The sequence below is a fragment of the Dreissena polymorpha genome, chromosome 9 (genome assembly GCF_020536995.1).
Source record: "Dreissena polymorpha isolate Duluth1 chromosome 9, UMN_Dpol_1.0, whole genome shotgun sequence".
Classification (NCBI taxonomy): domain Eukaryota; kingdom Metazoa; phylum Mollusca; class Bivalvia; order Myida; family Dreissenidae; genus Dreissena; species Dreissena polymorpha.
This window is the reverse complement of record NC_068363.1, coordinates 74,143,436-74,287,614: the sequence shown is the minus strand read 5'-3', so window position 1 is coordinate 74,287,614 and position 144,179 is coordinate 74,143,436. Positions and strand designations below refer to the sequence as shown.

The 144,179-nt window shown below is 32.8% G+C and overlaps 2 long non-coding RNA genes across 8 annotated transcripts; both read left to right on the top strand.

Moving 5' to 3' along the window:
* The first annotated feature begins 58,291 nt into the window (after nt 1-58,291).
* LOC127844873 (uncharacterized) lies at nt 58,292-136,234 on the top strand. Of its 7 annotated transcripts, none has more exons than XR_008032921.1 (3): nt 58,292-58,368; nt 59,851-60,164; nt 73,790-73,890. It is a non-coding gene; the product is annotated as an uncharacterized LOC127844873 (long non-coding RNA). The 7 variants fall into 7 exon arrangements; XR_008032917.1 differs by lacking the exon at nt 73,790-73,890 and adding an exon at nt 60,614-60,714; XR_008032915.1 differs by lacking the exons at nt 59,851-60,164; nt 73,790-73,890 and adding exons at nt 99,841-100,139; nt 136,127-136,234 and having other exon boundaries at nt 58,334-58,368.
* On the top strand, nt 118,912-122,495 carry LOC127844876 (uncharacterized). Its single transcript, XR_008032927.1, has 3 exons — nt 118,912-119,299; nt 120,749-120,869; nt 121,268-122,495. It is a non-coding gene; the product is annotated as an uncharacterized LOC127844876 (long non-coding RNA).
* Nucleotides 136,235-144,179: the final 7,945 nt, after the last annotated feature.

The following is a 144,179-nucleotide window of genomic DNA, read 5'->3' as shown; positions in this document are numbered from 1 at the left end:
AGCCAAAAAGTAGCCGAAAATCAAACTTGTGTAAAATCACTTATATTAAATGAACAAAGTGTCAGACACTGGTGGCAACTGTAGTTAAAAAGTAGCAGCACATTGCATTTTATATCTGCCATCCAAATGTGACCTTGACCTGGAAGATATGGGTCTGGGTATTTTGCATGGCATGTTTTCTCATTAAGGTGGAGTTTGTTCCAAAAAAAATTTCAAAATCCCTTGTTGAATAAAAGAGTTGTGGACCGAACAAAACAAGAGCTGTCAGAGGACAGAGCGCTCGACTATTCGAGTGCTTGATAGTATAACGTAAGCCATCATGGGGCAATTGTTCACATTCAATAAGGTCAAGATAATATAGGCATATTCTAAATGGGAGAGGACCATAATTGAAACATATTTATGTGCCCCGCACAATGTTGTTATTTAACAGTTTACCTTATGTTTATCATTTACATGTTCCATTCATATTTTTTTAATGTACTTACCTGTTTACATTATTTCCTGAGCTTAACATTATCCAATTTATCTGAGTGTTCACGTCTCCATTATTTTGTAGATAGTAACAACTCACAAATACTTTTTTACCTCATGAGCATATTGTATAATCAATCATTTAGGCAAAATGTACAGTGAATTGTGTTAAGTTTTCCAATGATTTTGTCGTTTCATGTTTAAACACTTGTTGTTTGATAAAGGTTCTTCCTGTGTTATAAATATACGACACTATTCGCTAAAGTATTTCATTAAACTAATAATTATAAAGATAATTGCTCAGTGTTTATTGTAAAGCACTATATTTTACACTTTTAAATCCAATTTTATTGTCAGAAAGTTCATTGTTGTCAACATGTGTTCGACCATTTTGTCTTTAATGCTGGGATTTAAGTTAACTTCTACTGTATTTGAGTTGTCTGTAATATTGTAACCTGGAGAAAAAGATGAAGAGATCGTTCTCTTTTATGAATTCGGTAGGTTTTAATATCAACAATTGATTAATCAAGTAATTTTAATATATTTTTAACGATTTCCAATATGGCGACAGTTCTTGTCCGCTTCCTCCGGTATCCATGGAGCGCGTTCCATAAATGGGTTATTTCCGTGACTGAGCGTTCTATTTTGTAGGTTATTATTTGGGCGTTTTTGGGGATGGGACAAAAACGGGTTTTAAGTGGGTTTTATTTGGTCTTTGTCCAGTTTTTAGTTTTTGCCCATGCATGGGTATAAAAGATACGGTTCTCAAGATTTAAAACACTTAAACTTTTCATAACGTTTAACACGTGTCGCATAACATCTAAAGCGAAATATTAAAGTAACGGAAACGATCATTGTTATCGCACGTTTTATTGATAAATCTAAATAAGAATACGAAACATATTTAATAGTAATTCGTTTTCGCTTTTTGCTGCTATTTTTATATTTAATAAGCCTGTGCCATTGCACTTATTGTTTTAGTGGACCGTTACCTTTTTAAAAGGCGACTTGTACACTCAAATTGTTAAAACACTTTGTTTATTTGTTAACATAATATGCCAAGAACTATAACAGTTTGTATTTTGACGCTATATAAAAAGCCATTAAATGGCAGAGAAATAAAAAAGTAAAGCGTCAAACAGACTTGTTTTCATGTATATTGGCGTTACAAACCAACAATTACAAGCCCTAAAGAGCTGGGCGCTACAATATTGATAGCTTATGTTTTAAAGAAGTTGTAAAGTATTAAAGGGGCCATAATTCTGTCAAAATGCCATTCAGAGTTTCATAACTTTGCCTGCACAGTCCCTTATGATAGTCTGAAAGTGTTGCAAGTATGAAAGCAATAGTTTTGATACTTTAAGAATAAAGTGGACCTAAACACTAAACTTAACCAAATTTTCAATTTATTGAGTATAAAAAGGGAACATAATTCTTACAAAACGCTTGTTACAGTTGTCTACTGTTATTTATAGATTGGGGTCATGTTGGTAAAGAAGTATGCAAAATATAAAAGCAATATGACAAGGTACATAGAAAATATTTGATGTGGTACGCAAACTTTAACATCGTTTTATCAATAATAAGCATATTCTAAGTGAAAAAGGGCCATAATTCTAACAAAATGCTTGTTACAGTTGTCTGCTATTGTTTATAGATTGGGGTCAATTTGGTAAAGAAGTATGCAAAATATGAAAGCCACATGTTAAGGAACATATGTAGCCCCGTCAATATTTGACGTTTTTTAATAATGAGGTGTAAACTTTCTCTTGTTCTTTATTTTACGTTTGTGGTGTTACATTGATCAGGTGGTCAGTAACAAGAAAAGTTTGAACGTTAAAAGACGTTTTCAGTTTTGTTTTGTCGTTGTTTCATGACATTGGTTTGAAATAAGATGCGTTGATTATAAGGTATACATTGTAGTTCTTTGTCTATTGATGTTTGTAGTGAACTGCATTCATATTTTTATTTGTATTTCTGGAATGATTTCACGCGTTTCTTATTTATTAAAATGTTTTCGCGACTGCAGAAATAGCGGCTCAATGGTTCTTAGTCCATATAAACGGACTCCCAGAGCCTTTGATAATTTTTGCTATGGCGGCTCTTGAAGTCCAGAATATTGGGTCAAGTTTCCAATATGGCGGATACAGCGTTCAAAACAAAACCTAAGTCAATAAAATCAATTATTTCTTGCTTTAATGGTACCATTTGGATGAGTTTGTGGTTTAGATAGGTAAACTTTAATAAGTTGTTGCAGTTTCAGTGTTCCTTAACCCTTGCATTTTTGATAACATTTTGCACACATGGACAAGAGAGAGTGCATTGCAACTCTAAGCAGCCCATTGGGCTACAAAGCTTAGAGTTGAACTATTGCAACTAAATGGTTCTTATTCTTATCTTTATTTTTAAACCAGATGAACTAAATGGCACTTACTGATGTTTGCATGTAATTAATTTACAGCAGCCGCACATGTAAATGTGTGAGAGGATTGAAGGAAGAGGTGTTCGATTCCCTGAATCGGTAATGTATAATGTATTGTTAGTTCTGGCTACCAAATCTTTAAATGTCGCTTTTTATGATTTTTGACTGGCGCGACTTTATAGTTATGGACCAACCCCATTAGGAAAGTCAACCAGAAATTTCCGAAAAGTTGACAGTTAACAAAGACCGGTCCAAAACAGCTTTTACATGCAGTTATAGGCCCAAATCAACCACTTGATCGGAAAGATTGACATTTTTGTTACATTTAACTGTTATATTCTTTCACAAAATTCATCTTAAACATTTAAAAAATATCAATTCTGCTCTAACATATCCAGAAATAACGATGTGACAGACTTTCTTGAAATGCGAATCCCACGAGATTTCACGGTCATTATATGAAGTTATTTCTATTTTAGTAACATACCATGTGCTCAAGTGTTTTCAACTTTAGAATGACATTTCCCGGTATTTTAGATTATCTGGCTTGTTTTGTAAACAAGTTGAAGTGAAAATACAAACTCGAAGTAAATAATATTTAAAACTATCTGATTCACACTATAATCAGTCTTATAATCCACCAGACGTAAGTTGTTAATCACAAATAATAGATTTCAGAAAACAAAAGTAATGTTTACAATTTCAGCAAAAAATGTCAAGGTTGATCCGAAAGTATCTAAATGAAAATTCGTCACTTGACAAAGCGACAATGGCGTCAAAATTGTGAATTTCAGACTGATTTATTTTCATCTATTGTAAGATGCATTTTAAACATTTGAACCTTAAAATATTCCCTGATGCAGTAATTTATATTCATTCACCAATATATAATGAAATGTATCCAGGAAAATGAGTTTTCTTTGTTTTATAGCGTGACATAAATATGTTACGACTCTGATTGACTTTCGATACGGGGTTGGCTTCAGCGTACAGGTATGTCAATACTATATAAACTGCACGCTGAAGTTTCTTTAGCTAATGTATTGTATGTGAACAATGTTCATGCAATGTCATTGTGTATGTCTTAACTTGTTTTATATGTTTGTATTACTTTTTGATGCTTTGTTAGGTGAATTATAAACGTTTTCAACTAGAATGTCAATTGAAACTATTGTGCATTTAGTATTGTAAATGTGATTAATTTGTATTCTCTTATTTCAGATTGTATGTGATGTATATATTATGTATAAGTATATTAATTGTGTTTATTTGAGATTCCTATAAAGGCTATCCATCACAAAGATTGTTTTGGAGTTGATCATACTATTGTTACTCAACATTAAAGAACCCCCGTTAAAACCTGAACTGTCGTTGTTGTTTGAAAAAAACACGTAGAGTTACAAATGGCGCCCAACGGGTTCGTTGACTAGTCGAGTCTGTAGAGAGTTGGTGTAATAGAGCGGGCCGTGTTCGTGAAACAGCTGTTGACATTGTTTAGTGCTAGCAAAAATTAGACCAGGATTTAACCACTTCAGACGTTTCATTCAGGATCGCAGTTTTAATTTTTTTGATTTAGACACATTAGAAATACAGTTTTAAACCATTCTAGTGGCAGAATAATAAATTGTGAATTGATCATGAAACTTCATAGGTACATTGATCATGACTGGCAGATGACCCCTATTGATTTTCAGGTCTAACGGTCAAAGGTCAATGTCACAGTGAATCGAAACAGTACAATGGTTTCCTGATGATAACTCAAGAATAATTAGGCCTAGGATCATGAAACTTCATAGGTACATTGATCATGACTGGCAGATGACCCCTATTGGTTTTCAGGTCACTATGCCAAAGGTCAAAGTAACAAAAAACGTATTCAAACAATGGTTGCCACTACAACTGACAGCCCATTAGGGGGGGAGGGCATGCATGTTTTACGAACAGCTCTTGTTTTGATGTTTGAGTTTAAGCATTTGCTGGAACACTTATTTCTATTGATGACGCTGTGTTATACCATTTTTGCCTTATATTTGGAATTAAAAATCTGTTAAATTTGAAAAATCTTTTTACAATTTGGAATTACTCCAGTTACTAGTATTGTTATCATGTACTCTAGGTAGTTCTATTTATAGACACATAAAAAAGCCGCTACTAGGTAGCAGGAAGGTAGCCGGAAGAGGTAGCCGCTACGTAGCCAGAATAGGTAGCCTGAAAAGGTAGCCGCTACATAGCCGCTACTAAGTAGCCGGAAAACTAATTTGCATACGAAATATTACCTAGCCGCTACTCAGCCGCTACAGGTAGCGGCTAAGTAGCCGATAGGTTGCAGCTAGGTAGCCGCTATAGGTAGCCAGAGGCATTAGATTTCTGTAAGGGTTATCTTCCGATGCATTCACAAGCGACTTCAATCATTAGTATAGGGAATCTTATCTCATCGGGCATGTCACTGAATATGTGTTGATTACCTGTTATCAATACTGCGCCTTAATAAAAAAAGTACATACCTGTTTCGTTATAGTTGAACGTATCATCGGGTATGACTACTGCTGATAACTTATCATCTTTAGAGCGTAAACAATAGTGATTTATTATCTGCGAGAGCGTGCAACAATTGCTTCAGATTCTGTGTTGTTGATAAGACATCGTTGCAAATAAAAATATATTGTTTCAAGGCTAATTTACTGGCCCTTTTACTAGATAAATGTGTGTGAATTGTATTGATGTTTTAAAAAGGATCAACGTAAAAGTGTATTCCTTTAATTATGCGAACATAGTCGAATTGAAAACAGTGGTTACGAATTCGCTTTATTGTATCAAGATGAAATGCAACTATCACGCAAAATACAATGATGCCATTAAGTAAATTGTCATGGCATAACTTAATGCTAATCGTGTTTTTTAATGACATGTTCTATGGAATATTTTGTCATAATTATATTTCAAACATGAGCAACGAAAAACATGCTGTGACCAAAAACAACACAATCAAATTGATTCGCTCAACAAGTAAAAAAATCACCAAAGTTTAAGGCTCGTGATGCATGTATTGATTAATATCGTTAAATAAACTTATCTGTATTTGACGCATACAGTGAAATTGGTGTTTAACCGACACATCTGTATTTCCCATCCTTAATAAAAGATAAATACATGTACTAGAGTCTATTTCGACGTTTGTTTACTTATCCGAATACAATTCAAATAGAAAGAAAGTATTACGAGTATATCATTATATTACATGCAAAGATAAAATAGAATTAACTAAAGACTAATTTCTCCGTGTATTGGGTAAGTTTTATCTTTCAAAGTACGTGCTTAATACTTTCTTTCCGTTGTGTATAAATTAACATAATCTATTTTTAATCATCAAATATTACTGTAGACAAGGAACATATTTTTCTTTCGTTATTTATTATGTTATAACCGGAATTCATACTTATTACTTATACGATAGAGAAACCACGCGCCTGATTATCTTATGCAAATTGTACATTCGTGACTTAAAGATAACCTTTGATTCATGTTTAATTTGTTCTATGCGGCTCTGAACGTTACGAATCGCCACCATATGCCTGTTAGATTTTAGCATACACGTTTTTGGTTCAAATACTATTTAAAACACTTTGCTTTGCAACATTTTAAAAATCGTTCTGTCCAATCAACACATTAATCAATACTTTCACTAAAACTATGTATGCTTGAAATCAGACAACACACACAATAATACACATTTCATGTAACAATAAAATCAAAGGGAATTTTTTATGGGATGCGTCCATGCACATTTTTAGTCAGTATGGTTTATGGAATACTGAGTAGAAAATGGAATGCATCCTTAAATCAATGATTGGTGTGGCACTAGTTTAGTATATGAATAAATAAACAATACTTACGAGATACAGGAGACAAATATGGGTTTCAGATTCAATAAATGAAATAAATAACATTCAGGTATTTGTAGAAATAGAAAACAAACTAATAAATTGAGACTTTAAATCGGTTTGAATGCTTGCCAAACCTCAACTTTACACCAAAACTATTCACAAATAAAGCTCGCGTCTCAAGGGATCTAAATAAAATGTACCTAAGCTGAAATAACTGATGTTATAGTATCAGCCATTTTAAACTTCAAATAACAGATTGATAAAACCAGAAAAAAACATTCATTTTTTTAGTCTGAGATATTTGCAATTAACGATGCAACCTTCAACGACCAAACGCGCCGAAAATGAAGATATTTATGGATGGTGAAGAACGGTACAGGGGAAACAAAATAACCCTGTAATATAACCTTGATAATTGACGTAATCACCGTGTAATAGGTTGCTTTAGAGGAACACGGTAATCCCAAAATTAAACATTAAAATACAGCATACACTGAGTAAAAAGAGCATGTGTATGCTTCCCATAAGATAAAGTATTGACAGTTGTACTGCTAACATGTTCGCAATTAAAGAAGTTGCTGATACATGGGTAATTTTTAGTATGGACGATATGTGTCTTTTTATAAAAGTATATTAGTTTAAATGTATTTGACTACGCACAGCCTAGATCTAGATGGTTTTTATGATAAATCCCGATAGAGATACACTGTTCGTTAACATGGAAGACTTTGACGTGCTTTTCTAAAGGTTTAAAGTGTGGTCTTTATACAAGTTATGCAATTCAGAGTTAATGAATTACCATTAACTGTGAAGGTCACATTGTTTGTAACGATCTCTTTTCTTTTTAAAATACTAGCGTAACATTTTCACAAGTAATATTGGGACGATTTGATAGATCATCGGATCAATTAGTTATGTTCAGTATTTTAAAGTAGCAGTTAAATATGCAATGCATCTCAGTGTATGTACCTGCATCATTCACATGCATGCATAGGTAGTAAATAGTTAACCACTTTGCTCGTTACAAAAATGAGACAATTATTCTAGTATGAGTGTTTTTAATGAGTTTCGCAAGAACAATTTATATTCACGCATTTAAGAAACGGGTAAATGGCATACGACAGTAAATATTTATTTCAGCATTAACATTATATAATTGATTGTATGTTATTGGATTTAAATCAGAAGCACATGCCGAACACATACTCTTTACAAATACATAGAATACATCCACTTTACATCTTAAGTCATGTTTTTGATTCAATTATGATTAAACATACATATTTGCTATTAACTTTATTAATTAAAGATTTTTTTCTTAAAAACAAACAAACACGTATGTGACATACATTTGTAGAATAAGTCTGAACAAGAAAGTTAAAAGATACGCACGTTAATAACGTGCACATATACACTATTCCCTTTAAAATATATGATAGAATAAGACTAATCCTAACAATAACACAGCGCCAGCAGCAGGAGCATTTAAAGTCAAGACCTCGACGACTTGTAAATGAGCATTTTTCCACATTTATGAGAACATGTAAATAAACTGCCAACTTTGAGCATGTGAATTACCTTTAAAATATTATAATAATTAAAAATAGATACATTCATGAATACATAAATAAATGAATGACAACATACATTTACGAACTTATATAATGTAATACAATTTCGAATATTGTGATGAATTTTAAGAATATTTAATGTATAATGGTAAATGCTTCTATTGAATGCTTCTATTTAATGTGCAATAAAGTAACAAAATACAACAGGAATTTCTTTCGTATATGTAGTGCCATTTTAACGTAATCAAACATATTGGAAATACAGCAAATATTATAAATGTTGTAACAAATGAATTGTCCTAGAGTAGTAGACTTATTCCTGTATTGATACTTTATTTAACAGCTTATACATTTCAATACTGATCGCATGTGATGCCTTTATATATGGAACTATGTTCTGATAATGTATATGCATGGAATGTATGCCTATTGTTTATATTGAATAAACCTATAAAGATGAAATATATTCTTGTTTATCAATACGCATGACCTTTGTGATCTGTATTTTAAAGGGCGCCACCGTTGTCATATCTGAACCTCAAGTGCATCAATCTTTAAATTATACAAAACTTGCCCGTATGAAACTTACAGCTTAACACAACTTATTTTGTTTAGTAATATGTGAATGTAATATTCTTTTTCCTAAATAGCAATGCATGCGAGTATTTAACTCTTTATGACGTTTCAGGTGCGAAGTTTCTGTAAGAGTTTGTTCGTATTAACATAGCATATGCCATAAGATAATATTCCATGGAATATTTAGCATCATAATATGCTGCTTGGATAATATCTATCTCACCGATACATACTTTTACCCAAAAATATGCACACAAACGAAAGCGAAACGCCATTAAATGCGCCGTTGGTCTGCAACTATTGTGCAATTGTGTTCATTCAATAAAGTCAAAAAAAACAAAGAAAGTAGTAAAGCGTTTTATTGTTCGTCGCTTTGAGTTGTTAAATTCATGTTTCTTTTTCAGTACTCATAACTTGTTTCGAGAACAAAGACTAACGCACTTGTATTGCAAACATAAATGAATACACACAATGGGATTTCGCAACAATGAAACTTGCTGTTTTAGCCGTTAACCGGCGTAATAAAAGATCATTTGGCAATGATTCGTACACGTTCAAATGCAATAGTGCATTTAATAGCTTACAAATACCGGGAATCGTTTGATTGCTACCATATTAATTACGTATGCACATCTGGCCTTAGAATTATACAAAATATCATACGTATTTCTGGAATTTCATTGCTTGCTATATTTAATTTAATTTGTATATGAGATAGTGCATATATATAACACAATATAGCTCTTATATTTTAGATGTGGATAATTTCGACTTACCATTTTACAAGTGCATTCGCTAGTTACCATGAATGAATTACTTTGCATGTATGGAATTATGTAGAAAGCCATGTTTTTAAATAGTGTAATAAAATGGCGTTACATCGTTTTCTTTTAACTTATTAAACGTTTAATACGAATATTGTGTGGATTTGTTTTGAATGTTTTATTTGTACGTACACTCATACATGTCAATGACACTGATTGATATGCGCAGTGCGCAGGTTATGTTTCTTCGCGTGTTCATAATATAATGACTATAATCATGTACGATCATAAGTGATAAATGTCCGTGTTTGTTAAATCTGTGTTTGCTGTTTTTTTGTGTATATGTTATCTCTATTAATATTGCGTTACCCACAACAAGGCAAGTATTCCCCAAACCATTATTTAGTTAATTATATATCAATGTCAGTGTGAATAGAAAATTGCACACATACCAATGACAAAGCATATGTCGGACAAGGTTGGAAACATTTCGTAATAAAATGAAAGTGACATAGTTATTTACAAGTGCTGCTGTAACTTAAATAAATCAACAAATCCAATCCGCAATATCATATGCTAGGATCTTTAATATTTATATGCATTTTATTATCATGTTTATGCGTGTTTTTTTTCTTGTTCGAAAATAACCCACTATACAGCTCTGAATCACATGGTGAAAGGAATTGCTAACAAGTGATAGGAATAGACCACCTTCAACATGTTAGAAAATTTGCTCAAAACATTCATACGAACATAGATAGCATTGATAAAAGTGAAATACATACATATTAACAAGAAACACAATCTAGTGACGATCCTTAAAAACAATATATGCGCTCAACACAAATAATATTTTTATGTATAATATCTGACGTACTCAGAACCGATGCCGAGTTTTAACATTCACTGTGTAACCGCTGTAGCAGATATGTAATGTTGGGAAAGCTTCTGACCACCCTTCCAGAAGCGTCACATACCTTGTGTTAACCCTATAAACAGGACATACTTGGTATTAAGACATTTCAAGAAACGCATTGATTATACGAAAATATCATTTTGTTAAAATGCACATATTTACATTTCATAATGTTCTGCAATTAAACTGTTGCAATATTATGAAGACATACGGCCTTCCCGAAATAAGTTCTTGGTGTATTTGTTCTGCCATATGAAAGAAGAACAATAATAAATAATGAAAAATATGTAATTTTACCATGTATTGTTTCAATTGATTTCAAATAAGAGTTCTCTAAATCGCAAAATCAACGAGCAAAACCGTGTTATAACAATTGAATGTTATGAATTATTTTAATGCACCATGATTAATTAGACATACTTCATTGTGTCACACTGGTCTTACTGACCTGTGTGAATGCGCGCTAAGCATTGTGGGAAACGGACTTTTTTCCATCATGGCGTTGGTAAACATAATAAACACGGAAGTGAAAAATGGTAATTAATTGTTATCAAAAACAGGCCCCATCAAACCCGGCCAGCTGTGATATATATTTGGATGCAGTTTGTGCTTCAAAAAGGAGCCACTTTTCATGTTAGTCTATTGTTTGTAAGAATCACTAAACACGTAACTTAGACTAACTAAACACGTTGCAAGACTGTATCTTCAAAATAGTAAATAAATTAAATATTTATAATTATATACCTGCTGAAATTTGAGAACGTAAACGATTTAAAATAAACGCTGTGAACATTACAAGGAATCGTACATGTAGGCCTACTGTGTGTGAGGATTAATCAGGGATAAAATAAAATGGAGTTCGAGGATCCAACATTTTGTCTTTTTTGAGGAGGACCTCATGGTATCTTGGACATTTGGCACTTTCATATATTTATTTAGTAGATACTGAAAATGCTGAATGTGCTAATTGCAACATCAAAGACGAGCAGGTGAGATTTTTACAGCTTTATTTTTCTTGACATAATATTGTATGTTTTCCATTAAATTTATATGCCAGTGTTTTTTTCCCCATTTTGGGAATGGGGCCGGGTCCCTTTAAATTGGGAAATAACGTGTTCTTTTGAGTTAATTTGGGAGATTAATATTGTTGCTTTTATGATTAAAATACTTGATATTGATAATAATAGTGATTTCAATAAGATATATTTTAAGATTAACTTCTTTAGCTTGACTTTGAGATAATTGACATATTTCTATAATTATTAAAATAATTTTTTGTGTGGAAACCTTCCATTGGGAATTTTAGGTCCCTTTGGGAAAAATATATACTTTTTCCATTGGGATTAGGTCCTCTTACCGTACCCAAATTTGAACGAAAAAAAACACTGTATGGCATGCTCAATTTTAGCTCGGCTGTTTTCAGGGAAAACCCTAGGTATTGTGATGGACAGCTCGTCGTCAGATGTCTGCGTCGTGCTAAAACCTTTCCATCGGCTCTAAAATCAAAGTGCTTCCACAGTTCCACCTATAACTTTGAAACTTTATATGTATATGCACCTTGATGATTTCTACACAGCACACCCATTTTGGGGTCACTAGGTTAAAGGTCATTGTCAAGGTCACTAACCTCTAAAAAAAGAATTAATAAATTTCATTTATTCGAAACTACACCGCAGCCTAGAATGGCACCCATTATGTGGTGCTCGTGTTTATATATAATTTTAAAAATGTATTTATAACCAGAATAGTTGATGCATGTATAAATAAAAAGATACAGCCATGAACAGTGTGTTTTAATTTTTAATAAATATGCTTTGATTGCGTATATGCAAAGCAATGAAGTCCATAAATTGTTTACTGATTTTTAAAATGTTGAATATCACACCTTACGTACCACTCCGTTTATGTACCGACACTTTATGTACCACTATCTGACACTTTATGTACTATATTTATAATATGTAGAGATAACTCGTTTAATATGAATGTGTGTTATTGATGAAATGTATTTTGTGTGATAGTATTTATGAATTTAGACTTATATATTGGCCATAGATTTTATTTTTTGTCAGATTGTCTAAGTGTCACTGAGCGTCTTAGTGTAATTTATTAGCCCAAGTACATGTAGTACTTAGTAAATGATTTATTAGTCTTACCTGAAATTGAAGTAAATTATAAAAATCCATTTGTCTCTTATCATATCCTGACTAAGGATTATTAAGTCTAAAATGTTTGTATTATATAATAAAATTGAAATGTGATACTTTGAAGAGAAGAGAGAATGACCTTAATGTTCAAACTGTAAAAAAATCAAATTATTTCCTTCTTTAGACTTTAATCATGTTTAGAGAATGACCTTGATTCATTAGGACTGCTATGAATGAATGGACAATGACACCTATATTTTATGTAGGTGGTACGTAAAGTTTCAAAGTACCGGTAGTACATAAAAGGTCTGGTACATGTACATAAGGTATTACACCCTAAAATGTTCATGGTATCAGTGTTTCAATAATGTAGTGTTTCTTATTATGTATTGCTTAGGTTGTTTTGTTTCAAATTTCAAATTTGCATTTATTTTAAAGCATTTTAAGTCATTTTGTGAATTCCATGTTTTTTGTAATAAGGTGAATTATGTTGCACATGGCGTCAAATATTAATTCATGGTCGCTATGGTGTAGAGAATGTTGTCTGCTGGGCGTGGGTTCGATCCATACTATGGGAGAGTTCTCATTATCGTCTCCATGGACAACAAGTACTGGTGTACCAAGAAGTAGTAGTAGTAGTGGTGGTTGTGGTGGTGGTTGTGGTGGTAGTAGTAGTAGTAGTAGAAGTAGTTGTAGTAGTAGTAGTAGTAGTAGTAGTAGTAGTAGTAGTAGTAGTAGTAGTAGTAGTAGTAGTAGAAGTAGTAGTAGTAGTAGTAGTTACTAGTAGTAGTAGAAGTAGTAGTAGTAGTTGTAGTAGTAGTAGTAGTAGTAGTAGTAGTGGTAGTAGTAGTAGACTAGTAGCAGTAGATGTAATATCAGTAGTAGAAGTAGTTGTAGTTGTTGTTCTTGTTGTAGTAGTAGATAATTAATTAATTAGTTGTAGTAGTAGTAAGAGTTGTAATGGTTGTGTTTGTATTTGTATTGAATTCTGATCATACAACACAATGCTGCTGCTGCTAACGATGATGATGATGAATATGATAATGCTGCTGCTGATTGTGATGATGATTTTATGATGAGACTTCGGTATTATTAAATTTGTGAGGTTCAAACACAAAACCTGTTGGATTATAAAACTTCTCATTTTATGACAAAAGAGCTAGATTGTAGAGTAAAAAATAAGTATAAAATTCCCTAATAGGAAAGCTACCATTAAAGGACCATGTGGGCTTCATCAAAAGCAATGCATGACACAGTTATATCTCTTTCAAAGGCACTCAGTATTGCTGTTCGAATTGATATGCTCAGAAATGCTTCTGGATGGGCATACACCAAAGAGTACTTTCCTTCAATTATTTCTTCTAAAGACACAATAACAACACTGTCGCCCTTAGCAGGAATTCCGGACGCCCCCCTAAGATGTTCCCTCCCCAGACATTTCCCCCCATTTTAGTTTTTAGTGCTGACATCCCCCACCCCACAATACATTTATAATGGTTTGGTTGAAGTATAATCTTGATTTATTATCAAAATAATTATTTTGCTTATGCAATCTTATGTAATTAACTTTTTATATGAAGCAGCTTGTTTGTTGTTTTCTTTGGATTAATCATTCATTATTTTTGTTAAACTGTTTAAGGAGTGCATGTAAATCATTAGTAAGTGCATGTTGGTGTACTAGAGGAATACTAGAGGAATACATGGGATATTCTCAAAATCTTACACATGTTGTTTTTAATATAATTAAATAGGATCAATTGATGAATTAATTCAGTTTGAGTAAATTAGGGCTGGGTTGTGGAACTATAGTAATTTGTTTTTTTAATCCAATTAAATAGGGTACTATGTAACTGTCAAAAAAATATGCATTGATATGCAAATAATCCAATTATTGGATGTCACTGATATTTTCAATTTTACTTGTAGCTAATTTAGACTAATTAAAACAGAATTGGACTTTCCTTGCAAAGTATTTCATTATTAATAATATAATTAGCTAATGTAATTAAAAAATATTGATATTTTAATAATTTAACTCAATGATATTAATAATATTTAAATTTGCCCCAAAAAACTAGGGCAGGTAGATAGGAAGGATTTTTTTGGCAAATCAACAGTGTTGTCAGTGTTTAATATTTTTAAAGCTTCTTCAACTTCAGTTTTACATTTTATGACCTGCAACATATTCTATCCTAGTTTATTTTACTATGGTAAGTCATTAAAGTGTTATTTATTTTTCAACTATATAATGTGCTAATCTCATATAATGAATTACTACCCCATTTAAAGATGACACTTAATCTAAATTCATTAATACAATAGTTATAATTGTTTTATTGTAACATACTATTCCACTTAAAATGACCATCATAGAACATCAATGCTGTGCTTTTACTAATTTTTTCATTGAGCTCAATTATTTAAAGAAAAAAATCAGGCACTTATAAAAATATATATTATAAGGGTGTCAAAATTTAACAAACTGAACAAGTCAATTTGAACTTCTCTTGCAATACAAATGAAGACACTTGAAATATCAAATTGTTCCCATACTAGTCGGCAATATAGCTATGACATTGTGTCTATTCAAAACATGCATCAGACACACCTTCTGAAACTTTTTAAGCGGTTTTGAAAACGCTATTTCATTGCAAATATTCGTCAATAAAGGATACATGTTGTTATACAACCGAAAGTGAAAGTACAGTTTTAAAAAAATGAATAAAGAGCGAAATTGTTGAAAACTAACGAAAATTTTAATTGATACTAACATAAGACCGTAAGACTGAACAAAATAATACTTAACTTTTAAATCATAACACGAATGTTTACTTATAAAGCAAATTGTTCATTCATCCGCGGACTTTTTGTGTCGTAGTTATAAATGCCTCCAAATGGAGGTGTGTGATGCGTCTAAGTATAGAGGTGACAATAACGTAGTGACGTCACCATCCATGTATAGAATGGACATACTTAAATATATTTATAGTTCGTATAATACTATTTATATTCAGTTCATATAGATCACATATATATATATATATATATATATATATATGTATATATATATATATATATATATATATATATATATATATATATATATATATATATATAAATATATATATATATATATATATATATATATATATATATATATATATTTATATATATCGATTAATATTTTGTAATTATTTTAATTTTGCGTTGGAACTACTTAAAAAGCACAATTAAAATCAATATACACATATGGTATTTATATATTGAGTATTATACAAATGAAAGTTCGATCTGCTTGAGGGCCCAAGAAGTGGGGAAACAAGGCTCAAAAGTAAATCATTCTATTCAAACAACAACAATCAATACATTAAATAGGTTCGCTGCAAAGAATTGGAAGAACAATATAATACCCACTTTAGATTCTTCACGATAAACGCATACAATGCCGAGGATGTGTAAATGTGTATGCAATATTTATACAACAATGTGCATGATTATATACTTCAAAAACATCTCAGAGTATTAAGAGTACATTTTTCGGTGTATGTATTGTTCCAATGATAGATTGGATCAATTTTGACCCTTTACGAGGTCAGCGTAAGATAAAATTGTACCAAACTACTAATATGTACACACGCTTGAAAAGTACCTCGATATTAATTTGTCTGTCAACCCAAAACGGCCAAAGCGTGTATTCTGAAAATACAAATACATTTAGATATTAAGATCGTTGAAACTAGAAAAACCTTTAGTCCGCGTATTATTACGTAGAAAAGATGAATAGGAGATAAAACAAAAATACAATATGCATGACTCTTACGCAAAACACATTACACCTGTAATAGCAGATGCACACAAAATAGACGTTATCTCGTTATTTGGTCAACTAACGAGGTTGTATTTTATACGATATTTTACTGAATATGTTTCAATCATCTGTTATTAATATGTCGTCTTAGTTTAAACTTTTTATCGTTAAAACATATTAATAACATTTTATTTATCATGGAGGATTTGAATTTATCATTGGAATGGATAGCAGTAGATAGCTTGCCATGTTTGGAACAGATCAAATTGTGATACGTTGTCTGTTAGTACGTGAAAGAATTTCGACATGTGGCAGTGTAGTGATTGTATAAAAAACACGTCAATAGTTAAATTGCCTTAATGTCTTAAAATATATAATTTTAAGAATTTGTTTTATGTTAAACTTTGACTAGGATCAACGTGTTGTTCATCATATCATAAGGTGTGCATGGAACGTTTATGAATAAAAGGATTGTATGTTCTTAGCTTGATTATATCATAGCATGGATAAAGCTATCGCACAATAATGGAAGGAGACATTTTATGAATAATCGTTACGAAATTTAATTAAGCATGTTTGTTCAGCCATTTTATTTTGTTTTGTTTTTTAATATTACAAAAGTAAGAAATTAAGGAAATGTTAGTTATAACTACTGCCGAGTAATTATTGAAGACATATAAATTAAATAGCCATACGCGAAAACATTAACCAAACGTTAAGGTTGTGTTTTATATTTGTATTGTTCGCTTAATAAATATAACTGTATTAATCCCTTACAAAGAACACACATTCTAAAATAATTCACCGTCTACCTTCATTCCGGCTATCTTTACCCGTATTGAACTCTGATAGAACTAAAACTGTACACATCATCAGTTATCTTAAAATTAAAATCATAATAACTTAAACTATCTCATTCACTAGTTTTAATCATTAATCACTACCTAGTGTCAAGAAATAATATTTTACCTTTGTACTGTTGTACGTTCTCGTTGATTAAACGATAGAGAAACCAAGAGCCACTCTGTCTTCTAACAATCTAGCATTCATGACTTTTAGATAATCTTAGATTAACGTTTTGTTGGTTATTGCTATTCAGTTAATCGGGTTATCAAGGAAAAGCAATTCCCTGAATTGCGTAGTTTATTTGGCACCATTAAGATTTATCCAGTAATTAATTCACAAAATATTGAAGCGCTATTTGAAACACATTTCACAGCGGGATATCATCATAAGCAATATACGCGAGCTATCCCGTGTTCTTCGCACTCATGATGATAGTTGCACGTGGTATTATTTCCAATAAGTAAGGTCAGAACGCATAAACAACATCAGTGAGGTACCGTTAACAAGTTTCCATTCTAATTTGGTATATAATCTTTATTAGCAATCTTCTTTTTTAAACTATCTATCAGTTGATCGTGTGTATCAATACTTTCAATTACCGCGATGTATGTATAAGATCAGACAACACATAACACAATAGTTACCTTAACTGAATTCGAACGAAACATGTTATGAAATGCTGCCATACACTTATCTTATTGATATGATAAATGATATGATTGGTAAAAAAAACTGCATTCGATGAGACTTCAAGATTTTATGTTCGTGTGTGACACGCTTTTTGTTTATTTTTATATAAAAAACATAATACATTACTGGGTATAGTTGAGTCCTACTTAGGATTTCGTATAAAATATCGACTTGTATCAATAATACAAGCTTTACGTTAAAATTCATTAGAAAGGGATCGACACCTTTAGACCGTTAATGTAAATAATTGAGTCTTTAAACCGGTTTTTGAGCTTTAAATATAATGCCTTACATCACAATTACACAAACCAAACATACGCCCTAATAGGTCTTAATTGTATTGTCCACGAAGTCATATACATGTCTGGTTTACGTAGTCTTCTAATAGTTTAAATAGTTCTAATAAATCAATATCACGTTTTCTTATATTATCAGCTATTTGTAACAAACGATGTGTACTAAAAAGACAAAACGCGACGAACATGAACTTATTTATAGATGATAATAAACGGCCCACGGGAAGCTTAATTTTAATACATCCGTGATAATGTACTTAATTTCCTTGTTAATAAGTGCTTAAAAGGAACACGACAATCCCGAAATAAAATAATTGAAGATCGCAAAACAAGGGTATAGATAACAGACGGGAGTTTGCATAATTTGATTTAGTAGTTTTACATGAATATCATCTAGTAAATAATGACTTATATGTCGTTTAATGCAGTGATGGCAATTTAAAAGTGTAAAATACATATACGATGACGATTTCCGTTCTTTTCAAAATTATTTGAACAAACTGGCACATCAGTACAGTGTAAACATAATTATAAACCATTGGTTTATTAGTTTGTGCTGTATTTCAGATTAGCAGTAACATAAGTCATGCACCTTATTGCATGAACCTGCATCGTCCGCGATTCATCCATAGGTAGTACATAGTTTACCACTAAGCTGTTAACAATACACCACAATATTGCTACCATATGTGGTTTGCATGACTTTCGAAACAACGTTTGTATTCGAGCGTTTTATGCAGCCGGTTAATGACATGAGACATTCGGCATTTTTAGTATGCGATATACTGTATGTACGAGAAACGTTACTCATATATGTCTGTTTAGAGTATATAAGCAATTAACGTCTTAAAAATATATTAACTCGGCGGTATTAAAATGAGTCCACATTATGTTCATGACTTACTCAATGGACCAATGGCTTTTAGAAACGTGATACAATTTATGGTACCGTATGCAAATGTTCATGGAAACACATATTCGTAATGTCGTAAGAATGTAATTAGACGAAAATCTATTTGGTGGAATACATGGTATTGATTCATAATTGTGTAAACAGTATCGACGGTCTATTCACCTGGATTAGCCTGTAAGTTTATTACAAACCAAATTCTGAGCCTGTCAAAAGGTCAACAATTTTGGAAAGAATGCACATCTACTTGTCTGGACTGATGCTATCTGATAACGGTGTCAATTCAGATTATGCTAAATACACTCAGAATATCTACTACATCTACTACGGAATTCTTTTCTTTTAGGTCGGAATTATTTTGCTAAGGTCTTGTAAAAAAACGCATGGAAAAGAAGCATGAAATTTACAACCATTTGTGTAACTAATTCGTTCACAAATGCTCAAGCATAAATCGATTTCGAGATTCAATTGTGTTTTCGAATAATTCTTTTAATGTGTAATTTGATAAATAAGAATGTTTCACTTTTTAACTTGAACGGAACATTTTAGTTAATATTAAATTAATATAGCATTAAACAGTTGTGTTAGTACACTGAATTGAGGAAAAGGGAACTGATAATAACCGTCAGGTTCTAGTCCCTAAATACCCTTTACTATTCAAACTTATTTCATGACCCCAATAATTCGTGTAAACATTGAAGTTTTATGAATACATTAATTGACGTGCAATAATATGAATCTTAAATTTCAATTTCGATAATTTTGTGACATCGTTGCAAATAAAAATATATTGTTTCAAGGCTAATTTACTGGCCCTTTTACTAGATAAATGTGTGAGAATTGTATTGATGTTTTAAAAAGGATCAACGTAAAAGTGTATTCCTTTAATTATGCGAACATAGTCGAATCGAAAACAGTGGTTACGAATTCGCTTTATTGTATCAAGATGAAATGCAACTATCACGCAAAATACAATGATGCCATTAAGTAAATTGTCATGGCATAACTTAATGCTAATCGTGTTTTTTTCATGACATGTTCTATGGAATATTTTGTCATAATTATATTTTAAACATGAGCAACGAAAAACATGCTGTGACCAAAAACAACACAATCAAATTGATTCGCTCAACAAGTAAAAAAATCACCAAAGTTTAAGGCTCGTGATGCATGTATTGATTAATATCGTTAAATAAACTTATCTGTATTTGACGCATACAGTGAAATTGGTGTTTAACCGAGACATCTGTATTTCCCATCCTTAATAAAAGATAAATACATGTACTAGAGTCTATTTCGACGTTTGTATACTTATCCGAATACAATTCAAATAGAAAGAAAGTATTACGAGTATATCATTATATTACATGCAAAGATAAAATATAATTAACTAAAGACTAATTTCTCCGTGTATTGGGTAAGTTTTATCTTTCAAAGTACGTGCTTAATACTTTCTTTCCGTTGTGTATAAATTAACATAATCTATTTTTAATCATCAAATATTACTGTAGACAAGGAGCATATTTTTCTTTCGTTATTTATTATGTTATAACCGGAATTCTTATTACTTATACGATAGAGAAACCACGCGCCTGATTATCTTATGCAAATTGTACATTCGTGACTTAAAGATAACCTTTGATTCATGTTTAATTTGTTCTATGCGGCTCTGAACGTTACGAATCGCCACCATATGCCTGTTAGATTTTAGCATACACGTTTTTGGTTCAAATACTATTTAAAACACTTTGCTTTGCAACTTTTTAAAAATCGTTCTGTCCAATCAACACATTAATCAATACTTTCACTAAAACTATGTATGCTTGAAATCAGACAACACACACAATAATACACATTTCATGTAACAATAAAATCAAAGGGAATTTTTTATGGGATGCGTCCATGCACATTTTTAGTCAGTATGGTTAATGGAATACTGAGTAGAAAATGGAATGCATCCTTAAATCAATGATTTGTGTGGCACTAGTTTAGTATATGAATAAATAAACAATACTTACGCGATACAGGAGACAAATATGGGTTTCAGATTCAATAAATGAAATAAATAACATTCAGGTATTTGTAGAAATAGAAACAAACTAATAAATTGAGACTTTAAATCTGTTTGAATGCTTGCCAAACCTCAACTTTACACCAAAACTTTTCACAAATAAATCTCGCGTCTCAAGGGATCTAAATAAAATGTACCAAAGCTGAAATAACTGATGTTATAGTATCAGCCATTTTAAACTTCAAATAACAGATTGATAAAACCAGAAAAAAACATTCATTTTTTTAGTCTGAGATATTTGCAATTAACGATGCAATCTTCAACGACCAAACGCGCCGAAAATGAAGATATTTATGGATGGTGAAGAACGGAACAGGGGAAACAAAAAAACCCTGTAATATAACCTTGATAATTGACGTAATTACCGTGTAATAGGTTGCTTAAGAGGAACACGGTAATCCCAAAATTAAACATTAAAATACAGCATACACTGAGTAAACAGAGCATGTGTATGCTTCCCATAAGATAAAATACTGACAGTTGTACTGCTAACATGTTCGCAATTAAAGAAGTTGCTGACACATGGGTAATTTTTAGTATGGACGATATGTGTCTTTTTATAAAAGTATAAATGTATTTGACTACGCACAGCCTAGATCTAGATGGTTTTTATGATAAATCCCGATAGAGATACACTGTTCGTTAACATGGAAGACTTTGACGTGCTTTTCTAAAGGTTTAAAGTGTGGTCTTTACACAAGTTATGCAATTCAGAGTTAATGAATTACCATTAACTGTGAAGGTCACATTGTTTGTAACGATCTCTTTTCTTTTTAAAATACTAGCGTAACATTTTCACAAGTAATATTGGGACGATTTGATAGATCATCGGATCAAATAGGTATGTTCAGTATTTTAAAGTAGCAGTTAAATATGCCATGCATCTCAGTGTATGTACCTGCATCATTCACATGCATGCATAGGTAGTAAATAGTTAACCACTTTGCTCGTTACAAAAATGAGACAATTATTCTAGTATGAGTGTTTTTAATGAGTTTCGCAAGAACAATTTATATTCACGCATTTAAGAAACGGGTAAATGGCATACGACAGTAAATATTTATTTCAGCATTAACATTATATAATTGATTGTATGTTATTGGATTTAAATCAGAAGCACATGCAGAACACATACTCTTTACAAATACATAGAATACATCCACTTTACATCTTAAGTCATGTTTTTGATTCAATTATGATTAAACATACATATTTGCTATTAACTTTATTAATTAAAGATTTTTTTCTTAAAAACAAACAAACACGTATGTGACTTACATTTGTAGAATAAGTCTGAACAAGAAAGTTAAAAGATACGCACGTTAATAACGTGCACATATACACTATTCCCTTTAAAATATATGATAGAATAAGACTAATCCTAACAATAACACAGCGCCAGCAGCAGGAGCATTTAAAGTCAAGACCTCGACGACTTGTAAATGAGCATTTTTCCACATTTCTGAGAACATGTAAATAAACTGCCAACTTTGAGCATGTGAATTACCTTTAAAATATTATAATAATTAAAAATAGATACATTCATGAATACATAAATAAATGAATGACAACATACATTTACGAACTTATATAATGTAATACAATTTCGAATATTGTGATGAATTTTAAGAATATTTAATGTATAATGGTAAATGCTTCTATTGAATGCTTCTATTTAATGTGCAATAAAGTAACAAAATACAACAGGAATTTCTTTCGTATATGTAGTGCCATTTTAACGTAATCAAACATATTGGAAATACAGCAAATATTATAAATGTTGTAACAAATGAATTGTCCTAGAGTAGTAGACTTTTTCCTGTATTGATACTTTATTTAACAGCTTATACATTTCAATACTGATCGCATGTGATGCCTTTATATATGGAACTATGTTCTGATAATGTATATGCATGGAATGTATGCCTATTGTTTATATTGAATAAACCTATAAAGATGAAATATATTCTTGTTTATCAATACGCATGACCTTTGTGATCTGTATTTTAAAGGGCGCCACCGTTGTCATATCTGAACCTCAAGTGCATCAATCTTTAAATTATACAAAACTTGCCCGTATGAAACTTACAGCTTAACACAACTTATTTTGTTTAGTAATATGTGAATGTAATATTCTTTTTCCTAAATAGCAATGCATGCGAGTATTTAACTCTTTATGACGTTTCAGGTGCGAAGTTTCTGTAAGAGTTTGTTCGTATTAACATAGCATATGCCATAAGATAATATTCCATGGAATATTTAGCATCATAATATGCTGCTTGGATAATATCTATCTCACCGATACATACTTTTACCCAAAAATATGCACACAAACGAAAGCGAAACGCCATTAAATGCGCCGTTGGTCTGCAACTATTGTGCAATTGTGTTCATTCAATAAAGTTAAAAAAAAAACAAAGAAAGTAGTAAAGCGTTTTATTGTTCGTCTCTTTGAGTTGTTAAATTCATGTTTCTTTTTCAGTACTCATAACTTGTTTCGAGAACAAAGACTAACGCACTTGTATTGCAAACATAAATGAATACACACAATGGGATTTCGCAACAATGAAACTTGCTGTTATAGCCGTTAACCGGCGTAATAAAAGATCATTTGGCAATGATTCGTACACGTTCAAATGCAATAGTGCATTTAATAGCTTACAAATACCGGGAATCGGTAGATTGCTACCATATTTATTACGTATGCACATCTGGCCTTAGAATTATACAAAATATCATACGTATTTCTGGAATTTCATTGCTTGCTATATTTAATTTAATTTGTATATGAGATAGTGCATATATATAACACAATATAGCTCTTATATTTTAGATGTGGATAATTTCGACTTACCATTTTACAAGTGCATTCGCTAGTTACCATGAATGAATTACTTTGCATGTATGGAATTATGTAGAAAGCCATGTTTTTAAATAGTGTAATAAAATGGCGTTACAGCGGTTTTTTTAACTTATTAAACGTTTAATACGAATATTGTGTGGATTTGTTTTGAATGTTTTATTTGTACGTACACTCATACATGTCAATGACACTGAGTGATATGCGCAGTGCGCAGGTTTTGTTCTTCGCGTGTTCATAATATAATGACTATAATCATGTACGATCATAAGTGATAAATGTCCGTGTTTGTTAAATCTTTGTTTGCTGTTTTTTTGTGTATATGTTATCTCTATTAATATTGCGTTACCCACAAAAAGGCAAGTATTCCCCAAACCATTATTTAGTTAATTATATATCAATGTCAGTGTGAATAGAAAATTGCACACATACCAATGACAAAGCATATGTCGGACAAGGTTGGAAACATTTCGTAATAAAATGAAAGTGACATAGTTATTTACAAGTGCTGCTGTAACTTAAATAAATCAACAAATCCAATCCGCAATATCATATGCTAGGATCTTTAATATTTATATGCATTTTATTATCACGTTTATGCGTGTTTTTTTTCTTGTTCGAAAATAACCCACTATACAGCTCTGAATCACATGGTGAAAGGAATTGCTAACAAGTGATAGGAATAGACCACCTTCAACATGTAAGAAAATTTGCTCAACACATTCATACGAACATAGATAGCATTGATAAAAGTGAAATACATACATATTAACAAGAAACACAATCTAGTGACGATCCTTAAAAACAATATATGCGCTCAACACAAATAATATTTTTATGTATAATATCTGACGTACTCAAAACCGATGCCGAGTTTTAACATTCACTGTGTAACCGCTGTAGCAGATATGTAATGTTGGGAAAGCTTCTGACCACCCTTCCAGAAGCGTCACATACCTTGTGTTAACCCTATAAACAGGACATATTTGGTATTAAGACATTTCAAGAAACGCATTGATTATACGAAAATATCATTTTGTTAAAATACACATATTTACATTTCATAATGTTCTGCAATTAAACTGTTGCAATATTATGAAGACATACGGCCTTCCCGAAATAAGTTCTTGGTGTATTTGTTCTGCCATATGAAAGAAGAACAATAATAAATAATGAAAAATATGTAATTTTACCATATATTGTTTCAATTGATTTCAAATAAGAATTCTCTAGATCGCAAAATCAACGAGCAAAACCGTGTTATAACAATTGAATGTTATGAATTATTTTTAATGCACCATGATTAATTAGACATACTTAAATATATTTATAGTTCGTATAATACTATTTATATTCAGTTCATATAGATTATATATATATATATATATATATATATATATATATATATATATATATATATATATATATATATATATATATCGATTAATATTTTGTAATTATTTTAATTTTGCGTTGGAACTACTGAAAGAGCACAATTAAAATCAATATACACATATGGTATTTATATATTGAGTATTATACAAATGAAAGTTCGATCTGCTTGAGGGCCCAAGAAGTGGGGAGACAAGGCTCAAAAGTAAATCATTCTATTCAAACAACAACAATCAATACATTAAATAGGTTCGCTGCAAAGAATTGGAAGAACAATATAATACCCACTTTAGATTCTTCACGATAAACGCATACAATGCCGAGGATGTGTAAATGTGTATGCAATATTTAAACAACAATGTGCATGATTATATACTTCAAAAACATCTCAGAGTATTAAGAGTACATTTTTCGGTGTATGTATTGTTCCAATGATAGATTGGATCAAGTTTGACCCTTTACGAGGTCAGCGTAAGATAAAATTGTACCAAACTACTAATATGTACACACGCTTGAAAAGTACCTCGATGTTAATTTGTCTGTCAACCCAAAACGGCCAAAGCGTGTATTCTGAAAATACAAATACATTTAGATATTAAGATCGTTGAAACAAGAAAAACCTTTAGTCCGCGTATTATTACGTAGAAAAGATGAATAGGAGATAAAACAAAAATACAATATGCATGACTCTTACGCAAAACACATTACACCTGTAATAGCAGATGCACACAAAATAGACGTTATCTCGTTATTTGGTCAACTAACGAGGTTGTATTTTATACGATATTTTACTGAATATGTTTTAATCATCTGTTATTAATATGTCGTCTTAGTTTAAACTTTTTATCGTTAAAACATATTAATAACATTTTATTTATCATGGAGGATTTGAATTTATCATTGGAATGGATAGCAGTAGATAGCTTGCCATGTTTGGAACAGATCAAATTGTGATACGTTGTCTGTTAGTACGTGAAAGAATTTCGACATGTGGCAGTGTAGTGATTGTTGAAAAAACACGTCAATAGTTAAATTGCCTTAATGTCTTAAAATATATAATTTTAAGAATTTGTTTTATGTTAAACTTTGACTAGGATCAACTTGTTGTTCATCATATCATAAGGTGTGCATGGAACGTTTATGAATAAAAGGATTGTGTGTTCTTAGCTTGATTATATCATAGCATGGATAAAGCTATCGCACAATAATGGAAGGAGACATTTTATGAATAATCGTTACGAAATTTAATTAAGCATGTTTGTTCAGCCATTTTATTTTGGTTATTTTTTTTAAATATTACAAAAGTAAGAAATTAAGAAAATGTTAGTTATAACTACTGCCGAGTAATTATTGAAGACATATAAATTAAATAGCCATACGCGAAAACATTAACCAAACGTTAAGGTTGTGTTTTATATTTGTATTGTTCGCTTAATAAATGTAACTGTATTAATCCCTTACAAAGAACACTCATGCTAAAATAATTCACCGTCTACCTTCATTCCGGCTATCTTTACCCGTATTGAACTCTGATAGAACTAAAACTGTACACATCATCAGTTATCTTAAAATTAAAATCATAATAACTTAAACTATCTCATTCACTAGTTTTAATCATTAATCACTACCTAGTGTCAAGAAATAATATTTTACCTTTGTACTGGTGTACGTTCTCGTTGATTAAACGATAGAGAAACCAAGAGCCTTCTAACAATCTAGCATTCATGACTTTTAGATAATCTTAGATTTACGTTTTGTTGGTTATTGCTATTCAGTTAATCGGGTTATCAAGGAAAAGCAATTCCCTGAATTGCGTAGTTTATTTGGCACCATTAAGATTTATCCAGTAATTAATTCACAAAATATTGAAGCGCTATTTGAAACACATTTCACAGCGGGATATCATCATAAGCAATATTCGCGAGCTATCCCGTGTTCTTCGCACTCATGATGATAGTTGCACGTGGTATTATTTCCAATAAGTAAGGTCAGAACGCATAAACAACATCAGTGAGATACCGTTAACAAGTTTCCATTCTAATTTGTTATATAATCTTTATTAGCAATCTATTTTTTTAAACTATCTATCTGTTGATCGTTTGTATCAATACTTTCAATTACCGCGATGTATGTATAAGATCAGACAACACATAACACAATAGTTACCTTAACTGAATTCGAACGAAACATGTTATGAAATGCTGCCATACACTTATCTTATTGATATGATAAATGATATGATTGGTAAAAAAAACTGCATTCGATGAGACTTCAAGATTTTATGTTCGTGTGTGACACGCTTTTTGTTTTTTTTATATAAAAAACATAATACATTAATGGGTATAGTTGAGTCCTACTTAGGATTTCGTATAAAATATCGACTTGTATCAATAATACAAGCTTTACGTTAAAATTCATTAGAAAGGGATCGACACCTTTCGACCGTTAATGCAAATAATTGAGTCTTTAAACCGGTTTTTGAGCTTTAAATATAATGCCTTACATCACAATTACACAAACCAAACATACGCCCAAATAGGTCTTAATTGTATTGTCCACGAAGTCATATACATGTCTGGTTTACGTAGTCTTCTAATAGTTTAAATAGTTCTAATAAATCAATATCACGTTTTCTTATATTATCAGCTATTTGTAACAAACGATGTGTACTAAAAAGACAAAACGCGACGAACATGAACTTATTTATGGGTGATAATAAACGGCCCACGGGAAGCTTAATTTTAATACATCCGTGATAATGTACTTAATTTCCTTGTTAATACGTGCTTAAAAGGAACACGACAATCCCGAAATAAAATAATTGAAGATCGCAAAACAAGGGTATAGATAACAGACGGGAGTTTGCATAATTTGATTTAGTAGTTATACATGAATATCATCTAGTAAATAATGACTTATATGTCGTTTAATGCAGTGATGGCAATTTAAAAGTGTAAAATACAAATACGATGACGATTTCCGTTCTTTTCAAAATTATTTGAACAAACTGGCACATTAGTACAGTGTAAACATAATTATAGACCATTGGTTTATTAGTTTGTGCTGTATTTCAGATTAGCAGTAACATAAGTCATGCACCTTATTGCATGAACCTGCATCGTCCGCGATTTATCCATAGGTAGTACATAGTTTACCACTAAGCTGTTAACAATACACCACACTATTGCTACCATATGTGGTTTGCATGACTTTCGAAACAACGTTTGTATTCGAGCGTTTTATGCAGCCGGTTAATGACATGAGACATTAGTATGCGATATACTGTATGTACGTGAAACGTTACTCATATATGTCTGTTTAGAGTATATAAGCAATTAACGTCTTAAAAATATATTAACTCGGCGGTATTAAAATGAGTCCACATTATGTTCATGACTTACTCAATGGACCAATGGCTTTTAGAAACGTGATACAATGTATGGTACCGTATGCAAATGTTCATGGAAACACATATTCGGAATGTCGTAAGAATGTAATTAGACGAAAATCCATTCATAATTGTGTAAACAGTATCGACGGTCTATTCACCTGGATTAGCCTGTAAGTTTATTACAAATCAAATTCTGAGCCTGTCAAAAGGTCAACAATATTGGAAAGAATGCACATCTACTTGTCTGGACTGATGCTATCTGATAACGGTGTCAATTCAGATTATGCTAAATACACTCAGAATATCTACTACATCTACTACGGAATTCTTTTCTTTTAGGTCGGAATTATTTTGCTAAGGTCTTGTAAAAAAACGCATGGAAAAGAAGCATGAAATTTACAACCATTTGTGTAACTAATTCGTTCACAAATGCTCAAGCATAAATCGATTTCGAGATTCAATTGTGTTTTCGAATAATTCTTTTAATGTGTAATTTGATAAATAAAAATGTTTCACTTTTTAACTTGAACGGAACATTTTAGTTAATATTAAATTAATATAGCATTAAACAGTTGTGTTAGTACACTGAATTGAGGAAAAGGGAACTGATTATAACCGTCAGGTTCTAGTCCCTAAATACCCTTTACTATTCAAACTTATTTCATGACCCCAATAAATCGTGTAAACATTGAAGTTTTATGAATACATTAATTGACGTGCAATAATATGAATCTTATATTTCAATTTCAATGACTGCGGGAAAAGCTGCTAAACGCAGCCGAACACTTGAGTTACTTCAAACGTTTGTATTTCATCAGATAAACTAAACATCAATACTTGTTTTTCATATTTTGTTAAGATAACCTATCTGTATTCAGCACTTACCAATTTCACCCAGTTTATTACACATGCTAAGTGTATCAACACGAATGCGTTTATAATGAACACACTTAATATACAATAATTTCTACATCATACCACTATTAAATCACGAGTTTACTTCAACAGACGGCAAACCAAATAAACAAATAAATATGTCATAACTGTATCAAGTCAGTGTTCTCTAAAATGCAAACATCATGCCGTTTTGCCTTGGTGCATAGTTAATGCCGTTTTGCCTTGGTGCATAGTTAAACACTACTGCCGTGCCAGTGTCATTAACAATTAAGTATCATCAATTATAACTGAATGCCAGGAAAACAACTGCTTTTTAATTTCGTAATTAAGTATATTATTACATGAATGTATACCTCTTGATTAAATAATCCAGTTTGTCTTCTTTAAAAGGGCATTCGTGACTTCAAGTTAATCTGTGATACACGATTTGTGTTCATATAATACCGTGAGCGTTAACGAGGATAACATTAACGCCCTGGTCGACGTCCATGGTGAGCGTGGCAACCGTCAGAATTAAACGATGAAAACATCTAATACAAACGCGCAGAAAATGATGAAACATATGTTGATAATGAGCGGAGTGGTGGTAGCAACATTGGAATAAATCCATGATAATTGAACTTATTAATGATTGCGTAAGAGGAACACGGTAACCCCAAAGTAAAAGTTGCGAAGATCGTGTCTCGGCATACACGAATTTATATTGAGGTGTTCATTTTTACAATTATTTAAAAGGGAGACATGTACACTCATAACGGATATACACATGCTGTATATGCTTATTAATTCATATGGTTTTATTTATGACATACCTTACTTTTTCAATATGACGTATTTGTCGTTTCAGAAAACGGTAAATACTTAATACCATTACATGTAATTGTTACATAACTTGTGACGATATTTTTTTCTTTTCAACATATTAAATAACATTTTTTTCAGTACAGTAACATTTCAAACAATAATATAAAACATGGGTCGTACAAGTAATGTGTTATTTTTTTTCGATAAGTAGTAAAGTACGCCATGCACCGTAGGGCATGAACCTGCATCGTCCGCAATGCATTAGTAGGTAGTTAATAGTTTACAAGTGTGCTCTTTACAAGTAGACACAGGTAATGCTAACATGTGTAATTTTGTACGACTTTTGGGAATTATTTATATTGCCGCTTTTTATGAAGCGTGTAATTATAAAGTACAGTAAATTAGTTTTGCATTTTTTACTTTATAATATGTTGTTTGTAAGTTGAACTAGAACATCAGTAACGCCAACAAATATGATTTTTTCTAGAGTATATACGCATTTAAAATAAAGAATATTAACTCGATAATACTGAATTAAGCACCGTGTATCATTTCTAAGAACATGTTAATACATTGTCATATACAGGCTCTGAATTACTTAATGGGTCCTCGGTAACATAATAGCAATATTGGTGTTGAATGCAAATGTTATCGGAAATAAATGGTCTCCAAGTCGGGTGATTTTTTTTTACCAAAATCATAGCAGTGTAATACCTGGTAGTATTAAACCATTATGAAGACGGTTTCAACGACCTATTCACCTGGTTTACCTTTCAAACCGAATTATGTTATCAAAAAAAGGGTAAATAGTTTTGGAATAAAGCCTCGTCTACGTCTCTTTGACCTTCTGTTATCGCAGAATTCTGTCAATTCAGAATATGCTTGATACAGTCAGGATATTTACTTTATGTACTACTATATTATTTTTCAGGTCAACGCCTTATATTACTATTGACGTTTCAATAATGCATATAATAGAATTTTGAAATTTATAATGCAACAAAGGTCAAGATCGTTCATACATACTTAATCGTCCACAACGTTTGCGTTTAATTTATACAAGGCACTAAACAAACATATCAAGTTGTATAATAGAACGGACCATTTTATTGGAAATGTACATCACCAAACTCTTCAACAGCTTAACACACTAAGTATTGTAAAATGCTAGTTATCATTAGTTATAATTAGTTTGTGATCCAAACGATACAGTTACTATTCCGATAGTATTAAAACATATTCTTATAACGGCAAACATAAATAAGTGTGCCGTTTAACCAATCACAGATATCAATTTCAACAACTGCTGCAAGGGCTAAGCTTCGGAAACAAAACCGAACACCTGGCGAATTATCGACAGGAAATAAATACTTTTTATCCATTCGAGTTTTTTTACACTTTCGGCAGAAGTTCTTGGCATGTTTACGGATGAGTTACCTGATTTAGAAATTGTATACATCAATAATAGCTTGCACAAAATCGACTGTTAGAGCAGTTCCATCGAAAAGAAAAAAAAGCGAACTAAAAATAAAAACTTGTGAGAATGGAATTAGTATAAAAAAGGTGAAAACAATGAAAATCAAATAAAGCTTATTATCCATTGTATCTACTGCGAAATGGATGTTGGTCTTATTTTTACGTTTTAATTTAGACGTCAGTTTTATTGATAACGAATATTTTATGGATTCGCCAATGATGTAATTGTTATGACAATTTGAAAACGTGGGTCCACCTTGGTATGAATCTACAGCGTATATATTAGAATGTAAGGTTTTAGCGATGCTTCAATATTCATGCAAACATAGCACGCGACTTACCCACGGCGTAGATCACTTCATGCATCAGCTGTCTTCGCATCAGTGCAATACAAGGACTTGTGTCCATCTTCAATCATATGCTATACTGGCTCCTTTACGTCACCAGTTTGCGAGTTTGTTAAATTAAAGTGAGTTGTTTTACATTATTCTGAGCTAAACGTGAGCTCAAATATAGACTTTGTTATACATGTATACAGTCAAAAAATACATTTCTGGTTCAAAAAAAGTAAAGTCAATTTTAATTAAATAAATACAATCCTCAATACAATATTTACGTATTAAATACTTTTTATTACCGGTATAATTCATAATGCTACTTTAAATTATTTAATGAAGTATGAGCGGAAAATACTATTAGTTTCTATCGTATGTGATGTCATTCTCCGATAATTAATTAACGTATGTAATATTCATCAAGGTAACAAACCTAACATAAATTTCCATCACTATTTACTTCACTCCGATATGGATATTATTTAAAAACGATATAATATCATATAAGATTTGATATAGCTTTTTTTTGGAGCATGCATTTCTAGAATGCTTGCCTTGTTTGTACACAGCGTATCACCTCCCCCCCTGTGTTCAAAAAGGTACCATTTGCCACTAAAATAAGAAGGCAAATGGTACCAATTTGCACCAATTGGGCGATATTTTGTAAACAAGTACATTATCTTTAGATGGAAATGCGACGTTGCATATCAGGATTGGCTTTAGAGCACAACAAATAAACGTTTTAGTTTGAGAATTTTGTTATTCTTTATTTTCTTTTTTCGCGTCTGAGGTGAAATGTTTCTTTTTCTTTTAATTTTTGTTTTACAATTTGTTACAAAAGTATGTACTTTTTATATTATTTACTTGATGTTTTATGTATATATTTTATTGTATACATGTTTACCACAATTCTTGAAGCATACACACATATATTTTCTTTCTCTTTGCGTCAATCTATTCTTTTAAGAGTAACCAACATGTGCAAACAATTTTTAAATGGCAACAATTTGTGTGCATGCGGCGTTCGTTCTATTAACAATATTGAATTTGGCTGCAGAGGCTGTTTATGATAAGCTGATACCGAAAAACTACTATAGCATTGATTAAAATGTCATATGCCAATCACACAATCATAACGCTTGACGCGTTTCGTCATTGGCACGTATGATGCTGTAAATAACGGTTAAACCCGAAATAAAGTTACATATACATAAAGTTTGCAAAACATTCAGGCTTTGACTGAACGACTGCTATGAACACGTCATTCAATTAATAAGTAATACTGTTGAAGCTATAACAATTTGTATATCTATACGAATGACCTGTATTACCTGCGTTTATGCCAAATTTTACAAAATGAGTCCGTACAGAAGCCACTTCCTATGATCGCATATTTTCTTTTGTCACGTGTTCGCAAGTAGTCATAACTCTAACTATTTGTATTTAATTCAGGCACGAAGGTTCAATGCGGTGACATTCTTATCACTTTTATCATGTCTTTTAAAACTATGCCATTAACTTTTAAGCATAATTAGGTGCTACTTGCATTACATAAAACTCATGTATTTTACATACTCAAAAGCGGCAACAGGCGCATACATTCAATCTGCAAACACATGCGTCGCTGGTTTGCAAAAGTGAACTAATAGTGTTAATAACAAACAACCTTTATACATTCAATTTAACTTTCATTGTATATGCCGTCGCTTCAAGTATATAAACGCATGCGGCTTTGTCAGTATAAACAAACGTAAAAAATCGATTCCGTTGCAGCCATAATATGTTTTGTACGGATCGGTATTTCTATCCCAACGAGTCTGAATTAAAAATTAGATTTCACAATTATTTTACTTTACTTAGAAATTTAAAAAGTACAATGTTTTTGTTTTATATCGTTTCAGGAGTGTGAGCAAGATGTGATTTTGCATGTTGACTTCATACCTTTTTATGCGTCATACAATTTCAGAACACGAAATGTCATTGCAGTCTTTAATAATTTCATTTAATAATCATAAGCATTTTCATTTGAAGTGCTTTGTGATGTACAAAACAATAAATTGCTGTTCAAAGGATGTGTAACCGTCACGTTGCTTGCACATATTCCTATCCTCATCTTCGCGTGTTACAAGGCACAAGCCACTCGACTCATACATATTCTTGAAACAATTGACTAGTTAAATATTCCGAATTAACATTATTTTGATCTCAGGTTACTCAACGTATGAGTAACATACCAAAACATCACGAACACGAAGGCTTATAACACACTTTGAATAAACATTTTAAAAAGCGAAAAAAGATTAAATGTCTTCTATATGTTTATGTTACAATGTGTTGTGTTTGTTTGTTCTGTATTTTACAGGAATGTGATCACTTGCATCAAATGAAAGACTCAGTATGTTCACAAGATTGGATCGCATGATGCAGTATCATTATTCCTAATGTATATAAATAACTGTGCGATAATCAAAGAACAAACCGAATAAATGTAATATATAATGCCCTTGTGTGCACCGTAAACAACAAATACTTGATTATCTTATGTTTAATAATAATAATTTATACTGATAAGCGCAGGTTTAAATTTGAATTTCCAGGACTTACTATTTTGAATCGATTGTTTGTATATTATTTTAATAAGAAATTGTTCATCTATTTCTAGCAGATCTGTTTGAATCTTTTGCGTTGATATATATGAATATAGTACAGTAACACTGCTAGAGCAAAATATGAGCGGAGTCGTATCCTAGGTTGTTGGTTCTACATATTCACATTATAATGACTAGAACACTGTTCAATCATAGATGATTTATGTTCGTTTGAGTTCATAACGGGATTGGTGTGTACATGTTTATAAGGAGTCTCTCTGAAAATTGCACGAACTGCATACAGGCATATTTACCCATCCCAAATGTGTTGTGTTAATTGCATATAAATGTCAGCGTATATGTATTTCTTTCGATATGTACAATGTGGAAACACGTTTTCTGGCAAGATGGGAACACATATAAAATGAGAGCGGCATGGTTGTTAACATGTGCTGCTGTTACCTTTTATAACTCAGCAACACCAGTTCAAACGAGAATATCTTTAAACTGTCTTGTTAAATCACACTTTATTGTCAGATTACTTAATCGGTTTGTAAAATCATATGCATGCATTATTTGTAAGAAAGACAAAATAGAATTACAACAAAGATGTCGAAGGCAAAAGTACGAAATACCGTTGATGACATTAAATGTGAACACATTAACTTATATTACAAGCATTCATACATCACTTATGAACATGGGTCAACATGAGAGTAATACTACCGAATATTTATTGAATACAATATCTGATTGAAATGAAATTTAAAATACATATAAAGGCCAACTGTAACATAATCTTATTAAGGACGTATTTATAAAATTAGATAGGGATACATTTGATGAGCCAGGATGTGTAAATATGGAACATATTTTTAAAGAAATGTATGGTTTCTTTAGGTCAAACATTATGGACAACCTATATCGTATGAAATTAGCAATCAAACTTCCGTTTCTTAGAAAGGAAACACCAATGGCAGTTTTGTGTACCAATAAGTCATGATTTAACATGCGAAACAAACTGCATTAACAAAACTGCTTAAATGAGGAAACACTAGTATTTTAAAATATTTTTATATTCTTTCGACATAAACCTTATATTAATTTGGTCTATGCAACATTCTTTTCTGAACCGGGATGTAAACAGTGGATAGCTATGATTGTGTGAGAAATTCAATTCGTTGGTGTCAATTAACTTTATCGCAATTATTTTTAATGCGGAGACAATTTTACAAGTTGTTTGTAAAGTCGCTGTGTTATGTTATATATTGTACCACAAAATGATACCTCGTAGAATGTATACACTTTGTGATATCCGCTATGTTTCAACAAGTGCGATACCAGTAAAATGATCCATGCACAAAAGTGCATGAACCTGACGTACTTATTGCTTGAACAGGCAAAATATACTAAATAGTTATTGTTCTATCTGAATATTGTAGCACACTTTTTTATGAACACCGATGTGAATCACAATGGTAGTACTAATTGAATACTACTGAATATCGGTTATCCTTCCAATCTTAGCATTTCATGTAACACTTTAGTTGTGTATGGCATGTAGATATAAGGGACAAACACAATTACTAGTTTTAAATATAAATTTCGATGACTTTCATTGTTAATATTGTTTTTAATTATACTGTTTTGTCTGACAATTAATGCATGTATGTCAAATACCATTGGCAAATACTAGTAACAATGGCAAGTTGCAAATGGCGTGGGGAAACAAATTATATGGAATAAATAAGACGGCATCTGTCGTTGAACTCTATTAGTTAAAACAAGTATTCTCGGATAATGCTGTCTTTACGGATTATGCTAAACAGGCTTAACAATTGTTCTATACAAACTATCTAATTATTTTACAAAAGGGTCGAGCGTTTGTAAACTATGGTATTTGTACGGTATTGATGGAAAAGCGATGCAAAATATTTTGAGGAAACTCGATGCATGCCAAGGTTTTACGTTTAGTTATTTCGATGGAACGTTTTAATGCGTAATAATTGGGTTATCGTATTTCTCTTAATTAAAAAAGTTATTCAAACAACTATTAATGTCCAACAGTGTCGAACAGTGTTTCACACAGTTCAAGACAACATTAACTATATGACTGAGAACAAACAACCGACACAAACAAAAAAATAGCCCTTTATGTATGGCACAATCAACCGTTCCTAAACAGTACTTTACATAATAAACCTTCACAAAACTGTATTAAAGAACAGACTAAAAACAATGCGACAAAGTTTATTAAACGGTGGTTACTAACATCAAACTGCTGATAAAAGACACTATGAGTTGATATCTTACCTAAGCTACCCCCAGCATTATATTTAGCGAAAGGTGTATTCACGAAAGAATTTAAAACCTGAGTTAAAAGCTAAAGTTTTTAAATAAAATATACGACGCCTGGTAAATAATCGGCAGGATATTACTTATTTGTTTCTTTATATTTTTTTTAAACAATCGACATACTCTCGGAACTGTAAAATGATCATTTGCTAAATTTAGAAATGTAAAGTATGTCTAATTGCTTTTGCAAGTTTGACGATTAGTTTGAAGACACTTTAGATAGAGATTGATGTTCAGAGATAGATAAGCGAGACGACACAGACTGAATAAGAATATAATTTTTAAAACGAAAATATTGGTGATACTTGGCCGATATTTCAAATATAAAGGCAATATCAAACAGCAAATATGTTAAACAATCATTTATATGTAAACAAAATCCATTGTACATATAATAGTATTAATAGTATAATTAACAACAAATAATGCACAGTATATGTGTTGATAAGGAGATAAAGCTTACAAACGGCAGTTCGCTTGAAAGTTTAAAAGGCTGTATTGAACGTTTCTATTTCGCATTGAAAGTACGTTCCTTTATCCGTTAACATATTCAATGATATGGTATTTGAATTGCAATCAGTATTTCACGACTTTATTAAAACGACGAATTAATAGTATTATGGTTTTATTATTTTACGTTTTAATAAGAAAACAAGGTTTTATAACAATTCAAGGTAATATTGACATATGCACCTTTATCTTTTATACTGCATCTAACGACACAGGCAAACACTGACTATTTGGTTTTTGCGGTTAATCTAAACTAATTTATTTGAGCTCGATTGCATTGAAAGTCTCAGGCTTATTGAAACGCTCTCGGGTCCGTTTTCTCGACCTAGAATCATTACGTGGTGGCTTTGTGGAAGATCTTAAGAACGATTCCACGGTGGGCATCGAACCCGTGACCTTGCGGTCGCTAGGCGGATACCTAATCCATAACTCAATGGCAACATCTTTGGTAGTTAATATGAATGCATACTTCCATGAATAATATCGATAGTATTGACAAGTTCGATTTGATTTAACAAACCATCAAGATAACAAAATATAGCTCTATTTGAGCAAAATATTCTCTCTCTCTCTCTCTTGAATGAATGGCAAGTTACACCATATTCTTAAAAGTGAAAAGCATTGAATACTTTTCGTTTATTAGAAACAACACTATAGAAGATTAAACGTGAGCCGATTTTCATGATGTTCATCTCATTTTTCTCTCGGTTGTATTTGTAGTGTGCGTTTGTCACTGTCATTTACTAAGCATGACCTTGTGAAGTTTGCATATAGATTTAGTTGTTTGTCCTGTAATAAATAAAGAGATTTACACCACCTCAGAATCTCCTCAAATATAACCTTACACTTGAAACGATGTAATAATGATTAAATCTTGATGTGTTAATGGCTATTAAAAGAGTGGTCGAAGCTAATTAAGCACTACAGTGGAGTGGTAATGTAGCAGTTAAATACCTGAGTGAAAATAAGAATGTAGCGTAATGACCCTGTGGACTGTGGCTAATGCTATCCAACTGGGCACACTTTGATGATTCGGAAATAAGAAGACGAACAAATAGTCTAGTTACGTGAAAACAGATGTGCATGCGCGAATAAACCTTAGCTGAAGGGGCTTTTTATATTGAGTTTGTTTATGATGTTGATTACATAAATACATGCAAAAACGTTATTTAAACCATTTCAATACTAAACCAAACGCGTGTACATTTTACCAGTATCTATTTGATTGCACAAGTTCATAAAATGAATAGAGATGAAACACCCTAACAAACCGTGTTCAATAAAGTCAACTGAATCAGGCGCACATTATCGCTTACATAAATATAAGAAATTTTAATGTAATAAATTAAACGTCGTAATAAAATCCAACATGTCATTCAAACAGATTGGTACTTGCAAATATTTTATAGCATGCAATAATAATATATAAGAAGAACATTTCACCATGTCCATTCAAGTGCTACGGTGATGAATATTACTTTGATCTTAAGGTGAATGACGAATACTTATTTGAATTTAATAGTGAATGTTTAAAGCAATTTTATTGCAACACATTCTTATTGAGAGCTATTATATTTGATGTCAAGAACATTAAACCAACAATATTCTGTTTTTTTTTATTTTGATAAGATGGGATTATCATATACGGGCATATTTGCAATTTCATGTTAATCATAAAGCATCTCACATAAATAGTTATATACGTTTATGATTATGAAATGTGATCTAAATGCAAGACATATTAACCAACCTTTTTGTGTAAAAATTAACATTCTTAATTCAAGTATTTACTGCATTACAGAACATACATGTAGTCTTTATCCCTTGTAGCGTATAGCCAAATCTCTATTTCGTGTGTGACATATGTACACTCCACATACGAACAAGTATATGTGTACGCATATATTTACTGCATTTTGTTTGAAAAACGGTTACACGCAGGTTTTAATCAAAGGGCCTATCAAATTGCCTATTAGAAAATATTGTATGCTAATTATATATGTATATTAGTATAAAACCTGTTTTGTGTGTGACATACATGCTCTCTTGAGATGAATATGACTATGTTAACTGATAGCTGTACTGCATTTTGCTTTCAAATAGTGTACTTGTACGTTTAACTACAACATTGAATCAATCTGCGGATGAGCAAATAATGTTTTCTAATAACAGATTTCTAGCATTGCATTACCATACATTGAAACCTTAATTCGGCGTTAAACTTTGTCTTTTCTCTTTCTTTGTAAATAGTTTGGAGTCACCATTGAACAACGATGTATGCTTACTTTTATTATGCATTGTATACTGCATTTATGTTTAGATCATTGTCTTAACATTTATAGTGTATATCCTTTAGCTCCATCTTCTCGCACGAATGCTTTTCAAAACAATATCCCTAGCTCGGCGACGCCTAGCTTCAATATACACACTATAATGTGTATCTTCTTAACTCTTTCTTTTCTCTATTATTTCATACTAATCCCTACTCAAACTTCCACATGTGACATATACCTAGGTGACCACAGCCATCATAACTATAAATGAAAATTTGACAACGTTTTAGTCCTTTTTGATCCTATAGACATATGGCGTTATGACCAAGGTAACTATGACAAATTGCGAACATTAATCGCAGGCGTACAATGGGTACTGCTAGTAGATGAAGATATTAATATAGAGAGTAAGCCTCTGGTCCTGATGGGATTGACAATCGAATTGTTCGGCCAATGTATGGAAAAATTCAATGCCCCGATTTCTAATTTCTAATTTTAACACTCTTAAAAAGGTTTTGGGAGGATACTAAGTAAGCACTTTTTCTTCACCCAATATCAATCTGGTTTCACCCCAGGGTCGTTAATCAATTTACTTACATCTATGACCAATTTTGGACAACGGCCTCGAATTAAGAGTTCTCTTATTTGATGTTAGTAAGATGTTCGATAAAGTTTTGCCCAATATACTTCTATACAAACTTCAATGCGCTGGCATACGACGGTATATGTATAAATGGATATTTAACTTTCGGCGGTTATTCCAAGGGTTCAATCAAGATTTGCAAAGATATTTACCGGTGTACCACAGGGATCTATTCTTGGACCGCTAATATATTGTAATATACATGAATTACATTGTATCGAATATCCACTCATGTGTTAATCTGTTTGCAGACACTACAAGCCTGTATATGTGTTTTCTTTCTCCTGATCGAACATCAACCTCAATGCAAGTTGATATTGACCAAATATATACGTGGGCTCATTAATGGAAAGTAACATTTAATCCATCTAAGTCAAAATCTCTCATCATACCTCGAAAACTAAACAAGCCGACCCACCCTCCACCATTTTCGGAACATGTAAAAAAAGTTGTTACAATGTATGCATACTTTGTATACAATCTGATAGTTCTTGAAAAAAGTATGTTTACACTAAACCAAATTGCACCAAAACACGAATTTACCGAACTTACGATAAAACTGGTTTGAAAGAATTATTTCTTGAAGCGTTAGATGTTTTGCATTATGTGTTTTCAAATACATTTTTACCAGTCGACTTTACTAGCTTTGCCGAGATGCAAATGCAAATACTGTTTGATAAATATACTATTTTTTTTTAAATTATCAAAAATTACCTTCGGATGGAATATTTGCAGTAAACTTATTCATTAATCGGGTCATTAATTTGATGCTTTGTGAATGCCGCGGAAATTTACGTGATGTGTATTAGTGAGTAACTGGCCAATACGAATTCGACACACAATTATAGGAATGAAAACACGTGTGCCAGTGCCTCATTTTGGTGCTGGTAACATCTGTTTTGGCACGAATGAAGCGTGTTTGATTGCATATTCCACAATTGTCAAATCAGTGAAAACATACACATAATGTTATCTCACTCCATACATATTTCAAGTAATGCTCTTTTGCTTTCTAGACAATGAGTATGTTATGGGATTTCAACCTTTTAAAAAGTATGTATAATTTTGTTAAACTCAAACGTCTAAAAAACCTAAATACAATAAAGTCACATATAATAAAGTCACATATATCCGTTATGCACACGATTGTGAGTAAGAGTCAAACAGTAATTTCAATAAAATAGCATTCGAATACAACATGTATGATGTAAATTTAATATGCAAACTGTCTACAATACATATGACTTTTATAAATGATAGTGTATGGTTACTTTTACTTATGAAACGTAGCTAGCCAAAATCAACGTATATTCATTAACACATTATAATAGTATTACGCAAAACAGTACATGTCATAAAAACTAGAGCAATGAACGTATTGAAAACAGCTTCAAAAACCGTTTACATTTATTTTATATTTGAGTTTGATATTCTAGTTAATCTGCCATTTATATTAAAAACCTCTTTAATATTGGTGTCTACCAATCTTTCTTAGCTTTCACTAGGTTATTGTAAAATAAGTATCAGAATTGTTTTTGCCATTTGAAAACTGAAGCAAGTCTTTTTAAAAATCGGTCATAACAAAAAATTCTATCCATACCTATTCACCTATCAGTCAATGATAAAAGCGATATAGCAGCTAACATATGTTTATCGTGTTATGCAAAGGAAGAGTGACACATACACACAATACATGCACTGATTAAATGCGACACAAATCAACGGCAGTACTAGAACCTCAACCATTTACAATTTTTCATCGAGCAAGTAGAACATCATGCATGCGGACAACACTTCAGGGAATTCAGACAGGTATGAGTGCCTAGTGGGCGGCCCCCTACTCGTCTTGATACTTTCTTGATACACTATTATACTAACAAGGTCGCGTTAAAAGACACTAGCGAATGTAAAATAATTTACACATTACGAACACACAAACATGAACCAAGAAACAATGTGTATAAGCTGCATTACTACTAATCACCTATAGAGTCTAGTATTGTATGCTTTTGCCAAAGGTTTTTATCACATTCTGTAAGAAATGTTTGCCATTTTACTTTGATCAAGGATATGTTCTCTTTCCAATACAATAAATATTACAATCATAACAGAGTTAATACTGTGAAAAATACCTATTTTTTCAGGATATAGTAAAATATATACGTTTAAAGATCGATTTGAAATTTAAAACGACCGATATTTTACACGGTTGGATAAATAGAAAACGTCACGTGTTAAGTTTTGTTTAATATATGAAATATAAAACGATATACGAAAATATATTTGTTTCAAATAAAACACGTTTGTTGAGTTGTTTAAGATAAGGTTATATAAGCCGAAACATTGTGTTTTGTATACATGAATGGATTTTTATGTGTCAATTCATCAGAGAAAATAAATGTCCGCTTGTATATATACACACTTATAATTCAATACAGTTGACATAATGATTTGCTTGTGGCTGGGAAGGTCCCGTGCTTGATCTCAATTATTGGGATGTTATTTAGATAACCCAACAATACATGGTATTGACTCGAGTATATTTGATACCACTTTCATTGCTTTTGCTATCGAGCTTGAATCAATATATATAAACTAAATGTGAACAACCCTTCTTTGTTGCCTTCCCGATTTCCACATTATATGTGTTGTAATGGTGATATAGTTTTGAAAGACAATTGAACTAAGCTGTATGAATCAAATTTGATAATAAATAGTACATCTTAAAATGTCATTAGGTAATACTTACTTAACTCAGGGTAAGTATTGGAGGGCGGTTCTTTCAAAAGGTTTACACTACACGTCGATTAATTATGTACCCATATTAAAGATGAAACAACTTCGAGCACATTCGGTCGGGATAACTCTCCACTCCTGTATGTGCAATGCACAGTTAAGTGCCGATTGTAGTGATAAGCATACTTGAAGGAATTATCTGGGAATCCCATTAAGAGAATGTGTGAACTATGTAACCTACAATGCAATCACACACCTAGCACAGCATGGGCACCGTTTTGTAGGATGATGTTACCTTCATTAGCAATAGTATTCGTTTTTAATAATCAATACTTAGTACTGAAAACTAAATTATGTTTTGACATGTACAAATGTTACCCAAATTAACTCTTAGGCACATACAGTTTTTCATACTTAGATTGTACATTGTCTCGTTTTTTATCACTGTTGCTTAAAAATCGTTCGTGTTCAACGGTATTATTGCCTAAAATATTTCGATAAGTTGGTTTATAACATAAAATATAAATGACAACGCGTATATGCTAACCACTGAATATCGCATTTCTGGCATGATCCCGATGAGTGCCTTTCGATATAAGAGATACACAGTTGTTCACTCGTGTTGCTGTCAGTTCTGGTAACACTGAAACACCCATTGACGAAACAAATCTTTGTTTTTAGAAGATTGATTAACGGCAACAGTAAGTTGATGATTTACATTAAGCAACATTTTAATATGCAAACTTCGATGTTAGTTGTGATGAATTAAGCAGCTGTTTTCTGGGTTATGTAAGTTATCGTATATAAAACTTGCTATTTGCTTTGTTAATCATATCACACGTTCATGTCAAGGCCACCAAACCTATACAGGTGTTGTTTTTGTAATGTTTTCAAATGTTTTATACAACACAGTGCGTGCTAGGTTATTCACTTTAAATAATATTGATTGTGTTTACCAAGATAGTTTACAAGTAAAATGAGCCTTGTACCTTCGTGCTTTGACCTGGTCATCCGAAAAGTGATCCAATTGAGCAAAGGTAGAAGCATATTCCCCATAAACTTAACAATTACAGGAATTTATTTTATGCTTTCCGCTTAATTATAGAGAAGTATCAGTGAATTTAAACTGATGATTCGCTGTTTCAAACAGATTTTTTACCGTGAACATTATCGATACTTGTCATTGTTAAACTTTGAAATGATGTCGTTTTCTTGACGTTACGACGTCATAATTTCACCAAACTTACAAACAATCAATTTTTCACCATTACATACAAATTAAATGTGTCGATATTTCACTAAATTCAACATATACCCTCTATTTAATCTTAAAAACGTTAATAGTGTATAAAATGTACCAGATCTAATCCTCAACACGATAAGTTATACATGTATTCCGCATTATAAGTAATTGCATAATATTCATAGGCGGCGATCTTCCATAACAATAGGGTTTCAAATGTTTGTACTTCATCTCAAACGCACATTTAGTCTGGAAGGTTACCTCTATGATGTGAAGCATGACGTCTTACTGTTCATACGTGATGTTAAAAGTTCCATTTGCATTTCCTCGCAGTAAATCTGGCTAAAAAAACATTAACACATTCAATGTCAAAACTTGAAAAGTAGGCCGCCCATTGAAATAACTATCTCTTGGACGCATTGTTTTCGTTAAATATTGTTTGTGTGTATTTTGTATGAATTACATATGCAATTTGTTTCGAACCAATAATAATGGACCATCATATGCTAACATTAAATTTTTTTCCAATTCTCAACCAATCAGTATTTATAAATTCATATATCCAACATATTTGAGATTTTTAGAGGAATATATGAATTGGTTTACGAGCTGATAGAATATAATGATAGACATCAAAGCGCATTAAACAGACTGCACAGCAGGCGAAAGTAATATCATTATTGATTATCATGATTATCAGTTGAAAGATAAACCATGTAAAATATCTAACCGTACCAATTCAATAACCTTAACGTTTCCAAGAAAACGTTAGAACTTCGTATTTTGACGGAATATTTTGGATAACTTTCTATTTAGAAAATAATAATATAAGAATTCGCATACTCTTAGATTCCAATGTATTTATTTTGTAATATTGATTGCATTTAAGGTATGTGTACATATTTTAAACCATTAAATTGTGGCATTAATTCGCATTACATTTTTGCAATGTGTTAAGATTTGTCATCGTCTCTGTCATAAGTATAATGTATTGTGTGTTTTCTTTTTACTCTTGCCAGAAGAAAAGCACACATTTACGGAAACTAGTAAATGCTTGTAAATGCTTGTATTATCGTTTTGTGTAAACGTTCCTATTGAGTTCTAAATTAAAAAAAAAAGTATGCTTGCACATGTGTTTAGACGGTTTATTTAATGTAGTGAGTATATTTCCCATTCTGTGAATAGTTAAACGATTAATATGCTACTTCGATTTTATCGTTTTGCATGTAGGAAAATGGCCATCACATGTTTGACACTGTATACTTTCTATATGTAAATAGGTTTCTCTAGTGCTTTAATTGCAGTAGTATCTTTCTTTTAGAATGCTACACATTTCATCATCTTATTATTGGATACAGCTGTTGCACAATAAATACGCGTCTGCAATATATTCATTGTCTTCGTTTGTTCAATAATATGTTTTTGCACTCCCGAAACAAGATTCCGCTCTTTTACAAGTTATTCATGGTTAATGTCAAGTGACTTAACTCGGCTATATTAACTTAACGAACTATACCAAATATTTCATATGTGATAAATACACATTAATACACCATTTGCTGGATAGTAAAACACAGGTTAGTAGTTTTATAAAAGTGTGCACCGTCGCGATTTGGTAGACGGCATGTTTGACTTATTAGAAACCTTTATCGACAATATCTGTAGTCGCGTGTGCTAGTTTTCATCTTGTAAGCCCGGCATAAAGGTGATCGGTGCTCCTTGATTGAACGAGCTTCTGAGTTCGCATGTCTCTACATGCCCTTCACGATTCTCGAACCTTCGAACTTCAGCTCCTTAGGCAAACGCCATAAAAGCTATGATACGGAGTCGTAATTAACAGAGTATTACATTCCTGTATTTACAGAGTATAGTAACACTATACATATAAATAACGTGAATTGTTCAATTTTTGCCAATTTTCACGAAAATGATTAAAATTGCATGGCATATTGTTTGGCATGAATACAGGTAGATAATGGTTGCATCATCACATTTAGACTTTATTTAAAATGATACAAAACAGACATACACGGCCAGGGCACCTTATTTTCGAAACACATATCATTATTTGCCACCACGAATCTTGACAAGCACCCTTCTACTGGCGCTACGTTATTATATGGACAATATAATTCGATCTCTTGCATATATAAATGACAGGGCATATCGCAATAGCTATATAACATAACTTTGAAGCACGACTTATTTAGTCCGTAAGTATAACCTGAAGTTTATGCACTTATGTAAATATATGTGAAAGATAGGCATTTTATTATCTGCCTTTATGCATTTAATGAAGCGCAACTATCATTTCAAGGGCAACATGTCTGGTTAGAAATAAACGCGGTTTAAGTTTCAGACGAATATCTTTATTTAGATACTTTGTAAATCAACTTGAAAGATAAGCAAGATTGAATAACGATACTTTCCATTAAACATTTCTCTAATTTAATTACTTTTATAAACATAATCTACCTTGAACGGGATGCAACTGGGATGTATTATCCAGATAAATATTTTGTCATGGTCAATAAATACGAATTAGAAGTATGTATGATATATTGATAAGACTATTACGCGTTATCTGCTACAATCGGCTGAAAGCGAGTCATGCTAGTTGCGATCGCCATGAAAGTATCAGCATGACGGAAGTATATCGTAATGCCTCAATTATAAACACTTAGATACGGGCAAAACACTATAAAATACGTAGCAAATATAGACATGCACGTACATTCTTGTATCATTTGCATATTTCCGTTTTTAAAGCGTCATATTAAATTGGTATTGTAATCTTTGATACATTTTGATCATTTATTTTACTGTATATTTATATATGTATGTGCTTAAATAGCAAATGACTTTGGTATTAACAAATAGATGTTCAATGCAGGAAACAATACCATACTTTCTGTTTTAAAAGAGATACATGTTAATTTGACCTTAATTCAGACTTAGTTATGATGACATTACTTTAACTTGGCTTCGTTATAGACAATGTTGCAAACCTTGATTAGATTATGACTGTGTGTTCTATGGTCACTCGGTCACTCGGATATTTCTAAATAAACCACCGGTAAGCATAAAATAAATGACATTGTAATATGCTGCTATAATAGCAATTCCGGTACGAACTATATTTCAATCTTTCATAATAGCAAATGGGCCCATATAGCGACAAATCAACACAACACATTCAATTGTGTAACAAGTTTGTTATGTATATACATTATTAATAAATCGTCAAAAAAATGGAATTCAATCATTATGATATATGCTTCGTTTCGGAAAAAAAGGATAATAGTAGGAAGTAAGATACGTTGTTTATATGTCATTAAAACAAAATCACGTAATATGACATATTCTAAATAAATGCTTTTGAATTATTTCAACATTCTCAAGAAAAATAAGACGATCAATAACCAACCCAAAATTGATCATAAAGGTTGTATCAGCTTATGCAAAACACATATATGGCATAAATTGTTGGCGAGTATAGTTCTTTATTTGACATCAAAAGTCAAATACACGTATCATTTTGGAGTCTTTAAAGCAAAACGTTTATCAATTAGTATCGGTCAGTGTTCTTATTTATTCGAAACTTCAACATTACATTTTTTGAGAACTAAATAAATAAAAACGACCAATTGAAGTTTTGACTGTTCGATACAAACATATTTTAACCACAAAAAATTGTCCCTTATTGACAGTGTATGAGTGTCCAAATGAAATGTCCTACTGTTTATCACATAACTAGATTTAATAGAACGCATTTTTTTTTCAAAATGTTAGCTCAGATTAATAAATTATTAAGGCCACTCTTATTTATATCTTACTAAAGTTAACAAAAGCAAAACAAAACAATGCGATACAATGCAAATAGCAAGGAGCGTGCTGTCCGGGTCAATGTCGGCATATACTTTTTCGTTATTTTGGTAGAAGCCAGTCGTTTTGTTTAGTTAATCTGATAATTTATTTTTAAGTTTCATAAGTAACAATTGTATATTTGATTTCCCAATAATACCATGTAAATGTAAAAAAATAAAATAAAAACACTTACAATAATATATATATATAACCCCACACATTTTTGTTTTATCAAATATAGAACTTGTTTAGAGTAAGTGAAGCATTAAACTAACAACACTGTGCATGGCGACGTGTAAACGAATATGAATAGCAAAATTCTTTCAAAGAACATCAATATGCGACATAGTTGATAGTATGTTTTACGATGAGTAAATCTTGAATACATATTACAGCTTCGCACCTAAACATGAATCTCACGCTCTGTGTGACTGCTGCATAAGATAAAGATGCGTACCTGAACCCGTTTTCGCAAAACCTTAGCGATATTATAAATAGTGCGTTTATGTATTAAATTTCAGTTTCTTACACATCAGGTTAGATTTTTGTCACAGGGACTGTATTGTAATGCTGAACCTGTTAACGTACAATTAAGAGCGGATGCATTTTGGGTTTGACATAACGTTTCTTTCTAACACTTGATTACTCGTAAATACATAACTCTAAAACAAGTTAACAAGTACATGTATGTACACTTTAATCCCCATGCAGCTTTAAGAGATTTTAATTTAATAAATAATTCCCGTTTTTGTGGAGGGGTTGGGGAAATAAGACTATAACTAAAGATCTGAAAAGAACAAAGCAATCCACGTTGGCAACGAGTTCTAACTGCTAATTAAACCGACATCATCTTACTAGTTTTAAGTCTGAAACATTGGTATTAAATGATGCAAAACTTCGGTCAAAATGATGCACTTATGAAAATATAAATCGACTTTGATGAACGTGAACGAAATATCTTAATCGTAGTATATATTCCCGATAATTGGCACAATAACCTCGTTAATTGGTACATAAGTAGAACGCTGTGCTCCAAAACTAAAAGATCACATTGGCGTGAAACAAGATACATCAATTGATTCGAACGATTGGCATTTTAAGTCATACACTTTGTTGATGCGCGGATGTTTTAGCATTCGCAACATACATATCTTTCCAAAAGGCTATGGGACACGCATGTCCTTTATTGCAGACACTCTGCACCATTCAAACTGTTTTCGATGTAATTGATTGTATTAAGTTATGCATAGAAACAGCAAACTTCTGTCAACCTATTCAATTGTAATTTTTTTTATACCTTCGCAATTAAAATGTTTATACATTCTATGATTTAAGAAAAACAACACGATCAGACTATTTGCAAACTACAAAACGCCGTCATGACCACAAGCAAGACAACGCTATAATGTTCTTCATGCTATGGTTTAATTTAACGGAATATGCTACTTAAGTTTCCAGGCAAAATATATTTTAACCGACTCACTACAGTCAAATTATTCGGGATCATTGTTCATGTGCGATAGCCGTTATGTTCAGCTTGTCAAATTTCAAGTATGCCAGGTACCATCTTACATAGATCGTTTCGTCTGCAAATTGCTCAAAGGCAGTCGATAGTTTTCCAATTTTTGCACAATTTCTATGACATGATAGTACACTTGCGTTTACATTATTATATCAGCATGATAATGCGTTTATACACACCTTCATAACTTCAGATACACTACAACACAATAACATATACATGGATTTCGAAGACACTTATACTAAAATGTGATCACTCTTAACTACAATACTCTGAAACAAGTTGTTTTTCACTTTAAAAATACATAGATATAGATGGGTAAGGGCCCAGAGTATGAAGAACATTTAACATAACTATTTCGAAAACGAAATGCATAATTTCAAACATATGAGAAATTATAAATTGTTCGCAAATTCACACACCGTGTGTGCTGATAGAGTCAAATACATAAACTGCAACTGTGTGCGTTGAAAACAAGTATGTACATAACTGATGAAAACACATACTCTGTAACTATGGATAAAATGACCTATATGAAATTCCTTGACTGTTTGGTAATTATGTAGACATTTGTCCCGACCTGTTAACCTTACCTGACCTGATAGATGATCGCAAAACTAATGACTATCCTAGCACAGTTAACGGACAAATGTTGTGGATGTATGCTTTTCTTCCTGTCTGAACCGCTGTTCCCTGATAATGGTGTATTTACGGATTATGTTTCATGCACTCAACACATTTCTATTACAATCATGAAATTCCGGCGGGAGCGTTTGTGTGCACTGTATGCTTCAGATTGAATTACGATGTGAACATTTCAATTTCTAGCAAGGACATGTTGTTGTGTAAAGTAATCGACTTTAATATGTGCTTTATTATGTATGCATTGTTTTCAGGGAATAATATTAGAATTAAAAACAAAAATATATGAGCATTAGCATTTCAAAGTCGTATATGCCATTAAACTGATACACTGTACTGTTGCTTATTGATTATATTTCTGTTCTCGCATATAATGATTTATATTAACAGTTTGGTGTCAGAATAAGGTTAATGCACCCTTTCTATACACATGAATACGACGTGAAATTAATGGGTATGTTGTAATATTGAAAATTATTTTAATTTTTGAACTAACCAACATACATATAAAATGTATGTATACTTTGCCTTTTTTTATTATGTAGTGATAGGATGGATTTCAAGTGTGTATCAGTATAAATATCTCACGGAAAAGAAGTACCCACACACATCAGGGAATGCTTTTATAATCGCTTCACATGAACGTATGTAAATATAGGTAACGCATTAAGCCGTAACACATGCGTGTCCTTGAAGTATTTCTGTTAGTCTCACAAGAATCGTTATACATCTACATGTACATAATTCGTTTGCAAACCATTTGCGCTTTGACTCAACGTATGTGATATACATGTGTGTCGATTGTAATCATAAGCAATGCCGTTTAAGATCAATAACATCTTGTATTTCAATACGAATGAATATTGTTAAAGTTATGTTTGTAAAATCAGTTGTTTGATGCTTTCTTAGTAATCCCGTAGCCAAACACTTGTCAATAATTATTTAATGTAGTCCGATTATAATTCACAATTGTTTTTTGCAGCAAGTTTTAGTTGTCTATATGTATATGCAGTGCCTCGCATTCTTGGTTAACTATACACACAACATTGGGTTTAATGTCTAGAATACATACCACAATATCATATGTCATTTAATATTTGCACTATTTTTACATCAATTTATCTTGACGATTCCGAAATCAAAGACGAAAACTAAAAACAAATATGACAAAAAGCAACGTGCATAATTATCGGGGCTGTAAAAACATGATGAAAATCTCTTTCGTTCGACATGTGAATTATTAAAAGTTATTCAAAGAAGCGAGTTAATGTTTATCATATTCAGTCGATGTTTATATGAAAGTAAACAATTCATTTGCAATAGATTCTTAAGTCACTTTCGTTTTCAACATTTTATTATATTAAAACATATAGTACATTTTTAGAAGGAATGACTGTCTCTTCTATATGCATTCATATCTTTATATTTATGAAATCTATGATCTTCCCAAATCTTGTTTATGTGACATCACCATCTGGACCTCATCAAGCGGGATAGTTTTCAAGTTTCTCTGGAAACGTTCCATTGTACATCAAGATGTATTGTGCTTTAAATCGTTTCTTGGCTTCTAAAAACAATAACCGCATATCAGCTCATCATAAAATATGTATGAACTGTCTCAGAACGACATTGCAAACTCTAATGTTGTATTACATTATACTATGTTCAGCGGCACCCTTTGATGGAGATTATACAAAGCTAATATATTTGCAAATACAGTTACTTCTTCGCGGATCATTAGTAAAAAAACTTCAAAGGAACGCAAATCTACTGTTGTACTGATACACATACGCATTTCATGTGTGCCAGTTGAATGCATACTTCTCATCGAAAATTAGTAACCATGTATGATTAAATATTTAATTGTAGTCAAAGTCAATGTCGAGGTACACAAAACCTTAGCGTTGTACATACTAAGTAACTGATGTATGGAAAACAATCGAATATTCCTTTTGTTTCCTTCGAAAAAGACTATTTTGGTTCAATTTGAACCTTCGGATATATTGCTTCGGATATATATATTCGGATATATTGCACTTAGAACCTGTAGTCGCTTGACTGGTTGCATTTGTCAGACGCCTTTAAAACAATTAGATGTAAAACATTATGAAGCCCACTGTGTGTAACATTCCTGTAGGCAGTCAAAACAGGTACCTGGCACTCATAGTATGTAAGTTACATATACTCTTCGCCTGTATGCGTGTATAACTAATAAGTCGTATTACGTTTTATGGTATATCTCACACATAACTTCTCCAGCTTTTATCCCAGCAATTCTGGCTGGCACGTTTGCTTTTTAGTAGGAAACATGTAAGTCATTCAGATGTAGTTCATTTAGATGTAGAACAGCCAATACAATGCATGTTATTCCAGCCTATGAATAAGGTCTCACTTGTATAGATACATTATACAGCATTGTTGGTTTAGAAAGTCGACAGTTTATAACGGATTGGCCATGTGATTTACAACAGTTAAGACATGTACGCATTTATTGAAAAAGTGTGTTCGATGCAATATTTTTGGTATACTATCGAAACGACACACGTCAGTATTGGCGTTAGTATGTATTTACAGTGTAAGCCTCGTAATGAAACCTGTTTCTTATAAGACCCTTCACCAAAGTTTTCTTAGCCATCCTGCTTTAAACATAATCAGCTCAAGACATTTTTTTAAGAACGAAACACATCTTTATTTTTACTATTTTATTTGCCTACAGCACACCTTTTTTTTTTTAAAAGTAAGTAGACAAGATAATAAGTGTACCCTGATAAAACCAACATACCAGACATTTTATAAATTAAACTATATTGTTTGCCTATGAATTTAAAACGACAAATATACTACATATCAAGAAAGTCCTATTTATATGACACGTGTACTGACCTATTATACATACATCAAATATAATTTATTCTACATGTTTAATTACGTACCTGAATTATAATCATGCTATTCAACAACATTATATGAATAAGATCAAAGATGTGTGTTTGTGTTTCAAAATCGCTTTTTATCGTGATCCCTTATAGAGCAAAAGCTTTTTATTCGAAAAGCTAAAGCTTAGTAGACAATTTAATAAGTGTACCCGTCCTAAAGCAGCGGACCATAAATTTCATAAATAAACACACATTTGTTGTCAATGAATTTAAAATGAGTAATATACTACATGAATCAAGCATTTCATATTTATCTGACACGTATACTAACCTATGATACATATATCAAGTATAATTTATACTAATTTTTACTGACTCGAGTCTTGTGTTGGTGTTTCAAAATCGCTAGTAATCATGATTCCTTTTGGTGAAACACAATTTATTAAGCATGTTATCAGTTAAAAGCATATTGGTTTCCTCTTTACAGATTTATTGTAAGCTAAAACTATTTCTTAAATCTGCTATCAAGAATGATTTCGCTGAGTAGGCGGTTAACTTAATCACGTTTACATCCAATTAAACAGAATATTTTACTTGAAGCGATGTTGACAGAGACATATATTGGTTTTTAACGATTGTTCCTAAACTAGTAAAAGATTACCATAGCTGTACGGAATAATGTTAATTTATCAATTTTACTTCATGTACCAGGCGGCAATGAACGATCACCGTATTTATCACAACTGATACGATTGCTACGTACAACTTCAACTTGGACTTATTTCAATTGGGTCGTTAATTGACGGAAGCATCGTTATTACTATTTCACTGTTTCAGTTTTGTGGCTCACTGAAGCAAAAATGTTTGTCAAAGTGACGATGAAATGATGTCATTTTTATACCCCCTTTCGAAGAAAAGGGGGTATATAGTTTTCGCACTTTCCGTCTGTACGTCTGTCTGTATGTCAGTATGTCACACTTTTCGTGTCCGCTCTCTAATTCAAATAGTATTCATCCGATCTTTACGAAACTTGGTCAGAAGTTGTATCTAGGCAATATCTAGGTCAAGTTTGAACATGGGTCCTGCCGAGTTAAACACTAGGTCACGGGGTCGAAAAAACAAATCCAAGAGAAATAATAAGCTTTAAATGGACATAATTATCTGACCTGCCAAATTATATATTTTTGTTAAATAAATCAAAGCGGCGCAGTACAAATACAAATCCGATGGAAGTAATAAGCTTTAAAGGGAGATAATTATTCAAAATTAAACATAGCAACTTCATATTTGGCATGCATGTGTATCTCATGGAGCTTCACATTTTAAGTGGTGAACCTACAGTCACGGTAGTGGCCTTTCATTATTTACTGCTAAAAATAGAGATTTGTTAGAGAAAATTATTTTCAAGGGAAGTAATTTATATAATTATAAATCTCAGATTATATATTTCCTTACCAAAAATTTAAGTTTTTTTCACAGTTACTGTACATATGTTTTATTTTGATTATTAATAACTCATATGATTGATGTGTCAAAGGTTTTTTTAAATGATATAATTATCATCTCTTTCCTGTACTAATTTGTGAATAGTAGGGTTCATTATACCTGTGGACTTACTTCCACAGATTGGACTTATGTCCACAGATACATGATGAACTGTGGCTATGATCTCTTTGATAGACCACAGAACTTGGTTGTTAGAGATGTCTGACTTGGTCATTTTTGACTGTCTACAGACTCCCCTTCCCCCGGTTGGATTTGACAAAATCCAAGGGAAGTAAACATCTTTAAAGGGAGATAATTTCTATACCTGCCAAATGATAAATATAATTTTCATTTCAAAGCGACGCAGTAGGGGGGCAGTGTGTTTCTGACGAACACATATCTTGTTTATTCTCGTAATAATCCCCAGATAAACTAATTGAAATGAAAACTATTTTGAAGGATCACAATGACATATACAGATGTGTTTGTTTCGGCAGACACAACACTGCTGTACAAGTGGAGAAGTGCATTAAATATATGCAGTCAGAAATAGATCATCTAAGTCATCTTAGTTTACACCTATTTGTTTAAGCACGATTCCATATAAAGCCTCATACTTATTTGAAACGCTCTCGAGTCCGACTCAATAATGATGTTTTATATATGCAGTATTTGTATTCGATGGTGTATTTATAAGCGTCCAATCACTGCTCAGGCTAACCTTGAACGAAACTTTGCGCACATACATTAAGTCCAGTTTTTCCAAAACGAAGATCGTTGATATGCTTCTGTCATAAATGAGCGAAGTGTATTTTGATTTTAGTGTGGTTTTAAAGTGTTTGACACACATTCATTGAGATTATTATATTTCCTTTAAATTCTTGATTCCGAAATGAATAATAGATAATAGTAGTTTATAATTGCATGCTCATTATAATCACATTAATACCATATTAGGCATTAAGTTATAATATACTTTGTACACCAAACATTATGAACATGTTCACCTGTTTTAGATTCCGTCGCCACTACAAATGAATAATCATTGTTTACACTTCATACACTTAAATTAAAGCTGTATTGTAACATATTGAATTCAAATGAAGTAAAATCATGTAAAACTCTGTATTAATTCATTCTACCAAAACATACAAAACACATACATACATGAGTTATCCTATGATATAAGTGATTTGTCAACCTTCTACTACCAAAGTATAGCTATATGATAAGCATGGCAATGACGTAAGCATAGTCAGCACAAACATGATAATGTACAAGATAATATATGGTGATAAAAACGCATCACAACATTTATTTGCATGTTACGCCAAACCGTAAGACACTCTCGTCAAGAGAAGAACTAAATGTCCATACAAAATGATGACATCTTTGGAACACTCGTTTTATCAATAAATAGTGTATGTTTATATGAACAACGCGTGTACTACAACACTATATGATGTCGAAACACTACCGCAAGAACAGCATTATTTGTATCGCTCCAAAGTAAATCCTGCTGCTTTTGTACTAGGATATTATACTACTTTAAAATTGAACAACACAATAACAGCAACATTATCAAATACACAGTAAACCATACATTATTTAGATACGTTTAATTAACAAGCTAGTTGATACTATTTATATTTGCTCATCATCATAGCATTTCTTTGACCAGTCTAGGGTGGGGGATGAAAGACGAGACTACCGTGACACAAAGATCCACCGCCAGTAATGTCTGTTTTTGGCTGCTGGGAGTACTTGTTCCATGGGGATGAGTGGTAAGTCTTCACGCTGGCCCCCTAACTTGTCTTTTGACAGCCTCGACGGAAACTTCCTCTCCTTCCTCGTTACTGCTCTGGACAACTGCCTTGCATACCGCGTCGTGCTTGGTCAATGATGATAATGATATAGGTATGTAGTAAAATCTATTCGGAATAAAAAATTGCGGGAGACGTATGAGAAGGCTTAGCCCATGAACATCTTTAATCATACAGAAGTAACGTATCCGCTTATGTGATTAATTATCAACTATAGACTTACACAATACATAAAAGTGAAACGTTTCGGAAGAAACCCGACTTACAAGAACAATTCAACACTTGATTAAGTACGTGCATTTCACACCTGCTGTCTTGCAGCATCGTCAACTCCTCAAATCTTATTTAAGTCAATGCGATTATATTATATCTTTATCCTGCTTACTGCACTCAAAGTTAAATTGTACTACTGTTAAAATGCTGTGTGAACTAAACATATAATAGGATCCGTATAATCCTACTTGTTTATTTAAATTAAAATAATATTTTTTACTTTTGTTACTTTTACTGTTATTGAATTTATAAACATGTCTTAGCAGTTCTTGCTTTATGTTAACACCTTAACTACAGCGTTATGTGCAATGCACATAATTTGCGATATGTGTTGTTGTATTAGATTTAGTATTAGTTTTTATGAATAATTGGAAAACGTTTCGGCGGATTAAATAGACTTCTTTCATTCAAACAAAGGCTTGCACAGTTTGTCCCTGCATTGTCACTCGTCATGAAAAATAGATCAACATAACAATGATAACGTTTGAATAATATCACCCATTTAACACCGATACAGAATAAACGCACCATTATTAATTAATAAACCTGGATATTTATGTGTACCAATTATTGATTTTGTTTAATTACCAGCCATTCAAAAATTAAATTACATCAGGCTCTAACAATGTATGGTCGATACGAATCTGAAAAAGTTTTTTCTTAAGAGTTTAATACCGTAGTTTTATCTGGATGTTATACACTTTTTGAAAGCAACCCGTTTAAATAAACATTGGTATGGGCATTCAAATCCAGAATTACGCAGTCCGCAGATTTTGTTAAACACGCGTAAATCCGTAATGACTCTTGCTGTCGATTTAACCAAAAATAGAGATAATCTGTTTATACTTGATTACAAATAAGCTCCATACTATGTTAATTCTGCGCATGTTGCTAATTACGCTTTTAACCCAACGTTAGGATGCACACAATGCTTTAGGTATATAAACGTCTAAATTTTAGCTTCATTACCGAATGCTCAAACTCCTCCGAGCAGCGACAAAGGTAAGTCTTTTCTAACCACTTTAATTTGTCTTAAGGGTTATTTATTATTTACTGATATTTTCAGTTTAATATTTATCCTGTATCACACTGTAACTTATAACTAACACATTTCATATATTGCTTCTGAATAAAAAGGAAAGAAAGTGAACACATAAAGGAGGCTTATTTGACTGATGATTTTGGAAGCAACGTCATCTTTTTATGCATTTAAACTGCTGATTTTTTCGAAAGGGCCTTTACATCTATAATAGTATGGTCAATTAATGACATTGACAATTATCTCAAAGGGTGTGTGCTATATACAGCATCGGTGTAATATATTGAAATCTAATTAGAAATCGTATGAACAAGTTTGCGTGTAAATAATATCCAAACGGGTCGCTTTTCTCAAACGTTATCACACAATCTCCTTTAAAACATACAATGTAACCATTACGCGTATTTTAAATTAAAATATGTTTAAGATACTGTGTATTAACAATATATTTTGTGTAATTGGGGTGTAATTGCGTTGCAAAAGACCTTGAGTAAATAGATTCGCCAATTGTATTCAACGCGCCGATAACAATCGTTATTTAGGCAAAATGCGTTTCATACAATAAGGTATGACGCTAAAAATCATGTCGGATCCTCATTGTGGTGTTACATTTTGTTTTGAGGAAGATAAGCGTTACATAGTTCTTAAAATCTGAATCAATAAGGTATGGCATGGTAAATTAAACTTGCTGCAGTCGTTGGTTTAAACAATTTCTGCTACTAACAAGACATTGGAGTTATCCCCATAATTAAATATTTTAATCGGCAATATTGATAAAGACTATACTCTTGTGGAATTTAACACAAACCCTACGCGTTATTTGAGTGAAACTAACAAAATAACACATTTTTAATAGACATGTAGTTCGACTAAATTATATAAATGTTTGGGTAATATTTAATAATGTACTACATGTCTAAAATATTTTTGTTTCATCATTATAAACAAAACTCACAATCTCAAGAATAAGTCACGTATACCAATAATATGGAACGATGTAGCTGCGATTAATAGGAATTCAAGTAATATGCCTAAATATTCTCACATTAAGTTTTGTTGTAAGATTATATCTTTTAGTTTGTACGATCTTGTTCAGCCCTTCCACTTGTAGCATTTTTGCTCTATAAAAAAAGGTTGGAGAATCCATAAGTATGCTCGATATATGAGTATTAATTTTTGGGTTAATAATTCCTAAGTGCGACGTAAATCTTCGAATCGATTACTTTAAAGTTAATTTTTTATTAAAAATTATGCATTTTATGTGTGTATGACATATACTTTTGGATAATCAAATCTGTTGAAATATTTTCACATAATTATATATAGATTAAGCATCATTTTCCTCACACCACAGTGTTTAAAATTACTTTAATATATTTTGTTCATTACTGTAAAAGCTTTTAACACTATTTTTATTCAGTAAAGTATTTGCTTGTTTATTCCAGTAACGATCATACAAGATGAACACCAAACAGTTGATGTGTTTGTTAGTGGCGGCCGTAGTGCTTCTAGCGAGTGCTCCGGTAGCAAACGCCCAATACTATGATTACGGTTATGGTGGTAACAACTATGGCTATCCCGGAAACTATGGCTACGGGGGAAACTATGGTGGATATCCAGGAAATTATGGCGACTATGACAACTATGGCGACTATGACAACTATGGTGGCGGATGGTTATACAAACTCCTCGGAGGGGGTCGCAGAGGTGGTCGTTACGGCTATGGCAAATAATAAATAACGTAAACCATTGATTAAAGGTAGTGTGATATCTTCAGTTCTGTTTATCTACTTATCATAAAGAACATAAGTGAATTTATTGTGTTTGGTATAAGATGTGTTTTTTGTAAAACACAGCCTAAACGGAAAAAAATACAATAACGCAATATTTTTAAAATCTCAAAAACGATTTACAATGCCATAGATGCCTTAAGTGCAATGGAATGGGTATCAACATAATGTTACTATGCGTGCATATGGTTTGAATATTCCATTTGTGTATATACGTAAGCTGCAAAAGAGGTCACGATGTATATTTTCATTAACCTTTTCTTTTTCGCAAGACAAAGTTCAGGTTAACTCAAATGTCCTTTGCCTCGACACATCAAGTATCATTTGAGTCTGTTCGAATGCGTTCCCACTCAACGTTTTACATTTATGAAGATTTTTGCTCCTTTTATTACGCCAAAATGTGTCATTTCTGTTTCAGGAAAACGCATCTTACTAGACCTTACTTGGATACATGTACAGCAACCGTTTCCTTGTAATTTACGTTTAAATAAAGTTGAAGACAACAATACATAAACTAAATCGCAAATTGACTTTGTATTTTGTTTTCCTTAAGTTAATTGAATACATATGGGAACACGTGTGCTTTGCTAATAACGATATTTTTTGGGACGAAACAGATAACAATACTCATCATACTGTTGACGTTTTTTAATGACTATTATAATATCTGTAAAAGACTAATTTCTTATTGAAGAATAAATTTCCGATAACACTTTCAGGACAGATATTCGTGCAAACCTGCGATAGTCTTTTCTTACGGCAAGAGATTAAAAAAAACATGCAAATGGTTGAAACGAGCGTCATCGCCTTTAAAAGAAACGTTGAACTTCACAGTTAACCAAGAATTGTCGCAAAACGCACAAGGGTATATATCTAGAAAATACTAGGTCAGCGTTGAATACAGAGACGTTTATGTTGCGAGGCTTAGAACGCCTGGAGCGCGAGCCTTGGCGAGCGCTTTCGGTGTTCGAGCCGAGCAACAAAAACTTCTTTGTTTTCAACGCTAACCTAGTATTCTATTTATCCCATTTTTTTCAACCTGACATTAAAAATAAATAGATCTAATAACCTTAAAAATAATTTTAATTCATTCTGTAAAGTGCTTCAAATATAACGAATGCAACCATGCGTAGTGATATAGAATGTATATGTGCTGGAACGCAAAATAGTCTTTAAAAAATCACACAAAAAATGTAAAACGAGAAAAAAAAAACATCACCATATGCCTCGATTCAATTTTACGCAGCATGCACATGTTAATACATTACGACCGCGAAAAGAAGATTTCATACATTTATTTTCGAAAGAAAATGATCAAACCAAAAATGGCGGCGATTGCTCCAGACAAAATGTTGTCGATGCCAACATACATGTACATGTAGATTTACACACAGAGTCGTTCTAAACATAAATTATCAAAAAAACTACTCGCCTTATTTGTTAATGGACGCTGCAGATTTTGATGGCGTCTAGATCTAGCCTTCACATCATTTAGTTTGCAATTCAAACACAAGATAATCCGTAAAAAATATATTAAGCTTTGAAACACTTGTTGCAATCGGGTTATTCTTACTGAATAGACTTTCTTTGATACAATCACAAAGACAAAGTTTATTCGTGACAGAAAATACCCTTAAGTTTACTTACAGTTACATCCAAAAGCAAAACAATTCGGATAGACTACTGAACCACAATATACACCCAACAGTATGTTCTACACACACAATTTCACATCCAAATAGGCACGCAAATTCTCAAAATCAATAACACGAATAAGCTAGATCTACACGTAGCTCTTAATCCTTCATCTCACCGGCTCCATCCGAGGTAAGTAGTCCATAGAATATGCACTTTTTCATAATTACATCCACGATACATAAACCCGAACAAAATGCGCGTCTTCAATGTTTTATTCCCAGACCTCGCATACTTGTTTCGTGTACACCTAAAGTTGACATCACAAAAATGACGCAATGAGTATGTTATTTTATGACGCAATCAATCAGCTGATTCCCTTTACGGATGTCGAAAAATTAAGACCCTCGACTAGATCTAAAGGTTGTAGGTCGTATTCATAATTGTAAAACCAAAGTTTTCTCAACTCTAGAGATGTCTTATGAAAAATCATTTAGTGGTTTAATAAAAAGTAGTCCGTGCACGGGACAGGTATATCCATCAAGGTGGGAAACAGGCATGTTTATTCCATATGATGTTATACCGTCAATGTCGGTATAAAAATGGAATACATCTTGTTTTCATTATCATGGAGTTGTTTAAACCACCAATATATTCATCAACAGTTGTCATGTGATAACCTAGTCAAGATTTGGCTCCGTGTTGAATTGAACGAGAAAGTTAAATGGTTTATGGTAACGTTCAGCGACCTGACACATGACCAAGGAAGCAAGATATGAATATTTGCGGCGAATCGGAACCATTTTGTTTATGTGGTATTGTGGTATTAATGTCTGCATTTTTTTGTTTAGTGTTTTACTTTTTGACTAAAATTTGAACGAATGCATATAATATGTATTACTATTGATGTGTCATAAGATGTGCGCAGTGCAAGTTATATTTATCTTAAATATATACTAGAACGAACATGTTTACAGCGTTTTGCATTTAATCGCATTCTGTAAGTTAATCACACATAGTCCCATATATAATGTTTTTCTTTATTATTATTTGGACCAAAGCAGTTATCGAAATTCATAACTTATATGAGTATAAGTGTCGTTCATTCTACATGCTGTAACGTACAAATACGACCATCCTCGAAACAGTTCGAATCCCAAAATAACGACAATAAGGTGCGTTAATTGCTTTGCTTAGATCCATCACTCATGGACAAAACTATGGTGACTGATTTCTGCCATATCGTTCGGACCTGTTGTCGAGTTTCAAACTCGAAAACACGAATGCTCACAATAACTAAATATATAGACTCCAGAACGTGTTTGTTTGTGCTGTCTGTTTTGTTAATTGCCACAGTTCGTCCAGTGGTTTCATACAGTTTATATTAAACCATGTACAAATGGACATGGTACGTCATGTTTGAACTTCGTGAACATAGTGAAATGAAATAGGCATACAACGGTGATCTCTCTCGCGATGTCTTTCTATCCCAACAGCAGAAGTTAATTGAGGGAACGTCAGGATTTAATGTTTTTATACAATAGACGTGTTAGCAACCTTAACGTCCACGAATGATATGTTAGCCACCATACAACAAAAAGTGTGTATAAATTTCCAGTAACCAAACTGTTGTTTGACGTATTGAATCGATGCCGTTTCCTATTTATAACCTAATTATACTCCGACTTATCTGGATAAATAAAAACAATAGGACATGTTACCTTTTAGGTGGCCACCTGACACATTGTGGACGTCTCAGCATGTATACTAAAATAAAATGATTTATTTTACTTGAAATATTTACTTGATATTATTGAGAACCATACAACCGTAATATGTGTATGAGTTTTAACCATTAAAATTGTGAACAATGCATTAGAAAATAACATACGCTTTAAAGCAGAATCGCAAATAACTCGTGTTAATTGTGTGGTTCAAATATGCCTATATTTAAGTAAAAGTATTTAGCGTTCTTAATGTACCTTGGTCATGAATGGGAAAAATACCTAACGGTAAAATAAAGTTACCGCTGTATTGTGTTATTTATCATTTACATTTAAAGGTCAATCCATAGCATACGTTTACCATAATTTTGATACAATTATTATATTGTACCTTTACCTCTAGGCGTGTTTGAAAATTTCATGCACAGTTTCAAAAGAATTTATCAAACTGATCTCGGATTAAACACCCACAGATAATTAGAAGGCCTTTAAAACATAAATATGTTATTACTATTTCGAAACTATTTATCATAGATATAAACTGTGTGGCTTACGGAGACGATACCGGTTCCACGTAAGAAGAGGTTGCATGTACCTAGATATTATTTTATCGCACCTCTGTTTATATCACGATGCACCTTATTTGGTAATCGTTTATTTGCTATAAAGACATGACTGGTTATCTTTGGTTTCGTTGCCATTTTTTGCGTTTTGCGTTATAAATGATGGAGAGGGCACTGAACAACTTTAACACCGTAAAATAGTGAATATTAAGTACCATGTAATTAAACGTGACTCATTTGTAAATTTATAGCATATGCATTTCTAATATTATATAAAAGGAGCGCTTGTATTGTTTATATTATTTTGTAGCGAAACTTTAGAGCCATTTGACAGTTAAATCGTAATGCATTCATTGTTTGAAGTAAAAGATTTCAATTAATGCATCATAACTTGATTTTTAATGAAAAACTGCGTAGTTAATACCTTGTCATATATAAACAAGGGAAACACGTATAATATTTTTCATTTTCATCTATGTTCAAGTAATTAATTGCCAAACAATGCGACACAAAAGAAACGAAGACCATAAGCATGTATGAACTGTTAACGACGCCATTTGAATTTTAACCAAAATATCTACGACATGCCGCGTAATTGTTTTTATTCGTAATTCCCTGAAGATAATATTTAAAAAACAAACTTTATCAACGATTATTTCATATGCATAATTCACAAAAATAGTTCAGCTAAGTACAGTTTAGTAAAGTAATTAAATATGAATATTGTAGAATATTTGTGTTAGGTCACAGCTATTAATCGAGAAGTTATTACATGTAAAGTATTTGCAGTGAATACGACTATTACCATGCTATAAGTGGCCGATTTTTTCTAACAGTTGCTTCTTTACAAAGTGTCAAGCGACCCCAGGAAACGATAGGGAATTGCTCAGAAGTCAGTCACTTTAAAAACGCAACAAAACAGCACGATGTTACATCAAATGTAACAAGCTCATCACACCAGCTGCGTAATAGCCTTGGTATGAATGGTTTTACAGAGCTGGGGTGAATATATAAGTCTGTCTGACATAGTTCTTGATAATAGAGCTGAATTTTTTAACACAAATTGACGTTTTCCTGTGCATGATAAATTTATCAATCTTGCGTTTGTATTGATCGGTATGCAAAGCACACATTGCTAACTTAGCTTGTTAAGGAATGCTGATGACACGCGCGATCTTGGTGATGCATCTTAATTACTTTCCATATACAATCCACTTAACGTGTTACGTTGTGTCATAAAGATGCATATGTTACAAGTTTTTATTCGAACTTGTTATGATTGTAGGTATTTCGGCGTGCTTCCTTCTGATATGGGATACGAATTACTATCACTGCCCCTATGATCAGTAATTCGATCAATTGATACCTACAGATAAACAAATAAGACTTTACGTCCAATGCGTTTGTGAATACATCTACTACTGTCTTGTACCTGACACTGTTGATAATATGTGTCATTATGTTGAGTCTTGAGACATTTATATCTGAAATCTCAAATTCCTTTTAACAATTTGATGTTTTGTTTGAAAGGATGATAACATAAAAGCCGCGTAATCAAGAGGACAATCTACTATCCGCGTTTAGATTGATATAATACATTATAGTCATTTATATAAGAGACACCATTCTTTATTCAAAAATTGCTAACTTAACTGTTTAAAGCAGAAATACATAAGAACTATATTAATAGATGATTACATTGGGTATTATTGTACTGTTCTAATACTTTCCTGTATGGAGTCGATGTGTATTTACGTCTTGATGTTGAATTCATAGTGAGGAAAACACAGACTTGCGCTTAAGTTTCGACATTTCCGAAACAATGTAACCAGAGATATGCAGGTTATAAATGAAAACAGTTGCTCACTTCTTTGAAGTATCCGCGTTATATATTTTAGTTCTTATATTATAAAAGGTTTTATGTTTCGTTACTTATATTTAAGGTTATACAAGCAGAAGTTGAATAACTTATGGTATCAAGTTTCTTTTTTCAAGATTTAGTAGTCTAAGAGTTCGACAACACAACATCCACTGACAGCTTTACACGTGATTGTTTCTGTTAACATGCTTCATGTTTAAATATCAAGTAATTCGGGCAAAATTCGGTTGTGAAACATTTGATTGGATACACACAGCTGTGTACGTTTTATCACTCGTCTATGTTCAAGTATGGTGAAAAAAATTGATTGTTTACATTTGCTTTTTCGTTGTCACAATAAATACGATATCGTGAAAAGTGCGTTGTTTAAGCATAATAATACATTAATATATCCGTAAACAAGTCTAATAAAACTATTCACATAACGTCATTTCTAATAAATGTCTTGTTTTCTTAATAATGCACTTGGTCTGTGCGCATATAATCATTTACTACATCATCGTTTATGGTCAATATGACTTAAAGGTAGACAAACACTGTCAATGTGATTCCTTATCCAATGTAATCCTAATTGTCTCAACATTTTACGCCCATTATTCAGGAGATATGTGCCTCGCTCTGGGCTTTTTGTCATGTGTCGCACAGTCTCATCAGGAAAAACACCGTTTGTATTATAATGTTTGTATAAAAGAGGCATTTTCTAAACAAAAATCTTTTGCAAGCGGAACGTTTTGTCTCAGGTAAGACTATGCAGAGTGCAAAGGCTAATCAGGAAACACTATTAACGCAATTCAATTAGCCAAGTTTGTCCAGAAAGTTGTTCATATAAGAACGCGGCGCTGCGACATGTAATAACATTAAAATAAATATTACCCTACATGTCTGCGAGATAAAATTTGCATGGAAATGGCGAATGTACATAATCATCCCAATACACTTAATGAAAATGAATGTCTGTATTGCCAACGCACTTTTTTATCATTTTTGTATATTGCTGTGATTGACTAGATGCGTTTAGGCCTGCGTCTTTCTTTGTAACACTATGAGGTACGAATTCTGCGTTATGTTTAACGTACACATGACCAATTCCCGCATGATAGAGGATTGTACTATTATTAGGTTGAGAATAACTCTTATGTATCGAGATTAATAATTACATGTTCGCAAATTTTGAAAATACAGTGCCATAACTATTCTTGGTTATCTTAGAAATACTCTTAAACACGTTGGACATAATAATTATTCCTTTGAACCTAATATGTGATATTGAAAGGTTTATATCTATATAATTTAATGCAGTAAACTGAGGAAAGAGTTGCGTAATAACTCTTCTATCCTTATTGTATTACACGTGAATAATGCATTTTGCTAAATTGGTTTTAATAGCAATTTTCTTGCCGAAAAACAAAACGGTCATTTAACAGTACATATTGATCAAGATTGTCTATTTTTAGACCCTTAATGCAATACAAACTTTTTATGATGACTACATAACGTTCACTGCGGATGATATAATTAAATAGAAATGTACAACAAGCGCGAACTGATCTAGTGACCATGTTTTTCGTCTACGCGGATGACACATACATACATTGAAATGTTACATTTGACATTAATTCCTATTAATCGTACAGGGTCTGTGTTTCCGATGCTGTTTATCCTCTAATCAAAATGAATATCCCAGCAACACATACACTTCTTAAATGAACAATTTGCATTTGTTGTAATTGTTGCATATTAACATTTTTACAAAACAACCTTACATTTTTTGGCGCAAAAATAAAAGATAATTGCAGGTTTGACTTTGATTGTTCAATGCTCCAAAACAGATGGTGTAAAAACTTTTGCTAGAAACAATCATAGCAGACTAGTACGAATGCCACTGTAAAACTAATTAAAAACCACTTAATATTTGGCAAGGCACAGCGGCAAGACATCGCGGAATTGGGGTTATTGCTGAAGGGTGTCCATTTTTCTGGTCGATTTTATTTTTACATGTCTTTAATCAAATATGCAGTACTTTGGAGCTATTAAAAAACTACAATTTATTTAATTGTGTATTTATTTTTCCTAAATTTATTTCATTAAATATAAAGTAATGAAACTCCAGCTGCTGGAGCAGTATTGAATTCTCATTATACACAATTAGTTGGTCCTTTATTTATGGCAAGGCAAGTGACCAATTGCCCAAACAGCACAAAACAAAACAACATACACAACACATAAATGAATAAAGCTGGGGTCACCGCCTTGGAACGGTAAATGCAAAGCATTGTAGGTTTAAACCGGTTTAAGAGCGCTCAACCTCACACTTGGCCCAGCAATATTCATGATACATTAAAGTGTAAATAAAACTTAACCTCATAACATTGTAGCTCAAATTAAACAATTATAAAAGGGAATAAAAACGCATTCAATTTAATTACCATTTAATTACTCAATGACTCAAAAGTCATATTTTATACTATGAAATAACAAGAACAATAACAACAGGCATTACAACGCTAATACAGTTTCAAATTTTTCCACAAGTGTACAGATATACAATTTTAACTTCCACAAACTGTTTTTCGAGGCTTTTCCAGGTGCCAGTCATCCATCATTCTTCCGAAGTCCACTTCCTAATTGTCTGGTCCTTCAATGCTGACCATCACAAGAACATGGTGGACAGCAGACTTCAGGCAAACACGATCTTTAGTTTTTTACCGTTTTCATTTTGCTGAAGCCCTCTTGCAATCTGCAATACACATAATTTGTAAAATAATTCTGAAATTATAGAGATATTTAAGCATTTTTCGTTTGTTAATGTATTCTTGACAGTCTAGTTAAGTACCGTCGGAGCAGTACAGACTGCTAAAAGCACTGGTCTGCACATGTGACGTATGCACAAAGAGCACATCATACCTACAAAAATGTGGAATATTTTTCAGACAACTGTTTCATTTCATAGCCTATTATATGTTTATAAAATTACATTAAACATGCTTTCATATTGAAATTTTATTATTTGTATTGTCTTATCTTTGATGCGACACAATATCTGTTTTATTAACTGTTTGAGTGACAGTTTCAAATTATTATTCACTTGCGATTTCATTTTGTGTTGCTTTTACTACATACTTATACACACTATTAAGTAACGTAAAGATATATTTACTTCCTTCAACTTCTGTTGAACATGTAAAATATTGCTCCAACTACTTTCGAACCCGATGGCTCGCTGTTGGAGTCGCTTGGTAGGAGGGTCGGAGGTTTCAGGATCACTAACAACGTTCTGGAAACTTTTACTTTTACTTTATGAACTATTTGACAGCGACGAATCATTAGTAGCACTATTGAAGATATAGATAGTTGCAGAATTCCCAGATACAGGCATTGGTCGTTTCTAAAATCGTATCATTCTGTCATGCCAACAAGATAAAGAAAACTGTGTTGCGGGTTTATAGCGTGCTCTGACTATTGGATGTGAATGTATTAAATGAAGGTGCTTTACATTTTTAGTCGCCTTTATAAAATGGTGCGAAAACATTTTTAGTTGGCGGTAGCAATCAAATGAGGGGTTAACTCCAATTAATTGAAAATCCAACTTCAATTACGCTGAAAAATATACTTTATTTTACTGAAATTATACTATTAACGTGGCATGAATATTCCTACTCATGCCTTGATTGTTTTGTTAGACTAGGTAAAGCAAGTTATAATAAAACGTATGTTATGTTCTCTTCTTCAAGTACGCACTACGGAATGAGGCAAAAGTGTATGTTGTTTTTTTGAAACACCGCTGAAATATTCAATGCAATTAAAATAAAACAACACAAAATTAAGCATACCTTTAATTACTCTTACGCCACCTATACCAGTTTATAATGGATCTTTTTCGACCATTATAAGTGGACAGACACCGTAACTGACCCCTATACACGACCCGTAATTCGTGCTTATCAAAATATTCGGATTACAGCTTGCAAGGGCTTGGCAAATTTACAAGCGTAGCGGCGACCTGATCGGAAATTAAGCGCCGCGGCGAAATGGATTTTGAAGTTCAGGCACAGCGAGCCCGCTGTGCTAAAACCGCCTGCGGAAATGCCTATATATATATATATATATATATATATATATATATATATATATATATATATATATATACACATATCCCTGATAGATGATATACTTTACTGTTTTTTTAAGCGTGCTCCCGTTACCCGTGCCGTGTTAAAATCGTCGCGGACAAGTGATTTTCAAAGGCAATACCTTTTCGTATTTACATCTTTCCGGTATGTTTTCGACTTTTAACCTTCAATATATTTATTTTTTGGATTCATATAATCTTATATCAAGTACAAGTAAAACAAGATTTGATTGGTCGATTGCGTTTTAAAGCCAATCTTAACGCTCAAAACAAGATCTTCTCGGCAGACGTCTCAACCTAGCGGACGGTAGCGTCGATGTTTCTTATTTGTTATCAAAGTAACTCGAAAAACTCAAAGAAACAAACCAAAACAACCAAACAAGATCGGAAGAGAAAATATAAAAATGAATCGGGTAACTTTCAAACATCGTGGCTTGATGAATTTGATAATGAGTCATGAATGATTAAATGCAAGATTTGTCTCAAACTTTAAAACAAGAGTAGTTTTGTAACAGGTTCAATTTTTTGTTGAAACATTTTGTAAAAGCGCACGAAGATTCACAGTCAAACTACATAAGTGAAAAAAACAACAACGGCGGATGAGGTTCAACATATTAGTGACAAAACACATTCTGAGGCATATAACGCATTACAAAAGCTTAATGAAAAATCTATATCCCAGAGTTCATGCATTTTATTGCTGAACCAGAACGGGCAAAAACTAGAAAGAGTATTGAGGACATTAAATTCATTGCTGTTATTTTAGACGGTACATCCGATGCCTCATATCAGGAAGCGGTCCTAATTTAAGTACGAACTTGGCGAAAGGGGATAATACAATCTAGTATAATAATGCATGTGAATCAATGATTTAAAGATCAAATAAAAAGTGACTTCTAAATAGGGCAACCTGTTTTTGATAAGGGCAAGTAGATGTTCAAAGTAACTTGCCAACGGGCAAGTGAGTGTCAATTTCTTACGTAAATCCCCATGCCAACTTTTATATTTGTATTATATCCGCTTATGTAATTAATATTCAGTTATAGACTTACAACATGCATAACAGTGAAACATTTTGGAAGAAACCAGGCATATAAGGAAAATTCAACACTTGATTAAGTACGTTAATTTCACACCTGCTGTCTTGCAGCATCGTTAACTCAAATCCTATTTAAGTCAATGCGATTATATTATATCTCTATCCCGCTTACTGCACTCAAAGTTTAGCTGTACTACTGTTAAAATGCTGTATAAACTGTACATATAATAAGATCCGTATACTCCTGCTAGTTTATTTAAATTAAAATAATTAACATTTTCACATTTTATTAAAAAACAAAAAAATCATAATTTTATTTGTCAACATTTCGTAAAGCAGTTGTTGCTTTATGTTAACACCGAAAATACAGCGTAATGTGAAATGCACATTATTTGCGACATATGTTTTTGTACTAGTTTGAGTATTAGTTCTTATGAGTAATTGGAACACGTTTGTGCGGATCTTTCTTTTGAACAAATGCTTGCACAGTTGGTCCCTGCATTGTCACTCGTCATGAAAAATAGATCAACATAACAATGACAACGTTGGAAAAGATTCAGCCATTAACAATTATAGATAATGAACGGACTTTTATTAATTAATATAACTGAATATTTTCGGGTATTATTGAAAGTTTTTGGTTTGATAACCAGTCATTCAAAAATTAAATTGCAACAGGCCCTATCAATTAAATGTCAATATGAATCTGAATTCAGTCAAAAAACTAATGCCGGAGTTGTATTTTGATGCCATACTCTTTTTTTAAGCAAAATATGCATTTTGTTAAGATATTAAATTCCAGATTTACGCAGTCCGCATATGTTATTAAATCCGTAATCACTCCTGCTGTCGACTTTACCGAAATAGAGATAATCTGTTTATACTTGATTACAAATAAGCTGCACAAAATGTTAATTCTGTGCATGTTGCTAATTAAGCTTTAAACCTTACGTTAGGATGGATTAAATACTTCAAGTATATAAACGTCTGCATTTGAGCTGCATTACTGGATGCTTAGAATCCTCCGAGCAACGACAAAGGTGAGTCTTGTAATTGTCCTTTAAGGATATTTATTATTTAATGATATTTTCAGTTAAATATTTATCCTGTAACATACTACATCATATAATAACAACTTCCATAAATTGGTTCTGAGTACAAGGAAAATACACGAACACATTTAGAATAATTGTTTGAGAGATGCTTTTTGAAAAAAATCGACTTCTGTTTATACAATTTTTTTAACTGCTGATTGTTTTACGAAAGGGCCAGTACATTTTAAATATTATGGTCAATACATTATGGAAAAACGTAGCTGAGATAAATAGGAATTCAAGTAATATACTTAAAAATTATCGCAATTCCGTTGTCAGATTCGGTCTTCAGTTTTGACGGCCTTGTTCTGCCCTTCCAATTGTATTATATGTGCTTTCAATAGAAAATGTTCGAGGACCTATTAGTATGATTGATACATGACTTAGTCTCTGCGGAAGAGTTTTGTTGTTTATCGGAGGCCAATGACCGTGCACCACTTGTAAACGTTTCTTTTGTTACGGTGTTTTATGTTTAACTACCGTTGTCCGCTAATGTCTACATAATCTTAGTATTATTTTGAAGCCTATAATTCCATAAATGCGTCTTAAAGGTTCGAATCCTTAAAAGTTCTTTTTTAAATAAAATAAAAAGCAGTACATGTATGTTTGCTCCATAATTATTGACACTCAAATATAAATAATTACATTCAAAAAAGAATATTTATTTTAAGTATTATTTTCCTCGCACCATGTTGTGTATTATTATTTTCATATACATTGTTAATTACTGTAAAAGCTTTCAACACTATTTGTCTTCAGTATAGTGTTTGCTTGTTTATTTCAGTAACGATCACTTAAGATGAACACCAAACAGCTGATGTGTGTGTTATATGCGGCCGTAGTGCTTCTAGCGGTAGCAAACGCCCAATATTATGATTACGGATATGGCGGTAATAACTATGGCTACCCCGGAAACTATGGCTACGGGGGAAACTATGGCGGGTATCCAGGAAATTATGGCGACTATGACAACTATGGTGGCGGATGGTTATACAAAATCCTCGGAGGGGGTGGCAAAGGCAAAGGCAAATGGGGTGGTTATGGCGGATATGGCAAATAATAAATGTCGTAAACCATTGCTTAAAGGTAATTGTGATATCTTCAGTTCTGTTTATCTACTTATCATAAAGAGCATAGATGAATTTATTGTGTTTGGTATAAGATGTGTTTTTGTAAAACACAGCCTAAACGAAAATAAAATAAAATAACGCAAACATTTTTAAAATCTCAACCAATGCTTTAGATGTCTTAAATGCAATAAAATAGGTATCAACACAATGTTACTATAAGTGCATATGGTTTGAATATTCTATTTGTGTATGCTTACGTAAGCTGCAAAATTGGTCACGATATTGATTTTCATTAACCTTTTCTTTTTCGCAATGCAAAATTTAACTTATCTCAAGTGTCCTTTGCCTCGACACATCAAGTATCATTTGAGTCTGTTAGAATGCGTTCCCACTCAGCGTATTTCATTTATGAAGATTTATAATCCTTTTTATTACGCCAAAATGTGTTATTTCTGTTCCAGGAAAACGCATCTTACAAGACCATACTTGGATAAATGTACAGCAACCGTTTCCTTGTAATTTACGTTCAAATAAAGTTGTAGACATCAATACATAAACTAAATCGCAAATCGACTTTTAATTTTGTTTTCCATAAGGTAATTGAATACATATGGGAACACGTGTGCTATGTTATTGATATATTTTTTGGGACGAAACATATTACAATACTCATCATAATGTAGTTTGCATTAAAGTCATAGATTCCAGTTTAGACGATGTAATTTACTGAAAACATTTTAAAAAATCAATTAGTTAACCAGCGAACGAAACAGGGGAACAAACACTGAGAATTATTTAAGGCTAGTATGCTAGAATGCTCCAAATAAAAATAGTACATATCGTATTTATATTTTTTTGTGCAAAGTCATTATAACATGCATTATGTATTTATAATGTGAACGTTTTTTAATGACCATAATAATAGCTTTAAAAGACTAATTTGTTATAGGAGAATACATTTCCGATAACACTTTCAGGACAGAAATTCTTGCAAACCTGCGATAGTCTTTTTCTAACGGCAAGTGATTAAAAACATGCATATGGTTGAAGCGAGCGTCATCGCCTTGAAAAGAAACGTTGAACCTCACAGTTTACCCAGTATAATCGCAAACGCACAAGGGTATATATCTTGTTTCCATTATAAATGAGTTGTTTTAAACCAACAATCTATTCAGCAACAGTTATCACGTGATAACCTTTTCAAGATTTGGCTCCGTGTTGATTTGAGAGAAGAAGTAAAATGGTTTATGGTAACGATCAGCGACCTGACACCTGACCAATGATGTAAGATGTGAACATTTGCGACGAGTCGGAACCATTTTGTTATTGTGGTATTGTGGAATTAATTTCTACTTTTTTACTAAAATTTGAACGATTGCATTTAATACGTATTTACTATTAATGTGTCATAAGATGTGCACAGTGCAAGTTATATGTATCTTAAATGTATACTAGAACGATCATATTTGAGCGCTTTGCATTTAATCGCTATCTGTAAGTTAATCACACATTGTCCCATATATAATGTTTTTCCCTTATAATTATTTGGACCAAAGCAGTTATCAAAATTAATAACTTATATGAATATTAGTATCGTTCATTCTACATGCTTTAACGGACAAACACGACCATCCTCGAAACAGTTTGAATCCCAACATAACGACAATAAGGTGCGTTATTTGCATTGCTTAGATTCATCACTCATGCACAAAGCTATGGTTACTGATTTTTGCAATATCGTTCAGGCCTTCTGTGGAGTTTAAAACTCGGAAACACGAAGACTCGCAATAACTACATATATAGGGTCCAGAACGGGTTTGTTTGTGCTTTATGTTTTGTTAATTGTCCGGGTTTGTCCAGTGGTTTCATACAGTATATATTAACTCATTTAAAATGGACATGGTACGTCATGTTTGAACTTTGGAAACAAAGTGAAATAAACTACGCATACACCGCTGATCTCTTATGCGATGTCGTTTGATCCCAACAACAAAATTTAATTGAGGGAACGTCAGGATTTTTTAAAATATAAAATAGGCAACATTTCTGTCCACGAATGATATATGTCAGCCATCATGAAACAATTAGTGTGTATACATTTCCAGTAACCAAACTGTTTTATGACGTGGCGTGGTACGTTTTGGGTGGCCTTCTTAAACAGTGTAGAAGTCTTAGAATGTATACTAAGATACAATGAATCTTTTTTACTTGAAACATTTACTTGATATTATTGAGAATCATACAACCGTAATACGTGTGCGAGTATGAACCATTAAAATTGTGAACAATGCATTAGAAAATAGCATAATACTTTAAAGCAGAATTGCAAATAACTCGTGATAGTTGTGTGGTTCAAATATGCCTATATCTAAGTAAATGTATTCAGCGTTCTAAATGTATCTTGATCTTGAATGGGAAAAATACCTTACGGTAAAATAAAGTTACCGCTGAATTTAGTTATTTAACATTTGACATTGAACGTCAATATATTGCATATGTTTACCCATATTTGGATACAATTATTAAAGTGTAGCTTTACCGTAAGGCTTGTTTGACAATTTAATGCACCGTTTTAATATAATTTATCAAAATGATCTCGGAATAAATACCCACATAGAGTAAGAAGGCCTTTAAAACATAAATATGTTATTACTATGTCTAAAATATTTATCATAAATATACACGTTGTGGCTTACAGAGACGATACCGGTTCCACGTACGAAGAGGTTGCATGTACCTAGATATTATTTTATCGCACCTCTGTTTATATTACGATACACCTGATTTGGTAATCGTTTATTTGCTAGCCAGTTGAATTTTAACCAAAATATCTACTTCATTCCGCTTAATTGTTTTTATTCATAATTTTCTGAAGATAATATTTAAAAACAAACATTAACAATAATTGTTTGATATTCATACTGCACAAACATGTTTCAGCTAAGTACAGTATAGTAAGTCATTACATTTGAATAATGTAGATTAGCTAAACCAGGGGATCTTTCATTAATGGTTGCAGCGCAGTTGCAGTTGCAAGTTTTTCTCATCGATTTGCAACTCTCGAATAAGTTCGTTTCATTAATGCTGTTGCAACATTCAATAGGTTAAACACAACTTATTCCTACAATCCTGACGTCATTTACGCGCGCGATTGTCAGACGAACTAAAAATAATATGGCGTCTCGCAGTTCAAATTGGACTAAAGAGGAAACTGAAATTCGTGTCGACGGCTATGTGGAAAACAGAGAGGTGTTATTCGGAAAGTTTTCGAACAAAATTACAAATGAAGAGAAAGAAACAAAGTTTGGTGCCATTTTAGAATCGTAAGTACTGTTTTATGCGAGTTTGTTCAGTTGACAGCTGTCAACTGGTTTAGTTGACAGGTGTCAACTATCCACTCGGTGTTTCTGTATTCGAAGTTTGTTATTTGTTCAGGGGATGTGTGCAGCTTGGGTTGCATCGCGTACCGTAAATAGCAATTGATTGTACTTTTAACTAGTTTTGAAGAATAAATGTTACCTTTTAAGTAATTAAAATACTAGATATGTAATTTGTAATTGACGTAATTATTTTGAGTTGGATCCACTTTTGTTTTTAAGTTTGTACCGGTCGATAATATTTAATTAGCTATGTTTAAAAAACTGTAAATTTAACTCAGTTGATCGGAATAACTTGTCTGGGTAAAACATTGATATAATGGATTTATATGAGCTGTCATGAATTATTGTTTTGTTCATCTAGTATTAATGCTGTGGGAGGCAATGGGAGGTCTATTTAAGACCTCAAGAGTAAATGAAAACAACTAAAGGTAAATATAAGTAGTATTGTTTAGTAGTAATATTGAAATTTAAGAAAACATTATGAGGATGAAATATCCCTCCCCAATATGTACTGCTTTATTTTGATTTTGCACAATGCCTTATTGTGAGGTGTTAGATGTTGTTTAAATACAAGAAAAAAAAAGATAATTGTAATGATGATAGAAAGTTCTGCATACACAATTTTACTTTTTGGGGTACTGAAACTTGTGTAACTTGTGTACAGTATAAAATTCCTCTGAATACTGTGTGCCAAACACGGTTGTTTCACTTTCATGTAGATACTCAAATTTACTTGGGCATTACCAAACAATTACCCAAGTTATGAATTATTCTTTTATTAAACATAACTATTCAACATATGCATATTACAAATATCACGTTTTATTAATAATACTTTTTCTCAGTGACGGACTGTTGCAAAGGCCCAAACAAAACATATAGAACTACGGAAGACTGGAGGTGGGGAGGCTGTACAGGGACTTACTAATGTACAAGAAAAGGTTTTCAAGTTTGTATAAAATGTAAATACAAATGTGCTTACGTTAAAGTTTTGTTCAAGCATACTTAAGCAAAATTAAGTCTAAATCGTTGTTAATACAAACAATAAACTGCACAATGATTTACAGAGATAAATTAGATACTCCTGTTGTTCATAAGACACATGATGAATGTATTATATAAATAATACGCAAACAAATTAGCATGCTACTCTGATAAAACTGATGTCATGTTCTCTAAGAAAAGTATTTAATACTACACTTTTTATGCCTTCGTTAGGGATGCATATATCAATTTAACTGTTTCTCCGTTCGTCCTTCCGTCCGAAAACTTTAACATTGGCCATAATTTTTGCAATATTGAAGATAGCAACTTGATATTTGGCATGCATATGTATACCTCATGGAGCTGCACATTTTGAGTGGTGAAAGATCGAGGTCTTATTTCAAGATCAAAAGAAAAAAATACAATTCAAGGGAAGTAATAAGCTTTAAAAGGGAGATAATTTCTAAACCTGCCGAATGATATATTGACATTTTATTTTAAAAGAGGCGTAATAGGAGACATTGTTTTTTCTGCCAAACACATCTCTTGTTTACAATACTTGTATATTTTATCGGAAAGGATTGAAATGTTATCAAGTTTTTACATAATTTACATAATGTAATATTTGAAATATGTGAGTATTACCCGACCATTGTTTGCTTAGTATTTTGTAATAATCATTTGCTGGAATTTATTTTGTAACAGGTACTATTTTTAACAGGTACTCTCCTGAGTCCCAAAGGTTGTGTTGGATGGGCTGAAAAGGAACATCACCGGACCAATAGATACACATTTTTGTTTTGTTTTCTGTATATTTTTATCGCTGCAGTTAATATCAATATTGCAATTTAAACAATTAAGTTGCATCAGTTGGTAGAGCACAATTCTTAGTTAAATTCAGACAATTGCAAGTTTCGCTATCAACAACATGTAAAGCCATCACTACTTACATCTGATTCAATAAATGCAGTTGATAGCTACTAGCTTACATATGTGCAGTTAGTTTGGTATTCCAGATTAGGAATTATAAGCTGGTTGTATTTTACCGCCATAATAAGACCTTACATTTGTACTTTAATCATCAATTCCATCTTGCAGAAAATCCTGAACATGACATTTTTACAGCATCACAAACCGAGTCCCAAGCTGTTGCAGATGAAGGTATTGATCAGCGTATTTGTTTTGGTTATGTTTTTCCATTAAAGGTACATGTTTATAACTTCCCATCAAGTATTCTATCAATATCTCATGTGAAAATATATTAAGAAATATGGAGATTTTATTAATTGTTTTGCCCTTTTTTCGTTTTCCTTTTGAGGTCATATTTTTTTTAGTTTTGACTTTTTATACCCATTAAGCAAAATAGTTCTGTCGGTTAAGGCGCTATCTAATGTTATTAATCTTATTACCACATATGTGCCCACCAATAGCCCCCATTTACAAATGTATATAGGTTCTTTTGGAAATCATAGGTCAATCACCTCACTATGTACTTGATGAAATGCAGACTATGTATGTCATACAATTAAATGCTCAGAAATGTCGTTGAATGTGACAATTGTCACATAGAATTGATATCATATTATCATGAAACAAAGTTTAACTTCTTATTGCTATGTCCTCAAATGTTTAAGTTAAAACAATGATGTTCGTATAAATGCTTCTTTGTTTGATAGAGGAGGTAGTATCCAAACCACTGAAAAAAAAGAAGAAGACCAGTGTTGAATGTAAGTACAATTTTTTGTATTTACATAGATCGATAGAATCATCAATTAAGCCAGTACAATAAACAAAAACAGCGAAAATGGTACAATTATGTCAAAATATAACATAGAACTTAATTACGTATAAATAAATGGGTAAGATTTTGATAGCCAATACAAGTGTATGCCTTGTAATACATCAACTTGTGAATTCATCATACATGGTGTAAATTGTAAAAACAACCTGTAAATAAAATCATTACATTTTACATTGAAAATCATATTCTTGGAAATTAAATTATGTCAACAGATCTAAAATCTTAACTCTGTGCTAAAATTTGAATTTGTTTTGCATCTCTATTTTCAGCATGCCAATGTTCTGCTGAGCTGCTGGATATTAAAAAAAAACGTCTTGCAGAGGCTGTGCGCGGTAATGCATTGAACCAGGAGAGAAACCTTTTCCTTGAAAACAATAGTTCAAGTCTTTCAGTTCTGGCTACTAAGCAGTATTCAGATAATATGATGTTTGATTTGTAAGCTTATAATGAATTGTGTGCATGTATTCTCAAGTATGTAACATAATGTCACATAGTGTGACATAATGCCACATACTTGAGAACACATTCACAAAATGCCTTATTAAGCCTATATATCTGTTATTATGTGATCCAAAAAAATATATTTCTTCAGCTGTTTTATGTATGTTTTGTCCCATATAAAACAATACATGCATTGAAATTTCAATATTAAATTTGATGTCAGATATATTGTTGTTTTTAACAGAAGAAATTAACTTAAAGAAAATGTATACAAACATAAATTATTTATTCACTAAAAAACAACACCGCTTTATTTAAAAAAAAAACAGGTACTATTTTCTACATAATGATTCTATTCATGGGATATGTCTAACTTGCAAAAATAATACATGATTTTATTTGTTGTTGATTTTAAAGTTTCAAGATGTAAAAAAAGATAAACATTTTTATGTTTTGACAATTTACTTAAAGTCAGTTGATTTTAAAAGTTTGTAATGTATATGTCAAGAGTTATCATGGCAGAAATCTCTATGGAGGATCCAGGTCAACAAGATTTCTAACCATGGTATCTCTGACATTTGCATCACAGGACCAAACAAGAGATGTGTTTGTCAGAAACACAATGCCCCCTATTGCGCCGCTTTGAAGCCATATATTTGACCTGAACGATGACCTTGACCATTCACCACTCAACATGTGCAGCTCCATGAGATACACATGCATGCCAAATATCAAGTTGCTATCTTTAATAATGCAAAAGTTATTGTAAAACTTGAACGAAGGTTAAATGTTTTGGGACACACAAATACAATGACAGACAGACAGGCAGACAGACAGACAGACAGACGGACAGACGAACGGACGGATAGACAGACAGACAGACAGACAGACAGACAGACAGACAGACAGACAGACAAACCGACAAACAGACATACAGACAGACAGACAGAGAAACAGACAGACAGACAGACAGACATAGAGACAGACATACAGACAGACAGACAGACAGACATACAGATAGACAGACCAAAAACAATATGCCCCCGATATTTCGATCCGGAAGCATACAAAATATCACATATGAACCCCAGTCTAAAATCTATGTACACATTATATGTGGCTTCAGAAAAAGTATGTACAAAATAACAAATTTATTATATGAGACATGGTCAATATGTGAGAGATATCCAGGCCATACAGTAAGCTGTAAGTGACCTATGCCCGGATATCTCTCACATATGAACCAGTGTCAAATCATTCCAGAAATTAAAACACAGAAAAATGACAAATATTTATAAATGAGACATGGTTCGTATGTGGAAGATATCCAGGCCATAAAGCAAGCTATAAGTGACCTATGCCTGGATATCTCTCACATATGAACCAGTGTCCAATCAATCAACGTATTTGAACAAATTGATTTCGGACTGCCACACCACCAACATTGTTGTCAGGCGCAGCCACTGCCAGATCATAGTCCTCTTCTTCATCAATTGCTGGCGGTTCTGGTAGTCCGTTTTGCATGCACAGGTTGTGCAACCGATAACAGGCCATGAACATGCTGGCACATTTTTGTGGTGTAAATGGTAGAATGCCACCAGCCTTGTGAAGACATCTTTAGTAAAAAACAATGGAATATGACCATAATTAATAAACGAATAGGGCATATCGACGGTATAAGCTGTAAATTACCTATGCATGTATATCTCTCACATGTGAACCAGTGTCAAATCAATCCACAAATTAACACACACACAAACAACACATATTTATAAATGAGACATGGTTCATATATGGGAAATATCCAGGCCATACAGCAAGCTGTATGTGACCTAAGCCTGGATATATCTCACATACGAACCACAGTCTAAAATCAATGTACACATTATATGTGGCTTCAGAAAAAATATGTACAAAATAACAAATATATTATATGAGACATGGTCAATATGTGAAAGATATCCAGGCCATACAGCAAGCTGTAAGTGATCTATGCCTGGATATCTCTCACATATGAACCAGTGTCCAATCGATCCACAAATTAACACACACATAAATGACAAATATTTATAAATGAGACATGTTTCATATCTGGGAGATTTTCAGGCCATACAGCAAGCTGTAAGTGACACATGCCTAGATATCTCTCACATATGAACCAGTGTCCAATCAATCAACGTATTTGAACAAATTGATTTCGGACTGCCACACCACCAACATTGTTGTCAGGCGCAGCCACTGCCAGATCATGGTCCTCTTCTTCATCAATTGCTGGCGGTTCTGGTAGTCCATGTTGCATGCACAGGTTGTGCAACCGACAACAGGCCATGAACATGTTGGCACATTTTTTTATGGTGTAAATGGTAGAATGCCACCAGCCTTGTGAAGACAACCATAGTTTAAAACAATCGAATATGACAATTATTAATTACCGAAATCGACAAATCGACGGTATATCCCTTTATATATAAAGGCAAACGTTGAAAGTATAAAAAAACAAGAGCTGTCTCCATCGGAAGACATATGCCCCCGAACAACGATTTTTCGAAACCTAAACGCAGATTTTAAAACCTAAAACGCGGACCCTTTGTTCAAGGTCAATGTCAAAGGGGTCAAAATTTGTATGCGTATGGAAAGGCCTTGTCCATATACACATGCATACTAAATATGAAGGTTACATCGGAAGCGACATAGAAGTTATGAGCATTTATCGAAACCTAAACGCAAAGGATGACAGAAAGACATATATACAGACAGTGCGATCACTATATGCCCTCCTTTGGGGGCATACAAATTATGAATTTACAATTTTGCGAAAATAAACTGTGTACTTTATTAATACAATCATTAAGGAAAAACAGTTCAACCGCAAAGTGATATCAACAATTGCAGACAATGAAGTGTTCAATTTATCTTAAATATGACAAGAGTGCAAAACATCACAAGAAACGCCCGTTTGAAGGTTTTGGACAACTTGATAACTTTACCATTTGAGTGGCAAACTGATACATGTTTGAACATTAGGCAACACATAACTTTACAATTTGAGTGTCAAAATTATATCACAACTAATGGACTAGGGTAAAAGACACAATAGTGAATGTTTTAAACGCACTAAGTGACCCTGTGACCTATTTTTTGACACGGCATAACCCAATTTAAACTCGACCTAAACATCATCTAGACACAACTTCTGACCAAATTTGGTGAAGATCGGATGAAAACTACTTCAATAACAGAGCGGATATCATGCTTAATCCTTGAAATACACTAAGTGATCCCGTGACCTAGTTTTTGATGCGGCATGACCCATGTTCGAACTTGACCTAGATATCGTCTAGATACAACTTCTGACCAAGTTTGGTGAAGATCAGAGGAACACTAATTGAATTAGAGAGCGGATACTGCTGTGGACGCCGCCCGCCAAGGGTGATCTGATAATACGTCCCGTTTTGAACAGGCGTATAAAATTACAGCCTTAAAATCTTTCACAAGGTACACACTAGCCAATCCGAGAGGGTATGCTCCCCAATAGAAATCATTGAACTAAAACCATTTGATAATTTGCCAATTTGCAAATGCCCGCTCAATACACAAACGACCTTGCCGATGACGTTTGTTGTATTGCTGTTCTTGCTCATTTCGACGAACTGCGATTGGTGTCAAAAGGTATCTCTTGAGGGCATACCCACTTTCCCCAAACATGATCGTCACTTCATGATGTTAAAGGTAATCCTGTGAATAATTTGGTTTAAAAAATGATCATACCATGAATACATACAAGCATACATGCAAAGTAACAGATAAGAATTAGTCGAAACAGCTCCGTAGGGACGAAATGTGATGGAAGGAATTAATGCAATATTTCATTCGAATTAGTCATGGAATAAACAATCAGCAACACAGATTTCTTGAGAAATAGTTTCTTGTACATTGTTTTTTTATCCAGATAGTATTGCATAATATATCTTCTATGTTACGCAATGACATTTGTGAACAAATTCAATAAGTTAAAACTTATAACTACATTTTCGTGTTACCTTCAACTGAGAATTCTCAAATATCGCTGCATCATGTGTTGAACCCGGCCACATCAAGGAATCTATTTAATTGTTAAAAGAAATGTTAATGACAGAAAACATGATTTTCATACAATATCATATTTGTTTGAGCACACACTGGTAAATAGATAGTACTTTATTTTGCCATTGGCAGATACACCGTCAGAATGTGATTTTAGAACACAGCTTAAGGGGCTATAGCAGTTTGAATCCCTCCAACGGGAAAATATAATGAAAATAAATAAGTATATTTAACAGTCTGCATACAAATGTCTTAAAAATAGCATATTTATCATAACTATAACATGTGTGAACATACATTACAAAATAAAAATACTTTGTTTATGTTTCAATGTTTGGCCCATTTATGTATATTTATGTGTACTTTTCAAGTTATAAACACTTTTGCGACATGTGTCAGAAAACGTAAAGTACAAATATATGGACCAATAAATTAAAAACGAGACCATCACGTGTACCGGTACTTCAGATGACCGTTATTTTAAATTTCAAAAGGTGTGACGTCACTCAGGGGCGGATCCAGGATTTTTGGTTAGAGGGGGCGTTATATTGAAATATTTGCTGAGGGTCCAGGTGACCGCTAAGACTTCTGCTAGGGGGTCCAGGGGGGCGAAGCTCCCCGGAAGCTCCATGATTTTAGTGATTTTGAAGGCTTTTACAACCACTTCTCGAACATGCAGCGATAAGAGAATCAATGTGCAAAAAGAGGGAAACATCAGAATCGCAATGTTTGACTTGAAAAACAGGGCGACAGAGAGTCTTAAGTTAAAACATTTAGCAATTTTCTGTGATTAATTAGAAAAGTTGCGTACGAAAAAGAAGAAAAATGAGTTTTAATAGGTGATTTAGGTCTAGTTAATGAATTGATTTTCCTTTGGCGATTTTAGGGTGGGGCGTACTCCGCGCCCGCCCCCAAATGGATCCGCCTATGTCACTGAGCACCGCCTTAATTTATATTTAGCAACTGAATATTATAACATCGTATAGAGGCGGGGAAATCTAATGCCTCTGAAATATTAATTGGATATAAACTGGCATCGATTAAATAGTGAGTTTAACTTAATAACCTTGTCAGTTCATTTCACATTAAGATTTTTATTACTCTTGTCCCTTTAAGAAAAGGAAACCATACAAATGATCTTACTTCATGTCTGATGAGGACACCGCCTGACAATTAAGGGCATGAAACTTTTTCCGGCAAACGAAGACCTCTTCGTTCTCTGAGGGTGCCAGTATTGGCACCAAAGTGCCATCCATCGCACCCACAATATTGGGCAGCGAACAATTTCTGTAAAAGTCCCGTTTCATTTGCAGCAAACTCTGAGGCTGCGTGGGCCATCTGGAGTTGTAAAATGTTCAGACTTGTTTAATACAATTAAAATATGTTATTGAAAATGAAAAGTAATACAAAATCTATTTTTGAAAATAAAAATTAAAATGTATTCAATCCAATTTTATAACTGTCTTTAATAACAATGCGGCAATATCAATTTTAAGTTTTCTGCAAAATTACCTGGCAATTAGAGCATTATATGGTATTATGACATTGCTGAAAAATGACCAAGACATTTATTAACATTGACGTGTTACCTTATAAATTGATTGTAATGCCATTTAAGCAGTGATTTACCCAGTAGTAAAGGAGCTTTAGAATAAAGAGATTAAAAATAACAGCATGTAATGTCCTCATTTCACTCCCAAAAAGTGACAAGCAATTGTAACGTAACAGCATATAATGTTAAATAAAATATAAAGGTTTCTATAAAGAAAATATTTGAATGTTAGAAAAAATACTAACATAAATGAAGTTAGGAAATTTACTAATAAGTATTTTTGATATATTGGCCAGGATTATATGATTTGAAAATTATTATTATTTGTTAAATTATAAATAATATAAGAGTATACATAAAATAAAACTTTAATTAAGATATCTTGCAAGTAAAAACCAGACATACCTTTACATTTATTGTTAAAGTATGCTAAATCAACAATTTGAAAGGCCAAAGATAAGATAATCTAGACGAATGAATCTGTTATTTAGCAATGCGTATTTAACAAGATATCCAAGTTGAAAAAATGGTCAATAGTACTGCCGCGGGAAATCTAATCTTATTAAATTATCTCTTAAATCCATTGAACTGTGCGAGTACCGACGATTACAATAATATCTTATAATCACCAGACTGCCGCGGGAATCATAATCTTATTAAATTATCTCTTACATCCATTGAACTATGCGATGAAGACGATTACAATAATACCTTGTTATCACCAGAAGTAGTCAAATTGGATGTCTAAAAGGTATATCCGATAAATGGGTAAACACGTGAATAATTTGGTTACACAACCCCCGGGGAATGTCAGTAAAACGCTTTGACCAATAAAATATGTTATAAGGAATAGTATTATTTTATGTTGATGTGTATTTCAGTATAAAACGAGATGTTTAATGTAGAAAGGACAATTCTGCGGTTAGATTTGAACGCGCATTGTTGCTTGCTTTCGCGGGCGTGACCCGTTGCGGGCTTCGCATGTATCTGGTATTTGACAAACATTATGAAAACGTGGTAGTGTGTTAATAAGCAGAAATAAAACGTAAAGAAAACATAATTGGACTCTGTTCACGTTTATCTTGTATTGTGTCTCGACGAATTATGTCACACAACTATTACACTAATTTACAGTCTTGCTTACAGGTAGCTCACGTAATACTTACTAAGTACAACTATTAACAATACTTGTATAATATTATAGTATAAGATTTACACACAGAACATATACTTTCAATTATTTTGAATCAAATTAATTGTAATCAAAATAAAAACGAAAATTTATCAGATACATCATCCAATGAGGTGCAAGATTTGACAAGCATTTTCACACTCTGACAGACATTATTACGGCATATTTTTGTTTAATTATTTTCACATTCCTTGTCATCCATTGTCTGAAAGAGGCAAAGTTAATGCCATACATATGTTGTCAGAGTTATAAAACATACCTAGGGAAATCAGACCTAGATTGATGTGCATGTAGTAAATCAAGTCAAAATAATCACACAAGTATAATGTAAGTCACCAAATAGCAATTTAACTTTATTTTTTACCTTATAATGTCAATTTTCGCATTTATAATATTGACAAATCGGCCAATTACTCTGCATTCTGTGCTCCTGCTTACACCATGAGTGTCCGCAATTTCATTGTAAAAGGCCCATTTGGCTATGTATCTCAGACTCAACAGCAGCTGAAATTGTAAACAATTTTGGCTAAGATACATCATAAAGAAGTAAAAAGTAAACAAACAACAAAACAATGAGTCATCATGCAGAATTAGTAAGTACTGAGAGTATGCAAATTGTCGAAACCAATATGTGTTTCTGGAAAAGCTTGGCAGTTTTTTTGGTACTGAACAGTTTTATAAACTAAAGTAATTTCAATTTCATAACGGTTGGCATTGAATAATCAATTTGTAAAAAAGAATCGATAAATTACATAGAAGAAACTTCCTTTGCTTGATCCACACTGCATATTTTTGAGATATGAATGAATACAGCCGATTTTCAGTCAAAACTATAAAATTCAATAACACTTCAATCCATCGCCATCACTACACCGGAAGTAATTACCGTATGTTCATACTTGTACAACATACGAAAATTTGGGTCAGGTTATTCACTACTAAAAAAGGAAACAGATTGATTCATAAATGTCCGTGCAGGAGGTATGGAGTGTCCTCCCTGAGTCCCGCGGGATAAATCCTGCCCAACTATTTCAACTAATTCTTGTGCAGGGCGCGGTCAACGCGAAACCTTGATACAAAATCCATGTCGCGAACATTCACGAATTGAATGCAATGACGGAATTGTTTTTCATTTCGCCGATTCCGTCGCTGTAATCGCACATAGGCGTCAATATCGGCCATTTTGACTACCATCTGCACCACCTTACAGGCAGTTGCAAACGCCTAATACAAATTTGCAACCAGCAGGTGAACGTTGCAACTGCACCTTTTTAATGAAACGGACACAATGTTGCAAGTTGCAATTATTAGCAAATTTGCAACTGCAACAGCGCTGCAACCGTTAATGAAACGGCCACTAAATGAGTGTTGGATGCAATATGTATGGTATACTTTAGAAACTAAACACGTCAGTGTTGGCGTGAGTATGTATTTACGGTGTAATCCTCGTAATATAAACCTGTTTCGTTTTATACCCTTCATCAACGTTTTCTAACCGGCTTTATTGTTTAAAATATAATCATTTAAAGAGAATATTTAACAACGAGACACATGTTTAACTTTTATTTAACCATTGTATTTGCATTCTGCACAACACAAATATTTACGCTAAATAGACAATTTAATTTAATAAGTTAAGCCTAATAAAAGCAAAATACCCGAAGTTTTATAAATTAAACTATATGGTTGCATATGCATTCAAAATGACAATTATACTACATTGATCAAGTAAGACATATTTATAGTACACGTATACTGACGTTTTATTCATACATCAAGTATAATTTATTCTAAATGTTAACTGACGTACCTGAATTACGATTATGCTATTCAAAAAATATAATATGGCATGATTAAGATCAAATCTTGTGTGTTGGTGTTTCAAAATCGCTATATTACGTGATGCCTTTTACTGACCTATTATACATGTATCAAGTATAATGTTAACTGACTTAGTCGAATAATGATTATGCTATTCAACAATATAATGTGGCATGATTAAAATCGAGTCTTGTGTGTTGGTGCATCAACATCGCTCTTTAGCGTGATCTCTTTTGGTGAAAAGCTATTATTTGATAGGTTGCAACATGCTATCAGTAAAATGGCATATGGTATTTCTCGAATCATATTAATCCTGAGCTAATACCCTTTATGTTATCTGCTTTCAAGAATGATTTCGCTGAGTAGGCGGTTAATGTGTTATCGTAGAGACCCACGTGACGAATCAACCTTGCAATCTTATGTACAAATTAAGTTGCTTTGTACGTTACAGTATAACAATTATATCAACAAATTATTATTTGCACTACTACTTTTAATTCCATGAAGCATTTTTTGTCATTCACAACGCATTAGATGTTATTGCTGAAGCCATGTTTTGATTTTGCGTTGTACGCTTTGTTATGTATTGAAAGTCAATTCAAAAACTGTTTTTGTCTCCTTTCATTACTAAATAATGTGTACACGCTCATTAACTATATAGAGGATATTTGCTCATGTCAGTGTAAGATCGTTTGTTATTTCCGGTGATCATAGCAAATATATTTTCGCCACGTCATTATACCAGCGAAATACTCCAGTTAAACTCTTTTACACTGTAAATAAACGGTGAAAAAGCGTAACATAAAAAGAAAATTTGTTGGATTCGAGTATATATTATTATTTATGATAATCTAAAAATAGAAAAAGTAGTTCCAAAAATGTGTTATTTTCACCAGTGAAAATAACAAATTTTATTTTCACTGCTGTTATTTCACTGCAGAAATGTCATAGTTTAACCTAAGGTATAAACAAGTACTACTATATGTTTGAAAACATCGTTCAAAAGTATCTTAGGACAAACAAGTGATTTGATAGATAATGAGTTTACTTTCTTCTGAGTGTTCCCTTTTACCTTTGACTCAACTTTTCTCAATACAACTTTTATAAGATTTATCGACTCGTTATACAAGGATAAAATATGGGTGAATTATTTGGACAAATGTAATAGGTATTCTCTTTTGTGAAAAGCGATTAAGTTTATGAATTACTTTACTTCGTAACAGTGAAGTGTGTTTTCTGTCCGTGAAGTTCGTTTTTGAACCACGTTAACATCCCATGAAACATAAACTTTTACTTGATGCTATGTAAACATCAATATAAACTGGTGTTTTACGACCATCACCAAAATGGTAAGAGGTTCACATAGCAGTACGGAAGAATGTTAATGTATTATTTATATTACAAGAACCAGGACACAATAAGAGGTTACCGTATGGATCACCACTAAGACGGTTGTTAGGTACAACATTAACTTGGACATATTTCGAATGGGTCGTATATTGAAGGCTGCATCGTTACAACTATTTTACTGCAACATTTGTTTGATGACACATACATTAAGTAAAATGATTGTAAAATTTGACGATACCATTATGTCATTATTTTATTCATGTGATAATCTCCAGATGAGTTGGTTTTAGCAGACTCACACTTGTTTCGCAAGTGGTGCATTGAATTAAAATCTATACAGTCAGATACAAATAAGTCTCTTAGTTTAAACCTACTTGATTTAGCTCATTTCTATAGATAGCCTAAGGCTTATTTGAAGCGCTTTTGAGTCCGTTTCCTGGGACTGTAATCCAGTATGTGTTGTCTATGGGGGAGATCTAAAGAATGCTCCCACAAGGGATCGAGTCTGTGACTCCCTGTCGCTAGGCGGTTATCATATATTCACTACGCCACGACGACGTCTTTACGTACACTGGAGCAAAAGTTATGGAACAGAAGTGTGAACTAAGGTTCACTAATCCGGTAACGAAACAAAACATAGTCATTTGTTTCATATTGTAACTGACCCAATATGTATTTGTATGCGATGGTCGTTATAAGCGTCCAACGACTGCACAGATTAATCTGAAACGAAACTTTATGTACAAGGATTAAGTCCAGGAGCCGTATTCACCAATAATAAACTCAAACTTAAACTCAAACTCAGACTTTGACTCAGACTTAGACTTACAAAAGACAGACTCAGGATTCGTATTCACGAACGCGTTTGGAAATAGACTTCAATAAGATCGTGTTTTTTTTCATGACGTCACGACAAAGCGAACTTTCTAGTATAGAAAACGCGCCAAATAGTGTCATAAATTTCAGAAGACATTTCTGATACAACTTTGACGATGGAGTGTTTGTCAGCTGATAAAAGCGAAAGGAAGCGTCAGAAGGCTCCAGATTGGACCGAGCCAGCAGAGATTGTTTTGAACGCGCTGGTTCGTGACCACTGGAGCCTTTTATTCGGCGAATATAAGGAAATCGGATCCGAAAAAATTTCCATTATTCAAAAAAAAATGGGACGAGGTGGCGAGCAGAATATCATTGTAAGTTATATGTTATTTTAGTATCTGCCTTATATTTTTAATATTTGATTTAATAGCATACGATTGCATTTGCTACCGCTGTCATTTTTTACTAAAGCCGCAAAATGCACAATGTAACTAAGGGGCATAACCACTGAACAAATTATACTAGCTACTTTCGGATTTCGGATGCGATTTTGGAATCTTTTTTAGTTTCAAATGTTATGATTTATAGTACAGTTGCACGTTGTCTGTGCCCAAAATTTGCACTAATGAATTGTTATTTAAGTATTTACAATGGAATATTTGTGCTATAACGGATAACTCTACCATTTTAGAAGGTATTTTTTAGTTCTCATCTCGTACCCTGTTAGATTCATAACTATTATTTTATTTGTATCCGTAAACCATCTTCACATTTCTAAATGAACTTAACATTTACTACACGTTTACATTGATAACTGTTACCCTATTTGTCGTTTATATTTAAATAATCAACAGCCATGGTGGTAATACCGTAAACATAAAATGCAATGTGTTTAATAAATACTTCTATTAAATTAACTATACACACATACACATGGCATGCCATTTTTATTTAAAATTAAAATTTCAGATTCTGAATTTCGGGTCGCAAGAACCGGAGAGCCTTTTTTGTCTGTTAATATAAAATTATTAATTTTATTTTATTTACAAAGCCTTCAAAACAAGTAGATTTTAATATTGTGTATACAAGTATTACAATAACTGTGTGTATGACTGTATTAAAATGATGTATCTTTAGCTATCATAATTGATCATTTAGTACATGTATGCAGCATATTATATCTTCTGAGTTTTTGATATGTAGTCAGTATTATGTAACATGTTCAATGAACTGTAAAAGCGACGCTTTGAAATAATTAATCCACTTTTATTTTGCAAAAAAATACATTGTCATTAAATGCCACACATTAAGTAACAACACAAATGAACATAATTATCAACTTATTAAGTAATTTTATTGATCATATATATGTTTTTTTAGTTGTTGCATCACATATGTCGATTTGGGCAAAAACAACAACGAGCAATCAGGAACAGAAAGGTACATTAAAAAATCAACATATACCTAACAATAAATATACATAACATGTATTGCATATTACGCTTCTATTTAAATATGTGCATTAAAAATAATATACACACACTGAAATAAAAATGTTTGTATTATAAATTGTTGGTACTTTTAATCATGTTTAAAAAACAACAACATCGATTCAATACAACATTCCTCTTGTTCTTATTTATAAACAGCAAATAACACACAATGCTACAATAAATGTTATCTTCATCGACAAATAATAGCATCAGAAATTTATCCATATTTAATAAACTTGGAATTATCTGTTGTTACAGATACATCAAAACTACACATAATTGTAATGTTTTAAAATAGTTATATAATGAGCATAGGTGTACATGTATGTGCATAAGTGTTTTACAAAGCTATCTGTTTTAATAAATTGTTTTTTTTTTGTTTGTTTTTGCAGCTTCTTCATATGCATTACAACAGCCAGCAGTGAAGAACACAATGGTAAATAAAAATATTATCATATATATGCGAACCATATGTAAACATCACAGTGAACATGCAAACCATAGGTATACATTACATTGAACACAGTATACAATATAAAAGAGATTTACCCTTATATAAAACAAAACAAAAGAAAAAAACATGCAATAAATTTACATTAAACATTTTGTTTGAACATTAACGCTGGGATTTTTATAAATTAACTGAAGTATTGTATATAAACATTAGTTGACCATTGTATTGCATTGACAACATCACTTGATTTAATTTATTTTGATTTTTTAAGTGACAATATGATTTTTCGTTGTTTTTTCAGATTCCACATGTAGTGTCAGTAGTGGCATGAAGCAAAAAGAATGTAAGTTTTGGATATGTTTAAATATATATTTCAATTTGTCCGTAGCAAATCTTAACAACTAAACAGATTGTCAATTTAAAACTTAATATTATGGTAGCACTTATTGGAGGTAAGTGCACAGCAAAAGATAACAGAATGTTCATTCTTATTTTTTTCAAAGGCATACATTGTCTATAATAATAGGTATTTAGAGGAAACTTTAAAAGTATGAAACTTGCATTGATTGAATACCAGTTCTTAAAACTGGAATGACAATTCCAATCCATCTGAGAGTGCAAACACTGTATAACTAATGTGTTACTATTTAGAATGAAAAAATATCATGCATATTTTGAAATAGAACTAGCATTATATATGCCAAAATTAAGTGCTAATTAACAGATATGCATTGATTAAAATATTTGAATGTCATAACATGAGAATACGTCCATTTATCAAAATTTTAAACCTTTTTTCAGCATCCACAAAGAAGGCCGATAAAAGATAGTCCTGCAATACATTAACTACGCTGACATCTGCAAACATGGAAAACAACATTGAACAGTTAAATCTAGAAATAAACAAATTAAAGGTAGAAAATGAGAAAATCCAAATGAAAAAACATTACTGCATTAAAAAAAATGAAGAACAATATTCCTTTGATTTGAATATTTAACTGTATTTATTGATCATCATAAAGTTACTGTAAAAATTATTTCCGCTTGTCTATCCATGAGCAATGGCTGAATATTAGCATAAATACATTGATACACATACAATTTTTATACATTGTTCAATACGAATTGTGTTCACTTGTATTTGTGGAATGTTAGAAAACCTACCATTTTCAAACTGATCTTTTATTTCGCAGTTTCTCCAAATTCTGGCATCATGTGTCCGCCCTTGCCAGTTGGCATTGAAACTTGTTATTTTATAGTGTGCATCACAGACAGCCTGTGAATATGAAATGTGCATAACATTTTTTCAACACATTATATAAATTAACTAAATAATAAATATTTTATATTTTTTATGTAAGTTGATATACAACTGATGACGTTTCTTAGTTTACGAATTACAACTGCTAAAATTAACATGTAATTGTTTAATAAATTATTTTTGTTAACAATAAACGTGTATCAGAGAAAAACAATTAAATTAAGTTTCAGCATTACACAAAATTATTTGGTAAGCCATACCTGTACATTGATTGTGGGTATACCCTTTCGACCTATGAAGTCTTCATCGTGATAATTAGACTTTTTTATGTGCACGTGTGTGCAATCAATACCATCCCACGTGCATGGGAAACCTGAAAGTCAATCATTTAAAATTAAGATATCTTAGGGGAAATTTAAATATGCATAAATACATGTATTGTGTTTTAAATGTAATGTGATTTGTGACTGTTATATGAAATGAAAGTTTTACCGAAAATCAGTTAGAAGTTATGTAATATGCTTACATGTGTTAAATTGATTATCAAATTTAATATCATCATTATTGAAAATGCAATGAATAAGGTCATGTGAGAATTTAATATGTTTACAGCTGTCGAGTGTTTTTATTATTTTTAGAATACAGCACATTAAAACCATGCACTTTCTGTCAATAAATGCATATTATACAGCATTTGCATCACAAAAATATTTTATATGGCAACTCAATTAATTCATAGACAGACAGACGGACAGAGGTACACATGGGTTCCGGTTTACTCCGTTTACTTAGAAACGGGGTGTATAATAACCGAAGATAAATCATTTATAAAGTGCCTTGTTTTTAAATTAAATTGTGTAGCATCACAGGAGATTGAAATTCTATCCATAAAGCTTATATAATTGCTAATTAATAGTCTATATACTATACAGCGGTTTATTTTTTTAATATTTAGCCATTAGATTAGCTTTATGGATAGAATTTCAAACTCCTGTGGTAGCATTCATAAGTATCCTACAAAAATTACACATAAATAATGAATTCCCATTACATTAAGGAGTTAACAATAACCTAAATAATCGGTAAACTTTATATTTACAATGTTTAAAAAAATGTGACTAATTTGTGATTTCGAACCACTGACTAGAATGCAAAATTTCTCTTCTAGTACCAATTCGCTACCAACTGCGTCATGGCAATTTGGATGAGCATGTGCAAATATTGTAACATAACATAATAATTGCGACATCTATTAATATAACCGTTATAGTAATGCAAATACAATTTATGTCAAGTTATTGCCTTGTATACGATTAAAATAGGTATCACTTATATAAGAAATAAATTCATTGTGATAGTAAGTGATAATTTAAAAATTATGTTATTACTATTACATTTAAACAACACGTTTTATCTATAAAATTAGTGCATGTTCATATACATTAAGTTTGGAGATTATTTACACAATGACAACAAACAAACGCGGATAATTATGAATTTGACAGTTGTCTATAATACATTAGAACAGTTGCAAAAGCATACATCTCATATGCACTAACGTACCAGCGATGGTACAAGCTCCTGTTTTGCGAGGGCGGAGTCTGCACCAGCTGGAAATTTTACGAATTCCGGGACTTTCGCTGCCAGAATGTCGCTGACCTGTGCACAGACACGGCTAACCGTTGCCTGTGACAGGCCAGTACTATCACCGACGGTGAGCTGCAGGTCGCCGCTGGCCAGGTACCTCAGGTAGGTACATACTGCCAGGGCGACCGGAACTGACAGACTCCGCATTGTACTCCGGTTCAGCTCTTTATCACACAGATTACATATAAAAAGAATACCCGGTCTTGTAAAACGAAAACGTTTATATCATTCAATGTCCTGAAATATTCCAAAGCATTCGTTCGGTCGATAAACACTCTTTCAACTCTCTAATAATTATTAAAGTGCAAGTGGCCTCGTGCGGCGGTCATTTTAAATTTGTACGTGCGTACAAAGTTACGTCGCGATTGTATTACGTAAGTCTAAACATTGTAGACTCAACATTTGAGACTTACCTGACTGAGTCTGAGTCTACAACTTACCGTTTTAAGTTTCTTGAATTAAGTTTTGTTAGACTGAGTTTGAGTCTGAGTCAGAAACTTGAGCTGAGTCTAAGATTTGAGACTTACGTACATTGGTGAATACGGCTCCAGTTTTTCCAAAACGCGTCTCATTGATATGCAACTGTCAGAAATGAGCAACGTGTATGTGTTAGTGCAAATTAAATTGTTTGACACTTATCCATTGGGATAAGTAGATTTCCTTTCAATACATGGTTCATAAATTTAATCATAAATCAGAGTAGTTAATAATGGAACGAACATTACAATAACTTTAATGCTATATTATACACAAACCAAACATTATAAGCTTGCTTGCATGTTTAAAATATTCCATCGCCACTCTAAACAAATCATTATAGTGTACTCTTCTGTGAAGCTGTATTGTGACGAAATAAATGCTAATACAATACACGTTATATCATGTATGCTTTCTAATACAATATACAACACACATACATATATCAGTAATCCTATAAGATAAGTGTTGTGTCAACCATCTTCTGTCCAGGCTTAGACACATTAGTAAGCATGTACACAATGTAAGCATAATCATACATGCATGATAAAGTATATGGTCATATATGGTGATAAAACACTTCCTAACATATATGTGCAAGTAACACTAACAGTAAGACACTGACAGAAAGAGTAGAAAAGCAATTACATACAAAGTGATGAAATCTTCGGAACACTCGTAGAATCAATTATGAATGTATGAAAGGCCGTTCAATGCATGTAAGAACAACACGTTTACCCCAGCATAATACGCTGTTTTTTTCGAAACACTATCACAACAATGCCATAATGTATTATTGATCTAAAAATAAACCAACCGGTTGTGCACTCGGTTATACTATTTATACGGAGCACAAGATCAGCGGGTACGTCAGGAACATGACTGCAACACGCTGTTGGTCCACCATTGTAAACAATGAACTACTTACATGCTTTAAATTAACAAGCAAGTTGATACTGTTTATATGTGCTCATTATTATAACGTTTGTTTGACCGGTCTGGCGGTTTGCAGAGGGGGAGAGGAATTAAGGACGACAATACAGAGATCTTCCGCCAGTAAGGTATGTTGTTGGCTGCTGGGAGTACTTCTACCACGGGGATGAGGGTCCAGTCTTCACGTTGCCCCCCCCCCCCCCCCTAGCTTTTCTTCTGACAGCCTCGGCGGCGACCATCCTCTCCTTCCTCTAAAGTGCTCTAGAGACAGTCTTGCATAGTGCGACGCTCTTTTTCAATGGTGATTCTGATGTATTTATGTAGTATAATCCATTCGGAATAAAATGTATTGGCGGGAGAGTTATGAGAATGCTTAGCCCCATGAACATCTATAATCATACAGAAGTAACGTATCCGCTTATGTGATTAATATTCAACTAAAGACTTATACAATACATAAAAGTGAAATGTTTCGGAAGAAATCAGGCTTACACAAACACTTCAACACTTCATTAAGTACGTTATTTTCACACCTGCTGTCTTGCAGCATCGTGAACACAAATCCTATTTAGTCAATGCGCTTATATTATATTTGAATCCTTCTTGAGCACTTGAGCACAATTTTACTTCACGATTGTTAAATTGCTGTATAAACTGTATATATAAACGAATGTGCATAATCCTGCTAGTTTATTAAAATTAAAATAATGATCATGTTCACATTTTATTAAAAACAATATCGTTATTTACTATATCAACATTTTTTAAACAGTTCTTGCTTTATGTAATGACTTAAACTATAGTGTTATATGCAATGCGCATTATTTGTGAGATATGGTGCTGTATTAGTTTCATGAATAATTGAAAAACGTTTTGGTGGATGGAATAGACGTCTTTCATTAAAATAAGTCTTTGTACAGGTGGTCCCTGCATTGTCACTCGTCACGAAAAATAGATCAACATAATTATGAAAACGTTTTAATAATATTACGCATTTAAAATCGATACATAATAAACGGACCATTATTAATTAATAAACCTGGGTATTTATGGGTACCAATTATTGATTTTTTTTTAATTACCAGCCATTCAAAAATTAAATTTCATCAGGCTCTACCAATGTGTTGTCAATACGCATTTGAAATAAGTTTTCTTAAGAGTTTAATCCCGTAGTTTTATCTGGATGTTATACACTTTTTGAAAGCAAACCGTTTAAATAAACATTGTTATGGACATTCAAATCCAGAATTACGCAGTCCGCATATTTTGTTTAACACGCGTAAATCCGTAATGACTTCCTGCTGTCGATTCAACCGAAAATAGAGATAATCTGTTTATACTCGATTACAAATAAGATGCACAATATGTTAATTCTGCACATGTTGCTAATTAAGCTTTTAACCTGACGTTAGGATGCACACAATGCTTCAGGTATATAAACGTCTAAAGTTTAGCTTCATTATCAAATGCTCAAAATCCTCCGAGCAGCGACACAGGTAAGTCTTTTCTAACCAGTTATGTTTTTATTAAGAGATATTTATTATTAACTGACTTTTCAGTTAAATATTTATCCTGTATCACACTGTATCGTATTATTAACACATTTCATATATTGCTTTTGAATAAAAGGAAAGAAAGTAAACACATACATATGACTTGTTTGACGGATGATATTGGCAGCAACGTCTTCTGTTTATGCATTTTTAAACTGCTGCTTGTTTTCGAAAGGGCTTTTACATTTTTAATATTATGGTCAATTAATGACATTGCAAATTATCTCCAAGTGTGCTTGCTATATACAGCATCGGTATAATATATTGAAATCTACTTAGAAATCGTATGAATAAGTTTGCGTGTGAATAATATCCAAACGGGTCGCTTTTCTCCAACGTTATCACACAGTCTCCTTTAAAACATACAATGTAACCATTACACGTATTTTAAACTAAAACATGTTTTAGATACTGTGTATTAAACAATATTTTTGTGTAATTTGGGTGTAATTGCGTTGCAAACGACCTTGAGTAAAAAGATTCGCCAATTGTATTCAACGCGTCGATAATAATCGTTATTTATGCAAAATGCGTTTCATACAATAAGGTATGACGATACAAATCATGTCGGATCCTCATTGTGGTGTTACATTTTGTTTTGAGGAAGATAAGCGCTACATAGTTCTTAAAATCAGAATCAATGAGGTATGGCACGGTAAATTAAACTTGTCATGTGCTGCAGTCGTTGGTTTAAACAATCGCCGCTACAAACAAGCCATTGGAATTATCCCTATAATAACATATTTTAATCGGCATTATTGATAAAGACTATACTCTTGTGGAATTTAACACAAATCCTACGCGTTAGTTAAGTGAAATTAACAAAATAACACATTTTTAATATACATGTAGTTCGACTTAATTATATAAATGTGTGGGTAATATTAAATAGTGTATAACATGTCCAAAATAGTTTTGTTTCATCATTATAAACAAAACTCACAATCTCAATAAGTATAAGTCACGTATGCCAATAATATGGAACGATGTAGCTGCGATTAATAGAAATTCAAGTAATATGCCTAAATATTCTCGCATTCAGTTTTGTTGTAAGATTCGGTCTTTTAGTATGGACGATCTTGTTCAGCCATTCCAATTGCAGTATATTTGCTTTTCAAAGAAAAGGTTGGACAATCCATTAGTTTGCTTGATACATGAGTATTAGTATAGTATTTGCTTGTTTATTCCAGTAACGATCACTCAAGATGAACACTAAACAGTGCGACGTAAATCTTCGAATTGTATTCAGTATAGTATTTGCTTGTTTATTCCAGTAACGATCACTCAAGATGAACACTAAACAGTTGATGTGTTTGTTAGTGGCGGCCGTAGTGCTTCTAGCGATTGCTCCGGTAGCAAACGCCCAATACTATGATTATGGATATGGCGGTAACAACTATGGCTACCCCGGAAACTATGGCTACGGGGGAAACTATGGCGGGTATCCAGGAAATTATGGCGACTATGACAACTATGGTGGCGGATGGTTATACAAAATCCTCGGAGGTGGTGGCAAAGGCAAAGGCAAATGGGGTGGTTACGGCGGATATGGCAAATAATAAATGTCGTAAAGGTAAGTATGATATCTTCAGTTCTGTTTATCTAATTATCATAAAAAGCATACGTGAATTGATTGTGTTTGGTATAAGATGTGTTTTTGTTAAACACAGCCTAAACGTAAACAAATCAATAACGGAAATATTTTAAAAATCTCAAACACGATTTACAATGCCTTATATGTCTTAAATGCAATCAAATGGTTATCAACACAATGTTACTATGAGTGCATATGGTTTGAATATTCCATTTGTGTATATACGTAAGAAACAAGAGTGGTCACGATGTTAATTTTCATTAACCTTTTTTTTTAAGACTAAGGTCAACTCATCTTAACTGTCGTTTGAATCGACACATGAAGTATCATTTGAGTATGTTCACAGGCGTTCCCACTCAGCGTATTACATTTATGCAGATTTAAAATCCTTTTATTACGCTAACATTTGTCATTTCTGTTTCAGAAAAACGCATCTTACTGGACCATACTTGGATACATGTACAACAAGCGTTCCTTGTTATTTACGTTCAAATAAAGTTGTAGACATCAACACATAAACTAAATCGCAAATCGACTGTGTAATGTTTTTTTCTTACGTTAATTTAATACATATGGGAACACGTGTGCTATGCTAATAAAGATATTTGTTTGGGACGAAACAAATAACAATACTCATCACAATGTAGCTTACGTTAAAGTCATGGATTCTAGTTTAGACGATGTAATTTGAAGGGGCCGTTTCACAGATTTTGGTATGTATCTAAGCTTGTCATTAAATGCTTTATATTGATACATTTAAACATTTGACCTAAAAATCTTCAGTAAAAAAACAAGATTACAATTTAAAAAAAGGAAAACAGTAACCCTCAACAGGGCTCGACCCACTGACCCCTGGAGTTCTGGAGTAAAAAGTCTCCCGCCTAGACAACTCGACCATACATGTTCCTGCTTAGAGCGGATGTATTTTTTTAGCTTTATAAGCAATCCTCGTAGTGTCTAAAATTATAAGGACAACTACAGAACTTTCCAAATTATTTAACCGTTTTGCGTCGCACAACGCTTTATATTTTTCAGTTTTTCAAATCGTTAAAAGATGCATATAATGGATATTTAAGAGCATGGTAAATGGTCATTATTACTATTTCCTTAAAAATATCGTAACTAAAACGAAAATTTGCGAATCTGAAACAACTTTTTTTAATTTTGTCAATGTAGCAAAATGTTAAACGGCCCCTTGAAGGACAATATTAAAACAATCAATTAGTTAACCAGCGACCAAAACAGAGGAACACACACTGACAATGCTTTTAGGCTAGTATGCTAGAATGCTCCGCATAAAAAGAGTACATATCATATGTATGATGTTTTGTGCAAAGACACCATTAAATGCAATATATATATTTATAATGTGCACGTTTTTTAATTACCATAATTATGTCTGTAAAAGGCTAATTTCTTTTATGAGAATACATTTCCGATAACTCTTTCAGGACATAAATTCTTGCAAACCAGCGATAGTCTATTTCTAACGGCAAGTGATTAAAAAAACTTGCAAATGGTTAAAGCGGGCGTCGTCGCCTTTAAAAGAAACGTTGACTCACAGTTAACCAAGAATTATCGCAAAACGCACAAGGGGATATACCTTGTTTCCATTATTAAGGAGTTGTTTTTAACCAACAATCTATTCAGCAACAGTCATCACGTAATAACCTAGTCAAGATTTGACTCCATGTTGAATTGAGCGAGGAAGTAAAATGGTTTATGGTAACGATTAGCGACCTGACACCTGACCAAGGAAGTAAGATGTGAATATTTGCGGCGAATGGGACCATTATGTTTATGTGATATTGTGGTATTGATTTCTACATTTTTTTTAATTTTTTACTTTTTTACTAAAATTTGAACGATTGCATATACTATGTATTTCCTATTAATATGTCATAAGATGTGAACAGTGCAAGTTATATATATCTTGAATATATACTAGAACGAACATATTTGAGCGCATTGTATTTAATCGCTATCTGTAAGTTAATCACACATTGTCCCATATATAGTGGTTTTCCTTTATAATTATTTGGACCAAAGACGTTATCAAAATTAATAACTTATATGAATATTAGTATCGTTCACTCTACATGCTTTAACGTACAAACACGACAATCCTCGAAACAGTACGAAACTCAACGTTAGGACAGTTGTGTGTGTCATTTGCTTTGATTATATCAATCACTCTTGTACAAAACTATGGTGACTGATTTCTGCAATATCGTTCAGGCCTGGTGTCGAGTTTACAAATCGAAAACACGGAGACTCACAATAACTGCATCAAATTATATAGCCTATAGAACGGGTTTGTTTGTGCTGTCTGTTTTGTTAATTGTCCGGGGTTTTCCAGTGGTTTTATTTAGTATATATGATACCATGTACAAATGTACATGGTACGTCATGTTTGAACTTCGTAAACATAGTAAAAATGAAATACGCATACAACGGTGATCTCTTATGCGATGTCGTTTGATCTCAACAGCAAAATTTAATTGAGGGAACGTCAGGATTTATTTCTTTTATAAAATGGCGTTTTATCTAACTTTCCGTCAACAAATGATATATGTTAGCCACCATAAAACAAATAGTGTGTATACATTTCCAGTAACCAAACTGTTTTATGACATATTGAATCGATGCCGTTTCGTATTTATAACCAAATTATACTCCGACTTATCTGAATATATAAACACAATAGGGCATGTTATCTTTTGGGTGGCCACCTGAAACATTGTGGAAGTCTCAGCATGTATACTAAATTGAAATGATTTATTTTACTTGAAATATTTACTTGATATTATTAAGAACCATACACCCGTAATATGTGTGTGAGTGTGAACCATTAAAATTGTGAACAATGCATTACAACATAGCATACAGTACACTCAATGCGTTTTCCCCAAAAAACTCGCTCCCTCCGCGTGGCTTTTGTCTGCTAGGGGAATGTGAGATGTACTCGCTTAAACGTTCGGCGTTCCCCCGAGTTAGCTAATACCCGCGGCGTGCATTGCTTTAGCCTAGTCGGTACATGCAGACAATATCCGTTCCTATCAGGACACCGCCGAGCAACACCGCGGTAGCAGTGTGCTACTGTGCATTCCAAAAATAAAAACATTGTAATTAAAAATTGTTTAAATACTGTGGCTAATAAAAATAAAGATAATTGTATAGAAAATTAATATATGTTTTAATTCACAATTACGTCTACAATATGAATGAATAAGCTGGATACATACCTGTTCCGACTTAACATTACCCTATAATCCAGTATAATTGCGATTTCAATTTTCAAAACCAAAATAAGACCAGTATTAACGCTAATGTGTTTTAGAATTGTATAAACACAAAGTCCGCCCTTTAACGCAAGCGCATTTATGCAAAGTGATATTCCGGATGGGATAATTCCCATGTTACATGCGTTAATCGGGTGACACTATGTGCGAGCATTAGCACTGTTAATGGTTGCTTATAATGACCAATCAATGAGTGACTTCAATTACATTTATTATTCGTAAATTTACGTATTGTTTCTATAGTATACATTTTAATCGTGTGCATTGATGCCGATGTATTTTTGTTCATTCTAAAATACTGAGTTGCATCTCTATATTTAGTTACGGCACATGGCCTGATTTAATACGCATGCTTTCCATGCGTGGAACATCTCTGTCAGCAACAATTTTGCGCCCTTATTAAAACGCGGATTTTACATGGCATAGTGAATGCTGCATATGCATACAAAGAGACTAAATAATATAATAACGTGGATGTAGACAAATTGTGTTATTAAGTTTTATAAATGGACATGATGAAATAAACATGTACTGAAATTAAATTAATTCCGCATAATATTTGTAACGGGTAATGTTTCATAACTTACTCGCCATAAGTAATTAATTGCTCCCCATTTGCTGTTAAATTGTGAATTACTTTTCATAAGGAACACTTATTGGTTAAGTAATTGCTTACGGTAAAAAGGTGTGATGAGGATGCCCGATACCATCTTTCATGCACTGTTTAATTACCGATGGATATTACGTAAATTTTATAACTGATTCCTATTAAATTAATCTGCGATAAACACTTACTTCAAGAATGACGTCAATTTGAAATCATGATCGCCAGTAAACCCCGCCCCTATACGCATTTACGTTACCGATTGGACGCTGGACAATATAATGTGCACGTCTTAACATTGTATATATATTTATATATATATGTGTACAGGTAATATTTGTAATTTTATTTGAAAATCAGGAAGTAAAACAAAGATTAATTGATCGTTATCTCGTTAAATACAGAGTTTCCTCCGCGTTGCCCAACGCCGAGGGCCGCCGCGTCGGCTTATCTATTTGCCGAATGTTAACCTCGGAGTTCGCATCATGAAAACTCCGCGTATCGCAGGACGTTCTTAATCTCCCTCCATCTCCCTCCATAAGCGTGCACGCGGAGTAGCGAGGGAAGTTGGGGAAAACGCGTTGACTGTACTGTACGCATTTAAAGCATACTCGCAAATAACTTTTGTTAATTGTGTTGTTCAAATATGCCTATTTTTAATTAAAAGTATTAAGCATTCTTAATGTACCTTGGTCATGAATGGGAAAATACCTTACGGTAAAATAAAGTTACCGCATAATTTAGTTATTTAACATTTGCATTTAAAGGTCAATACATTGCATATGTTTATCCATATATGGATACATTTATTAAATTTTATTTTCACCTCTAGGTTTGTTTGAACATTTATGCACAGTTTCAATAGAATTTATCAAACTGATCTCGGAAGAAACACCCACGTAGAATAAGAAAGCCTTTACAAACATAAATATGTTATTACTATTTCGAAACTGTATCATAAATATAAACGCTGTTGCGTACGGTGACGATACCGGTTCAACGTACTAAGAGGTTGCATCTTTCATCTATATTTAAGTAATATATCGCCAAACAATGCGACATAAAACAAACACAGACCATAAGCATACATGAACTGTTGCCAACGCCAGTTGAATTTTAGACCAGGATTTTCATATTTCAAGAATGATTGCGGTGTATAGGCACTCGATTTATGTTCAAAACAAGCCAGCAATGTGTTAAATCAACACTCTCATTAAACTCGCCCGTATGTGTTGACCTGACATTTAATCAATATATTGTAGGTCAATTTAATAATATGGAGCATTGTATTTTTCATTCATAGTATATCATATTCAAAAGTAAGTGTAATGTTTTTGTAGTGTTTGCAGTGTAACCATGGTTACTGTATTTATTGGTAAGAATGCTTGTTCGTCTCCTTTTACCATTGAATAATTTTGCACGCTCATACACTATTGTATTGAATGCTACTCGTTAAAATCTCATAAGAATCAACAGAAGATAAATTTGTGTTTTACGGTCAAAACCGGAGTGCAAAGACATTCACTTTACAGAGAAATGTTGACATAATTTTCTTAAGAAGCAGGTTGCAATTAGGGGTTACCGTATTGGTTACCGCGAAAATGGTAAATACGTTCAACTAAGCGTGTATATATAAATTGATCGCTGCTCAAATTTTATGTTTGTCAGATATGTGCATGGACGTGTTACGCGAAGTTACCTGTATTTTTTTAATAATAATTCATTCGTTTGTGTTAAGTCACAGCTATTAATCGTGAAGTTAGTACATGTTTGAAATTGGCAGTCAATACGACTATCAACATGATTAAACTGGCCGATTTCTCCTAACAGTTGCTTCTTAATAAAGTGTCAAGCGACCCAAGGAAACGATAGGGAATTGCTCATAAGAAAGTCGCTTTAAATACGCAACAAAACAGTCGTTTGAACAGTTCAGTTTCAATAAATCAATGTAATGTCTTCTTTTGTACGATGTTACATCGACTGTTACAAGCTCGCGCTCAAGCTGCGTAATAGCCTTGATACGAATGATTTTACAGAGCTGGAGTGAATATATAAGTCTGTCTGATATGTTTCTTGATAATAGAGCTGAACATTTTAACACAAATTGACGTATTCCTGTGTATGATAAATGTATCAATCTTGCGATTATTTGATCGGTATGCATAGCACATTGCTAATTTAGCTTGTTAAGGAATGCTGATGACACGCTCGATCTTGTGATCGGATCTTAATTACTTCCCATATACAATCCCCTTAACTTGTTACGTTGTGTCATACTGATGCATATGTTACAAGTATTTATTCGAACTTGTTATGATTGTAGGTTTTACGGCGTGCTGCCGTCTGATATGGGATACGATTTACTATCACTGCCCCTATGATCAGTTATTCGATTAATTGATACTTAAAGATTAACACATAAGACCTTACGTGCAATGCGTTTGTGAATACATCTACTACTGTCTAGTACCTGACACTGTTGAATGGAGAAGCACTACATAATTTGTGTCATCATGTTCAGTCTTGAGACATTTACGAACTATTTGAATTCTAAAATTCCTGAAACAATTTGATGTTTTGTTTTAAATAATGATAACAATAAAAGTCGCGAAATCTAGAGGACAGTCTACTCTCCGCGTATAGATTTATATCATACATAATATTAATTTAGATTAGAGACATCATTTTTTATTCAATCATTGCTTATTTAACATTTTAAACCAGAACTACATAAGAACTATATCAATAGACGACTGCATTGGGTATTACTGTACTTATCTAATAATTTCCTGTATGGTGTCGATGTATATTTACGTCTTGATGTTGAACAAATAGTGAAGACAACTTTAGTGTCGACATTTCCGAAACAATTTTCGGGTAACCAGAGATATGCAGGTTAATTAATAAAAACAGTTGATCACTTCTTTGCAGTTTCTGCGTTAGATATTTTAGTTCGTAGATTATAAAAGGTTGTATGTTTCGTTAGTTATAATTAAGGTTATAAAAACAGAAATTGTAATAACTTATGGCATCAAGTTTCTTTTATCAATGTTAAGTAGTCTAAGAGTTCGACAACACAACATCCATTGACACATTTACACGTGATTGTTTCTGTTAACATGCTTCATGTTTGAATATCAAGTAATTCGAGCAAAATTTGGTCATGCAACATTTGATTGGATACACACAGCTGTGTACGTTTCATCACTCGTCTATGTCCAAATGTGGTGAACAAATTTGAGAGTTTACATTAGCATTTTTGATGTCACAATTTGTTAAATACGATATCGTGAACAGTTCGTTGTTTAAGCATGATACTGCATTTATACATGCGTTAAAATGTTAAATAAAACTATTCACACCACGTCATTTCTAATGAAAGGTATTTTGATTTCTTAATAATGAACATGTTCATAGCGTATATAATCATTAACTATATCATCGTTTATGTTCAGTATGACTTAAAGGTAGACTCATAATGTTATTCATTGTGACACCTTATCCATGTTATCCTATTTGCCTCAACATTTTACGCGCATTGTTTTGGAGATATGTGCCTCGCTCTGGGCTTTTTGCATGGGCGTCATGTGTCGCACAGTTTTATCAGTAAAAAGACTGTCCATTTGTGTTATAATTTTTGTATACAAGAGTACTTTTCTGAACATAAAATTATTGTTAGCGGAACGTTTTGAATCAGGTAAGACTATGCGGAGTGCAAAGGCTAATCTGGAAAGACTATTGACGCAATTCAATTAGCCAAGTTTGTCCAGAAAGTTGTTCATATCAGAACGCGGCGCTGCCAATATAATAACACTAAAAGAAATATTGCCATATATGTCTGCGATTTAAAATCTGTATGGAAATGGCGAATGTACACAATCATCTTAATACATTCAATGAACATGGAAGTCTGTATTGCCAACGCATTTTTGTATCATTTTGAGTTGTGAGCGTTAGCTCACGACTTACGTTACAGAGCATGTTTTGCAAATAAGTATGTGCTTAGCTACGCTAAGGACGGTAACTGCAAGCCACTACGCTAAGAACGATTACCACTGCCAGTTTATACTTCACTGGTTCTCTACAGCAGACAGCCTGTTATTATGTAAACAATAGGTTTAAGAGCTTGTGGGACATATTAGCCGGTCTAGTGTTTATTACAGCTTATGCGACGACATTTGCCAGTTTATCATTCAAATCTGTACATATTTGCTGCTTTCATGGAAAACGGGGCATAATGCTGCATTTAAAGTCTTTCATGTGGGCAAATTGTGTATCAATAATTTAAAGAAAAAATAAAAAGTATTTGATACACATAACACAACATGTACATGATTATAGGCTTGTTCTTCTTTAGCAATGTAACACAAATAATGATGATTGTTGATAGTGCAGCAAACAATTGTGAACAAAAGAGACATATTGTTGGTATTTAATCTAAGTTATCTCTATAACATAAATATAAAGGATAAAAAGTCACATACATCTCTAATTCTGCTTTAAGACACACTCTTTAAAAATTTGATTGGGTTGCCTGTTGATTTCATTTCAAACTTGCGATATAAAAAGCTATAACATAAGTTTGAAAACTTAGTTGCTTCTAAAGTTATGCAAAAGCGAAGAACTTCAGTGCATTCAGCGCTTTGATTATATTTTGCTGTGATGAACTACATGCGTTTAGGCAAGCATCCTTCTTTGTAACATTATGAGCTACAAATTATATGTTATGTTTACGTACACATCACCACATCCTTCATGATAGAGGATTGTTATAGTTTTAGGTTGAGAATAATTCTTATGCATCGAGATTAATAATTACATGTTCACACATCTTGAAAATACAGTGCCATAACTAATCTTGGTTATCTTATAAATACTCGTTAACACGTTGGAATAATAATTATTCACATGAAACTAGTATTTGATATCGAAAGGTTTATATCTATATGATGGAAAGCAGTTAACTGAGGAAAACGTTGCGCAATTACTCTTCTATCCATATTGTATTACACGTGAATATTGTATTTATTTAAGTGGTTTAATAACAATTTTCTTGGCGGAAAAAGGTTTATTTAACAGTACAGATGGGTCAAGATTGTCTATTTTAAGACCCTTAATGCTATATAAACGTTTTATTATGATTACATAACGTTCACTGCGGATGGTTTCATTAAATAGAAATGTAAAACAAGCGTCAACTAATCTATTGACCATGTAGTTTATAGTATGAACAGACTTTTGTCTTAGAGTAAATATCGATATGAACTGTTTGCATGACCCCAGGTTTTTTAAGCGGACGCCCGTGATGGATTAAATTCGTCGCGGCCAAGTGATTTTCCAAAGGCAAAACCTTTTCGTATTAGCATCTTTCCGGTTAGTTTCTACTTGTCACCTTGCATTTATTTATTTTCTTTGGATCGATATAATGTTTTATCAAGTACAAGTAAAACGAGATTTGATTGGTCGATGGCGTTTTAAAAGCCAATTTAAACGCTCAAAACACGTTCTACTCGGCAGACGTTTCAACCTAGCGGACGGTAGCGTCCAGTTGATGTTTCCTATTTTTAATAAAATTAACTCGAAAAAACACAAAGAAACACACCAAAAACAACCGAAAACGAACGGAAGAAAAAATATGAAAATGAATCGCGTAACTTTCAAGCATCGTGATTTGATTTATTTGATAATTAATCGAGAATGATGAAATGCAATATTTGTCTCAAATTTTAAAACCATTGTTTTTTCATAACAGGTTCAATTTTTTGTTTAAATAGCTTGCAAAAGCGAACGAAGATTCACAGTCACAATACATAAATGTCAAAAGGGATGGGGCTCAAAATAATAGTGACACAACACATTCTGAGGCATATAAGGCTTTGCAAAAGCTCATTGAAAAAACTACATCCCAGTTTTGTTACAAATTTCGAAATGTGCATTACATTGCTAAATCTTGTAGACCATTCACCGATTATTAAGGAATTTGTTGTCTCCCTAAGGCCCAGGGTCTTGATATTGGAATTGCATACCTGAACAATAGTGCAGCTACAGAGTTCATGCATTTTATTGCTGAAGCAGCACGAAAAAAAATCAGAAAGAATACTGAGTACAGTAAATTGTTCATTGCCGTATTTCAGACGGTACGACAGATGCCTCGTATCAGGAAGCGGACCTAATTTAAGTTGGAACTTGGCAAAAAGAAATAATTAAATCCGGTATAATAATGCATGTTATTCAATACATTAAAGATCAATAAAAATAGTGACTTTAAAATAATGCAACCCGTTTTTGATGAGGGCAAGTAGATGTTCAAAGTAATACTGTCAATTTCTAAAGTTAGCCCCCATGCCAACTATTATATTTGTATTATATATCCGCTTATGGGATTAATATTCATTTATAGATTTGCGACCTTCATACAAGTGAAACCTTTTGGAAGAAACCAGGCTTACAAGGAAAATTAAACACTTGATTAAGTACGTTAATTTCACACCTGCTATTTTGCAGCATCGTCAACTCAAATCCTATTTAAGTCAATGCGATTATATTATATATATTTATCCCGCTTACTGCACTCAAAGTTTAAGTGTACTACTGTTAAAATGCTGCATATAATGTACATACAATAAGATCCGTATACTTCTGCGAGTTTATTGAAATAAAGCTAATTAACATTTTCACATTTTATTTAACACCACAAAAAACGTAATTTAAATTGTCAACATTTTTTAAAGCAGTTCTGGCTTTAAGTTAACATCGAAAATGCAGCGTTATGTGCAATGTACATTATTTGCGAACTATGTTGTTGTATTAGATTGATTATTAGTTGTTCGGAATATTTGGAAAACGTCTTGGTGGATGAAATAGACGTCTTTCATTTAAACAACGTTTTGCACAGGTGGTCCCTGCATTGCCACTCGACATGAAAAATAGATCAACATAATTATGAAAACGTTTGAATAATATAACCCTTTTAAAATCGATACAGAATAAACGGACCATTATTAATTAATACACCTGGATATTTATGCGAATCAATTAATGATTTTTTGTATTACCAGCCATTCAAAAATTAAATTGCATCAGGCTCTACCAATGTATTGTCAATACGAATCTGAAACATTGTAATGTACATTCAAATCCAGAATTACCCAGTAGGCAGATTTTGTTAAACACGCGTAAATTCGTAATGACTCCTGTTGTCGATTTAACCGAAAATAGAGATAATCTGTTTATACTTCATTACAAATAAGTTGCACAGTATGTTAATTCTGCGCATGTTGCTAATTAAGCTTTGAACCTCACGTTATGATGCACACAATGCTTCAGGTATATAAACGTCTAAATTTTAGCTTTATTACCGAATGCTCAAAATCCTTCGAGCAGCGACAAAGGTAAGTCTAACCAGTTTAATTTTTCTTAAGGGATATTTTTAATTAAATGATATTTTCAGTTAAATATTTATCCTGTATCACACTGTATCTTAAAATTAACACATTTCATAAATTGCTTCTGAATAAAAGGAAAGAAAGTAAACAAATAAAGGACGATTGTTTGACGGATTATTTTGGAAGCAACGTCTTCTGTTTATGCATTTTGTAAACTGCTGATTTTTTCGAAAGGGCCTTTTTACATTTATAATATTATGGTCAATTAATGACATTGAAAATTATCTCAAAGTGTGTTTGCTATATACAGCATCGGTGTATTATATTGAAATCTAATAAGAAATCGTATGAATAAGATTGCGTGTGAATAATATCCAAACGAGTCGCTTTTCTCAAACGTTTTCACACAGTCTCCTTTACAACATACAGTGTAACCATTACACGTATTTAAAACTTAAACATGTTTTAGATACTGTGTATTAAACAATATTTTTGTGTAATTTGGGTGTAATTGCGTTTCAAAAGACCTTGTGTAAAAAGATTCGCCAATTGTATCTAACGCTTCGATAACACTCGTTATTTATGCATAATGCGTTATATACAATAAGGTATGACGATAAAAATCATGTCGGATCCTCATTGTGGTGTTACATTTTGTAATGAGGAAGATAAGCGTTACATAGTTCTTAAAATCTGAATCAATGAGGTATGGCATGGTAAATTAAACTTGTTATGTGCTGCAATCGTTGGTTTAAACAATCGCTGCTACTAACAAGCCATTAGAGTTATCCCTATGTTAAAATACTTTAATCGGCATTGTTGATAAAGACAATACTCTTGTGGAATTTAACACACACCCTACGCGTTAGTTGAGTGAAACTAACAAAATAACACATTTTAATAGACATGTAGTTCGACTAAATGATATAAATGTGTGGGTAATATTTAATAATGTATTACATGTCCAAAATATTTTTGTTTCATCATTATAAACTAATCACAATCTCAATAAGTATAAGTCACGTATGCAAATAATATGGAACGATGTAGCTGCGATTAATAGAAATTCAAGTAATATGCCCCAATATTCTCGCATTCAGTTTTGTTGTAAGATTTGGTCTTTTAGTTTGGACGATCTTGTTCAGCCCTTCCAATTGCAGTATATTTGCTTTTCAAAGAAAAGGTTGGAGAATCCATTAGTTTTCTTGATACATGATTATTTATTTGTGGGTTTATAATTCCATAAGTGCGACGTAAATCTTCGACTCGATTACATCATAGTTTATTTTTTTTATTAAAAATTATGCATTACATGTGTGTATGACATATACTTTTTGATAATCAAATCTGTTTAATTATTTTCACATAATAATATTTAGTTGAAACTAATTTTCCTCACACCACATTGTTTAAAATTACTTTTTATATTTTGTTCATGACTGTACAAGCTTTTAACACTATTTTTATTCAGTATAGTATTTGCTTGTTTATTCCAGTAACGATCACCCAAGATGAACACTAAACAGTTGATGTGTATGTTAGTGGCGGCCGTAGTGCTTCTAGCGATTGCTCCGGTAGCAAACGCCCAATACTACGATTACGGATATGGCGGTAACAACTATGGCTACCCCGGAAACTATGGCTACGGGGGAAACTATGGCGGGTATCCAGGAACTTATGGCGACTATGACAACTATGGTGGCGGATGGTTATACAAAATCCTCGGAGGTGGTGGCAAAGGCAAAGGCAAATGGGATGATTACGGCTATGGCAAATAATAAATGTCGTAAAGGTAAGTATTATATCTTCAGTTCTGTTTATCTACTTATCATAAAAAGCATACGTGAATTGATTGTGTTTGGTATAAGATGTGTTTGTTAAACACAGCCTAAACGTAATTAATAACGCAAATATTTTAAAAAATCTCAAACACGATTTTCAATGCCTTATATGTCTTAAATGCAATCTAATGGTTATCAACACAATGTTACTATGAGTGCATATGGTTTGTATATTCCATTTGTGTATATACGTAAGAAACAAGAGTGGTCACGATGTTAATTTTCATTAACCTTTTTTTTAAGACTAAGGTCAACTCATCTTAACTGTCCTTTGAATCGACACATGAAGTATCATTTGAGTATGTTCACAGGCGTTCCCACTCAGCGTTTTACATTTATGCAGATTTAAAATCCTTTTATTACGCTAACATTTGTCATTTCTGTTTCAGAAAAACGCATCTTACTGGACCAAACTTGGATACATGAACAACAACCGTTCCTTGTAATTTACGTTCAAATAAAGTTGTAATAATCAATACATAAACTAAATCGCAAATCGACTTTGTAATGTTAATTTAATACATATGGGAACACGTTTGCTATGCTAATAGAGATATTTTTTGGGACGAAACAAATAACAATACTCATCATAATGTAGCTTACGTTTAAGTCATGGATTCTAGTTTAGACGATGTAATTTAAAGGGGCCGTTTCACAGATTTTGGTATGTATCTAAGCTTGTCATTAAATGCTTTATATTGATAATTTTAAACATTTGACCTAAAAATCTCCAGTAAAAAAACAAGTTTACAATTTAAAAAAAGGAAAAAAGTAACCCTCAACAGGGCTCGAACCACTGACCCTGGAGTAAAAAGTCTCCCGCCTAGACCACTCGACCATCCATGTTCATGCTTAGACCGGATGTATTTTCAAGCTTTATAAGCAATCCTCGTAGTGTCCCAAAATATAAGGACAACTACAGAACTTTCCAAATTATTCAACCGTTTTGCGTCGCACAACGCTTTATATTGTTCAGGTTTTCAAATCGTCAAAAGATGCATATGATGTATATTTAAGAGCATGGTAAATGGTCAGTATTATTTTTCCTCAAAAATATCATAATTAAAACGAAAATTTGCGAATCTGAAACAACTTTTTTTAATTTTGTCAATGTAGCAAAACATTAAACGGCCCCTTGAAAGACAATATTAAAACAATCAATTAATTAACCAGCGAACAAAACAGAGGAACACACACTGACAATGATTTTAGGCTAGTATGCTAGAATGATCCGAATAAAAGAGTATATATCATATGTATGATGTTTTGTGCAAATGCAATATATATTTATAATGTGCACGTTTTTAATTACCATTATTATGTCTGTAATAGGCTAATTTCTTATATGAGAATACATTTTCGATAACCCTTTCAGGACAGAAATTCTTGCAAACCAGCGATAGTCTTTTTCTAACGGCAAGTGATTAAAAAACTTGCAAATGGTTAAAGCGGGCGTCATCGCCATTTAAAGAAACGTTGACACACAGTTAACCAACAATTATCGCAAAACGCACAAGGGTATATATCTTGTTTCCATTATAAAGGAGTTGTTTTTAACCAACAATCTATTCAGCAACAGTCATCACGTAATAACCTAGTCAAGATTTGACTCCATGTTGAATTGAGCGAGGAAGTAAAATGGTTTATGGTAACGATCAGCGACCTGACACCTGACCAAGGAATTAAGATGTGAATATTTGCGGCGAATGGGACCATTATGTTTATGTGGTATTGTTTTCTACATTTTTTTTATTTTTTTACTTTTTTACTAAAATTTGAACGATTGCATATACTATGTATTTACTATTAATGTGTCATAGGATGTAAACAGTGCAAGTTATATTTATCTTGAATATATACTAGAACGAACATATTTGAGCCCTTTGCATTTAATCGCTATCTGTAAGTTAATCACACATTGTCCCATATATAGTGGTTTTCCTTTATAATTATTTGGAACAAAGCAGTTATCAAAATTAATAACTTATATGAATATTAGTATCGTTCACTCTACATGCTTTAACGTACAAACACGACAATCCTCGAAACAGTACGAAACTCAACGTTAGGACAGTTGTGTGTGTTATTTGCTTTGATTATATCAATCACTCATGTACAAAACTATGGTGAATGATTTCTGCAATATCGTTTAGGCCTGGTGTCGAGTTTAAAAATAGAAAAAAAACGGATGCTCACAATAACTGCATCAAATTATATAGCCTCCAGAACGGGTTTGTTTGTGCTGTCTGTTTTGTTAATTGTCCGGGGTTTTCCAGTGGTTTCATACAGTATATATGAAACCATGTACAAATCGACATGGTACGTCATGTTTGAACTTCGAAAACATAGTAAAAATGAAATACGCATACAACGGTGATCTCTTATGCGATGTCGTTTGATTTCAACAGCAAAATTTATTTGAGGGAACGTCAGGATTTAATTCTTTTATAAAAAAGGCGTATTATCAACCTTTCCGTCAACAAATGATATATGTTAGCCACCATAAAACAAATAGTGTGTATACATTTCCAGTAACCAAACTGTTTTCTGACGTATTGAATCGATGCCGTTTCGTATTTATAACCAAATTATACTCCGACTTATCTGGATATATAAACACAATAGGACATGCTACCTTTTGGGTGGCCACCTGACACATTGTGGAAGTTTCAGCATGTATACTAAAATAAAATGATTTATTTTACTTGAAATATTTAGTTGATATTATTAAGAACCATACACCCGTAATATGTGTGTGAGTGTGAACCATTAAAATTGTGAACAATGCATCAGAAAATAGCATGCAGTACACTCAACGCGTTTTCCCCAAAAAACTCGCTCCCTCCGCGTGGCTTTTGTCTGCTAGGGGAAGGTGAGATGTACTCGCTTAAACGTTCGGCGTTCCCCCGAGTTAGCTAATACCCGCGGCGTGTATTGCTTTAGCCTAGTCGGTAAATGCAGACAATATCCGTTCCTATCAGGACACCGCCGAGCAACACCGCGGTAGCAGTGTGCTACTGTGCATTCCAAAAAATAAAAGCATTGTAATTAAAAATTGTTTAAACACTGTGGCTAATAAAAATAAAGATAATTGTATAGAAAATTAATATATGTTTTAATTCACAATTACGTCTACAATATGAATGACTAAGCTGGATATATACATGTTCCGACTTAACATTACCCTATAATCCAGTATAATTGCGATTTCAATTTTCAAAACCAAAATAAGACCAGTATTAACGCTAATGTGTTTTAGAATTGTATAAACACAAAGTCCGCCATTTTACGCAAGCGCATTTATGCAAAGTGATTTTCTGGATGGGATAAATCCCATGTTACATGCGTTAATCGGCTGACACGATGTGCGAGCATTAGCACTGTTAATGTTTGGTTATAATGACCAATCAATGAGTGACTTCAATTACATTTATTATTCGTAAATTTACGTATTGTTTCTATAGTATACATTTTCATCGTGTGCATTGATGCCGATGTATTTTTGTTCATTCTAAAATACTGAGTTGCATCTCTATATTTAGTTACGGCACATGGCCTGATTTAATACACTTGCTTTCCATGCGTGGAACTTCTCTGTCAGCAACAATTTCGCGCCCTTATTAAAACACGGATTTTACATGGCATAGTAAATGCTGCATATGCATACAAAGAGACTAAATAATATAATCACGTGGCTGTAGACAAATTGTGTTATTAAGTTTTATAAATGGGCATGATGAAATAAACATGTACTGAAATTAAATTAATTCCGCATAATATTTGTAACGGGTAATGTTTCATAACTTACTCGCCATAAGTAATTAATTGCTCTCCATTTGCTGTTAAATTGTGAATTACTTCTCATAAGGAACACTTATTGGTTAAGTAATTGTTTACGGTAAAAAGGTGTGATGAGGATGCCCGATACCATCTGTCATGCACTGTTTAATTACCGATGGATATTACGTAAATTTTATAACTGATTCCTTTTAAATTAATCTGCGATAAACACTTACTTCAAGAATGACGTCAATTTAAAATAATGATCGCAAGTAAACCCCGCCCTTATACGCATTTTCGTTACCGATTGGACGCTGAACAATACTCATGTTGTGCACGTCTTAACATTGTATATATATTTATATATATGTGTTCCTGTAATAAATGTAATTTTATTTGAAAATCAGGAAGTCAAACAAAGATTAATTGATCGTTATCTCGTTAAATACGGAGTTTCCTCTGCGTTGCCCAACGCCGAGGGCCGCCGCCTCGGCTTATCTATTTACCGAATGTTAACCTCGGAGTTAGCATCATGAAAACTCCGCGTATCGCAGGACGTTCTTAATCTCCCTCCATCTCTCTCCATAAGCGTGCACGCGGAGTAGCGAGGGAAGTTGGGGAAAACGCGTGGACTGTTCTGTACGCATTGAAAGCAGACTCGCAAATAACTCGTGTTGTGTGGTTCAAATATGCCTATTTTTAATTAAAAGTATTCAGCGTTCTTAATGTACCTTGGTCATGAATGGGAAAAATACCTTACGGTAAAATAAAGTTACCGCATATTTTAGTTATTTAACATTTGCATTTAAAGGTCAATATATTGCATATGTTTATCCATATATGGATACATTTATTAAATTTTATTTTCACCTCTAGGTTTGTTTGAACATTTATGCACAGTTTCAATATAATATATCAAACTGATCTCGAAATAAACACCCACGTAGAATAAGAAAGCCTTTACAAACATAAATATGTTATTACTATTTCGAAACTGTATCATAAATATAAACGCTGTTGCGTACGGTGACGATACCGGTTCAACGTACTAAGAGGTTGCATCTTTCATCTATATTTAAGTAATAAATCGCCAAACAATGCGACACAAAACAAACATAGACCATAAGCATACATGAACTGTTGCCAACGCCAGTTGAATTTTAACCAAAATATCTTCGACATTCTGCTTAATTGTTTTTATGCATATTTCTCTGAAGATAATATTTAAAAATAAAGTTTAACAAAAATTATTTGATATGCATACTGCACAAAAATATTTCAGCTAAGTACAGTATAGTAAGTAATTAAATTTGAATATTGTAGACTAGCTAAACCTGTAGACCAGGATTTTCATATTTCAAGAATGATTGCGGTGTCACTGGGGGCTGACGAGGTCAAAGCGTAGTCCGTTTCGCTACGACGTCGAGTATATGTTTTACTACGAAAACATTGTTTAAATACACATGACATCGAGAACGGATAAGTCGAAAATTGTGTTTAAAACATGTAAGATTATGATTTTGTAATAACAAAACTCTGAATTTAAGCACAATGGCCCCGTTTCATAAACAATTCTTAAGTTTTTCGTAAGAATTCTGCGATTTTTACGTACGGACGTTCTTACGCCAATTCCTACGAACGTTTCATAAACGCGTTCGCAGACTTAAGAATTCTTACGAATCTTACTAACGTAAAACCAGTCTGCGCTCTTTAATTGAAGGTTTTAAAAGACGTAAAACTAACATTTGGCGCCATCTGTCAGATTATAATAAACACTACGAGAACTAGTAGTTTTATTTTTCTCTTTTAAAATAAATAAATGTGAAGTCGTCAGCAGAAATGCTTTCAAATGAGGTCGACGTTTTATGACGCTAAACGTGTTTTTGTGTGACGTTAAATAACTGCACTTGATTATTTGAAATTCATTCAGGTGAACTGAAACATATATAACTTGTGATCTTGGTAACTAGTTCAGACGAAAAAGGCACTTACCCCTCGCGAAGTTATCGCTTATAATGTAAACAACGTTTTTAAAGTTTGTTGAGTGTAACAATTGCTTTGTTGTTGAAATTGAAATACTCATTGGGGTTAAACGAGCGTAGAGTAACAATACGATGTTGAAATTTACTGTCAAAGTTGGATAGATTTGCGCTGATTAACAATGGAACAAACTGCTATTGATTGACATGGAGGATTTCTAAATTAAGGAGTTGATATTCCGCATCAGGTAAGATGACGAATCTACATGACACCATGGTAAAAATCGCCTTTGCTAAAGGGACTTGTTCACAAAGTTTGGCATGTTTTGAAGGTAGTCATGAAATGCTTTTAATTGATAAATGTAAACATCGGAACTAAATAGTTCCAGTCCAGTATAAACCAATGATAAAATTAAAGAAAGAAAAAAATGTAATCCACACCAGGGCTTGAACCACTGACACCTGGAGTAAAAGTCTAGCACCAACCACTTGGCTGTCCGTACTGATATAGTACGCTCAGGTGTACTATTTATACTTTATGTAAGCAATCTTTGTAATGTAACAAATTATAGCTCCAATATAAAAACAAGAATAAAAGTAGAAAAAGAAAACAAACAGAAAAAAAAGTTTACCACACCGGGGCTCGAACCACTGACCCATGTAGTAAAAGCCAAGCGCCGAAACCGCTCAGCAATCCGTCTTCACATGTGGGTTTGTGTAATTCAGAGTTCATGTTCTGGTCGTCATTGAGTCTTTACAACTACATTATGTGCGGACCTGACAAACCGTCTTCACATGGGTTGACATTTATTTTATACTTTGTAAAACCATCCGCGTGTTGTTACAAAATATAACGATCACACAAGAAATCAAAAATTTAAAATCGTTTCGCGTATGAGATGCTTTATAATTTTATCAATTTCTAACGATGATTTTTAGTAAACGAAAGTGTATTTTCAGTCAAAGTCTGCGGCATTAGTGTTATTTCGCACACTGATGTATATTGTTCATTTCTTTCTTAAATCTGTGACAACAAGTTGAAACATTCTCATTTTGATAGAGTGTGAACAAGTCCCTTTAACATTGACAGCAAATGTTTTGTTTTGGAAGTTAAATTAATACTGGCTAAATTTGCAGGTGTGTTATTGTTTTAAATTGAGATGGTATGGCATTAAAGGTTTAATACTTACTTTGTTTATATGTCAGATTGTAATATTATTAAAGATATGTGTAAGTTTGAGCTATTTTTGTCAAAACTTACATGTAACATGAATAAAAAAAGTCATTTACATCTATTAAACTTTTAAGTAATGTTTAAATTTCTATTTATTATTTAACAGTCCCTTCTGTTGAGATAAGACTAAACAATTGACAAAATCCTCTTAAGATAAGCTGTTATTTACTTTGTGTGTTGTAATTTGGACAATAATAAATTAAATTCAATAAAAGTATAATTCTGCTTTGGTAAGACATATTTTCTGATTTAAAAAATATTTTGTAAAAAGTAAGATTTTTATGTTTCATATGTCGGGTAAATATACTACAATCCTGCTAAAAAAATGAAATTCTATCTAATTATGTGAGTTAAACAGTATTATTTTTTTCATAAAATCATGCATGTCAGTCATTTTTTGTAATTTAATACCGTGTTTAAATTTAATTATGGATATTTGTTATTAAAGAAGTTTGTGTTTTAGGTGAACAGATACTTCATGAATTATATGAATCACCAGGGAAAGGACCCAACTATTTGCACAGATGCATCCTGGCGGGTGAAAGAAGGGATGATCACTTTGGCAACAGATTGTTCAACTGCTTGTAAGAACTTATGTTTTGCATATAGTGACTGTTATAATTCTTACTCCATTAAATGATTCTTTGTAACTTTGGTTTTACTAAAACATATGCATCGGAACACTACAAAAGTAAAAAAAAAAAAAAAGTTTAAATGTTAAGTTAATTTTATTGACAAGTTTAAATTAAGAATTCCGATGTGAAGGGAATCCATTTGAGATAAAGATTTCATAACATATCTTAATGATTAAAGAAACTTGTACATGCTAAAGTTTGGTGTATCCTGATGATTACCAGCCATAAGAGTTTCAACCATGACTGTCAGTTTTGTGTTATTCCAAATTATTTTAAGATACATAAGTAGGATTACATTTTTGATTTTTTTGCACTGGTACTTTTTTATGTTCAATTTTTATTTACAGAAATGTTGATGTGGACTCAGTCAAAGAATTTACTGTAACTGTGTATGTCTCTTCACTATGTGGACATAAAGTGCTACAGCTGGTTGGAGATTAAGATCACAATGTACTGTTTTAATGGAGAACATCTGTGAATATTTATTCTAACAATGGAAATTCAAACCTGAATTATTATAATTAGAAAACATTTTCATGTACATGCTGGAATTTTATTTGAAGTGTAAAACTAAAATAATTTAAAATTATTTTTAAACACAAACACAGTTTTATTATAGAAATAATTGTATAAACTTAAGAGAAATCAGTGTTTAAGTGATGCATTTTATTTAGTGTTTTACCTATTTAACACCTTAACTATGTTTTTTTATGTTGAATGTAATGGTAATAAAAAAAAACATAAGCTGCCATCCAAAGGGTTTTAACCTTAAAGGGAATTGTTCACAGATTCAGGCATTTTTTTAAAGTATGTCAGTAGAAGCCTTAAATTGCTAGATTTTAACCTCAAAATAGAATTTTAGAAGAGATAAAAACACCAGAAAAATATTGGTATCCATGGGGGTCCTTAAATTATTTAACCTATAACACTCGGCCATCTTGAATTTTATATTTAAGCATTCATTTTATACTTGATATATGTGACCCATGTGAAATAACAAAATTTAACAGAAAAAACAGAATCATTAAAAATTATCCAATCATCACCCTGTTTAATTGTATCCATTACACATGATGAATACTCATAAAAAAGCTGTATTTTCAGTTTGAGTCTACATCATTAGTGGCATTTTGCTCCCTGATTTACAGTACATGTATTCTTTTTTATTTTGTATCTGTTCCTTAAATTTGGAAAATGGTCAGTTTTACTATCTGTGCACAATTCCTTTTGATCTTTATTCTTAGTTTTGTGATCAATGGAATGCCTAATACCATTTCAATAGTAAATGAGATTACGGGTAAGTACTTGTTAAACAATAAGGCCGTACAACGTGCAAAGCCCTTCTTTATTGTATCTCAAATTGTGAAAAGCAATTCTGAGATTTTTATGTTTTCTAACATTTAATTACTTTTTTGAGTTACTTATTATAAGTAAATGTAATTTTTGTAAGATTAAAATGCATTGACTTGTTCAAATAAAAATAATAACATATGAAAATATACAATTTTGTGTTGTGTAGTACATTTGCTTCCATGGCAACCAATTTATTTAAATGATACCATTGTTATTTTTCTACATTTTGAACACCAAATTAACTCAAAATAGTCACATGGATGTACTTTTCAATTATGCCATAAATTATAAAACAATATAAATACACTAGTCATAATTAAAGAGATTGTTGTTTTTTAAACTGAATTTAGTAGGGTTTTTTTCTGAAAATAATAACCATTTCCAAAATATTTCAGTTGGATGTTGGTAAAGCAATCTATGCATGTTAACTAAAGGTCTATTTTTATAGGGAACAAAACATATATTTACCTTCTTTAAGATACTTGCAGACCAGTTGGCAAAAAAAGTTGATCTGAATCAAACACATCGTTCATCGAACATTGAAAATTATCACCGAAAATCAAAAAAGTTTGTTTCCGCTTGGATATCAACTAATAACTAAAAATCTATTATTGTTGTTCATTTGAAACATGATTTTGAAGCCTTTATAAATATGGTAAAAAGATGTTTAGTTGTGATATCATAATTTGGATTATTACCATTAGCTGTCTGGCATGTATGTACTAGTTCTACCCAGGAAACAGACTCAAGAGATGTCCACAGTTGAGTAAAAGCCAGATAATGTTTTGGTATCTTCTATGTATCCAGATCCAAACATTTAATACTTCCCAAACAATACAATTTTGTAAATGAAATTATAAAAAAATTACCTTATTTACAAAGGGAAAACCTTTGTTCTGCTTCTCCTGTTTTGGACATTCCATTTACAATAATTCAGTGACGCATCAAACAGAATCAAAGATAACCTTCCAGTAAATTCAATCCTAGAAGGAAACTCATTGATTTTGTTACACTCTGTTAAGTCGTTAGTGCCAAAAGTGGTTGATCCAATAAACATGCCAGTGTCTTGCATCATCCATGACCATGTATTCCAATTTCCAGTTTGCTTCATACATTCCAGTTTGACATAGATCTAATTAAACTTTCATATACAATTTACTTCTGTAACAATCCTCTCTTCTGTATTTACACAATGCTTATCCCGTAGTACAAAGCATGGCCAGAGGTAATTTAAAACAAAAATCCATTCAACTTTGTTTACATTCGACCTTGTTTTTTCGTCGCGATTTGGCAAACAAGGGAAACAACTGTGCTCTCTATAATGTACTTTAGAAAGATAAATTTATTACAATTTACCGATTTTGTCAGTTTCAAGAGAAAAGTCACGCTTCTTTTGTCGAAAATGCGCTTAAAATCGTTTTTTTTTATTTTGGAAAATTTGTGAAGACGTGAAATAGCTAAGGCGGCCATATTTGCGAACGCTACGACAGCCTAGACCATGCGTAACTTTAACGTTGGAACTTACGAATTCGTAGCAGGTGGTTGCGTAAGTATTTTTTTGTGAAACGCTTGAATTTTCTTACGGACTTCGTAAGTATACTTACGTAAGAAACCGTGCGTACGAACGTTTATGAAACGGGGCCACTGTCATTTCATAGGTCTGTTACATCAAATTATAATCCAAGATGTGTCTGGTTTATGCGGTTAAACATGAAATAGACCGCTGATTTATCAAACCGAAGTCAAGTTTCACAATTAAAAAAAATGCAATTAAGGTTTACAACTGTATTTAATTGACACAATTTTACAATTTCCATATTGATCTATGTATTGTTAAGCCACTGGGGTGTTTAGAAATGTGTAGGGTGACCCAGTTATCAGAAATAAAGGCTACATATTATTTTATCCCACTTTTACAGCGAAATCGGTTGATTAAAGCCCCGTTGATTAAATTTCATCTATAATCAACGGCAAGGCTATAATCAATGGCACGAAATGACGTCATCAACTGCCGAACCGGGACTACTTTTTCCCACGCACCTCGTCACCTGTATTTGCCAAGTGCATCAATAATAAAAGCAATCTCAAATGTTTGTCATTCTTAATGACCTCAAAACAAAGGAAAGTAGCAAAAAACGAGTTTTTTGTCATTTATTGTCATTAAAACCTAGTATTAGGTAAATTTAACACTATGCAAATAGGTTCTGTTGTTGTTGCTCCCCTTTGAATAAGTCAGTTCGAGTTGCTCCCCTTTGACCGTAGAAAACAATCGTCTGGACCAAGAAATCCTGTGTTCATTTACAAGCTGTACTCGGATATGCGTCCATCTGATTTTTCTTCAAAGCATCTTTTCTACCTGGCAATACGCACAAATGACACTGCATCCCGGTGATTCTTGAGTCAACAATTGGGTGTCAACAAGTTAGGTCAGATGCTGAAGGCCATGGCAAAAGACGACGGCTTTCTCAAGCACAAGAGAATAACGAACCACTCAGTTCGCAAATTCCTGGTCCAAAAACTTCGAAATGCAAACATTCCACCCACTGAAACCATGGCCATAACAGGGCACAAAAATGTCCAGTCCATAACCAATTATTCCAACATATCTGTTGAACAGCAGCAAAAGTGATCATTCTTGCTCAGTCCAGTAAATGTAACAATCCAACAGATTCCTCTTGTTCACCTTCATGCACCGAAACTATGGCCGAAATGCAGCCTAGACAACCACTGTCTACCTTCGAACAAGTTGATCTTGATGTTCGCCCCACCCAGTCACTTCACCAGCAAATGTCTTTCTCTAGTTCGAACAACTTTGCCTCACAATTCTTTGGTGCCACTTTCAACATTCAAATTGTTAAAGTATATAATTAGCTTAAATCCAAATAATCTTTGTTATTTCGTCACGAATAACCACATATTATAACAAAGAAGCAAATATTGTGCACCTCGTGATCGACTCGATAGTTTGATATTGAAAGTGAATTGTGTGTGGTGTTAGGCTACGTTGTAAACAAATGTAGTTCCTTGTATATAACAACTTAATGTCATATTGATATCATAAAACTTAAAGATTTGCAATTCAATATGATAAAAATTGTAATTAATAACGCTCGACACTTTGTTACAGAACGATATTTTGATTAAAAAAAATGATTATTTGATCAGCGGTTATTTTTGGAACGCGGAGTAATACACTGACCTTGGTTACACTACAGTCATTATCAAAGTACGACAAACACTCATGAAAACTTATTTTGTTTAAATAAAAAAGTTAACTGAACAAAAAGTGGGATAAATAGAATAATAGGTTAGTGTTGATTATAGATCAGGTTTATCATGCTCGGCACGAAAACGAAAAAGCACTCGCCAAGGCTCGTGCTTTTTGTTTTCTAAGCCTCGCATGATAAACCTGATCTATAATCAACACTAACCTATTATTCTCTATATAAGGCATGATCATGTCTCTGACAGCATACGTATATGCCTCGCTACGACAACGCTTTAGCGTGCATGCGTTTCTCACAGAAGACGTATTGGTTATCTCTCAAAGGCAAAATAAAGAAGAAAAAAAATTAATACAGAGTCATGGAGTGGCTGGATGTTTCCTTTGAGACAGAGGTAGTAACAACGGCACAACATGATCCGAAGCGCACAGTCGACATGGTAATGCACATTATTATGATATAATTACATTCACGACTAGGCCAAAGGAAACGATTAAAATCGAAAATCCATATATAAGATGACAGTTGAGAGTCGAGAACCTAATGTCGTCGGTCTCAATAAAAATGACGCATCTTCACCTTTTGACAATCCCTTATACGTTCATTTTGATAGAGACCGACGATAGGTTTTCAGCATACGGTACTCTTTATCAAATGACATTCGATTCTCGTTATTCCCAACTCGCTTATCTCGAAACTCTGCTAATGTCAAAGTAAATCCCATGTTCCAACTTCGATCATTATTTATCTCATACGGATTTTGATTTTTACATTGTATATATCAAAGCGATTTTCTTGAAAATCGGTAATCGTCAACTAATTTTGAGGTGAATTTCATGTTCGTATACATGATTGTACCTGTAAAATCCACACCTGTAACAGCCGTAAGGTGTGGAAAGTAGGACTCCAATGGCACAAATCCGCAATTGCATAATCAATATATTGTTGTAAAGTTGTGGCAGTGGGTTTCTGTCACAGGTTATTGTTAACTGCGTACATGACGGCCGGTAAATTTACTTCATGTTACAATGCGGTTAAGGCCCAGTCTCACTATGATGCCGGCGGAGCCCCAGTGCGTGATCAGGCATCTACCGGGATGAACCGGGGCCCTACCGGGATGAACCGGTGCTCCACCGGGATAAACCGTGGACGACCGGGGACAACCGGTGCTCCACCGGGAAAGTATTAAAATGTTTAATACCTCCGGGATGAACCGGGAGTCACCGGGTAGGACCGGCAACGACATGCGTGGCACCTGGAACAACCGGGACTGTACCGGGAACAACCGGGACGGCACCTTAGCTCCAACGGGGCCAAAAACCACCCCGGCAGAGCTACGGCAACGCCCCGGTGAATGCCGGCAGAGTCCCTTTATAGCTACGTTACATAAGTAAACCGGTGCTCTGACGGCACCGTCCCGGTTGTTCCCGATGCAGTCCCGGTTGTTTCCAGTGCCAAGCCGGTTATTGCCGGTCCTTCCCGGTAACTCCTGGTTCATCCCGGAGGTATTAAACATTTGAATACTTTCCCGGTGGAGCCCCGGTTGTCCCCGGTTAAACCGGGGCGTTGCCGCAGCTCTGCCGGGGTCTGATGCCGGTATAACCCCGGTGAGTGCCGGCGTAGTGACGGTATACCGGGGCTCTGCCGGGACTCTGCAGGCTTTCACCGGGTTCAACCTTTTCGTTTGGATATTCATGCGCACAGTGAAGCACGGCATCTTTTGCACTGGGAAATGGCAGTCTGCAGTAACTGAAAACTGCATGTGATATGTCCAGAAATGGATACAGAAACTTCGTTGAGCAACCTATACATTATATTTGTACTTCGTTGCGCAACCAATACATACTCTGTGCGAAACCTTTACATAAAACGACTTGTAATTTCCTTCGAAACAAAGAATTTGCATAATTAAAATATATATGTTCGTAACCTGTTTTGTACTTTAAAATGTATAATGTACACTGAATCGAAGTAAAATGTAGTTTTATTTAATTTAAGTTACCGTAATTGGCTATTTTAACAGAATAACCACCTTATGCATTGCTTCAAATCAAAATATTTCGATTTTAGCTCAAAATAAACTTAAAGGTTGCAACTACGCGCATTTGTTATTAGTTTGTTATTGAAAATAAGTACCTACCATTACTGGATGTTCCGTTCTCTAATCCATAAACACCAGAAAATATGAAACTCGCCTGATTAAGTAGTGTATTTACACCATGTTTTCGTAGTAAAACATATACCCGACGTCGTAGCGAAACGGACTACGCTTTGACCTCGTCAGCCCCCAGTGGGTGTATAGGCACTCGATTTATGTTCAAAACAAGCCAGCAATGTGTTAAATCAACACTCTCATTAAACTCGCCCGTATGTGTTGACCTGACATTTAATCAATATATTGTAGGTCAATTTAATAATATGGAGCATTGTATTTTTCATTCATAGTATATCATATTCAAAAGTAAGTGTAATGTTTTTGTAGTGTTTTGCAGTGTAACCATGGTTACTGTATTTATTGGTAAGAATGCTTGTTCGTCTCCTTTTACCATTTAATAATTTTGCACGCTCATAAACTATTGTATTGAATGCTACTCGTTAAAATCTCATAAGAATCAACAGAAGATAAATTTGTGTTTTACGGTCAAAACCAGAGTGCAAAGACATTCACTTTACAGAGAAATGTTGACATAATTTTCTTAAGAAGCAGGTTGCAATTAGGGATTACCGTATTGGTTACCGCGAAAATGGTAAATACGTACAACTAAGCGTGTATATATAAATTGATCGCTGCTCAAGTTTTATGTTTGTCAGATATGTGCATGGACGTGTTACGCGAAGTTACCTGTATTTTTTAATAATAATTCATTCGTTTGTGTTAAGTCACAGCTATTAATCGTGAAGTTAGTACATGTTTGAAATTGGCAGTCAATACGACTATCAAAATGGTTAAACTGGCCGATTTCTCCTAACAGTTGCTCCTTAACAAAGTGTCAAGCGACCCAAGGAAACGATAGGGAATTGCTCATAAGAAAGTCGCTTTAAATACGAAACAAAACAGTCGTTTGAACAGTTCAGTTTCAATAAATCAATGTAATGTCTTCTTTTGTACGATGTTACATCGACTGTAACAAGCTCGCGCACAAGCTGCGTAATAGCCTTGATACGAATGATTTTACAGAGCTGGAGTGAATATATAAGTCTTTCTGACATGTTTCTTGATAATAGAGCTGAACATTTGAACACAACTTGACGTATTCCTGTGCATGATAAATTTATCAATCTTGCGTTTGTTTTGATCGGTATGCATAGCAAACATTGCTAATTTAGCTTGTTAAGGAATGCTGATGACACGCGCGATCTTGGTGATGCATCTTAATTACTTTCCATATACAATCCACTTAACTTGTTACGTTGAGTCATAAAGATGCATATGTTACAAGTTTTTTTCGAACTTGTTATGATTGTAGGTATTTCGGCGTGCTGCCGTCTGATATGGGATACGATTTACTATCACTGCTCCTATGATCAGTAATTCGATTAATTGATACTTAAAGATAAACACTTAAGACATTACGTGCAATGCGTTTGTGAATACATCTACTACTGTCTTGTACCTGACACTGTTTAATGGAGAAGCACTACATAATTTGTGTCATCATGTTGAGTCTTAAGACATTTACGAACTATTTGAATTCTAAAATTCCTTTAACATTTTGATGTTTTGTTTTAAATAATGATAACAATAAAAGCCGCGAAATCTAGAGAACAGTCTACTCTCCGCGTATCGATTGATATCATACATAATATTTATTTAGATCAGAGACATCATTCTTTATTCAATCATTGCTTATTTAACATTTTAAACCAGAAATACATAAGAACTATATCAATAGACGATTGCATTGGGTATTACTGTACTTATCTAATAATTTCCTGTATGGTGTCAATGTATATTTACGTCTTGATGTTGAATAAATAGTGAAGACAACTTGAGTGTCGACATTTCCGAAACAATTTTCGGGTAACCAGAGATATGCAGGTAATTAATGAAAACAGTTGCTCACTTCTTTGAAGTTTCTGCGTTAGATATTTTAGTTCGTAGATTATAAACGGTTGTATGTTTCGTTAGTTATAATTAAGGTTATAAAAACAGAAATTGTAATAACATATGGCATCAAGTTTCTTTTATTAATGTTAAGTAGTCTAAGCGTTCGACAACACAACATCCATTGACACATTTACACGTGATTGTTTCTGTTAACATGCTTCATGTTTGAATATCAAGTAATTCGAGCAAAAGTTGGTCATGCAACATTTGATTAGATACACACAGCTGTGTACATTTAATTACTCGTCTATGTCCAAATGTGGTGAACAACTTTGAGAGTTTACATTAGCTTTTTTGTAGTCACAATTTGTTAAATACGATATCGTAAATAGTTCGTTGTTTAAGCATGATACTGCATTTATACATGCGTTAAAATGTTTAAAAAAACTATTCACATAACGTCATTTCTATTAAAGGTATTTTGATTTCTTAATAATGAACATGGTCTTTGCGTATATAATCATTAACTATATCATCGTTTATGTTCACTATGACTAAAAGGTAGACTCACACTGTAATACATTGTGATACCTTATCCATGTTATCCTAATTGCCTCAACATTTTACGCGCATTGTTTTGGAGATATGTGCCTCGCTCTGGGCTTTTTGCATGTGCGTCATGTGTCGCACAGTTTTATCAGTAAAAAGACTGTCCATTTGTGTTATAATTTTTGTATACAAGAGGACTTTTCTAAACAAAAATCTATTGTTAGCGGAACGTTTTGACTCAGGTAAGACTATGCGGAGTGCAAAGGCTAATCTGGAAAAACTATTGACGCAATTCAATTAGCCAAGTTTGTCCAGAAAGTTGTTCATATAAGAACGCGGCGCTGCCAATATAATCACATTAAAAGAAATATTGCCATATATGTCTGCGATTTAAAATCTGTATGGAAATGGCGAATGTACACAATCATCTTAATACATTCAATGAACATGAAAGTCTGTATTGCCAACGCATTTTTGTATCATTTTGAGTTGTGAGCGTTAGCTCACGACTTACGTTACAGAGCATGTTTTGCAAATAAGTATGTGCTTAGCTACGCTAAGGACGGTAACTGCAAGCCACTACGCTAAGAACGATTACCACTGCCAGTTTATACTTCACTGGTTCTCTACAGCAGACAGCCTGTTATTATGTAAACAATAGGTTTAAGAGCTTGTGGGACATATTAGCCGGTCTAGTGTTTATAACAGCTTATGCGACGACATTTGCCAGTTTATCATTCAAATCTGTACATATTTGCTGCTTTCATGGAAAACGGGGCATAATGCTGCATTTAAAGTCTTTCATGTGGGCAAATTGTGTATCAATAGTTTAAAGAAAAAATAAAAAGTATTTGATACACATAACACAACATGTACATGATTATAGGCTTGTTCTTCTTTAGCAATGTAACACAAATACTGATGATTGTTGATAGTGCAGCAATAATTGTGAACAAAAGAGACATATTGTTGGTATTTAATCTAAGTTATCTCTATAACATAAATATAAAGGATAAAAAGTCACATACATCTCTAATTCTGCTTTAAGACACACTCTTTAAAAATTTGATTGGGTTGCCTGTTAATTTCATTTCAAACTTGCGATATAAAAAGCTATAACATAAGTTTGAAAACTTAGTTGCTTCTAAAGTTATGCAAAAGCGAAGAACTTCAGTGCATTCAGCGCTTTGATTATATTTTGCTGTGATGAACTACATGCGTTTAGGCAAGCATCCTTCTTTGTAACATTATGAGCTACAAATTATATGTTATGTTTACGTACACATCACCACATCCTTCATGATAGAGGATTGTTATAGTTTTAGGTTGAGAATAATTCTTATGCATCGAGATTAATAATTACATGTTCACACATCTTGAAAATACAGTGCCATAACTAATCTTGGTTATCTTATAAATAATCGTTAACACGTTGGAATAATAATTATTCACTTGAAACTAGTATTTGATATCGAAAGGTTTATATCTATATGATGGAAAGCAGTTAACTGAGGAAAACGTTGCGCAATTACTCTTCTATCCATATTGTATTACACGTGAATATTGTATTTATTTAAGTGGTTTAATAACAATTTTATTGGCGGAAAAAGGTTTATTTAACAGTACAGATGGGTCAAGATTGTCTATTTTAAGACCCTTAATGCTATATAAACGTTTTATTATGATTACATAACGTTCACTGCGGATGGTTTCATTAAATAGAAATGTAAAATAAGCGTCAACTAATCTATTGACCATGTAGTTTATAGTATGAACAGATTTTTGTCTTAGAGTAAATATCGATATGAACTGTTTGCATGACCCCAGCTTTTTTAAGCGGACGCCCGTGATGGATTAAATTCGTCGCGGCCAAGTGATTTTCCAAAGGCAAAACCTTTTTGTATTAGCATCTTTCCGGTTAGTTTCTACTTGTCACCTTGCATCTATTTATTTTCTTTGGATCGATATAATGTTTTATCAAGTACAAGTAAAACGAGATTTGATTGGTCGATGGCGTTTTAAAAGCCAATTTAAACGCTCAAAACACGTTCTACTCGGCGACGTTTCAACCTAGCGGACGGTAGCGTCCAGTTGATGTTTCCTATTTTTAATAAAATTAACTCGAAAAAACACAAAGAAACACACCAAAAACAACCGAAAACGAACGGAAGAAAAAATATGAAAATGAATCGCGTAACTTTCAAGCATCGTGATTTGATTTATTTTATAATTAATCGAGAATGATGAAATGCAATATTTGTCTCAAATTTTAAAACCATTGTTTTTTCATAACAGGTTCAATTTTTTGTTTAAATAGCTTGCAAAAGCGAACGAAGATTCACAGTCACACTACATAAATGTCAAAAGGGATGGGGCTCAAAATAATAGTAACACAACACATTCTGAGGCATATAAGGCTTTGCAAAAGCTCATTGAAAAAACTACATCCCAGTTTTGTTACAAATTTCGAAATGTGCATTACATTGCTAAATCTTGTAGACCATTTACCGATTATTAAGGAATTTGTTGTCTCCCTAAGGCCCAGGGTCTTGATATTGGAATTGCATACCTGAACAATAGTGCAGCTACAGAGTTCATGCAATTTATTGCTGAAGCAGCACGAAAAAAAATCAGAAAGAATACTGAGTACAGTAAATTGTTCATTGCTGTTATTTCAGACGGTACAACAGATGCCTCATATCAGGAAGCGGACCTAATTTAAGTTGGAACTTGGCAAAAGAAATAATTAAATCCGGTATAATAATGCATGTTATTCAATACATTAAAGATCAATAAAAATAGTGACTTTAAAATAATGCAACCAGTTTTTGATGAGGGCAAGTAGATGTTCAAAGTAATACTGTCAATTTCTAAAGTTAGCCCACATGCCAACTATTATATTTGTATTATATATCCGCTTATGGGATTAATATTTATTTATAGATTTGCGACCTTCATACAAGTGAAACCTTTTGGAAGAAACCAGGCTTACAAGGAAAATTAAACACTTGATTAAGTACGTTAATTTCACACCTGCTATTTTGCAGCATCGTCAACTCAAATCCTATTTAAGTCAATGCGATTATATTATATATATTTATCCCGCTTACTGCACTCAAAGTTTAAGTGTACTACTGTTAAAATGCTGCATATAATGTACATACAATAAGATCCGTATACTTCTGCGAGTTTATTGAAATAAAGCTAATTAACATTTTCACATTTTAACACCAAAAAAAACGTAATTTAAATTGTCAACATTTTTTAAAGCAGTTCTGGCTTTAAGTTAACATCGAAAATGCAGCGTTATGTGCAAAGTACATTATTTGCGACCTATGTTGTTGTATTAGATTGATTATTAGTTGTTAGGAATATTTGGAAAACGTCTTGGTGGATGAAATAGACGTCTTTCATTTAAACAACGTCTTGCACAGGTGGTCCCTGCATTGCCACTCGTCATGAAAAATAGATCAACATAATTATGAAAACGTTTGAATAATATAACCCTTTTAAAATCGATACAGAAAAAACGGACCATTATTAATTAATACACCTGGATATTTATGCGAATCAATTAATGATTTTTTACGCGTAAATTCGTAATGACTCCTGTTGTCGATTTAACCGAAAATAGAGATAATCTGTTTATACTTCATTACAAATACGTTGCACAGTATGTTAATTCTGCGCATGTTGCTAATTAAGCTTTGAACCTCACGTTATGATGCACACAATGCTTCAGGTATATAAACGTCTAAATTTTAGCTTCATTACCGAATGCTCAAAATCCTTCGAGCAGCGACAAAGGTAAGTCTAACCAGTTTAATTTTTCTTAAGGGATATTTTTAATTAAATGATATTTTCAGTTAAATATTTATCCTGTATCACACTGTATCTTAAAATTAACACATTTCATAAATTGCTTCTGAATAAAAGGAAAGAAAGTAAACAAATAAAGGACGATTGTTTGACGGATTATTCTGGAAGCAACGTCTTCTGTTTATGCATTTTGTAAACTGCTGATTTTTTCGAAAGGGCCTTTTTACATTTATAATATTATGGTCAATTAATGACATTGAAAATTATCTCAAAGTGTGTTTGCTATATACAGCATCGGTGTATTATATTGAAATCTAATAAGAAATCGTATGAATAAGATTGCGTGTGAATAATATCCAAAAGAGTCGCTTTTCTCAAACGTTTTCACACAGTCTCCTTTACAACATACAGTGTAACCATTACACGTATTTAAAACTTAAACATGTTTTAGATACTGTGTATTAAACAATATTTTTGTGTAATTTGGGTGTAATTGCGTTTCAAAAGACCTTGAGTAAAAAGATTCGCCAATTGTATCTAACGCTTCGATAACACTCGTTATTTATGCATAATGCGTTATATACAATAAGGTATGACGATAAAAATCATGTCGGATCCTCATTGTGGTGTTACATTTTGTAATGAGGAAGATAAGCGTTACATAGTTCTTAAAATCTGAATCAATGAGGTATGGCATGGTACATTAAACTTGTTATGTGCTGCAATCGTTGGTTTAAACAATCGCTGCTACTAACAAGCCATTGGAGTTATCCCTATGTTAAAATACTTTAATCGGCATTGTTGATTAAGACAATACTCTTGTGGAATTTAACACACACCCTACGCGTTAGTTGAGTGAAACTAACAAAATAACACATTTTAATAGACATGTAGTTCGACTAAATGATATAAATGTGTGGGTAATATTTAATAATGTATTACATGTCCAAAATATTTTTGTTTCATCATTATAAACAAAACTCACAATCTCAATAAGTATAAGTCACGTATGCAAATAATATGGAACGATGTAGCTGCGATTAATAGAAATTCAAGTAATATGCCCCAATATTCTCGCATTCAGTTTTGTAAGATTTGGTCTTTTAGTTTGGACGATCTTGTTCAGCCCTTCCAATTGCAGTATATTTGCTTTTCAAAGAAAAGGTTGGAGAATCCATTAGTTTTCTTGATACATGATTATTTATTTGTGGGTTTATAATTCCATAAGTGCGACGTAAATCTTCGACTCGATTACATCATAGTTTATTTTTTTATTAAAAATTATGCATTACATGTGTGTATGACATATACTTTTTGATAATCAAATCTGTTTAATTATTTTCACATAATAATATTTAGTTGAAACTAATTTTCCTCACACCACATTGTTTAAAATTACTTTTTATATTTTGTTCATGACTGTACAAGCTTTTAACACTATTTTTATTCAGTATAGTATTTGCTTATTTATTCCAGTAACGATCACCCAAGATGAACACTAAACAGTTGATGTGTTTGTTAGTGGCGGCCGTAGTGCTTCTAGCGATTGCTCCGGTAGCAAACGCCCAATACTACGATTACGGATATGGCGGTAACAACTATGGCTACCCCGGAAACTATGGCTACGGGGGAAACTATGGCGGGTATCCAGGAACTTATGGCGACTATGACAACTATGGTGGCGGATGGTTATACAAAATCCTCGGAGGTGGTGGCAAAGGCAAAGGCAAATGGGATGATTACGGCTATGGCAAATAATAAATGTCGTAAAGGTATGATATCTTCAGTTATGTTTATCTACTTATCATAAAAAGCATACGTGAATTGATTGTGTTTGGTATAAGATGTGTTTTTGTTAAACACAGCCTAAACGTAAAAAAAATAATAACGCAAATATTTAAAAAAATCTCAAACACGATTTACAATGCCTTATATGTCTTAAATGCAATCTAATGGTTATCAACACAATGTTACTATGAGTGCATATGGTTTGTATATTCCATTTATGTATATACGTAACAAACAAGAGTGGTCACGATGTTAATTTTCATTAACCTTTTTTTTAAGACTAAGGTCAACTCATCTTAACAGTCCTTTGAATCGACACATGAAGTATCATTTGAGTATGTTCACAGGCGTTCCCACTCAGCGTATTACATTTATGCAGATTTAAAATCCTTTTATTACGCTAACATTTGTCATTTCTGTTTCAGAAAAACGCATCTTACTGGACCATACTTGGATACATGAACAACAACCGTTCCTTGTAATTTACGTTCAAATAAAGTTGTAATCATCAATACATAAACTAAATCGCAAATCGACTTTGTAATGTTAATTTAATACATATGGGAACACGTGTGGTGCTATGCTAATAGAGATATTTTTTCGGACGAAACAAATAACAATACTCATCACAATGTAGCTTACGTTAAAGTCATGGATTCTAGTTTAGACGATGCAATTTAAAGGGGCCGTTTCACAGATTTTGGTATGTATCTAAGTTTGTCATTAAATGCTTTATATTGATAATTTTAAACATTTGACCCAAAAATCTCCAGTAAAAAAACAAGTTTACAATTTAAAAAAAGGAAAAAAGTAACCCTCAACAGGGCTCGAACCACTGACCCTGGAGTAAAAAGTCTCCCGCCTAGACCACTCGACCATCCATGTTCATGCTTAGAGCGGATGTACTTTCAAGCTTTATAAGCAATCCTCGTAGTGTCCCAAAATATAAGGACAACTACAGAACTTTCCAAATTATTCAACCGTTTTTCGTCGCACAACGCTTTATATTGGTCAGGTTTTCAAATCGTCAAAAGATGCATATGATGGATATTTAAGAGCATGGTAAATGGTCAGTATTATTTTTCCTCAAAAATATCATAACTAAAACGAAAATTTGCGAATCTGAAACAACTTTGTTTAATTTTGTCAATGTAGCAAAACATTAAACGGCCCCTTGAAAGACAATATTAAAACAATCAATTAGTTAACCAGCGAACAAAACAGAGGAACACACACTGACAATGATTTTAGGCTAGTATGCTAGAATGATCCGAATAAAAAGAGTATATATCATACGTATGATGTTTTGTGCAAATGCAATATATATTTATAATGTGCACGTTTTTAATTACCATTATTATGTCTGTAATAGGCTAATTTCTTATATGAGAATACATTTTCGATAACCCTTTCAGGACTGAAATTCTTGCAAACCAGTGATAGTCTTTTTCTAACGGCAAGTGATTAAAAAACTTGCAAATGGTTAAAGCGGGCGTCATCGCCATTTAAAGAAACGTTGACTCACAGTTAACCAACAATTATCGCAAAACGCACAAGGGTATACATCTTGTTTCCATTATAAAGGAGTTGTTTTTAATCAACAATCTATTCAGCAACAGTCATCACGTAATAACCTAGTCAAGATTTGACTCCATGTTGAATTGAGCGAGAAAGTAAAATGGTTTATGGTAACGATCAGCGACCTGACACCTGACCAAGGAATTAAGATGTGAATATTTGCGGCGAATGGGACCATTATGTTTATGTGGTATTGTGGTATTGTTTTCTACATTTTTTTATTTTTTTACTTTTTTACTAAAATGTGAACGATTGCATATACTATGTATTTACTATTAATGTGTCATAGGATGTGAACAGTGCAAGTTATATTTATCTTGAATATATACTAGAACGAACATATTTTAGCCCTTTGCATTTAATCGCTATCTGTTAGTTAATCACACATTGTCCCATATATAGTGGTTTTCCTTTATACTTATTTGGAACAAAGCAGTTATCAAAATTAATAACTTATATGAATATTAGTATCGTTCACTCTACATGCTTTGACATACAAACACGACAATCCTCGAAACAGTACGAAACTCAACGTTAGGACAGTTGTGTGTGTTATTTGCTTTGATTATATCAATCACTCATGTACAAAACTATGGTGAATGATTTCTGCAATATCGTTCAGGCCTGGTGTCGAGTTTAAAAATCGAAAAAAACGGATGCTCACAATAACTGCATCAAATTATATAGCCTCCAGAACGGGTTTGTTTGTGCTGTCTGTTTTGTTAATTGTCCGGGGTTTTCCAGTGGTTTCATACAGTATATATGAAACCATGTACAAATGGACATGGTACGTCATGTTTGAACTTCGAAAACATAGTAAAAATGAAATACGCATACAACGGTGATCTCTTATGCGATGTCGTTTGATCTCAACAGCAAAATTTAATTGAGGGAACGTCAGGATTTAATTCTCTTATAAAAAAGGCGTATTATCAACCTTTCCGTCAACAAATGATATATGTTAGCCACCATAAAACAAATAGTGTGTATACATTTCCAGTAACCAAACTGTTTTCTGACGTATTGAATCGATGCCGTTTCGTATTTATAACCAAATTATACTCCGACTTATCTGGATATATAAACACAATAGGACATGCTACCTTTTGGGTGGCCACCTGGCACATTGTGGAAGTTTCAGCATGTATACTAAAATAAAATGATTTATTTTACTTGAAATATTTAGTTGATATTATTAAGAACCATACAACCATAATATGTGTGTGAGTGTGAACCATTAAAATTGTGAACAATGCATCAGAAAATAACATACAGTACACTCAACGCGTTTTCCCCAAAAAACTCGCTCCCTCCGCGTGGCTTTTGTCTGCTAGGGGAAGGTGAGATGTACTCGCTTAAACGTTCGGCGTTCCCCCGAGTTAGCTAATACCCGCGGCGTGTATTGCTTTAGCCTAGTCGGTAAATGCAGACAATATCCGTTCCTATCAGGACACCGCCGAGCAACACCGCGGTAGCAGTGTGCTACTGTGCATTCCAAAAAATAAAAGCATTGTAATTAAAAATTGTTTAAATACTGTGGCTAATAAAAATAAAGATAACTGTATAGAAAATTAATATGTGTTTTTATTCACAATTACGTCTACAATATGAATGAATAAGCTGGATACATACATGTTCCGACTTAACATTACCCTATAATCCAGTATAATTGCGATTGCAATTTTCAAAAACAAAATAAGACCAGTATTAACGCTAATGTGTTTTAGAATTGTATAAACACAAAGTCCGCCATTTAACGCAAGCGCATTTATGCAAAGTGATTTTCTGGATGGGATAATTCCCATGTTACATGCGTTAATCGGCTGACACGATGTGCGAGCATTAGCACTGTTAATGTTTGGTTATAATGACCAATCAATGAGTGACTTCAATTACATTTATTATTCGTAAATTTACGTATTGTTTCTATAGTATACATTTTCATCGTGTGCATTGATGCCGATGTATTTTTGTTCATTCTAAAATACTGAGTCGCATCTCTATATTTAGTTACGGCACATGGCCTGATTTAATACGCTTGCTTTCCATGCGTGGAACTTCTCTGTCAGCAACAATTTCGCGCCCTTATTAAAACACGGATTTTACATGGCATAGTGAATGCTGCATATGCATACAAAGAGACTAAATAATATAATCACGTGGCTGTAGACAAATTGTGTTATTAAGTTTTATAAATGGGCATGATGAAATAAACATGTACTGAAATTAAATTGTTTCCGCATAATATTTGTAACGGGTAATGTTTCATAACTTACTCGCCATAAGTAATTAATTGCTCCCCATTTGCTGTTAAATTGTGAATTACTTCTCATAAGGAACACTTATTGGTTAAGTAATTGTTTACGGTAAAAAGGTGTGATGAGGATGCCCGACACCATCTGTCATGCACTGTTTAATTACCGATGGATATTACGTAAATTTTATAACTGATTCCTTTTAAATTAATCTGCGATAAACACTTACTTCAAGAATGACGTCAATTTAAAATAATGATCGCAAGTAAACCCCGCCCTTATACGCATTTTCGTTACCGATTGGACGCTGAACAATACTCATGTTGTGCACGTCTTAACATTGTATATATATTTATATATATATGTGTTCCTGTAATAAATGTAATTTTATTTGAAAATCAGGAAGTCAAACAAAGATTAATTGATCGTTATCTCGTTAAATACGGAGTTTCCTCCGCGTTGCCCAACGCCGAGGGCCGCCGCCTCGGCTTATCTATTCACCGAATGTTAACCTCGGAGTTAGCATCATGAAAACTCCGCGTATCGCAGGACGTTCTTAATCTCCCTCCATCTCTCTCCATAAGCGTGCACGCGGAGTAGCGAGAGAAGTTGGGGAAAACGCGTGGACTGTACTGTACGCATTGAAAGCAGACTCGCAAATAACTCGTGTTAATTGTGTGGTTCAAATATGCCTATTTTTAATTAAAAGTATTCAGCGTTCTTAATGTACCTTGGTCATGAATGGGAAAAAAACCTTACGGTAAAATAAAGTTACCGCATAATTTAGTTATTTAACATTTGCATTTAAAGGTCAATATATTGCATATGTTTATCCATATATGGATACATTTATTAAATTTTATTTTCACCTCTAGGTTTGTTTGAACATTTATGCACAGTTTCAATATAATATATCAAACTGATCTCGAAATAAACACCCACGTAGAATAAGAAAGCCTTTACAAACATAAATATGTTATTACTATTTCGAAACTGTATCATAAATATAAACGCTGTTGCGTACGGTGACGATACCGGTTCAACGTACTAAGAGATTGCATCTTTCATCTATATTTAAGTAATAAATCGCCAAACAATGAGACACAAAACAAACACAGACCATAAGCATACATGAACTGTTGCCAACGCCAGTTCAATTTTAACCAAAATATCTTCGACATTCTGCTTAATTGTTTTTATGCATATTTCTCTGAAGATAATATTTAAAAATAAATTTTAACAAAAATTATTTGATATGCATACTGCACAAAAATATTTCAGCTAAGTACAGTATAGTAAGTAATTAAATTTGAATATTGTAGACTAGCAAAACCTGTAGACTAGGATTTTCATATTTCAAGAATGATTGCGGTGTATAGGCACTCGAAAGGTTGCAACTACGCGCATTTGTTATTAGTTTGTTATTGAAAATAAGTACCTACCATTACTGGATGTTCCGTTCTCTAATCCATAAACACCAGAAAATATGAAACTCGCCTGATTAAGTAGTGTATTTACACCATGTTTTCGTAGTAAAACATATACCCGACGTCGTAGCGAAACGGACTACGCTTTGACCTCGTCAGCCCCCAGTGGGTGTATAGGCACTCGATTTATGTTCAAAACAAGCCAGCAATGTGTTAAATCAACACTCTCATTAAACTCGCCCGTATGTGTTGACCTGACATTTAATCAATATATTGTAGGTCAATTTAATAATATGGAGCATTGTATTTTTCATTCATAGTATATCATATTCAAAAGTAAGTGTAATGTTTTTGTAGTGTTTGCAGTGTAACCATGGTTACTGTATTTATTGGTAAGAATGCTTGTTCGTCTCCTTTTACCATTTAATAATTTTGCACGCTCATAAACTATTGTATTGAATGCTACTCGTTAAAATCTCATTAGAATCAACAGAAGATAAATTTGTGTTTTACGGTCAAAACCAGAGTGCAAAGACATTCACTTTACAGAGAAATGTTGACATAATTTTCTTAAGAAGCAGGTTGCAATTAGGGATTACCGTATTGGTTACCGCGAAAATGGTAAATACGTACAACTAAGCGTGTATATATAAATTGATCGCTGCTCAAGTTTTATGTTTGTCAGATATGTGCATGGACGTGTTACGCGAAATTACCTGTATTTTTTAATAATAATTCATTCGTTTGTGTTAAGTCACAGCTATTAATCGTGAAGTTAGTACATGTTTGAAATTGGCAGTCAATACGACTATCAAAATGGTTAAACTGGCCGATTTCTCCTAACAGTTGCTCCTTAACAAAGTGTCAAGCGACCCAAGGAAACGATAGGGAATTGCTCATAAGAAAGTCGCTTTAAATACGCAACAAAACAGTCGTTTGAACAGTTCAGTTTCAATAAATCAATGTAATGTCTTCTTTTGTACGATGTTACATCGACTGTAACAAGCTCGCGCACAAGCTGCGTAATAGCCTTGATACGAATGATTTTACAGAGCTGGAGTGAATATATAAGTCTTTCTGACATGTTTCTTGATAATAGAGCTGAACATTTGAACACAACTTGACGTATTCCTGTGCATGATAAATTTATCAATCTTGCGTTTGTTTTGATCGGTATGCATAGCAAACATTGCTAATTTAGCTTGTTAAGGAATGCTGATGACACGCGCGATCTTGGTGATGCATCTTAATCACTTTCCATATACAATCCACTTAACTTGTTACGTTGAGTCATAAAGATGCATATGTTACACGTTTTTCTTTCGAACTTGTTATGATTGTAGGTATTTCGGCGTGCTGCCGTCTGATATGGGATACGATTTACTATCACTGCTCCTATGATCAGTAATTCGATTAATTGATACTTAAAGATAAACACATAAGACATTACGTGCAATGCGTTTGTGAATACATCTACTACTGTCTTGTACCTGACACTGTTTAATGGAGAAGCACTACATAATTTGTGTCATCATTTTGAGTCTTAAGACATTTACGAACTATTTGAATTCTAAAATTCCTTTAACATTTTGATGTTTTGTTTTAAATAATGATAACAATAAAAGCCGCGAAATCTAGAGAACAGTCTACTCTCCGCGTATAGATTGATATCATACATATTATTTATTTAGATTAGAGACATCATTCTTTATTCAATCATTGCTTATTTAACATTTTAAACCAGAAATACATAAGAACTATATCAATAGACGATTGCATTGGGTATTACTGTACTTATCTAATAATTTCCTGTATGGTGTCAATGTATATTTACGTCTTGATGTTGAATAAATAGTGAAGACAACTTGAGTGTCGACATTTCCGAAACAATTTTCAGGTAACCAGAGATATGCAGGTTATAAACGAAATCAGTTGCTCACTTCTTTGAAGTGTCTGCGTTAGATATTTTAGTTCGTAGATTATAAAAGGTTGCATGTTTTGTTAGTTATAATTAAGGTTATGAAAACAGAAGTTGTAATAGCTTATGGCATCAAGCTTCTTTTATCAATGTTAAGTAGTCTATGAGTTCGACAACAGAACATCCACTGACAGCTTAACACGTGATTGTTTCTGTTAACATGCTTCATATTTTATATCAAGTAATTCGAGCAAAAATCGGTCATGCAACATTTGATTGGATACACACAGCTGTGTACATTTTGTCACTAGTCCATATGTTCAAATGTGGTTTTCAAAATTGATAGTTTACATTAGCTTTTTGGTTGTCACAATTTGTTTAATACGATATCGTGAAAAGTTCTTTGTTTAAGCATATTAAAACATTAATACATGCGTTAAAATGTCTAATAAAACAATTCACATAACTTCATATCTAATAAATGCCTTTTGATTTCTTAATGATGCACTAGCACTGTAAATGTGATACCTTATCCAATGTTATCCTAATGGCTTAAACATTTTACGCGCATTGTTTCGGAGATATGTGCCTCGCTCTGGGCTTTTTGCATGTGCGTCATGTGTCGCACAGTCTTATCAGGAAAAACACTGTCCATTTGTGTGTTTTTTGTATGCAAGAGGACAATTATAAACAATAATCTTGTGCAAGTGGAACGTTTTGTCTCAGGTAAGCATATGCGGAGTGCAAAGGCTAATCCGGAAAAACTATTGACGCAATTCAATTAGCCAAGTTTGACAAGAAAGTTGTTCATATAAGAACGCGGCTTTGCCATTGTAATAGCATTTAAAGAACTATCGCCATACATGTCTGCGATTTAAAATCTGTTTGTAAATGGCCAATGTACGCAATCATCTTAAAGTGGCTGTCAACCGCGATTGCAAAAAAAAGAGATACGTTTAAAAATACCGTATTTGTTTACAATTATTAGTTTATATTGATTAAATATCACGACTGGTATATTACATTTCTTAAAAAAAGTTGTTAAGTTTTCATATGTTCAGTATATTCGGTAATAAATGTTAATGGGTATGTCTACCAGGTAACTACCAATTTACTATAAATAACGCAAGTAGATTGATCATCATCGTCACGTGTTAAACCCAGGAATGCAAATTGTGCATGCGTAGTGAATTGTATGTATTTTATTTATAACATGATCAATCTACTTGCGTTATTTAAAGTGTGTATATCGTTATGTCATCTATTTTCGCGACGTACTTTCGATTTCACATCGCAAAAT